General features: G+C 39.3%; 3 protein-coding genes and 2 long non-coding RNA genes across 9 annotated transcripts; 2 read left to right on the top strand and 3 right to left on the bottom strand.

Annotated features, from left to right (window-relative positions):
* Positions 1 to 18,555: 18,555 nt before the first annotated feature.
* LOC137032761 (uncharacterized) lies at positions 18,556 to 28,666 on the bottom strand. The gene is made up of 3 exons (XR_010896741.1): positions 28,499 to 28,666; positions 28,233 to 28,268; positions 18,556 to 19,753 (listed from the first exon to the last, which is right to left on the bottom strand). It is a non-coding gene; the product is annotated as an uncharacterized lncRNA (long non-coding RNA).
* A 1,452-nt stretch (positions 28,667 to 30,118) lies between these two features.
* Positions 30,119 to 71,694, top strand: gpm6ba (glycoprotein M6Ba). 3 transcript variants are annotated; one of them, XM_067403113.1, is made up of 7 exons: positions 30,119 to 30,489; positions 62,252 to 62,438; positions 63,995 to 64,151; positions 65,913 to 66,081; positions 66,395 to 66,468; positions 66,816 to 66,881; positions 69,826 to 71,694. In XM_067403113.1, the coding sequence occupies exons 1-7, from the start codon at positions 30,426 to 30,428 to the stop codon at positions 69,976 to 69,978; spliced, it is 870 nt and encodes a 289-aa protein (XP_067259214.1). In that variant the 5' UTR covers positions 30,119 to 30,425; the 3' UTR covers positions 69,979 to 71,694. The 3 variants fall into 3 exon arrangements, with proteins under 3 accessions (XP_067259214.1, XP_067259213.1, XP_067259215.1); XM_067403112.1 differs by lacking the exon at positions 30,119 to 30,489 and adding an exon at positions 60,953 to 61,491; XM_067403114.1 differs by lacking the exon at positions 30,119 to 30,489 and adding an exon at positions 60,953 to 61,491 and having other exon boundaries at positions 67,137 to 69,965.
* A 697-nt stretch (positions 71,695 to 72,391) lies between these two features.
* Positions 72,392 to 80,063, bottom strand: LOC137032671 (ras-related protein Rab-9A-like). Of its 3 annotated transcripts, none has more exons than XM_067404542.1 (2): positions 79,996 to 80,063; positions 72,392 to 73,839 (listed from the first exon to the last, which is right to left on the bottom strand). In XM_067404542.1, exon 2 carries the CDS (start codon positions 73,823 to 73,825, stop codon positions 73,214 to 73,216), a length of 612 nt encoding a protein of 203 aa, XP_067260643.1. In that variant the 5' UTR covers positions 73,826 to 73,839; positions 79,996 to 80,063; the 3' UTR covers positions 72,392 to 73,213. The 3 variants fall into 3 exon arrangements, with proteins under 3 accessions (XP_067260643.1, XP_067260642.1, XP_067260641.1); XM_067404541.1 differs by lacking the exon at positions 79,996 to 80,063 and adding an exon at positions 74,010 to 74,968; XM_067404540.1 differs by lacking the exon at positions 79,996 to 80,063 and adding an exon at positions 74,978 to 75,468 and having other exon boundaries at positions 72,393 to 73,839.
* On the bottom strand, positions 76,274 to 79,989 carry LOC137032670 (transcription elongation factor A N-terminal and central domain-containing protein). The gene has a single exon (XM_067404539.1). The coding sequence runs from the start codon at positions 79,188 to 79,190 to the stop codon at positions 78,006 to 78,008; it is 1,185 nt and encodes a 394-aa protein (XP_067260640.1). The 5' UTR covers positions 79,191 to 79,989; the 3' UTR covers positions 76,274 to 78,005.
* A 48,371-nt stretch (positions 80,064 to 128,434) lies between the features above and the next one.
* Positions 128,435 to 131,399, top strand: LOC137032646 (uncharacterized). Its single transcript, XR_010896733.1, has 5 exons — positions 128,435 to 128,589; positions 129,222 to 129,380; positions 129,530 to 129,581; positions 129,688 to 129,725; positions 130,593 to 131,399. It is a non-coding gene; the product is annotated as an uncharacterized lncRNA (long non-coding RNA).
* Positions 131,400 to 134,159: the final 2,760 nt, after the last annotated feature.

The following is a 134,159-nucleotide window of genomic DNA, read 5'->3' as shown; positions in this document are numbered from 1 at the left end:
GACAGATTCTCTAAGTGTTGCAGGTTGGTGCCCCTTAAAGGACTGCCCAGTGCTACTGAGACTGCTGAGACAATCTTCAACCATGTATTCAGAATATTTGGCCGACCTGAAGACATTGTCTCAGACAGGGGACCCCAATTTACTTCCCAAGTATGGAAAGCTTTCTGACAAAAATTGAACATCAGCATAAGTTTAATCTCAGGTTACCACCCTCAATCCAATGGACAGGTGGAAAGATTTAATCAAGAAATTGGCAGATAAAAAAAAAAAAAAAAAAAAAAAAAAAAATCAGCATTTGTATTGCCATATATCACAGAACCAATGGAACAAATTCCTACCATGGGCAGAATATGCACAGAATTCAGTCACTCATTCCTACAGCAGCTTAACCCCCTTTGAATGTGTAGAAGGAGACTGACCTCCATTGTTTCCCTGTAATGGAGAACCATCTGATGTTCCGGCAGTGGATGCCTGGTTAAGACAAAGAGATTTGGGATGCTGCCCATGTAAAACTTCAACAAGCTATCCGACGACAATGGATCAGTGCTACAAGGTGACAAGCAGCCCTGTCATTTCAATCTGGTCAAATGGTCTGGTTTTCTAGATTTCAAGCTTCACCTTCCCTGTAAGAAACTAAGTCCTAAAATCACTGGCCCATTCAAAATCATCAAAAGGATGAACCCTATTGTATATCGTCTCCAACTCCCTGCTTCTTACAGGATCTCACCTACGTTCCATGTTTCTCTTCTCAAGCCCGCTTACCCTGCAACCTATACAGAACCGCCACCACCAATAGAAATTGATGGAAGCCCAGCTTATCTGGTCAAGGAAATCTTATCTTCCAGACTTAGAGGAAGGCAACTACAATATTTATTTGACTGGGAGGGATATGGGGCAGAGGACCATTCCTGGGTTCCCATCAATGATATCCTTGACCCTTCTCTCCTCAATGACTTTCATAGGGATCACCCTCATAGCAATGTAAGACTCCAGGAGTTGCCCATAAAGTGGGGGATTCTGTAACATGCCAACCTAAGGTTCCCTCTCCTACTGCCAGATGGCACCCTCTCTCGTATACTGAAGTCTATCTTCTGTTAATGTCACATGGTTTCTCCCTCCTGGTTAAAGAGTCTGATTCCCTTTGTTTATTGCAAGGTGTGTCCAAATTCAGGGGCTGCGTCCTCCGGAGGTTGCATTTGAAGTCTGCATACATCATTGAGTCAGTCTTATTTAAAAAAGTAACTAATAAATTTGACTGTTTTTCCTTGTGAGGTGTAAAATACTGTAATTTCTTTACTACTTTGCAATCTAACGGTTACTTTTCTTAAATGAGACCGACTCTATGACGTATGCAGCCTTCAAATGTGACCTTCGGAGGACGCAGCCCCTGAATTGCAATTCTAAGCGTTTTCCCATTGTTGTGTCTTGCCTTGATTTTGGATTATCTGCCTTGTTCTACTGTTTACTCTCTTGGATTTGATTGCCTGTTTGGACTGTTTTCTTGGTTTTTGACCCTGGACATTATTGCGTGGCTTGTGACTTTGTTATTTACCCTTTTGCTTCTAATAAATCTTTGTATATGGATCTCTCTGTTCTCAGTAGCCAGGTTTCCTTTTTTTGTGGAAAAAGGTATGGCGCTTCAAAATGTTTAGTGATATAGCTGATGGAAATGTCGATAAAATTTCTCAAATGATGACAGTCTTTTTCAGTTTATTTTTAGCACATGAATTCTTGGTCGAGACTTCAAATGTCGCAAAAAATTGGTTTGGAAACACTTTTTGTCGAGAAAATGGCATTAACGCAAATAAATGGGGTGTCACATGACAGAATTAGCCTATAGCCTACATGCAGCGTCCGCGTTTGTGGTGCTCCCGTTAAAGCACCATTTCTCTTGTTCAAAGGTGCATCACAAGGATGAGGAAAATAGAGACAATCGTCTTACAAGACTTCGCCATCATCTTCTTATATTTCCTATTTAATAATATTATATGTGAAAATACGCAGTAGGCCTACTGGTGAATTTCAATTGTCTCATTACTCTGTACATTTTACAAATGGGATGCAAAATATACAAATTTGCGATATACGCAAAATTATGTATGGAAACGGCTCAAGGGCAGATTTTTTTAGCGATAAAACAAAACTTATGCAACAATGCATTTTTTAGGGATGACGTCATTACACACACCATTTTATTGGTAAAAGGCCAACTGGATGGAAGCAGCCTGGAGACAGCAAATGGAAACAGCCTGGAGACAGCCATTTTATTGGTGAAAGGCCAAGTGAATGGAAACAAATTTTTTCAGCTTCCATCACATTCTTGCCTTTTCTGACCCTGGTTTAAATTAAATGAGGAATTTGTTTGTGCTTATCTCTGTGTTATCTTTTTATCAATATAATTTTTGTGAATGGGCCTTAAAATTGAGTACTGCTTAGCTCCAAAGCTGCAGCTTAAGTGAAGTCAGTGAAAATAATGTCACCTTTCATTTATCTACTTTGCAGCATTCGTTTCCAAGCAACAACATCCCTTTTGCACCCCTACATAATCTTGCTTGCATAAATCCACCTCAGACCTCACCGACCTGTGCCACCACTGTGGAGCTCATTCTGTATGACGTCTGATGAAGAGCTGATTTGCTTCAAACATCATGTTTTAGTATTCTGGTGTTTTAGTATTATAGGTGTTTTTTTGTTTTGTTTTATTTTTTGGGAGAAACAGTGTGGTGACTTTGTCTTGCATTTTTATGCATCCTGTATGAATGACAGCTTGTCTATCCTATCTGCAACACCTCTGTTTCCATTATGCAAAGCACTGCTTCTGCCATAACTACAGATCTGTGCCTTTTGGCCATTGTAAAGCCTCATTTTGTGCAGCATAAAAGAAAAGGTCAGTGTAGATAACACCACAGTCTTCAATTATAAACTTAATTGTAAACAGAAACTCCAGTGACATTTACGGTTATCAAGGGGAATAACTGACTTTATTTCTTGGAGATGCCCTTTTTCATTAATCCAAGAATTTTGTCAGGTCTAATCCTTAACAGGTAGATTCAGGTAAACAAAAACTCCTAAGGACTGGTGTAACACCATTTGCCATAAGATGTGTTTTCACTACTGTGATAAGCATACTTATAATAAAAATGTCAACCTCATGTAATAATTTAAGCACTCAAATCAAAAGCTATCATCATCCAGGCATTGTTATATAAACATTATACAAACATTGCCTAATTTTAAAAGACATTAAAATCAAATATTTAGAGAATCATCATCCAGGCATTGTACCACAGTAAAAGTAATTTACTGTGCAACCACAGTATGTCTGTCACGATCACCATCTGTTCCTGTCACGTTCCTTTTCACTCTGGACTCCATTTCCCATAATCCTCCCTGTCAATCACATGCACTCACTCCACCAATCACCTGTTGCCACATACAGCCATGCACACTCCACACTAATCACCACACCCAGCTGATACGCATTACCTGGACTATAAAGGACTCACACACACACAACCTCACCGCAAAGTCTTGTTTTCCCTGTGATACTTTTCCAAGCGTTTATATCTTGTCTGCCTGTCTGTTTCCCGTCTACGATCCTGTGCCGCCTGTCCTGACCTTTGCTTTGTATACTGACCTGTAATTGATATCTGCCAGCCCTAACCCTCTGCTTGTTCCTGACTACGATTCTGCCTGTTCCTTGCTGTACCTGTTTGCTGTTATCTGACCCCTGCCTGTACGACCACGCTCACCTTTTAATAAAGCTGCATTTGGATCTTACTCTGAGTCCCGCCTTCGTTACAATGTCACAGACACGTCAGGTTCCACCTCACTGCCTTACCCACGCACTCAATCACCAAAGTACTGATCACTGTCACCTGCACCTCATCATCACAGCAATCATCAGCACTATAAAGCACCCACACTCACACACAGCATTTGTCTGGTCTCGTTTGCACTACAGCATCTGTATGCTTACCTCAAGGACTCCTCAACGCTATACTTACCTGCTCCAGTCGTCTCCTTCAGCTCCTTCGTCTCCTGGTCCCCTCGTGTACCTACCTGCTTGTGTGTGTGAGTGTCTCTGCCGTCATCCCTCTACTCAGCACCCCATCTGCATCTGCAAAACATCAAAGGACAGTATCACATTCTCTCATCCATCCAAGAACTGTTATATACTCGCTATTTCACTGTCTGCTCTACTGTTCACCAAATAAACTTACCAGCATTGCTTTTACTCCTGCCTCCGTGTCTCTGTTATAACAGAAGACCGGACCATAACAACTATTGGACAGTATGAGCACCGACGATCCGTTCCAGGAGCTCGTGGACGCACTGCGCCGAGCACTCACACCACAACCACCCTCACCGCCTTCCACCCACGCTGCAACTTCCGCACCTGCCATCACCGCTTCCTCGCCAGCATTCACCGCCAGTCCCATGGCCAAACCGGCGCCCTACTCTGGATCGGCGGAGGACGCGTGGGCATCCTTCATACTGAGAACATCCATCTGCTGGTTCTGGAGGAGTCCACCGCTGACGTGGTTCTAGTGCGCCCCTGGCTAGAACAACACAGTCCTACCATCTCATGGCGCACGGGCATAGTCCTGAATTGGAGCGACCACTGCTTTCCTGACTGCTTCCCAGTAATTTCTGTTCCGATATCTCCACTCTCCGACTCTCTCTATCAACTCCACGTCCATCGAAAGTCCTGTAGAGAAGCGTTCCGTGGATGTTCCCCCGGACTACGCTCACTTCAGTGATGTTTTCTGCCCGCAACGCGCCTCCAAGCTTCCTCCACACCGGCCATGGGACTGTGCCATCGATCTGTTACCGGGTGAGCCAGTGCCCAGGGGACACATTTACCCCCTGACAATACCAGAGGAGAAAGCCATGGAGGAATATATCAAAGAGGCTCTCAGTCAAAGTTACATCCGCCCGTCTACTTCCCCATCTGCTTCAAGCTTCTTTTTTGTGGCCAAGAAGGATGGAGGCTTGCGGCCCTGAATAGACTACCGTGCCCTCAATAAAATTACAGTCAAGTTCCGCTACCCACTTCCCCTCGTCCCAGCGGCCCTGGAACATCTCCGCAGTGCCACTGTGTTCACCAAGTTGGACCTCCGCAGCGCGTATAACCTCATCCGGATACGTGAGGGGGACGAGTGGAAGACCGCCTTCGTCACGCCCACCGGACACTACGAGTACCTTGTAATGCCGTATGGCCTGGTCAACGCCCCCTCCGTATTCCAGGATTTCATACACGAGGTGCTCCGGGAGTTTCTCCACAAGTTCGTTCTGGTGTATATTGACGACATCCTCATTTACTCCCGGAGCTTGGCCGAACATCGCCAACACGTTGCGGAGGTCCTCCAACGCTTACGGCAATTCCATCTCTTCCTCAAAGCTGAAAAGTGCTCCTTCCACCAGCCCTCTGTCCAGTTCCTACGGTACGTGATTGACCACAGTGGCATCCGGATGGACGAGGGGAAGGTCTCCGCTATCCAGAACTGGCCCATTCCATCAACTATCAAAGAGCTCCAGCGTTTCCTAGGATTTTCCCATTTCTACCGTCATTTCATCAAGGATTACAGCACCATCGTCAGTCCACTTACCAACCTGCTCCGTCACCAGCCCAAGTCTCTGTCCTGGTCCCAAAAAGCCACCAAGGTCTTTGACATCCTCAAGAGAGCCTTCACCACCGCTCCCCTGCTCGTCCACCCTAATCCTGATCTCCCCTTTGTCGTGGAGGTGGACGCCTCCACCACTGGAGTGGGAGCGGTCCCCTCGCAGCAGGGGACACCAAGTAGACTCCATCCATGCGCCTTCTTCTCCCGCAAGCTCAACCCGGCGGAGGTCAATTACGACATCTGTGATTGTGAACTCCTGGTCGTCAAGCTTGCCTTAGAGGAGTGGAGGCATTGGTTGGAGGGGGCTACTCATCCATTCCAAGTTCTCACCGATCATAAAAACCTTGAGTATCTAAAGGCTGCCAAAAGACTCAACCCTTGCCAAGCTTGCTGGGCTATGTTCTTCTCAAGGTTCAACTTTTCCATTTCATACCGCCCTGGTTCTAAAAATACCAAAGCTGATGCCCTTTCTCGCCTCCATGCCCCAGAAGAAAAGCCCGAAATCCCTGAGACTATCCTACCGGAGTCCATCTTCGTGAACCCCATCCAGTGGTCCGAGGAAACTGTGCCCTCCTCCAATGCCTCCACACGCACTCCGCCGGGTTGCCCCCAAGGATTGCAATACATCACACGGGCACGTCGCACTCCACTACTGCACAATACCCACTCATCACTTGGCACTGGCCACCCGGGGGTCAATGAGACCCTCTCGTTGCTCAAACAACACTTCTGGTGGCCCAACATGGCCAACGACGTCAGAAGGTACGTGCAGGGCTGCAGGGAGTGCGCCATCTCCAAGAGCCCTCGCCATCTTCCCACCGGCAAGCTCCATCCTGAGAGACCCTGGTCACACCTGGGAGTGGACTTCGTCACTGATCTCCCTGAATCCGATGGTCACACTTGCATCCTGGTGGTGGTAGACCGCTTCTCAAAATCCTGCCGTCTGATCCCCCTGGAGGGTCTACCTACCGCCATGACCACCGCAGAACTGATGTTCAACCATGTTTTTCGTCATTATGGAATACCCGAAGACATCGTCTCGGACAGAGGACCCCAGTTTATCTCCCACGTCTGGAAGGCGTTCTTCTGCCTCCTGGGTGTGACCGTCAGCTTGTCATCCGGATACCATCCTCAGTCGAACGGGCAGACGGAACGGAAGATCCAAGAGATAGGCCGCTTCCTGCGTACCTTCTGTCACGGCCACCAGAACTCCTGGAACCAGTACCTGGGTTGGGCCGAGTATGCACAAAACTCCCTCCGTCAAGCCACAACTGGATTAACACCGTTTCAGTGCATACTCGGTTACCAACCCCCACTGTTCCCCTGGGATGGGGAACCCTCCAACGTTCCCGCAGTCGACTACTGGTTCCGGGAGAGCGAGAGGGTTTGGGACTCGGCTCACCACCAACTGCAGAGAGCCCTGCGCAGACGCAAGACGACAGCCGACCTTCGGCGCTCCGACGCTCCAGTCTACCAACCGGGGCAGAAGGTCTGGCTGTCCACCAGAGACATCAGGATGCGTCTGCCCTGCAAGAAGCTGAGTCCCCGCTTCATTGGCCCGTTCACCATCGTCTGACAGATCAACCCCGTCACCTACCGTCTCCAACTTCCAGCACAGTACAGTAGAATCCATCCCACTTTCCATGTTTCACTACTCAAGCCTCACCACCCTTCTGTCCTTCCCTCCACAGGACCTGACGTGGCAGCCGCCGAGCCCCCCCTTCCACTTATCCTGGATGATGGCACTGCTTACGTGGTACACGAGATTCTGGATTCCCGGCGCCGTGGTGGTCAACTCGAGTATCTGGTCGACTGGGAAGGCTATGGCCCCGAGGAACGCTCATGGGTTCCCAAGAATGATATCCTTGATCCTATTCTGTTACAGACCTTCCACACCAACCATCCGGACAGACCTGCCCCACGCCCTAGAGGACGACCACAACGACGTCGGGGTCCGTGACCCTCAGGAGCGGGCCGTGGGAGGGGGGGGTACTGTCACAGACACGTCAGGTTCCACCTCACTGCCTTACCCACGCACTCAATCACCAGAGTACTGATCACCGTCACCTGCACCTCATCATCACAGCAATCATCAGCACTATAAAGCACCCACACTCACACACAGCATTTGTCCGGTCTTGTTTGCACTATAGCATCTTATGCTCAAGGACTCCTCAACGCTATACTTACCTGCTCCAGTCGTGTCCTTCAGCTCCTTCGTCTCCTGGTCCCCTCGTGTACCTACCTGCTTGTGTGTGTGAGTGTCTCCGCCGTCATCCCTCTACTCAGCACCCCATCTGCATCTGCAAAACATCAAAGGACAGTATCACATTCTCTCATCCATCCAAGAACTGTTATATACTCGCTATTTCACTATCTGCTCTACTGTTCACCAAATAAACTTACCAGCATTGCTTTTACTCCTGCCTCCGTGTCTCTGTTATAACACAGTAAGGAACAACATCACAATATAGTAATTCTCCCTGAAACCATATCTTAAAGTCATATCTTAAATTTATCAACATCATTGTTCTAATTAAGTTTGGAAAATGTTAAACTCACATCAGACTCTTTGACAATTAGCTATTTTTCACTGACCACTGATATGGACAACTGACCTTTAACTGATATCTTTATTGATGCTTTTTGAGAATTGTTTACTTTCGCTTAGAACAAAACTAAACATTATCTAAATTCCTTAATTACAAATGCTATTGCCCAAGCATTAGACTTTTCACCTACGACTACAGGTCATATTTTCATTAATAATTTTTGAGAATTGTTTACTCTTGCTTAGAACAGACCCGACTAACATTTAAACCTCTTATAGACATTACAGTAAGACTTTCAGCTGCTTTGAAACAATGTGTATTGTGAAAAGTGCATACAAAATTAATTTGACTTGATGTGATTGTTACTCAGGCATTGTTATACAAGTCATTGTGAGTAATCATAATCCATGCAGGCATTGTTATAAACATTATACAAACTTTACCTAATTAATTTTAAGAGACATTCAAATAGACATTCAATACTTTACAAACCAATAATTATTCAAAACTGCTTAAAGCCGACATGAAATGGATGCTGTATTAATCTTTTCTTCCCTTTTGTGGTTTATATCTGAATAAAATGGCTTCTCGGACAAGAATTGCTGTGATCTAATGTGAGTGACAGGTTGCCCTGCCCTCACACCAGTAAACACTTCATCAAAGAAGAGAAGAGATGACATTACATGAGGGAAGGGAGGTTATTTTGATTAAAGATTATGAGAGTATATGAATTATACAAATATAATGATGTGTGCGGAGCAATCATTTATAATAAATACTGCAACATTCCATAACAAAATAAGAGTTGTCAATTTTGTTTTCATGGTGACTTTAATGCACACAGCAAAAAGCACAATGTAGGACATTTGTCCTTGATCTAGAGTCAGCTTTTCCATCTTACAACCCGAATTCCGGAAAAGTTGGGGTGTTTTTTAAAGGTGCCCTAGTATTAAAAATTGAATTTACCTTGGCATAGTTAAATAACAAGAGTTCAGTACATGGAAATGATATACAGTGAGTGTCAAACACCATTTTTTCCTCCTTATATAAATCTCATTTGTTTAAAAGACCTCAGAAGAACAGGCGAATCTCAACATAACACCGACTGTTACATAACAGTCGGGATCATTAATATGTACGCCCCCAATATTTGCATATGCCAGCTCATGTTCAAGGCATTACACAAGGGCAGGACATCTGGATGTGCACAGCTGAATCATCAGACTAGGTAAGCAAGCAAGGACAATAGCGAAAAATGGCAGATGGAGCAATAATAACTGACATGATCCATGATATTTTTAATGATATTTGTAAATTGTCTTTCTAAATGTTTTGTTAGCATGTTGCTAATGTACTGTTAAATGTGGTTAAAGTTACCATAGTTTCTTACTGTATTCATGGAGACAAGACTGTCGTTATTTTCATTTTTTAAACACTTGCATTCTGTATAATTCATAAACACAACTTCATTCTTTATAAATCTCTCCAACAGTGTGTAATGTTAGCTTTAGCCACGGAGCATACTATCAAACTCATTCAGAATCAAATGTAAACATCCAAATAAATACCATACTTTCACGATTAGAGATGCTGCATGATGAACACTTTGTAAAGATCCATTTTGAGGGTTATATTAGCTGTTTGAACTTTGTTTATGCAATGCTTAAGGCAAGCGCGAGCTCCAGGGGCGGGGAGCATGAGAATTTAAAGTGGCCTCAGCCTGAATCGGCGCATATTTAATGATGCCCCAGAATAGGCAGTTAAAAAAATTAATTAAAAAAAAATCTATGGGGTATTATGAACTGAAACTTCATAGACACATATCATTAGACTTCACATTAGACTTATATTACATCTTTTGAAAACACATTCTCCGGCACCTTTAAATTTGAATAAAATGAAAACTAAAAGACTTTCAAATCACATGAGCCAATATTTTATTCACAATAGAACATAGATAAGATAACATATGTTCAAAGGGAGAAATTTTACACTTTTCTTCAAATTTGATGCCTGCTACAGGTCTCAAAAAAGTTGGCACGGGGGCAACAAATGGCTGAAAAAGCAAGAAATTTTTAAAAGATTCAGCTGGGAGAACATCTGGCAACTAATTGATTTAGGTCTGTAACATGATTAGCTATAAAAGAGATGTCTTAGAGAGGCAGAGATGGGCGATCTGTGAAAGTGCGTAAAAAGATTGTGGAATACTTTTAAAACAATGTTTCTCAATGTCAAATTGCAAAAGCTTTGCAAATCTCATCATCTAAAGTGCATAACATCAAAAGTTTCAGAGAAACTGGAGAAATCTCTGTGCGTAAGGGACAAGGCTGAAGACCTTTATTGGATGCCCGTGTCTTCGGGCCCTCAGACGACACCGCATCACTCATCGGCATGATTGTGTAAATGAAATTACTAAATGGGCCCAGGAATACTTCCAGAAACCACTGTCGGTAAACACAATCCGCCGTGCCATCTGCAGATGCCAACTAAAGTTCCATCATGCAAAAAGGAAGCCATATGTGAACATGGTCCAGAAACGCCGTCATGTCCTGTGGGCCAAGGCTCATTTAAAATGGACTGTTTCAAAGTGGAAAAATGTGTATGGTCAGATGAGTCCATATTTTTAACATTCTTGTTGGAAATCAAAAGCCAGCATCTCTGATGGTATGGGGGTGCATAAGTACATACGGTATGGGCAGCTTGCATGTTTTGGAAGGCACTATGAATGCTGAAAGGTATATAAAGGTATATAAAGCAACATATGCTCCCCTCCAGATGGCGTCTATTTCAGCAGGACAGTGCAAAACTATATACTGCAGCTTTTACAACAGCATGGCTTTGTCGTAGAAGAATCCGGGTGCTGAATTGGCCTGGCTTCAGTCCAGATCTTTCACCTATAGAGAACATTTGGTGCATCATTAAACGAAAAATACGTCAAAGATGACCATGAACTCTTCAGCAGCTGGAAACCAATATCAGGCAAGAATGGGACCAAATTCCAACACCAAAACTCCAGAAACTCATAACCTCCATGCCCAGACATCCTCAAACTGTTTTGAAAAGAAGAGGAGATGCTACACCATGGTAAACATGCCCCCGTCCCAACTATTTTGAGACCTGTAGCAGGCATAACATTTGAAATGAGCTCATTTTATGCATGAAATTGTAAAATTTCTCAGTTTAAACATTTGTTATGTTATCTGTGTTCTACTGTAAATAAAACACTGGCTCATGTGATTTGAAAGTCTTTTAGTTTTAATCTTATTCAAATTTAAAAAACGTCCTAACTTTTCCGGATTTCGGGTTGTACGAATAGTTTGAACTTACGTAAAAAGTGATCCTATAACAGTTATGGGCAGCTTTATCATGGAGTATCAGGCAAGCACATAAGGCAGTAGATTGATTTGAATGGAATTTTCTTGTTTGCTTTTTTGGTTCCATACCCCTACACTAGACAAGTAAATTTGGAGGGTATACTACTGACACATGGCATGAGAACCCAATGATAACACATGTCACCATTCACTTTCAATATATATATAAAAAAAGACCTTATGTGTTCCATGGAAGAAAGAAATTCATGGGGTCTTGAATGACATAGGGGTAGGTAAATAATAACAAAATTTCATAACAGCAATCATAATTCATAATTCATAGTGATGACTATTGTTATGTAACAACTGGTAACTTCAAGTTTCCATAATGGTTATAGATAAATGCCATGCAGCTCTATACGAAAGAAAGCAAACATATGGAACATATAAACTGCTTCTATTTTGTGACAGCAAAGATTTTGTTGCGATTGTGATCAAAATTATGCATTGCTTCTGGATATATTGAGATAGAGTCTTTTACCACATAACTTTGGGAATTAAAAGCTTGCCTGCTGCTGTGATGTCATCCTAAGACCCCGCCCTAGAGAATCTGGGCCAAAAGGATTATGGGTTAGTGAAGAGGGATTTAAACCTAACAACACAGATAATTTATATCTTGGTGTATTTTTTGGTAAACTGATAACTGAGGGTTAATGTCATGAATTACTCAGGTTTGAATTAACTTTTGATGAGATAATGGCTGTTTCTCAATTCCAAGAGAGAACGGACTTGCGTTCTCGTGGCCGGTCTTGCCAGGCGACCTTGAAAGAACGATCTCGGAAGGACGCGAGGACAGAGAACGCATCATTTGAGAATTGAAATGTGCTGCGATCTTGTTGCTCAACTGACCAACTGACCGTCCCAGCATATTATAAGTGGATAATGCACAGTAAATACAACATAACATCACAAACAAATGTCATAACCTGTTCAAAAAAAATATTTCATATAATTATAGACATTGTTTTCATATAATTATCTTTTTATTTCACCGCGTGTATTTATGAAAATGAGTTGGCTGTTATGCTTTGTCAATGTTAAGATTATTTTTAATATGTCAATAAAAATACTGCAGGCTTTCTTCAGGTTATCATTTTATTAAAATTAAGCAAAACAAACGGTTTACTTTCACGAGCCGTCACGTATTTGCGAGCTTGTAGCTGCAATCTCACGAGAACTTCAAAGCTTACAGGCTTCCGTACGTCGACCGCCGCAGCGTCTTCTGGGATTTTAACGGTTCGATTCCCTCAAGTTTGCATTCGATGCATCCTCGATATCAAGAACACATCCGGGTACTTTCATGCGTCCTCCGTTCTTGCGTTCTTGAGTATTGGAACGAACTTCGACGGTTGATGATGACGTAAAGCAAGAACACAAGGACGCAAGATCGCTGAAGAACGCATATTGAGAAACAGCCAAACCATCATTGCTGATGCACTCTGAACCACCATGATCTCTTTCATTCTCACAGTGCACCTTCTCGGACCCGGAATTGGCCAGGCAATAAAGGAACTGTTTAAAGGACATAAGATCATCAGGCTATTGACACTCTTTGTTTATTTTTGTGGTGTGTTTTCTTGTAATTCAGTATTTTTAGTATTTTGGCAGCATCAAAGGTTAATGCCAACTTTGTGGTAAAGTTCTGCAGATATATGTAGTTTTCATAAAATTTTCACCGACAGTCATTTAGCCTATTTTGTGATCTGGCTGTGTTTTACATAGGTAGCCCTATTAATATCATATATTTAAGTTATTTATCAGTTGGTGATTAAAAAGCTATGAAAATGGACCAAATTTCTACGTGCAGATGTAACAGAAGATGGTGCCCCAGTTCATATACCTCCCACCATGCTGTCCTTTGTCTCTGTGTCCTGCTAGTTTGGACAGAACCCCAACTGAGAACAGAGGCTGGTGTGAGTGTGTAAAGTTGTACATAAACATGAATGCTTCCAAGGAATAAGACCCACCCAAGCTGTTAGCCTATTTAACCTGTTTGAATCACTTAGATTAGATTAAGGCATCAGCTACAAACACTATATTGTACATGTATTTCTGTATATGCTTGTAATGTTTTTTTTTTTTTTTTTTTTTTTATTTGTGGGTGAGGTAATAGGAGAGGGATCGGAGTGAGTTTTACATCAAAAGAATTACACACTTCACCTTACATATCGCTCTGCCTAGCAAAGCAAACAAACAAACAAACTTTTTACCAATTTACATGTCAGTCCTCCTCTCTGTTTGAATTAGATTAAGGCATCAACTACAAACTCACCATATTCAATCATGATCAATTACGTAACAAAAGACATAGTAAAAGCATATAGAACTATATTGAAACTCAACTACACTTAAGATTCTCAGTGTCTGACCAAAGTCATTAAAGCAGTAAAAAATATAGATGCTGTATGGAATACCAGAATGTTAATTTACAGCAGTTACAATGATTAAAACCTCTCCTAACATTCCTACTTTTGTCTATCAGCCATGTCAACATGTTGCTATAGTTCTGTTGGCATTAAACAGCAGTATTCTGTGTAAATGGGCCCCAGGACTAAAGTACTTATTCAAATTGGCCAAGTGGATTGCCTTGTGTCTTTCTTTTGTTGTTCCAAAGAAATGTTCATTTTTGTATTTACTACCCAACCCCATCAGTGTTGCTATGTTGGGCTGCTCAGAAAAGTAAAGCAATGTTGTAACAGCCACAGAGTTTAGAGTCATACTTTTTGGAGAAAATCAACTTACCAATGGATTACTTATAGTTGTCTTGGCATATAAGCTGACAGAAGTTTAATATCGAAAAAAAAAAATCATACTTCACGCTTTAACTTATACATATTACTTTTCCTAGCAAAAATACACAGACTTTTTATCTCACAGTTCTCAGATTTATTTTGCAATATCTTTAAAGTAGACATTGAATACATCACTCTGCCCTCACTGCAGACCTCCCTCCTAAGTGGGACAGGACTAGGCCCCGTCTATGGACTTTAATTGCTTCTTTGTTTACAGGACTTCAAAAGGAAACCTTTCTGTGTGCTGTATCCCCTTTTTCCACATTAACTCTCTAGTCATGCAGGGCACATAAAAGAACAGTAATGGGCTCATTACTGGAGAGATGTGTCCACTGGGTTGTTCTGTCTCATATTAACTAGACTAGTCTGATCATGTCTAAATTTCCACATTTTTTGACGTACTCATAGGAGAACAGAATGTAATCAAATTATCAGGGAAAAGTAAATAGGGAAGTCCACACCACATAACAATAATGACACAGATGAACGATATCGCTGGAGAAACTTTCATAATGATTTCATTTCTGCTGATGAATGATAAAAACATTGATAACCAATTAGAATCTACCTGACTTTAAAGAGCTTGAGCATTTAAATTTGCAGACAACATAATGGCAGCTTGTGCTTATATTTGGGCCTCAAGACAGGATTATTGTGTGCAGTTTGTTGGTTTTATTTGATTTATGGTAGCTGATATCAGTTGTGAAAAGATGACGAGCTCAGAAACATTAGGAGAATTCTGCCCTAGTTTTCACCTCCTCTTCTCTGTGAGTAGAAGTTTGAGAAGCACTAATGTTTTCATCCCCATGCAGTGAGACAATATTTTTAAAGGCAACTATACACATTATCTTAAAGTATTTATTATGCATATGGAAATCATGCTTCACATGGGCTTAGGGTAGGTTTATCAAGACCTATTCACATTGAATGATAATTTTTGCACATTCAGTCTCTTTTTATTTCAGATTTTTAAGAAAACTTGTTACTGTACATGAGCTGCTGCTGCTGCTGTTACACAAATTTCCATTGCATATGTTGTGCTGTTTTGTCAAGTGGCATTGTATTTCTTTTCTTCCCTCTCATCATAAGAGCTGGATGGTAGACCTGCTGAAGGTGTGTTTGTCGAACAGTACCACCTATTGTATGGGAGAGAATTTTATCTTTATTTAGCCCAGTGGATAGTTTTGTGTCTTGGTGTAAATAGACCTCTCCAATGCATTGTGCCTTGCATTTTGTCTGTGTGAACAGGCCTTGGCTTTAACTAAACAGAAATATGTGCTGCAGACAAGATTTTAAACATTTTATTCCTATTCCTAATAATGTTCATTGAAAGCACAGTTTTGTTTGTGATGACGGAACTTGTGAAGTTGTGACCAGTTGGCCAACATTGCTTTTGGGAAACACACCATTGATTTAGTGTTTGATGTTTAACTCTCCATGTAATTTATTGTAACTTTTAGTGCTTTTTGCTGTTATACTGTAGTTGTCTTGTCCATGTAGAGCTGGAATGTGCACTTTTCAGTGTTAGTCATCAAATTCTCCTCTTTGATTATTTTAATTTTCAGTACAGTATCCAAAAAAATGTTTCTCTATATTATGATAAAGCACAATATTATCTTTTGTTTTACACACAGTTGATTCTGCTGTTATAAATGATTAATAAGGTCTAAAACAATGAATTGAAACAAATAATATACTCAGTTTCATTCAAACCTACCAAAGGCCTTTTTTATTGGTCGTCAGTTTGGTGGAATTATGAAGTTTTGCGACATAAATTACAGCCAATCTTTATCCATTGTTTTCTCTATTGTCAGCTAAATGGCTCTTGCTCTGAGCATCTCTGGAAACCCCAAATGTAGCTATTGTCCCTCTTAAATAATAATAAACAGTGAACAGAGTAATTATAGCTACTATAAGAGAGAGAGAGAGAGAATATCTCTAAGAAAATCTCTATGGCTCAAAAAGGTCTAAGAATTGCAGTAAAAGCTTGACAGGGCTACAGTGAAGTATTCATCCCCTTGGAAGTTTTTAATTTTTTGGTTTTCCAACATTGAACCATAAAGATTTTTAATTTGGCCTTTTTGACAGTGAACAATAGAAAAATATTCTTTCATATCAAAGTGAAAACAAACTTCTACGAATTGGTTGAGAGTTATAATGGCCAATTGTGGTTTAATAATATATTTCAGATAAAGTTGCTCCCAAATATCAGTCAGTCAGTCTCTTCCTGTCTAAGTAGATTGTTGGGAAGCTGCAGTATAGGATTGGATGGATGTGGATTCGATATGGATTGGACCTTTTCCCTTTATTTTGGCAGCATTCATTTTATCCTATTCTCTACCAAGCCTTCCAGCCAGGGCCTGCTAGAGAGAAGCATCACCATCCTTAATGGTGTGTATGGTGTGCTTCTGATGATTGCATTTTGTCTGATGGCCAAAAATCTCAAGTGCAGCCTGATCTTTACAATTCTGCCATACTGTTTCAATTTCCTAACTATTGATTTAACTGTGCTCCAAGGAATATTCAATGACTTGGAAATCTTCTTGTATTCATCCAACGCCTTGTGCTTTTTAATTGCTTTTTTCCTTTATGGTGTAAGTTCTGCTGCAATACTGACTAACCAGAAGTTGGACCTTTCAGATAAAGATGTGTTTATGTCACTGAAAATCTGATGAAAACAGGCCTATATCTTTCGTTGTGTGTGTATATATATATATATATATATATATATATATATATATATATATATATATATATATATATATATATACATTTTGATTACAAAAACAAAGAAATAATTATTTGAACAATTATTAACTTGAACAAAGGAATTATATAAGTAATGTATAAAAGTCAACATGAAACAACATACCAGAATGGAGCCAAACCTGAATGCGAGTTTTCCGACAATTATGATGGCTAAAGGTCAAGTTCACCTTTGAGAGCATCTGGTAATACTTATTTTTCAAATCTAATGTTGTTTGCTGTTATTTCTAAAATCTTTGTGGCTACATTACTGCACTATCTTTTTGCAATATTTTAAAAATTTACGTAATCTACAACGGTATCCTGAAATGGTGTTAAAATAAATATTAACTTTAGAGCCATAGCCTCATGGGCAGTGCTCTAACACACAGTGTAGGAGCATAATAGGTGACTTGAAATCGATTCCCAGCTTGATGTCCTAGTTGATCTCTGTCTCTCATTCACTGGCCTTACCTAATAAAGATGAGAAAAGTGCCCCTAACAAAGCTATTAACATCATCCAAAAGGAAACGGTTAGAATATTAATAATTATTATTATGATTATGAATGATTGTGAAGACTTTTTTTTTCTTTGGAATGATGAAGTATGCACAATAAAACAGGAATGTGAGTATTAAGAAAATAAATGTTAAGTTCAGTGTTGACTTTAAACATGGAGAATACACACCCTATAAGATGTTTATGTAAGATTTGTTGATGTTATGTTAATTTATGTTATTTAAATACAAATACTGTAAAACTCTCCTTTTTTCATTTCTTGCAACTTTGACATCATGGCCAATATATAATGATTTTGCTTATTATAATGCTTAGGGGCCAAATAGGCCAAAGTGTGTTGTGGTTGCCATCTGCTAAATAAAGAATAATAACTCCCATTTCTCTGAAAAAAATAATAGCTTTGCATACATGCATTTTATTTTAGTTTATTGCGATGAGAAGATAAACTGTGCCAGACAGCATCTCTCATCTACCAGACAAACACTTAATCTGTGACAGTGACCTACAAATTTAGAGATTATTGTAGTATGTCAGAGCCAAACCGACCCTGAGATTCTCAAGAGAGCCCAGTCTCATGACAAGTTCCCCATTGGTTCCTATTGTCTTCGGTTCCACCCCCGAATAGTCTTAAATGTCACTTGTGATGACATATAGCATGAAAACAAACTAATTCATGTTATGGCATCAGTGAAAATGTGAAATACACATTAATTCTGTTCCTGATTCGTTCCCATAGTGTGACACAGGTGTAACCCAGGTTACCAAAAATACATGATTGAATTAAATGAGTCAGGACATTTTTTTTTTTCTCTTTTCAATTTATCATTTATTTTCATGAGTATTGGGACATCCAATTGAATTATTCTGTGTTTGTGAAAACTGACCAATGAGGATCAAGGATGTTGTGTAGTGCATTTTTTTTTGTTTTCCTGAATTCGCACGCAGCTGGAGCTCGCGCTTTCTCTCTCATTCGGCTGATCAGAAGAGCAGACGTGATTCGAGTTTCTCCAAAGAAAGTAACAAATTTGATCAATCAAATAGAAATATGTGATTTTAATCAAAGTTATATATGATCAGAGACGATTTATACTGTGAAGTGAAGTTCATGTAAAATAAAAAAATAAAAAAGAATTGACGCAGCTACTGAGAAGAAGCCTCTTAACGCATAGTGCGTTGAAAAAAAAATACGTTTTATAAGGAAACTGGGAGTTCATGTATTTTTGAGAGCTGGATGAGCGGAAAGTCAAGTTTTAAGAATTCTACAGACCTAAAAAAGATTGAGTGTTCAAGTTCATCGTGTTTTGGTTTTTTTTTTTTTTTCCTCCTCCTCTTCTGTTTCTTGTCTATTTTTCCTGGTTTGAGTGAATCTTTATCCTGTCGAGTGCACTGCTGAGTTGCTGCAACACGATCGATGCTTAACGGAGTGGAGTTTATGGGTTCCGGGATTTCGTTCTAACTCTCGTGTTCACGGAGGGAGTGGGACTGGCGAGCCACACGGACCAAACAGCGAGCGTGATTTTGTGATACTGATCTTGTTACCGATTTGGATGGTAGGATTGAACTGACAGCACTTGCACCTGATTCACTGTTCTTTCAAAAGGATTCGATTACGGAGGATAGACTGAGAAATGCACGTTCAATCCATGTTCACAAAGTTGTGAATCATTTGAGAGACTGAGTTACTGAACACATTTTGAAAACTGAGGTTTAAATCTGTGAAGGGAATTAAATGTGAATTTATTATTGTTTTTTTTTTTTGTTGTTGTTTTTTTTTGCTTGATCAAATGTAATTGCTTTTATATATTTATTTATTTTTCTTTCTTCTATTTCTCTGGTGTTTTATTAATTTGAAGCTAGGAATAGACACATAAAAAAAAAGGGGATTTCAATTTTATTTTCCTCATTTTTTGATATTTAATTTGATTATATAATTTTCATTCATAAGGTGAATTCATCATTAACTGGGTTAAATTGATTAATTCAGAAAAGGAAAACTGAAAGAGACAATAGTGAAACCTAGAAGGGAATAAATGAGAAGTTAATTTCATTGATTTATAAAAAAAAATATTATTTTTTACATTTTTTATTCTTTTGGTGATTACACTTACCTTTTGAGTCCTTTGAGCACCATTGAGTCTTGAATCCTGTAAGGGACATAAGAGAGAACAGAGTTAAGGATACTAGAAAGAATTTAATTGGGGTTTAAAGACATTTTCATTTTATTTGTTTGGGAAATATACATTGCATTTTATTTCATTTAATTATTTTTTTTGTGTGTGTATTTTGTTTTATTATATTATTTTTTTCCCTCCATATTACGCACTCCAATAATTAAAAATTTGAAGCTTGAAAAATACATAGAGTTAAACCTTACTTGTTGAATGAGTGGTTTATTATTGTTGTGACATCCTTATTCTCTGCAGACGAATTTAGCTTTCTGATTTAACTGGTCCATACGCAGACTTTGCGTCTACTAAATTGAGTGAGGTGTTACAAAGTTGGCGAGCCCAGCCAGGAGAATTTGGAGTGTCATAAAACAATAGTGACTTCTCATGTGTGTGTGAAAGCAGCGTATACAGTGTAGTTGTGAACTATGGATATTGTGAGACGTGAGAAAGTGAGCGGTATAACGTTATCTGAATCCGATCAAGAGCTTGAGTCATGGCTGATGCGTTATGGTAGTATAAAGCGAACCTTGCTCATTGATAGTCCAGCCTCAGAATTTCATAGGCAAGCTATCATAGAGTTCCAGTGTAGCTCTGCTATGGATGTGCTGCGACTCTTGTTGCCGTTGCGAATCGTAAGCACTTCTAATGCAGACACCTGCTTTAATGTACGTGCCTTGAGCAGTGTTTACTCGCAGACGACTGGGTGTGATGTCACTAGAGATTATCTAGAGGAACTGCAAGAAATTGCTAGAATTAGCGGAAAACCCTTTCAAGTTGTGATTCAAGAAGAGCTAAAGAAGCTCAATGCTGCTAGCTCTCTCGTTGAACCGTCACCCACGTCGAGTGATGCCACTGATTGTCCAATTGTGGCCGATTCTCAAACCCGTCGGTTATCAGCTCAGTCTCAAAGAGTAGTCGAAGAGATAACTGCTCTGCAATTGTTAGATAGAGCATCTTTGTCAAGTAGCCAACAAAGCAAATATCAAAACCTGACCAAGACCGATGATGAAAATGCGGTGCCCACATGTACTGCTCTGCCTATGAATGTAATAAGCCCCCCTAGCGTACAACGCGTAGTAGTCGAACATATTGTGCGAGCTACTGATGCTGTATCAACTCAGTACATCCCTGTGCGTTTGAGGTCGTTTTCGGGGAAAGTTCCGAGACCAGCAAATGAACCTGACTTTGATACCTGGAGGGCGAGCGTTGATTTTTTGCTTGATGACCCATCCATTTCTGACTTGTCTCGCACCAGGAAAATATTGGATAGCCTTTTGCCGCCAGCGGCTGATGTTGTAAAGCATATCGGTCCTCAAGCATCTCCGTTGGTATATTTAGAGCTGTTAGAGTCTGTCTATGGGTCAGTTGACGATGGCGACGAGTTGTTGGCAAGATTTATGACTCTGCTGCAAAACCAGGGGGAGAAACCCTCTAGCTACCTGCATCAGCTGCAAGTCATGCTGAGTGCGGCGGTGCGGAGGGGAGGCATTCCAGAAGCCGAACGTGACCGAAGCTTATTAAAGCAGTTTTGTAGAGGGTGTTGGGATAACCGGTTGCTTGCAAATTTGCGCCTTGAAGAAAGAAAGACCAACCCCCCTTCATTTGCTGAGTTAGTAGTGTCGGTTAGGGCTGAAGAGGACAAGCTAGCTTCCAAAGAGGAGCGCATGCGAAGTCATTTAGGAATGAACAAACCCAGTTTACACCCTTTTAAGTCAAAGGCCATCACACATCAGCTTTCCACTCATGTTGCTGAGGTAGGGGGTGAAACAACTGTTGAGACAGATCCGAAAAGAACGATGTCGAGTAGTCACATGCAGATAGCTTCTCAGAAAATGTCAGGTTCTAAGAAGGGGCAGGTTGATTGCCAGGAATCTGTGAGTTTTTGAAATTAAGAGGAGAAGTAAATGAGTTGAGAGCACAAGTCCAGGCTATGGAGTCAGTTGTGCCGAAAAAAACATTGTACACTGACTCAAGTTTTTCAGAACTTGCAGAGTTACGAAAGCAAGTAGCTGAGTTAAAAACTCAAGTGGTCACATTAGAAGCACAGAAAAGTCAAACTCAAAAACCGCTAGGTTCCCATCGAAATTTCGAAAAGGCGTGGCCTAGACAGTTTGAGTCGAATGAGGTTAAGCAGTCTCAGATGAGTGGGACAGGCATGCCCCGACCTCGTCCTGGGTACTGTTTTCGCTGCGGCGAAGACGGACACATTGTCACCCACTGTGAAAATGACCCAGACCCTTCCAAAGTGGCTAGAAAACGCTGTTTGCTGAGGGAGAAACAAGCCCAGTGGGACTTGCAGAACCAGATGAAATCACAGAAGGTAAACTCCAGGCCGTCTCTGCAGTAGGGCATGCAGAGAACGGGACTAAGTTTCATTGCCCTAAAAAGAGCAGAAATGTTTTTGACACTGGTTCAAGTGGTAGAATGTCAGGAAGGTTGCCAAAAGGGTTAATTGGGACAAAGTGTACTGCCCGGTTGTGCATTGATGGAATACAGGTGAATTGTTTATTGGACACTGGGTCCCAAGTGACCACGATTCCGTCTTCTTTCCACAAAGCACATTTAGCAGATCATCCAGTGAAGTCTTTAGATGCCTTGTTGGAGGTAGAAGGGGCCAATGGGCACTCTGTACCCTATTTGGGGTATGTGGAATTAACGTTAACTTTTCCTAAAGAATTCTTGGGGTCAGAAGCGGAAATTGATACTTTAGCCTTAGTGGTTCCTGACTTGGTGGGAGTGCAACAGATTCTAGTTGGGACAAACTCCTTGGATGCCTTGTACGATACCCATGCTCAAGGAGATGTTGAGCTCAACCCAGCTTTCAATGGGTACCGAGCTGTGCTTAAGATTTTGAGTGCCAGGCATAAGCAGAGAAGTGCAGAGACCTTGGGGTGTGTAACCTTGGGTGGAGATGATGTTGAAACAGTGCCTGCGGGTGGTATTGCAGTGTTTGATGGTTATGTTTATATGAATGGCTGCTTCCCAGAGAACTTAGCAGTCATTGGGCCTTCTGAATTGTCTAACTTAGCAGGTGGTTTAGTCATTGCCAATGGTTTGCACACTTTGCCCAGCAAACGTTCTTTTCATGTGCCTGTGTTGGTTAGAAATGAAACCAATGCCGACGTTGTGATTCCTCCAAAGACGGTGTTAGCTGAAATGTATTCTGTTCAGCAAGTGATGGAGCCTTCCCAGGGAAGTGACTCCTCACAAGCCCAAGAGAAATCACATGAAACGCATATACACGTTGATTTCGGTGACTCTCCTTTGCCGACAGAATGGAAGAGTCGTATCTCTGCTTTACTGAATGCAATGCCTGAAGTTTTCGCCTTGCATGATATGGCTTATGGCCATACCGACAAGGTGAAACATCGCATTAGGCTTAGCGATGAGACCCCGTTCAAACATAGACCCAGACCGATTCATCCCCAAGATATCAGTGCAGTTAGGAAACACTTGCAGGAGTTGTTGGATACTGGAGTGATTAGGGAGTCAGAATCTCCTTTTGCTTCTCCCATTGTTGTGGTGAGAAAAAAAGATAATTCTGTTCGGCTTTGTATCGATTTCAGGAAGCTGAACGCGCAGACCATTAAGGACGCCTATGCCCTTCCAAATCTTGAAGAGGCATTTTCTGTGCTTACGGGCTCCAAATGGTTCTCCGTTCTCGACCTGAAATCAGGATACTATCAGATTGAAATGGACGAGCAGGATAAGGAAAAGACGGCCTTTGTGTGTCCCATGGGTTTCTGGGAATTTAATCGGATGCCGCAGGGGATAACCAATGCCCCAAGTACTTTTCAGCGGCTCATGGAGCGTTGCATGGGGAGCCTGAACCGGAGTGAGGTTCTGGTCTTCATCGACGATCTAATTGTGTTCTCCGAAACCCTTGAGGAGCACGAGCGCCGTCTACTGCAGGTCCTTAACCGGTTGAAAGAGTATGGCTTAAAACTTTCTCCCGACAAATGTAAATTCTTTCAGATGTCTGTGCGGTATCTGGGGCATGTCGTGTCTCAACAGGGTGTGAGTACTGACCCAAGCAAAATAGAAGCTGTAAAAACCTGGCAGAGACCACAAAATCTTAAAGAGTTGAAATCCTTTTTAGGATTCGCCGGGTATTACCGGAGATTTGTACAGGATTTTTCCAAAATTGTTAGACCTTTGAACGATCTCACAGCAGGGTATCCCCTTGTTAGGAAGAGAACTAAGTACAAGGAAGTAAATCGGCCCTACTTCAACCCAAAAGAGCCATTTATGGATAGATGGACTGCAGAATGCCAAAGAGCGTTTGAAACCATTGTCGACAAACTGACAACTGCTCCATTTCTGGGCTATGCTGATCCTAAACTGCCTTACTTGTTGCATACCGATGCCAGCACTACCGGGCTCGGTGCTGCTTTGTATCAAGAGCAGGAAGGACAGTTGAGGGTCATTGCATATGCCAGTCGGGGTTTGACTCGCAGTGAGGCTAAGTATCCAGCTCATAAGCTGGAGTTTTTAGCACTTAAGTGGGCGGTGACAGTTAAGTTTAGCGACTACTTGTATGGGAGTGAATTCACAGTAGTAACCGATAGTAATCCCTTAACATATGTCCTAACTTCAGCAAAACTCGATGCCACAAGCTACCGGTGGTTGTCCAGTCTGTCCACTTTCAATTTTAAAATCCAGTATCGAGCGGGTACCCAGAATCAGGATGCAGACGGATTGTCTCGACGTCCAAATGATCAGCTTAGGGATGATTTGGAAACCCAGAAAGAACTAGAGCGCATAAAGCAGTTCACGTTAAACCATTTGGGTGAGGCTGAACAGCAGGTTATGTTTCCTGAGGTCGTGAAAGCAATATGTGAGCGAAACCAGATTTGCCAACCTTCTTCTGTAGCCTTGGTTGAGTCCTTAGTCGTGACTGCAGATGCATTACCCCAAGCATTTATGGATGAGTGTGACCATGGCCTACCTGCCATTCCGAGATTGTCAGAGGATGATTTGATGCATAGACAGAGGGAAGACACTGAAATAAGGGAGATCATTGAATGTCTAGAGTCTCACAAAAGACCACCTAGTGGGAAAGGGAAGTCACTGGACATGGGTTTGTGGCTTAAGGAATGGAATAAGTTTGAAATGAGAAATGGGTTGTTGTATCGGAAGCGTCTGGATCAAGGAAAAGTACACAGACAGCTAGCGTTGCCTAAAAATCTCAGAGAGATGGTACTTACCTGTTTGCACAATGATATGGGCCACCTAGGTGTGGAGAGGACCCTTGATCTTCTTCGTTCCCGGTTTTATTGGCCACGAATGGCCAGTGCTGTGGAAAGAAAGATAAGAACTTGCGAGCGTTGTGTTAGAAGAAAGTCTCCTGTGCAGAAGGCTGCTCCATTGGTAAACATACAGACCAGCAGGCCATTAGAGTTGGTATGTATGGACTTCCTATCAGTAGAACCCGACAGCAGCAACACGAAAGACATTTTGGTCATCACTGACCACTTTACGAAGTACGCTATCGCTATTCCCACTCGAAATCAAAAAGCTCAGACAGTTGCTAAGTGCCTCTGGGACCATTTTTTAGTGTATTATGGTTTCCCAGAGAAGCTACACAGCGATCAAGGGCCAGATTTTGAGTCCAATACAATCCGGGAATTGTGTAAAATTGCTGGCATTCGTAAAGTAAGAACAACGCCATACCACCCTAGGGGAAACCCAGTAGAGCGGTTTAATAGAACACTGTTGCAGATGCTAGGTACCCTAGAAAACAAACAGAAAGCTCATTGGAAAGAGTATGTCAAACCGCTGGTGCACGCGTACAATTGCACCAGAAACGACGTTACGGGCTACTCACCTTATGAGCTCATGTTTGGAAGGAAACCTCGGTTGCCGCTGGACATTGCTTTTGGCATCCTGAATGATGAACCTTGTCAATCCCACTCAAAGTATGTAACCTCTCTAAAGAGTAGGCTAGAAGAGAGCTACAAGTTGGCCTTAGGAAATAGCATGAAAATAGCAGAACGGAATAAAAAGAGGTTTGACAGAAATGTAGTGGTTTCCAGTTTGGAAGTGGGTGATAGGGTTTTAGTTAGGAATGTCAGGTTGAGAGGCAAACAGAAACTGGCAGACAAATGGGAATCAGATGTGTACATTGTGTTAAAGAAAGCACAAGATGTTCCTGTGTATACTGTTTGTCCTGAAGGGAAAGAGGGTCCTGTCCGTACTCTGCACCGAGACCTGCTCTTACCTTGTGGGTTCTTACCTGGTGTGGAAGCGGACGAGGCCATCTTACCCAGGGTGCGTCAAAGATGTCGAACAAGGCCTCAGTTTGGTATGGAAAATGCTGATGAAGCAGGAAATTCAAACGATGATGAAAATTCTGAGAGTGAGTCTCCTTACTGTTTTGTACCCAGAGAATCAGTAGAAGTGGTTACTCGTTACATCCCACCTGAGAGTTCTCCTCATCATTCGGGTAGTCTCCCAATCCCAGACTCAGTAGAGGTTGAAGTGGCAGGTACCAGCCAGACAAATGTTGATTCCCTGAAAGAAAAACAGCTTGAGGTTAGTGAGGTAAACAAACAAGTGTGCGAAGTGAATAAAAACTTACCTGTGAGTGATGGAGTGGAACCCAAGAATGTGGAAGGTGATCCGGGAGAGTGTAGAGCAGATGACACTGCGATAGTGTCTGAGAAGGAGAATTGTAACAACTGTGAGTTAGTGAATGAGTCTTCTCAATCACTAGAGGATGTAGAGCAGAATCCAGTTGAAGAACTGAGGGTTGTTCAGGATGAGGAAAATTATCCTATACCTGAGATGGTTACTGAAGAAGATTTTTCAAGTGAAGGGATGCCAGAGGAAGGAAACTCACAGTCTGAGGGTGTTAGACGTTCCACAAGGCAAATCAAACCCCCAAAGAAATTTCACTATCCTAATTTAGGGAATCCTTTAATTTCAGTGGTTCAGTCCTTATTGCAAGGATTAAGTACTGCTTTTGCTCAGTCCGAAGAGAATTCAGAATTGTTCTGGAATAAATGTGTCATGGTACCGGGTGACCCCTTGTCAGTACTGACAACACAGCCATATGCATGCTCGAGGACGTGCATAAGATCAAAGGGGGAAGGTGTAACCCAGGTTACCAAAAATACATGATTGAATTAAATGAGTCAGGACATTTTTTTTTTTTCTCTTTTCAATTTATCATTTATTTTCATGAGTATTGGGACATCCAATTGAATTATTCTGTGTTTGTGAAAACTGACCAATGAGGATCAAGGATGTTGTGTAGTGCATTTTTTTTTTGTTTTCCTGAATTCGCACGCGGCTGGAGCTCGCGCTTTCTCTCTCATTCGGCTGATCAGAAGAGCAGACGTGATTCGAGTTTCTCCAAAGAAAGTAACAAATTTGATCAATCAAATAGAAATATGTGATTTTAATCAAAGTTATATATGATCAGAGACGATTTATACTGTGAAGTGAAGTTCATGTAAAATAAAAAAAATAAAAAGAATTGAGATCTATAATGGGCCTATGTGACGCAGCTACTGAGAAGAAGCCTCTTAACGCATAGTGCGTTGAAAAAATAAGGAAACTGGGAGTTCATGTATTTTTGAGAGCTGGATGAGCGGAAAGTCAAGTTTTAAGAATTCTACAGACCTAAAAAAGATTGAGTGTTCAAGTTCATCGTGTTTTGGTTTTTTTTTTTTTCCTCCTCCTCTTCTGTTTCTTGTCTATTTTTCCTGGTTTGAGTGAATCTTTATCCTGTCGAGTGCACTGCTGAGTTGCTGCAACACGATCGATGCTTAACGGAGTGGAGTTTATGGGTTCCAGGATTTCGTTCTAACTCTCGTGTTCACGGAGGGAGTGGGACTGGCGAGCCACACGGACCAAACAGCGAGCGTGATTTTGTGATACTGATCTTGTTGCCGATTTGGATGGTAGGATTGAACTGACAGCACTTGCATCTGATTCACTGTTCTTTCAAAAGGATTCGATTACGGAGGATAGACTGAGAAATGCACGTTCAATCCATGTTCACAAAGTTGTGAATCATTTGAGAGACTGAGTTACTGAACACATTTTGAAAACTGAGGTTTAAATCTGTGAAGGGAATTAAATGTGAATTTATTATTGTTTTTTTTTTTTTGTTGTTGTTTTTTTTTTTTGCTTGATCAAATGTAATTGCTTTTATATATTTATTTATTTTTCTTTCTTCTATTTCTCTGGTGTTTTATTAATTTGAAGCTAGGAATAGACACATAAAAAAAAGGGGATTTCAATTTTATTTTCCTCATTTTTTGATATTTAAATTTTCATTCATAAGGTGAATTCATCATTAACTGGGTTAAATTGATTAATTCAGAAAAGGAAAACTGAAAGAGACAATAGTGAAACCTAGAAGGGAATAAATGAGAAGTTAATTTCATTGATTTATAAAAAAAATATTATTTTTTACATTTTTTATTCTTTTGGTGATTACACTTACCTTTTGAGTCCTTTGAGCACCATTGAGTCTTGAATCCTGTAAGGGACATAAGAGAGAACAGAGTTAAGGATACTAGAAAGAATTTAATTGGGGTTTAAAGACATTTTCATTTTATTTGTTTGGGAAATATACATTGCATTTTATTTCATTTAATTATTTTTTTTGTGTGTGTATTTTGTTTTATTATATATTTTTTTTTCCTCCATATTACGCACTCCAATAATTAAAAATTTGAAGCTTGAAAAATACATAGAGTTAAACCTTACTTGTTGAATGAGTGGTTTATTATTGTTGTGACATCCTTATTCTCTGCAGACGAATTTAGCTTTCTGATTTAACTGGTCCATACGCAGACTTTGCGTCTACTAAATTGAGTGAGGTGTTACACAGTGCATTATACTAGTGTCAGTCAGAGGCTTAGATAAATATCTTCTCTTCTCATCCACCAAACCAAGGTTGTTTCCCTCCAGGAAGTTAAAAATTAACTTTCTGAGCTCAAATTTGTTAATACAAACTGTATATTTAATTCTAAAATTGCTTGTAAAATGTGACACTTTAAAAGAGGTAAGAACTCTAAATTGCTTCCAGAAGTACGAGATTGTTTACAGCACATCCACTACTCGCATTCCTTTACTTGCTGTGTTTTTGATGCCTGGGGAGGGTAGGTGTTTTAATGTGGTGGATAGTAATCTCTTTACACCTTTTTCAGTTCACTTTTTTATGGTAATGGTCTGGGAAAGTGTTTTAAAAGCATAATGTGTCCTACATCAGTATGAGGAGACAACTAATACCATTTGGTTCCACAATACTCTAAAATAAATAATCATTAAGATAAGCTGAAGATTAAATGTTTAACAAACACAGCATAACTTGTGTAAAATCTAGGGTGATACATCAAAATCATTTTTGAAACATTCATGGGTCATTTATACAATTAGAGAATATCTATAAAAATGCTTGACATGTTCTAAGACTTTGCAGTAAAAATTGGGCATGGCTAGAGTCGCTATAAAAAGTATTCACCCCTAGGAAGTTTCCCTTTTTTCTTCTTCAGTTTTTCAACAATAAACAACAAAGTGTCCAGATGTCATGTCAAAGTGATAACAAATTTCTACAAATTGGTTGAAAATTATAACAGCCAATTATTTTAATATAGGATCATTGGAGTAACTGGTGTAAAATCTTGGGTGACACATCAAAATCCATCACTAGAGACATTTTAGAGTCAATTTACTGCATATATCACGGAAGTATAACACGACTGCATTATCAAGCGGACACTACATAATTAACTTTGCTCTGCTACCAGTCATGTTGCGTCCAATCAAGCATATGTTCATTATTATAACCTATGGGGTGCCACCTCTTTCAGGATCAGGATTTAATGTGATACTCCTGAGTGTCTGCTTTTTACCAAGGGGACTGTTGAAATACGACCTCATATACTCTCTGGGTTTTTAAGGCTCCTTAAAAGGTAATGATAGAGATGGTATTTAGTGTGCTCTCTTTCCTTGACAGTTGTACTTTACCAGTACGTACAAGTCTTTTGTTTAGCTGAATGCAGCAGAAGGTCATGTGTATGAGAATTAATACTGTTTAAGAGGATTCCAGACAGATGGTATTTCTTTGTTGGACCATTGTGTTTTTTTGTTTTTTTAGAAAACCAAACGTGCCATCTAAATGTGGATTTTTGGAATAAAAAAATTGTTGAAGCGTTTTTGCGCCCCTTTTAGCACACATCACTTTTAATATCTATGTGACCCCTGTCCTACTGTTCATTCATTTCTGTCCTCCCATCAATTCGGAGAGGAAAGAGGACAGAGAGAGGGAGGGGGATGGAGAGAGAGAGAGAGAGAGAGAGAGAGAGAGAGAGAGAGCATGTGTGACTGTTTACAGCTGGGACTAGCCTATCTGTTTATGTCAACCTGACTGGCAGTGGAGTGACTGTTTTTCCTAGCCTCTGACGGATTCTCTCTCCTCAGCGTAGCTGCTTGTAGGTTAGCCTGTAGTCTCTAAGCCTTTACGTGAGACATTCTTCGACTGAGCTCGTATCGTTTATGAGCAAGTTATTTACGCGAAATACGATCTGACAAAATATTTATAGGCTATATTTGAGGTGGACTGTGATATACTCCTATATTGGAGCGAGAGAGACCAGGCAAAGGGAAATATATTCAAAATACTCGTTTCCAAATGGATGGGATGAAGCCAGAATCGACGGCTGAGGAGAATCAGGATGAAAGGGAAGAAAGCAAAGGTTTGTAACTGTGTGTAATCGTTTTCTGTTTTGTACTTCGACTTGGATTTATTGTGCTAGATGTTTAGAGAGCGGCTTAACCTATTTGCGAAGGCTTCGCTTGCGCGCCGTTCATTGCGAATGATTCTAATATTTTATTGATTGAAGTGCTTGTGATCCTCATCGTGTCATTCACTTATCGTTAAAATGCTTTTACGCCGTTAATTCGATTAGGGAAAGCGCATGTTTTATTTAGGCACCTTTGGAGCACTGGTGATGCCAAATGTTTCCTCTGCGTCTTTGGAGAGCAGTTTCCATGATGATTTGAATAAGAGCTGCTCCTGTTACCTTAGTGATTTCCCCTCAGCAATAATAAAGAAGAACATTTCTTTGTTCGGACCATATAGATTCATAAATATGAAATAGGCCTACTATACCATGTTGATTATATTTCGAGCATATTCTAAATGTTGTGTTGTCGATAGTATTGTTGATGGTGACGAGGTGGAGGTGTCGCATTGTATTGTAGGTGTTGTTTACATTGCTGTAGTGTTCGCTGCTAAACCCAATGGACGAATTCCTCTGATAAATTTGATAAATAAATTTGATGAATTCCTTTGCTGTTCAACGTTGCGCTATATAAACAGTTTTTCACAAAATCCAAAAACATTATGAAATTATTAGTATTTTTTTACAGCTGACTAGTAGAAAATAAAAGCATCAGATGCGCAAATAGAATGCATGCTTTGAATATGTAAACTCTCAGGACTGTAGTGTAACCTACAATACCTGATACCGATACCTGAAGAAAACATGCAATAAAATCTTAATACATTTTGTGTCTTTAAATACAGGTTATTTGTGATTACCGAGTTTAGTGATGACATTGGTGCTGGATTATCTGAACAGGTTTATTTATATAATAAAAACCATCTTAGCATAATAAGTGCTCTAAAGAGGACTATCCCTGCCCCCCACTTGACCCCACCAGATTTGACATTTTACATGATTCTGGACTATTGTTGTGTAATATTATTATGCTGACTGAGTTGTGGATTTGCAGTAAAGTCCAGGTTCTCCAAGCATCAAAGCAACAAGGAGGCTGCTCCTCCACTCCACCCACTGGTTATGTCATACAACTTGAATCAAGCCTTGAATGATTATGTTAATTTTCACTGCTCATAAAACCAAAAAATCATGACACTCAAGCAGATAATTCCATGTCTTTATTCTTTCTACCGTTCTTATTCTTTAATTCTTATCCTCTCTTCCATATTAAAATTTGACCAATTTTGCCATCAGCATGATTAGATTAATGCATTATGGAAAGGGAGACCTAATGGTACCATATGTGTTGCAACTAAAATATGCAGAGAAAAGTAGTCTTTATGAAAATTTGATGCATTTCCAAGAACTCTTGGTCTCTGCCAGGTCATCTTTCTGTAGATGTTTCTCTATGGTTCTTTGATGAGAAGTTGAGCTTTGGAGGCAGAGTACACATAATTTGTTCACTAAAAGAATAAGTTCACCTATTTTTAACTGTTTTTGTATTGTTACACTGTTAGTATATGTAAATTAATTATAAACTTTTTTTCTGTGTTACCTGTACCCAGATATCCCCATTTATTTGTCAGCAAAAGTCTGCCGGATGATGCAAAATGCATCAAATTTATATTTAGAATTTAGATAAAACTACTGTATTCTAGCATTATGGGTGCATTAAGAGAACACCACAGCCCCTTTTCTCTGTTTTCTCTAGCACCTTTCACTTTTCTACTTTTATTAAAAGCCCATCTTGCCAATTGTGAATTCCCAAATTAAGAGCAATAACTTTTTTTATACAATTTATGATGTAGTATGTGTAATCAAAATGTCACAACTTGTTCTTCCTGTGATGTGACTCCTTGTCCTTCCTGTGATGTAACAGCTGTGTAGTTAAAGTCGACATGAAACAGAAGTTGCAATAGTCTTTTCTTCACAATTGTGATGCATATCCGAGTGAAATGGCTTCCTGAACAAGGAAAAAATGTAGGGCGGGATTTTTGTCAGTCGGGAGTAGAGTGGTGCAGGGATGAAATATTTTTGTAGGCCAACCCGGAAGTTAGAATTACCCTTGGTTCCCTTGACAAAAAAAACTAAACAAAAAAAACAGTAGGATTTTTTCCATTGGCTTTTGGATTATTGCAAGAAAATATGGTCTGTGACTAAGAAAAGCTTATGATTCCTACACGTTTTGTTCATTGTGATTGTCTTCACAAATGGAAAAGGTCAAAAGCCAAACGTAGGCTATAAACTACACCATGGTCCATTTTCAAAAAAACATTTTCCCTGAAAGTTTGAGTTATTATAGTTTGCAAGCGTGTGATTATAAACACAAGACTGTGGAAACTGTGGAGTAGATGAGTTTATCAGTTCGGCTGATCACTTTTAATGTCCCTCTGTAGTCCCATTTAGCCACTTATTAGCAACGTTTTTTTTTGTTTGTTGTTTTGAGTCAAGTAAAAACTTTAATTCAATCAGAAGAGGGAATTACTGATGTATTTTTCGCAGAATTAAACATGAAAATATCTTGAGCTCTTATTCACAGACCTTATTTCAGGTGTTTAACCAAAAACCCATTCCAAAAAATCCATTGTTCAGGATGATGGAACCAGTTTGGAAGTGCTAAAATGCTAATTCTTGGCCTACAAAAATACATCAAAAATATGTGGATCGTTGGGTTTGCAATTGCCTTTGCACCAGTAAACACGTCATCAGAGAAGAGAAGAGATGTTTCTGCTTAGTGTTTTTAAATCTTCACTTAAAACTTATTTTTTCAGGCTAGCATACAAGTGAATGTTTTTTTTTTTTTTTTTAATACATCTTTGTCTCTTAAATTTGTTTTGATGTATGTTTCTATTTTTTTATTTCAGTGTATTTTATTTCTTGTAAAGTGCTTTGAGGTGCAACTTTTAAAGGCGCCATATACACTGAACAAAATTATAAACGCAACACTTTTGTTTTTGCCCCCATTTTTCATGAGCTGATCTCAAAGATCTAAGACTTTTTCTATGTACACAAAAGGCCTATTTCTCTCAAATATTGTTCACAAATCTGTCTAAATCTGTGTTAGTGAGCACTTCTCCTTTGTTGAGATAATCCATCCACCTCACAGGTGTGGCATATCAAGATGCTGATTAGACAGCATGATTATTGCACAGGTGTGCCTTAGACTGGCCACAATAAAAGGCCACTCTAAAATGTGCAGTTTTATCACACAGCACAATGCCACAGATGTCGCAAGTTATGAGGGAGCGTGCAATTGGCATGCTGACTGCAGGAATGTCCACCAGCTGTTGCCCGTGAATTGAATGTTCATTTCTCTGCCATAAGCCGTCTCCAAAGACGTTTCAGAGAATTTGGCAGTACATCCAACCGGCCTCACAACCGCAGACCACGTGTAACCACACCAGCCCAGGACCTCCACATCCAGCATCTTCACCTCCAAGATCGTCTGAGACCAGCCACCCGGACAGCTGCTGCAACAATCGGTTTGCATAACCAATTTAACCAAAGAATTTCTGCACAAACTGTCAGGAACCATCTCAGGGAAGCTCATCTGCATGCTCATCGGGGTCTTGACCAACTGCAGTTAGTTGTCGTAACCGAATTGAGTGGGCAAATGCTTACATTCGATGCCGTCTGGCACTTTGTAGAGGTGTTCTCTTCACGGATGAATCCCGGTTTTCACTGTACAGGGCAGATGGCAGACAGCATGTATGGCATCGTGTGGGTGAGCGGTTTGCTGATGTCAACGTTGTGGATCGAGTGGCCAATGGTAGCGGTGGGGTTGTGGTATGGGGAGGCATATGTTATAGACATTTTATTGATGGCATTTTGAATGCACAGAGATACCGTGATGAGATCCTGAGGCCCATTGTTGTGCCATTCATCCACGACCATCACCTCATGTTGCAGCATGATAATGCATAGCCCCATGTTGCAAGGATCTGTACACAATTCCCGGAAGCTGAAAACGTCCCAGTTCTTGCATGGCCAGCATATTCACCGGACACGTCACCCATTGAGCATGTTTGGGATGCTCTGGATCGGCGTATACGACAGCGTGTTTCAGTTCCTGTTAATATCCAGTAACTTCGCACAGCCATTGAAGAGGAATGGACCAACATTCCACAGCCCACTATCAACAACCTGATCAACTCTATGCGAAGGACATGTGTTGCACTGTGTGAGGCAAATGGTAGTCACACCAGATACTGACTGGTTTTCAGACCCTCCGGACTATTATTATATTATTTGTTAAAGAAGGACGTCATATTATTTTGATTAAAGATTATGAGGGTACATGAATAAAAGAAAAGTAATTATGTACACAGATAAATCATTTATAAAAAATACTGCAATGTTGCTTACAAAGAATTGTCAATTTAGATTTTATGGTGACTTTTGTATTCAAATTTGCCTCCTGGTACACAACACCTTCTTATCACAATCAAATTAACAACCAACGGATAAAGTCCCACCCTTCATTTATTTATTTTTTTATTTTTTGACAAGCTATTTTACTAAAAAATGTGTCACAATAGGGAAGTGAAGTCTTTTAATGCAATTTAATTCCTTAAAATGAGTTTGTTTTACAACTTTTAGACAAATAATAATAAGAAATAATTGGCATTACAGTTGCAGTGTGCAATAGTTCCTACATGTTCTGACATTTCTGTAAAATAAATAATGAAGACAGTCCAACATGCATACATATTTCTTAATTGCTGAATAAATCAGAATATGCACACTCAACTGGATAGTTACAAAGATTGTGCATGGGAAGAGACCAGATGAACAGGTGTTTTGAAGCCTCTTTGCTGAGGTTTAGAGGCTAATATGCTTGTCTTTGTACAACGGAATAATACAGAAATTTCATTCCTTATTTTGGACACCATGTTCAGTGTCCTTCAAAGCTTTCTGAGTATTGATTATCATTCGTGCCATTAATTGGGTATGTTTCTCAATGAGTACAAAAAATCCAATGACGAGAGAATATGTGCAGGGAATGAAAAAAAGCAAAAGGTCTTTCTCTCTCTCTTTGTTGCTCTTTCTTTTTTATCTCACATGCACAGAAGAGGTGGCATGCACGTTCTTCTCTTTTTACATAACTCCTGCACTTTCCACATCAAAAGGATTACATCATTCCTATGACATGAAAGGGGAGGGGCATATAGGCTACAAAAGGTGGGGAAGATAAAAATGAAAATTGCAATAATCTCTTTTCACTGTAAGAGTCATTGTATATTTTACATCTGGTATTGCGATCAGGAAATATGTAGGACGAGTGACAATAAAGTAATGGCTCACAGAAAGATGGAAATAACATGGAAAGAACATTCTTTTTTTCCCATTATTGTCTACTGTAAATAATGGGAAATACTTTTTGTGGTTTGCTTTTAGCCTTTGGGCCAATATTGCCTGTTGTCGTTAAGGTAGTCTCAGCCTCAGACGTCACGCCCACGGACTGTTGTCTGAACATCTGATGCATATGGCACACTTATCTGGAAACACTTCAGGAGTATCGAAGTCGTCATCTGGTTGGTTGAATTGTACAAGATGTCCGGGAGACGTGTCTGTTGCGTTCTTTAATGGTCCGCCTGGAAACAAATGTCGTGATGCCAAACCCCCTCGTAGAAGAAGAACGCTGTCGTGTTCACAACTGTGACAACGAGTGCTTATCAGCATCAAATAAACGCTGGATTTTTAAAAGTATGTAACGTTCGCTGCTCCATTGTTGCAGTAAACTTACACAATGTTCTTGAATAATTTATTAGATGCACGCCGGTCTATTATTGTTGGTACATCGACTTTCATTTTCACGCCCCTTGTGCAGTCCTTGGCCAATGAAAGCTGCGATGGAGTCAAGGTCTGGCTATGAGACTAGCGTTAAGGTATCATTGTGGATGTTCAGGAACTAAAAATGATGACAATGGTTAGATGTTAGGGTACTAAAGATGAAAGAATTGATGCATGGATACTCTCAGATAGGCATTTTTCTCAGGTTTATGTACAGTATTTATTTACATATCTTGGGACTGACACATTTATTTGGTGTTTGTTTTCAATAGCTGCATGGGGAAGTTACTCAGAAAAAACAAAAGTCTTTTAAGTATTTTTTAATACTTAAAAAATAGACTTTTAAACTCTTGAGTCAATAGCATTTACTGTAAACTTAAAGTGGTGGAAAGTTCTTTATTGGAAAGTTTATGTTTCTTTGTACTTTTTTACAGTTTTTATTTTCCTGTTCAAAATTAATTAATTATTCTTTATCTATACATGTCATAAGCCATAAATACACACAGTACCATGCATATCCCATATACAATAAGCGTGGGCGAAGCTAAAGAGTGACGAGCATGTGCAGCTTTTGCGTAGCAAAGCTATCAATGGTCAGCTTAGCATGTATTTAAACACATGCAATACACCATCACATTATCCCTGGATAACTTTTGATTCAATATATTTTCATATTGTTTACATTATATGCACTTACGTGCCGACTGCCAACAAAACAGACATTTGATGCAGTTTTACTTACCACCTGCGGTTCCAACTCATGACCGGGATCATTACCGCTGTGACCGCTCCAACTTTCAGTTTCAAACGATCTGTAAATTCAGCGTCAAACTGGGCCTTGTTTATAAAACCATAAGCGCTGATCCTGAGGCCTCGAGCAGCTGCGGAAAAACACAAGATATTCTCCGTTCATTTCAACCAACTTTCAGACATGACTTTATCCTTATATTGATAGTTTTTTAATTTAAGCTTCTATGTTTTTTTTAATGACAAATGTCAAGAGTGCATCAATGTAATGCGTGAGCACAAATCTCTCAGCTCCACTTAATTCTAGGTTCTTTGGGAAGCAAGGTTCCCATTCAGTCGGTCACGTTCGACGTACGTCGGACAGACCGACGAATAGGAATCTCGCTAGAGAGGCCAATCTACTTCGAGTGTAACTAAACGAGCCAATGCACATTGGCATGCAATCATATGCATCAGCTGCTCGCCTCGCAGCGCGGGTATATAATGAGCAGCAGGTGCGTTGCATCTTCAGCTTTTCGCTTCGGAGCCGAACGGTGTTTGTTCCTGTTCTCTGCAAGCGAGTGTCTGCTAGAAGACGAGTCAAGCTTTTTGGTTGAACTTCTCTTTTTTTCCGAGTGCGGGCGAACAGCACAGCAGCAGGGTCGACGTCCTCTCTTTTTCTGTTTCGTTTGCCGTTTTTGAGCAAATAGCTGTTTGACAGCGTCAGAAGGCTGTTCTCACGGCCGGTACGGTGCGCTTTTGAGCACTGAAAAGCCGTTTTTACGGCTGGTAAGAGTGAGCGCCTTCAAAGAGAGAGAAAGCACATGACAGGCTGCACACAATCCCTGTCTGTGTTGCGGTGGCCGTTCCCCTGCGTGCTTCAGCACTTCTAGAAGAGTAAAGTCCCTGAAAGAGCTTACACAAGTAGATTCGCGTCTTTTTAAAGACGACATCCTACTTGTGTTTCTGGATGCGATCGTTCCTGTCCTCACTGACGGCCACGATCACCATTTCGCATGTCTGGGCGCGTGCTGAAATGATGTTCGTGGGTGTTCATGTTTTCATATGAGAACATGATCACGTCGACACGCCGGTCGTGACTCTTCTTTCTCCGGGAAGCTTGAGTCCCCTCTGTTGTTGGCCAGCTGCCGCTTGTGTGTAAAAGCACACCTCCTGTGGAGTCGGAAGCATCTGAGGTCGCTTTGCGCCATTCATGTCTCCGGTGTGCTCAACCGTGTGGCCGACGAGCTATCACGAGCTGCGCTGCCAGGAGAGTGGCGACTCCACCCCCAGGTGGTTCAGCTGATCTGGAGAGAATTCGGAGAGGCTCAGGTAGACCTGTTTGCCTCATCAGAAACCTCCCACTGCCAGTTGTTTTACTCTCTGACCGAGGGGACACTCGGGACAGATGCACTGGCTCACAGCTGGCCCCGGGGCCTGCGCAAATATGCGTTTCCCCAGTGAGCCTACTTGCACAGACCCTGTGCAAAGTCAGGGAGGGCGAGGAGCAGGTCTTGTTAGTTGCGCCTTACTGGCCCAACCGGACCTGGTTCCCAGAACTCTCACTCCTCGCGACAGCCCCTCCCTGGCCCATCCCTCTGAGGAAAGACCTTCTTTCTCAGAGACGGGGCACTCTTTGGCACCCGCGTCCAGACCTCTGGAAACTCCATGTCTGGTCCCTTGGACGGGATGCGGAGGTTCTAGGTGACTTACCCCCTGAGGTACTTAACACCATCACTTCGGCACGTGCACTGTCTACGAGACGTGCTTACGCCTCCAAAGTGGAACCTGTTCGTCGAGTGGTGCTCTTCTCGCCGGGAAGACCCCCAAAGATGCTCGATCAGAGTCGTGCTTTCCTTCTTGCAGTAGGGTTGGAGCGTAGGCTGTCCCCCCTCCACCCTCAAAGTCCATACTGCTGCTATATCCGCTTACCACGACCACTTAGATGGCAAATCTGTTGGTCAGCACGACCTGGTCATCAGGTTCCTTAGGGGGGCGAGACGGTTAAATCCTTCTCGTCCCCTCTCCATACCCTCTTGGGACCTCACTCTGGTGCTGAGAGCACTTCAGATTGCTCCCTTTGAGCCTTTACTGTCAGCAGACTTAAAGATTCTGTCTATGAAGACTTTGCTGCTGGTGGCATTGGCCTCCATCAAGAGGGTAGGGGACCTGCAGTCATTTTCGGTCGACGAATCGTGCCTGGAGTTCGGGCCGGGTGATAGCCACGTGGTACTAAGACCCCGGCCTGGCTATGTGCCCAAGGTTCCTACCACTCCCTTCAGGGACCAGGTGGTGAGCCTGCAAGCGCTGCCCTCGGAGGAGGCAGACCCAGCCCTGGCTTTACTCTGTCCAGTCCGCGCTTTGCGACTGTACATAGACAGAACCTAAAGCCTCAGGACCTCAGACCAGCTCTTGTCTGTTATGGAGGCCAGCAGAAGGGAAAGGCTGTCTCCAAGCAGAGGATGGCCCACTGGATAGTGGATGCCATCGCCCTGGCTTACCAAGCTCAGGGTGTGCCCTGCCCGCTCAGGTTGCATGCTCACTCCACGAGAGGTGTCGCATCCTCCTGGGCGCTGGCTCGTGGCGCCTCGCTGACAGACATTTGTAGAGCTGCGGGCTGGGCAACACCTAACACGTTCGCTAGATACTATAGCCTTCGTGTCAAGCCGGTCTCCTCCCATGTTCTCGCCACAGGTCAGAGGCACGGAGAGGCCCCGGCTTAGTGTCGGCTTGCTGCGCTACATGCGCTTCTTTTCTCCAGAGAGTCCCTACAAGGCAGACCCTGTCGAGTCCTCCGATATCCCTTCGGCAGCCGACGTGGCGGAGCGTCTGGCGCCAGGCCTATACTCCGTTGTATCCTTGAGAACCGGGTTTAGGCTGGGTTCCATATGTGTGACCCTACGGGGATCCCATATGGTTGGTTCCACGGTTGCTCCTAAACGAAGCCCGTGTCTTTCCCTCTGGGAGAACCTACCCTTCATCGGGTTGGAGTCACCCCAGCTCTTCCATATGTAGCACAGCCCTACAGGGTTAGTCCATATGTACTTCTCCACATAACTCCTTCGGGGAAGGATGTGGCTTCCGCAGCGTTCCTTTCCCAGCGAAGGGTACGCTTTCCCAGCGTTATCCAATAGTCTCACTGAATGGGTTTTGGGGAACAGCAGAGATCGACTCTCTCTGTGTTAGCCCTGTCCCACCATCCTCAGGCAAAGGGGTTCAGGTGGCTTACAACAGAGCGCTGGAAGGGGGCAGCTCCTGTGGCGCTTTGGTAGGGATTCCTATTCGTCGGTCTGTCCGACGTACGTCGAACGTGACCGACTGAATGGGAACGTCTCGGTTACAAAGGTAACCCTCGTTCCCTGAAGGAGGGAACGGAGACGTACGTCCCGTCGCCACAGTCGCTGTACCCCGCTGATGCTGCCGCCTATCCGGTTCGGCTCCTCAGCGAAAACCTGAAGATGCAACGCACCTGCTGCTCATTATATACCCGCGCTGCGAGGCGAGCAGCTGATGCATATGATTGCATGCCAATGTGCATTGGCTCGTTTAGTTACACTCGAAGTAGATTGGCCTCTCTAGCGAGATTCCTATTCGTCGGTCTGTCCGACGTACGTCTCCGTTCCCTCCTTCAGGGAACGAGGGTTACCTTTGTAACCGAGACGTTATCTTTCCCTCAAAACCAAAAACACACTTCTTTGGCGACTTTGTTGATTTCATAGTCTAAAAACAAAGTGATAATTTCTTTCTCAAGCGAGTCCCGTGCGGGGCTGCTGATGACTTCCGTAACCCGAACGAAGCGCGTTGATGGGCGCGCTCTTGCTCTCGCTCTGGTTGATGTGTGCACACGCGCTCTTCCGGGAGAAGTGCCCATACAAGGAATTCCAGCCTTTATTAAGTAATACAGGGCCATACTACAAAAAAAAAACTTTCTGAAACATGTAGGAAATCTTAAGGAGTGTATTTGGCACAGAAATACTCAGTCATACGTCCAACTCATTTTTTTAAACTTTGGCCATGTTTAGCAAGAGAATCCAACTCTTGAACAGTGTAAATAAGTCAGAATGCATGAAATAGCATTATACCCCCCCTTTAAACATCTCTCTCCTGAGGTATGAGGGCTGTGTGTGTATGTGCTGTCTGAAGTCTATACACTGGGCTTTTCATTACCCAGTATCAGTTTCCCTGATCTCTGTTCCCCTACTACTTCCCACTTTCATTCTTTTCTCTCTGTCTATCTCTCCCTCCATCTCTCCCCATTTAAATTCCCTCTTCCTCTTTCTACTTCAACAGCAGAATATGGTTGCCAGTCCTGTTTCAAAGTATATATATATATATATATATATATATATATATATATATATATATATATATATATATATATATATATATATATATATTTATGGTTTTATTCACTCACAGTTTGGTTTTAAAGGGTCATGAAACCCCAAAACAATTTTTTGAGATGTAAACAGATATGTATAGGCTCAGGCTGCACATCATTGAAAACACTAAAGGTACTCACTAATGTTATAAGTGAAAAATAGTTATTTTTCATATCATAATAGTTACTTTTCATTTCATAATAGTTATAGAGCGATTTCTGTCTTCCGGTTTGAAAAGCTGAGTCGGAGCAACATCACAAAATCTGACGTCATTGTGTACTTTCGGCCCAAGTATGGGCATGGTCGAACATGCTGTCGATTCTCGACACATATTCATGACATAAAGCTCATTTAATCCAATCACTGCGCTGTAGTATGCATAAGATTATAATTGCTATTATTGGTATTATGCATGAGGAAGTACCACTTCTCTCGCCTCGGTCTTTTGTCATTCAGAGACATATCGTTGGTGTTCGTTTCCTCAGTGCTACAACACAATGTGTTTTCCCGAGACACGACCAGAGCAGAGGTTTGTGTGCATGTGGATTGTTTTGCTGTAATCTACCAGCACAAATGGAAAATATGTCCGCGTGAGATCGCATTACAGTGGAGAATTCAAATGTCACAAAAGTGCGGCTCATTCACCTCTGCCTGCTCTAGCTGCGTTCAAACATGCGAGCAGTAGGCTATGTTTCCTTCGGCACAGCAAGCACATGTGTTTTTTGTATTTCGCTTGTGGTCAGAACTGGAGTTTGAATACGAACACATGAAAAATATGACTGTTATGATATACACGTGGAGCACGCATATGATCGGTTTCAGCGCGGAGCTCCGTGATGAGTTTAATAACACTAGCCATGTGGCACATAGCTCATACAGAATAAAGTATGCATTCTGTTGCACCAAAAATTTACCAGCACGGTGTAGTTATGCACACATATTTCATCAAGTCTTCTTCAAATTAATTATATGTGCAAACTGGACAATGATACAGTGGGGTAGCCTATCTGAACACGACGACACGATCATTCTAATAGACGAAAGACTGATTTTGAGACTGCAGTGCTCGTAAACGTAATCAAAATAGCCTATTATTAGCCCTATTAAATATTCTTTCGCTTCACTCCCTTGTGCTTGGGAGTTTGTTGTCATTTTCTCCGTGCTCTTATATTAATATTCAATATTCTGTATAATAAGTGTGCTCTATGTCTGTGCTTCATTGGTTGTTCTTTCCCCTCTTCTCCCCTTCTACACTCCCACTTTTCCAGAGCTTTACACGCCCATTTTAACAGACTTTTTGCAGCTCAAAGGTGTGAACGACCAGGGTAAAACAGGGGGGTTTCATGACCCTTTATATAGTGACTGTTGAATTCTATAACTGATCTACTCTAATCTTTAATTTTCAGCATGTCCACATGTTCTGAAAAACAAAATTTCGGTTATCCTATCCTGTGTGAACAGAATCATACTGCAAAAGTGTACACACTCTTGTGTTGTTTCATCTGGGGTTCCAGGTAATTCTAGTAGCTCACAGAGCAATTTGTTATCTGTCTTCCAGCGGAGCTGCTACAATGAGGTCTGTAGTCTAAATGCAGGCAAAAATTGAATTTGAACCATTGAGAGATGTTGTCGGTTAATTGGGATTTTACTTGCACCTGGATTGAACCCATTTATTGAATAACACTGAGTCAGTTTTGACTTTCATTACTGTCACTATGGTTGCAGGTGTTATTCAGAGCTATTGTGACAATAGAAAGGAGCTTGAGGCTCTTGTGATGTTGAATAAATAGGACAATTTTTGACCTACTCTAATACGGTTCTCAATTTCAAACGCTGATATGTGAGCTTAGCCTTTCTCAAGATTGCAGAGTACTGTGAGCATGTGAGAGTAATCACAGAGAAGGAAGACAACCTCATGTGCCTCTCATTTGGAACAACTCACTCAGGGCATGCTGACAGCCTCCATCTGCCACCACAAACTCACAAGTCTGTTAAGACACTTTTGTGTAGGAGTGTGTGGGCGAGTGCTTTCATAAGCATGTAGAAGTGTGCTTGTGCATTCATGTTTCTGTGTGCTTATATACCTGTGTATGAATATTGGCTTGTGCTTGTGTATGTTGTGTATAGGTATGAACAACACTAACAGGCAGGTTGGCACAGCATGTCCTGATCCTGCATGATGCCATTCATCCTCTTTTATATGGATCCTGTCCACTCTGCCCACTGGTGCGCAATCTGCTGTTCTCTCATTCTTTCTTTATTATATCTTTATCAGAGAGAGAGAAAACATATTCATATTGATTCCTTATACTTTATTTATAATTTATGCATTAAACTTTTGTCCAGTTCTAGAGGAATATTTGAAGCCACAATAACAATAAAGATTTATTACGTATGTCCGAGTGAAACGGCTCCTCAAACATGAAAAATGTAGGGCGGGACTTGCTTTTGTTCATCGGAAATTGATTGGATTGTTGGATCGTTGTGGTTTGCTTTTGCTACAGTCTCATGTGAGTGACTAGTTGCCCCGCCCTTACATTAGGATCCTTCAGAAAGATATACAGAGCTGCAGGTGCTTTTTCAGCCAGTAATTCCAGGTTTGAACATCATGTTACTCTTATAGTTAGTTCTTTTGATGATACGGTTATTGTTGATGCATTCACCTATGAGAGGTCAGTGCTGAAGTTGCTGAAGTGCAAAGTTGCTTGTTCAAAATAAGTTATTTTTGAGTTTTTAAATTTTGAGTTATGTAAATTACAGTTTACTCAATATTTCATCAAGTGCTTTTGTCTTTATCATTTACTTTAAAGGATCAAGAACAGTTTGATTCCTTGGCTCCTATTTTAACGATCTAAGTGCATGGTCTAAAGTGCATGGTGCAAGTGCGCTTCCATTTTATTATTTTAAACATATTGCATGAAATTAAAAGTTTTAAAAATTGTGTTGTATTAACTAATTTTAATTCATTGTATTGAACCCACAGAACAAATCTATTTTTAGTGTAATTTCAAGTTGTTTACATATCAGCACAGGAACAGTAGGTCACAGTTCAGGATACCCTGCATTTACATAAATAATTACAGATTGATTCAAATTCTAACTATGTGCCATTGTTTTTGGAGCTGCTTGTAATTACACATGCTGCATTCACGCCATGTCATAATTACTGTAAATAAAGCTCCGTATGCTTTCGAATTGCACGGGTCATGTGGAAATCTGCAATGGTCAGGTGGTACAGCGGCCATGTGGTACAAGTCGTAGCTTACAGTTGAGTTTACTTGTTGTAATTACAAGTTCTACAAGCACCTGAAGGCTTTTTACAGTTCAGAAGCCTTACAATAATTACGACATGACATGAATGCACCGTTAGTTCTTGTTATTAGTATTTTAATTAATTATAGTATATGTGTAATATGTGTAATATGGTACATTGTAAAATAAAGTATCACTGAACAGTACATTTCTTTCTCACCCTGTATGCTCAGGAACAGACAAGCTGTTGTAACTGTTGAGCAGTGTAGGTCTGGGTTTAGAGTGGTTGTGTGCTGTGAGCTATACTTTGACGAAAAGGGCAAAATAGTACAAATGTGTGCCATCTATATGTTTTATGTGTTTGTGTGAATGTTTGTAAATGTGTACATGAGCATTTGAGTATGTTAAAAAGGACAGGGATGAGGTCAAGGCAAACGCTTGAATTCCTTTCAGGCGTACCTGATGGATGTGAACAGACAGTCAGCCACCGCATATATACACAAAAAAACATAGAGAATTGGGTCTAAAACCCACAGCATCGAGCATTGATCAACACAGTCTTTTGGGGCTGAGAGGAGGGGCAGCCTTAAAAGCTGTCCACTTAATTATGGCCATTTACTCACTCTAAACACTGTCTGTCTCTCAGCAGGGTCACATTGCAGTCCTACATCAGCTCCTCCACACTGATCACGACAAGCTTTACGTAAAAAAATCAGTGCTTAACTATCGTAAGATATATCTAAACTGATTTCTGATCAGTCACTAAAACCAGCTCAATTCAAACTGCACCCCATAAAATAGGTTGGTAGAAGAGTGAATATGTGTGGGAGATGACACTTTTTTGACAGGGGCTATTGAAATTCCTATAATGCCATTGAAACAGAATTTTCATTGGTTACCCAGTGAAGTTTACCTGGATGTTCCTATGCTTCATTTAAAGGTACAATATGTAAAATGTTTGCAGTAAAATATCCAAAAACCACTAGCCTAGTGTTAGATATTTTGTCCAGCTGATTACAAACAATATCTCTAATGTTTTCAACTACTTGTAAATCATGAGAAAATTCCCATTCTAAACAGTGACACGGGGCAGTGCAGTCGCCTGTCAATGACGTCAGTTACCTTTGTTACCGCCTTTACTGACGTAGAAACCACATGACAACAGTGCCGTGGACAAATGCGGAAGTAGTGTCTAGCGTCCAGCAAACCACTAGCTTGCTTCAAGCAGTTCCTTATTTACTTCTTGCACGTTTTATGGTGGATTGTGTTACTTATTTATGGAACATAATTACTGTTTACCATCTGCCGCTTGTTCTGTCGACAAGGACAGCTCCCATAAACTCATAACCGGAAAAGCGGAAGCGGCGCCGGCGACTGTGTCATAATAAAAGTCCCGCTGCTCGTGAGGCGTGTGTTGATCAATCGCTCCAGCTCCTCGTTCAGCTCCCGCAACACCCGCTCCTGCTCTGCTTCATACTACAGTAACGTTAATAATCGCATCCACGAACATGAGTTCTTCCAGACTCCAAGCCCTATTCTTTTGCACCGTCCGTTGATATGGAGACCACATGTCCCAAGTTTCCGCTCTAAAACTTGGCGTAATCAAACTACGCCTTTGTTTTGAATAGGCTTCTAGCGACCTCTAGCGGAAAAAAATATCACAAATTCTACCTTTAAATGCTTCTGGGAAGCTTCTACTTCTAAGTGCATTTATGGTATGCCGAGCAATCAAGTCGAAATATTGTTCAACATTTTAGGGGTTCTATTATGCTTTTATAATTTTTTTTTTTTTTTTTACATTTTTAACTTTTTTTGTGTGTGTAATGTTGCTGTTTTAGCATGAAAAAGTTACAAAGCCCAAAGTCTACTCCAGTTATTATCAGTAAGCACTGCTTCTGAACTCCTTGAAACACCTCGATTGTAGTCTTGAGGTTTCTTCTGGGAGCGTATATGTCACAAAATATTCCTCATTTAAATAATTCCCGGCCAAGCCATCCGCAAAAAAAAAAAGAAAAAAAGACAAGGCCGGGTTGAGTTGCATTAGTAGTGTGTTGAAACTCTGGAAACCTATGGTAAGGGGCAGTTCCGAAACACACTGGGCCCTATCATATATCTGGAGCAATGCGGTGCCAGGCACGACGCAAGTGTTTTTTGCTAGTTTCAGCCCAACGCAGTTATCATTTTCAAGTCCTGCATCACATTGTTTAAATAGCAAATGCATTTGCAAATGCACCCATTTGTGCGCCCATTTGTGCATTACTATTTTGAGGCAACTGAAATAGACTTTGTTTTGTTATTTAAAGAGAGCGTTGGTAATATGCGCCTATATGCGGGTGCACAAAGTGCATACATTCTGCTTATTACATACACAGGGACACACAGCAGCACACAAACATGCCAAATATTAAAAATAAAAGGATTACAGTGTTAAAGATTATTATTGTGTGCATAAAGATAAAAATACCTTGCACACGAGCAGATCCGTTTCCTTGCTAGAGAAACGTTCAGGTTTTCCGTCTGCAAATTCTGTCATGTATATAGCGAATCCGCCATGGTGCGAGTACAACTGACTTTTAAAGGGGACCTATTATGCCCCATTTTACAAGATGTAAAATAAGTCTCTGCTGTCCCCTGAGTGTGTATGTGAAGTTTTAGCTCAAAATACCTCACAGATATTTTTTATAGCATGTTAAAGCTACAGAACACCTAAAGCGCTTGGACGTTCTCGTCAGTGCAGCAATGGCGGACTCGCTGTGAATGCACTCAGGGCGGTTCTATGTTCAAACTTCAGTGTCAGTCAACACTCGAAGGCGGGGTCTGTGGCTTTTGTGCCGTCACACTGCCAGGGATCTGGAAACGGCTTGTTCTGAGACACTGCTTATGATTTATGGGGATTCAAAAAAAAAGGAGTGGGTGGATTTTTATCACTATAGGGTGGTTGTGTACACACACTGCCAACACACATTTATGTCCAAACACCATGTAAAAGTGAATTTTGCATAATAGGTCCCCTTTAAAGGGAATGGGAGATGAGACTCTGATTGGTTTATTTCACATTACACCCAAAATACACCCATTTCTCATTAAGAGAATAGGGACAACACTTTTAGACCATGCTCCGGGGCACGCTGACCATTTTTCCTGTCCTTATACTAGCAAAAGTGGATTCGGACACGCCCTAAGCGCACTTGCGCCATGCGCTTTAGACCATGCGCTTAAATCATTAAAATAGGGCCCATAGTTTTGTATCCATGTTTTATATCAACACTCTCTTTCCACATCACAACCTGTATGATCTAAAATATAGTTTCTCACTTGTAAATACGACTTTGACTGGTCATTAATGTGATCCGAACACATGAATATGATATTTATGACTACATTTGAATTTTACATTAATACCTGGTTTTATGAAGGATTCTAACTGAAAGGACATGCCATTATTTGTAACCTTGAGCTTAATGTTATTCAGGCTATAAAGTGATAGATCTCTTCTCTGGTGCTTTGTTTGAGCATGAGCATTATTCGATCTAAAGCTCTTTAATGCAGCAGGTAAATATACAGGCGTACAGTATATAGTCTTTGCACAGGGCAAATATGGGACATTTTGCCAGTGGCAAAAATTAAAGAGAAATGTATAATGAGCCATAAGGGCAGAGAGAGATGGCAGGACTCCAACAGCTTGAATAGATCGACTGTGTCTCTTCCGAAACTGACATTGTGTCAGTGTTTTTCTCGCTTGAGAGAGAATTCTTCTCAGAGTGCATAGAAAATTGGCCTACAAATTAATATGCCACTCCTAAAAAGGAATGGCCTATAGCAGAAATATGCACATGACCCTTTAAATATTCACCAATGTTTAAATAAAGATGTTCGGATTCTTTTTCTACATTTTTTTTTTTCCCCCACAGAATTGTGTTGTTAATTAATACGCTTGGGAGGTCAATGCTTCCCCACAAATGCTTAAATATTAAGATTACATTTAACTAAGTTGCAGTGCTGTTTAAAGAGCAGCTGAATCTAGTAAAGCACTCTTTAATACATTACAAAGCACTTTGTAGGTTAATGAACACAAATAGAATCTCTTTATATATTCCACATTTAGCAGAATAGGAGATGGAGTAAGAGGGGGTGACCCTGGTGAGGAAAGGGTCGTAAAGGGATAGTTTACCCAAAAAAAATTAAAATCCTGTCATTATTTATTCACCCTTATGTCATTCCAAACCTGTGTGAATTTATTTCTTTTGTGCAACAAAAAAAAAGTTATTTTTAAAAAATTTCAGTTTCATTGGGGTTCAGTGTTGTTTTGGACCCATCATACAGGTTTGGAATTATGTATGTATGTATTATGTATGTATTAAGTATGATTTTTGAATGAAGTATCCCATTAAATGTAACGATTAATAATAGACCAAATCTTGCAAAACCCACTATCATTTTCCTTCAAAGAATCACAGTTCAGGTCAGGTTTATACACACTCACACACACTCTTTCCCCTAGGGCAGAGTATGAGTGGGAAGCATGTAGAAACCGTGGCATTGCGGAGACAGTCAGATGTGGGTGCACTCAACTGGGTCGTGGGTAGCATGCTGCCATGGTAACCACTTTTCACCAGCCCCCGGGCCAAAAAAATGTGTGTTCATTCTTTCTTTCCTGCCTTCCATCTCTACGTCTCTCTTACTCCCTGTTTCATTTGAAAAAATCTTGCTAAACTCTCTGTCAGAGGATCTACTGTAATGTTCTGAAAAGAGGTTGTGAGGAAAGAGCTCACTCTGATTGCTCATCACTGCAGAACATCTCACAGAGGAGCAACAACCCATTCAGAAGTGTACACATACAAAATGCATGCTTTGTAGTGCAGAGAGTCTTGCAGTTGTTTGCTGTTTTTATCTTTAATTGTAAATCACATTGTCATGTCATTTGTATTTTTGGAAATTTCTGGAAAAAGGGTGTAAAACTTATTTACCCTAGTGGAATAATTCATGGATTTCATGTGATTGCATGCTAAGAAGAGCTACACTGCGTTTAGCCACTTTCTTATAATATAGTGATTTATTATTTGACCATATAAACATCAAGGTTTGGCAAGTTTTACATTTGAAGCCTATCATGTAGGGCCAGTCTCGGTTTTTAACAGCTGTTGCTGCCTTCTAGTTACATGTATAAATTCATAAAACAAATTGCAGTCATAGCAGCTGCATCTGGCAGTGGTGTGGCCGCTGAGGTGGGGGTGGACAAAAGCAATTCCAAACCATTACCCATCTAGGTCTGTTCAACTCTAAAAACTCCTGCCTTTCTCTCTCTCTCTCTCTGACCTGACTTACCAAATGCAGCAATGCCAAATGCTAAATGAACATTGGTGCTCATTTTTAAGTCATTTAGTGCTGGATGTCAAGCACAGATAAAAGATTACCTGCTCTATGATCCTTAAATGGGAACTGTCAGCTGTCAGAGCTTCAAACGGTAATTACTAACTGCAGAAATTAACGTGGGTTTTATTACCTTTGCTGGTGTTTTTTTTTTTTAAGTAAATTACAAAACAAATGATGCATATTTTAAAAAGACTTCGCAATAAACATTAAGGTATTTCAAAGTGGTCTTTATTTAAATTAAGTAAACTAAATTACACATGGACTAACAAAATTATTTTTTAGTTTTATCTTTAGTGAAGTCTACTTTCATTCATATTATAGCTGGCACAGCATATATCATATGATGAAATTAAGTTTTAAAAATCCAAAAGGTATCTGAAAATATATTAATTAAGCATGGTAGGTCTTTATAATAAATAATCTTTTTACTTTGTATGAATATTTTTGTCTTTGGGAAAATAAATATGTTTGATGAATATTAAATTCAAATTTAAGGTCTGAACAAAACCATAAAAATAATTTGAGAAAAAGTAATAATTTTGGCCATAACAAATTAGAATAAGTTGGTCCAAAGTATCAGTTTTTATCATTAAGGAGCTCATCTCCATAGGATGACATAGATCTTCCAGTTTCATCATGGAGCGTTCTCAAATCCCCAGCTGCTACAGTTTTTTGAAGTTACATGTTTGGAATGTTAGTCAAACTCAATAAAATGATATTGTGCAGAGCTTTATGACTTTTATATGAAGTTGTAAAATGTATTTTCTGAGATGCTAAATAGATGAAAGCTGAGTGGAGAGAAGGAGATTGATGACCTGTGTAATCTTTGCCTTCTAAATTCTATACTAATGAATAGCTCATTGATTTCCTTTATGTCTGCCCTGTTTTGCCTGTCTATGGTCCATTAAAGCTCTTAAACACTGTTGATAAATGGAGAATGGTTCAGGCACTGTCACAGATGCCCACTGGAGTGCTCAACACAGGCTCCCAAGAAGCTATGAGTGAGTGGACTTTTTTAGCCCAGTGAAATTTGGAAAGTCAAAAGGTTTTGTAGTTCACTTTATTTGTATTCAGTCTGACCATGTCATACTGAGGCTTCTGTCAGCACAACAGAATTTATCTACAGTGTTAGGCAGCATCTCAACACCTAACGTCATTAGCTCATTAACATTAATGGGATAGATATATTATGCAACACGATTGCACAGCTGGTTCTCTTAGAGCTTCATCTCCTCTTTCAGAACTCCCTGGCAAATCAGAGATAAGTTCCTGACCACTTATTTCTGCAGGACCTCCAGGTGACTGTCAAAACAGATCATTTACATTTGTATATTTGATGAGCATGCTCAGGATTATCACTATAGTTTAAATGGTTTTGATATTCTTCTGCAGTAAAATAATCAGTAACAGTGTACATTGCATACAAATACAAAGAAGTAAGTCAGTGAACTAAAAAAACTCTCTTTTTTGGAAAGAAAAGAAAAGGATTTTGGAGTTTGTGTGTTTTTTTCTTTTTTAAATGGAGAAAATTTCTAAAGCAATGAGATAGATATCCAAAAGATATTCAAAGATATGGCTGCAATTATGAGGTGTTGAGACCAATTGCACTAGGTTGCCATGGAAACACCAGTGGCACATGCAAGAGTGTGCAATTTTACGGTCTTCTTTTTTCCTGTGTGTGTGTGTTTGAAGCTATTTTTAACAGGCATTATATAAGCACTCTAAGTCACAAGCAGCATGTATCTCCCCTTTATCTATTGTCTCTGTTCTTCAGGTTTGCCTGACCTACAACTAACACTACTGGTTTACTTAAGCAGTTAACTCATGGAAAGCACTGAGAATAATAACTAATGTGATTGAAAGAATATTACATTTCCAAATCTTTGGCTGATGCAACTAAAGTTGCATGTGTAACATGGCCTTTTATCAGGAAAATATCAAGAATTTTTATTTTTATTAGACTCATTATATTCTTGCTAATGCCCAGTTATGGTGGAAACCATAGACTGTAATGACTGGCTGCAGGAGATTTAGAGAAACAAACATTATTTAAATGTGATCTATTATGCCCCTTTTTACAAGTCTCGGGTGTCCGCAGAATGTGTCTGTGAAGTTTCAGCTCAAAATACCCTTATGGATTTTTTTATTATACCATATTTTAACTGCCTATTTTTTGGGTGGGAGAAAAAAATTATTTGGTGTGTGTACCTTTAAATGCAAATGAGCTTGTGCTCCCCACCCCCAAGCTTGTGATTCTAATACACTGAGGCATAAATTATACAGGAGAAGCTCACACAGCAAATATAACTCTCAGAATGGATCATTACAAACTGTTCGTGATGCAGCATATCAGATCATGTAGGTATGGCATGTATTTTTTGGATGTTTGCTAACATTCGATTCTGAATGAGTTTGATAACGTGTTGCACGGCTAACGTGGCTAAAGCTACACACTGTTGTAGAGAATCAATAAGATTGGAGGTGCGTTTATGAATTATACAGACTGCAAACGTTTTCGGGTTAAAAATGAAAATAACAACATGGCTCTCCGTGAATACAGTAAGAAACAATGGTAACTTTAGCCTCATTTAACAGTACATCAGCAACATGCTAACAAAACACATTCAGAAAGACATTTTGCAAACATCACGAAATATGAAATTGGATCATGAACAGTTGGTATCGATCAATCTTTGAGAATCAACTTCAGTGCAAATCCTGTGTTTTACTGACCCTCATGTGCAAAGCAGTCTGGTGTAAATTGACTTGCACATACTGGTATATGAATTTATCTGGACACATTCTTTTCATAAATAAAATTACACAACTGTGTCTTTAGTGACTCAGATGCCAGGAGTTTATGGAGACTGTTATGTTTACTATTATAGCCGTTAACAGATCAGTGATAATATTAACAAAGCTGAGACATACAGTGTCAAGAGCTCAGGGACGGTTGTTCTTGAGTGCTGCTGTCCTACAGAATTTTGCTCCAACCCAACTCACCTTCCTTCACGTAGCTTTAGTAATCCTTAAGACATTCAAGTGTGTATGATCAGGGTTGTAGCTAAACTGTGCAGGACAGCTGCACTCCAGGACCAGTGTTACTGTTACACCATTGTTGTTTGCGAAAACAAAATGGCGGCGCCGTGGGTGGAAACATACAGAATGCAACCATCAAACATACGATGGCCGAATCACAGGTGGCGTAACCAAGGATTTTAATATACACAGAAAACAAGGGAAATAATGAACAACAGGTGAACGTAATTTGAACTCAGAACTCAGTCTAATATGGACAGGGAACACAATGGAAATGAAACCACAACACAACTAAACCTTGACATAGACATTGCGGGGTGTCCACAAACCACAGAAGGACAAATACTGAGATGAGCTTCTTTTTGACTTCTCATTGACTTCCAACGTATGGACAAAAAACAAACAAAATCTTCTTTTATGTTCCAAACGATGTCATTCAGGTTTGAAACAACATGATGGTGACAATATTCCAATCTGAATAAGGCAAAAGTGAATAAGGCAAAAGTGTAACAACATAATAGCAGTGAAGAGAAATTGAGTAACAAATTTAGCATTTTCAGAGAACAAAAACTTCTGTGAAAACATTACAATTTAATTTAATTAAAAGTCAAACTTAATTCAGTATTTTAATGCAATTAAAATTTAATAGTGATGAATGTTATGCCATGAATGTCACATCATGACAGCTTGTGTTCTATTTTACAATGTAATTTCTTGTTGACAAAATCAGTAAAACATGAGAACACAAATAGGATACAAGTAGCACTATTTCCTAATGTGCTTAAAATAATTTTTCCTATCTTAAGTCATGTACCATCCCCAAGCTTAACTGCAGTAGCCATATGTTCTTTTACAACCACTCCTGATCTAGTCAGTCATGGCACACATTAAATTAAATTTCATATTGCTGTCAGATAACTGCTACAATCATCCTCTTCATGTAGAGAAACCATTTTACCTCTCTTTAAATGGTCTATTATGAACGGAGCAGCAGCTGTTGTAGTAGGTAGCAGTGTGGAACAGATGGTTATGCATATTCAGACAAGTTCTGTTCACTGTAAAAATGAATTAGCATCTCTAATATGAGTGTGTGACAGGAGGGTCAGAAGGCCCATTGATGTCAGGAATGACCCTGCTGGTGTGCTCTTCTATTAGCATGACTTTCCAAGGACTATTCAGTCAAAATCCCTAAAAATCCCAAGCAATTAATTGCTATTTTTGAACATTTGGAACATTTGGAAGCAGTAACAGTAATGTAATCCAAAGTATGACCAACATCTGTAAATGTTTTTGGACATACAATGGTAATATGGTAAACATTCAGTACTATGGTATATATCAAAGTATCATATTAACTATAAAAAGTTCTATGCAAATAAATGAATTATTTATTCATTAAAATATTAACATCTGGTACCATCAATAATAAAATAATAAAATGTAGCTTCTCAGGCACACACTCAACACTCTTTTTTTGCATACCACAGATGTCCACAGATCATAAGTTGCAGTCCATCTCTTCAGCATGAGATGATGCATTATTCATGCATGTGGGGGAGTTTGAGTTGTTTAATGTCTCTGGAAGAAATCGACAGAGAACAAAATGAATCAGCAGTGACTTCATTGCACACAGAATCCACTTTAGAAGACATGGATATAATTAGAACATTACATGTTCACATATTGAAAGGGCAGTAGTGGTCGAACAATATATCGCCAAGGCCAATATATCGGCCGACATTTAACATTTTGTAATTATCGGCATCATCTGATAAGTTTCTCTTTGGCTGATGTATCGGAAGCGGGACTTTTATTTTGACAGTGCTGAGGACGCCAGCACCTGAGCACACAGCACTCCTATTCTGCGTCCGCTTTAGTTTACAGTCTCTGTTTAACAGTTCTGTCCATAGACTGTAAAAAAATATGGACGTAGTGTCTGTGACGTCTGTGACTTTTTGAGGCGAAAATGAGGCCGCTGCCATCTTAGCTGCGCGTCACTGCATGTCACTCCCGGATAACTGAAAATGGGCAAAGAGGCGGGACGTAGTTGAACTGAGGTGCCATGGTTACTGAAACCACGCCGCCTAGCTCAACGTGACCATGTAGGCAGGCAAAGGAGATACTATCTAAAATATTAATATTCTAATAGTAATGATATAACTTATCTTTATTAGTTAATAAAGATAAGTTATATCATTAGAAAGTTATAAAGGTTTACTGTCAATCTACGGCGTCCTTTTTACAATATGCTCCAGCACCAGTATTTGCAATTTGTGTCAGGTTTGCCAACATGAAAAATCAAACAGGACTTCATACCTTTATAATGAAACAGTGATTGCGAAATGAATGCAATCCATTGCACTTGGGTAAAATGTCCATGAATGTCCATTGAAAAACAAAAAAACAGTACTTTTTGTCCACAAAAGCATTAAATCCATGAAATATTAATATATTATCCATTGTTTGCATCACATTTCTTCTGAATGATCTGCTCTCCATCATCGTTCTTCAAGAAATTATGCAACCTGGGCAGCGTTTATGTTGTAAAACTGTGAGCCTGCGTCCAAAATGGAGCAGTTTTAGTTATATGCGTTATATATATTTAATTTAGTTATATATATATATATATATATATATATATATATATATATATATATATATATATATATATATATATATAATTTAGTTTTATATATATATATATATATATATATATATATATATATATATATACCTACACAGACGCACCTCTCTCTAGACCATTAACGCAGCAAACCATATTATTTTATAATTGTATAAATTAATCCCGAAAAAAGCACAAACACGGCAGAGATGCCAAATTCAGCGGCTGGAATTAGCTGAGGTAAAGTGACGGCTCAAAGACAGCAGCGTAATCCACCTGTCACTCAAGTGACCATGCCCTTAATTATGCAGAACTTTAAGGCTTAATTTAATTTAAACAGATGAGTTATAAAAAAATTCACCCCCCTCAGAGTTGTCATGAAGGGCAAAATGATCAGTATAGACCAAAACCACAATTTGTACCAACTTATAAACATGTTTATTTCTGCTGTAAAGTTAGGCACTTTAACATGGGACTCAATGAGATTCTGCTCTCTTTTGGAGCCTGTCCCTAGCAGCCAGTCGATGAATTGCAGTTTAATCCACTTCCGTATTGGCCTCACGCGAAAAGGAGGGAGGTTGCCACTTGGTTCTGTCTAATACGTTATTATAGTCTTATAGCATTTTTCCTTTTACATTATTAATAGTATAGACTAATAATTTAGATAAATAATTTAGATCGCACCGCCTTAGGGTGACCACTTGTCCCACAAAAATGCAGGACAGTCCCGAAATTGGGAGCTTTGTCCTGCGTCCCTCATGACTTAGTGTTCCGCATTTCATTTATATCTGTGTTATAATTTTTTCATCCCTGAAATTACAATAACACAATATAAAATATAATAAAAAACTGTGACTGGCATTTAAAAATCTATTTGTGCAGCCATCATATTCTAGCTGTGAAAATAACCAACAACCACAGTCATAGAAAGAGATTTTTCCATTGATTTCAACTGAGTGGACAGCGCAAAGGAATAGCTAAGTGCGGGCCTCATCAAAGTCGGTAAACACAACTACACCAGTAGGAGTTTTATCTCACATAATGGATAAGAACCTCAAGAGCCGCTCAAAGCTGCCCGAACTGATGATTTAAAGCATGTAATCATCCACCCTGATGTTAAATATTTCCAACGAATATGCGCCTATCCCGTGTATCCTCGAGCACCACCCACGGAAATAGTCACCCACGGAAAAACACAAGATATTCTCCATTCATTTTAACCAATAAAAAATGTATTAAGACTTTCAGACACGACTTTCTTCTCACGTTAATAGTTAATTTAATGCGGGTTCTATGGTGTTACATTATAATTAAAAATGTCGAGAGCGCTTTATTGTAACACAGCACATCGAATGCGCGAGCAATCTCTCCACTCACAGGTGGATTCTGGAGGCACGCACGCTCTCGCTTAGATATTACATGTGCATTATCCTCCTGCATGTGCAGCCATTAATGTAAAATTGTCTTCTCTCCAGGATTTAATGTTGCCAGAAGCGCAACATTATAATGTGGGCACCCAGTGCCAGAAACATTAATCAACGTATATGCCAAGTTTGCCAACAAATATAAATCAATATTTACATGGCGTAGTAGTTAGGGGCCAAGCACCGAAGGTGCTTAGGCACCTATTGTATCTGTTGGCGTTCTTTTTATTTTCGATTATTTTTATTCTTCCACTTCTTCTTCTTCCGCTCTTGAAGTCTATGGAAGCCCATAGAACCGTTTGTGGGAAAGTTGTGAAATTTGGCACACAGTTAGAGGACAGTCCGACCTTTGTCCATAGGAAATTTGGAGTCTCTAACTCAATCCCTCTAGCGCCACCAGCTGTTCAAAGTTGCACTTATGTTTATGCTAATAACTTTTGAACCGTAAGGGCTAGAAACAAAATTAGTTTTCCCTCTAATTCCTTGGGTCAAGACGAATGCACACTGTTGTGATGTCATTTTCGGTCATGAAAATTTTTCCGCCATTTTGAATTTTGTGAAAAACATACTTTTTCTAACTCCTCCTAGGCCGTTACTCCGATTTTCATGTAAATTGAACCAGATCATCTTCAGATGATGCCGACAAAAAGTTCTGGAATGCAAGTCGATTCCTCAAACCGTTTTCGTAAAACACGTGAACGAATTGTACACAGTGCTTACGAAAATAGACATAAGGCTGTATCTCTGCAACGCTTTATCGTATTCAGACCAAACTTCGTAAATGTCATCACAAGCATGACCTGAGGCAACATGCAGTGTTTCAGCACAGCGCCACCTACTGGTGCAGAAATATGAAAAATGGATATTTTTGCTTATAACTTCTGATGGGTTTGTCCAAAAATCATAAATTTGGTCCCGTTGGATTCGGGGCATCATGCCGAGTCGAATGATAATCAATTTTCCCATATCGGACATTTTGGCCGTCGTCCATTTTGAATTTTGTGCTAAAATGATGTATTTTACGAACGTATTAACGTATCATTACGAAACTCGGTATGGGTCATCAGAACAATGCCCTGAAGGAGCCTGAGAAGTTTCGGCACTGCACCACCTTGTGGTCAAAAGTTATAACAAAATTTACTAAAATGCTAATAACTTTTGACTATATTTATTGATTGTAATGAAACTGGTCTCAGTAGATTCCTTGGGTCATGCTGAGAATCAAATTTGCCATAGTCGGCTGAACTTCTTGTCCACCGTATTGTTTTTCTTTAAAAACTTACTTTGTTCGAACTCCTCCTAGACCGTTGCTACGATTTTCACCAATATCGAAATGTATCATCTTCAGACCATGCCGACAAAAAGTTACGGATTTCAAGTCGATGCATCAAATCGTTTTCATATACCGGAGCAACGAATTTGAGGCATGATGCAAAACCCACTCTTGAAGCTGTATCTCTGCAATGCTTTGACATATTGTCACCAAACTTTGCAGTTGTCATTGTCAATTCACCCTGACCATACCACATGAATTTGGTCACAGCGCCACCTATTGGTGGAAAGTGATAAACCAGTAAATCTTTATTATTGACTGTATATTTGATTTTTCAGCTCTTTTGCCTAAAACGATCCTAATAGGTCTTTAATTTCTCACTGTTGTAGTTGGTTTGATGCTCACGGCCGTGTTGGCTGGCTTGTTGTGCCGCTTTTGTGCTTGGCCCCGTAATTGATGCTTGCAGCTATATTTGTAAATGTATCTGTCTCACGTGTCCCGCAAAATCACATCTACTGTCCTGCAACAGATCAATAGCCAGGTGGTCACCCTACCCTTCCTCGGTCTCATCTTGGTCTCAACCTCTCATAGTCTTAGTCTTGTCTTGGTCTCAACATACACTAGTCTTGGTCTTGACTTGGTCTCGGTTTAGGTGGTCTTGATGGCTACTTTGAATACTTATTAGTAACAGAAAGGCAAATACTATAATACTTTCTCATCTACCATCAGAATTCAGCAAATACACATTTTTATAATTTAAACAAGTGTTTGAATATCTAATAAACTTTTTTAATTTCAAAATCCTTGCAGACTTAGTTGAATCCAGCTGTGATATCGTCTGAAGTGTGCATTTGTAGACAGCATAAAAAATGTGTACAACTGCGTGATTGCAGGGTCTGTGCGAATCGGATGCAGACAGGAGAGTTTAGCTGTCACTGGAGACACGCAATTGAAAAACATTAAATTCTTGATTTCTATCCATTTTGGCCTCTATGTCCTATTCATGTAATTGTGTGCTTTATGTAAAATTAGTGTTACCTTGTCTTCATTTAAAAAAATATGATTCTCAGTGCACACAAACTTACCAGATTACTGAGTTATGGGTTGGTTATGTTTATTCCCTTTTTATTCATTTTTTTTAACAATTTTGTTATTTGTGAAAAATACTTTAATAGGAATACAGGATCAAGAAGTTGCCATCTAAATTATAAGTCTGTTTATTTTACAGATTTATTTTTAATTCATTTTCAAATTATTTTCAATTTAGTAAATATTAAAGCTGCAGTCCGCAACTTTTTTTGTTTAAAAATTATCCAAAATCAACTTTTGAACAAGTACATAACCAGCCAGTGTTCAAAACTATCTAATTATCTTGTCTCGGTTCATGACGGTTAGCTTGTAATAATGTTTTATAATAAGAGCGAACTGGCGGATTTTCGCGGGAAATTCAAGCATGCAGCAGTTCCTCTGTGCGTTATTACGTCACGTCCGTAAACAGAAAGGAGTCCCGTCGAGAAGCTCGGTTAAATCATGTGAGGAAGCTGCCGGTAGCGGCACGTTTATAGCCTTTTCTCACAGCAGCTGAAATAATTAAACTTATTCATTTTGATGGCGGATTGTAATCCAGAAAGGTCCAAATGACAATCATCAGTGACAACTGGAGATTCACCCACAGTCAAAAAGCAAAAGACTTCGGACTGTGGAGTGGATACAGAAATTGAAATCTACAGGTAACGCTAATACACACTAAATACACACGCAGTGCTGATGTTGTTAACATTAACAATTTGACAACAATATAACAGTAATAATAATTTGCACGGTTTGGCGTGATCCGAGCTAAGCGATCGTTAGATTTAATCATCATTGGCAGCGTGATTTATTGTAATGCTTTTTTCCTCAGTTGGTCAAAACAAAAGTGGCAGAAATGTTACTTACTTACTTACAGATTATGAGTTACCTGCGGTGAGTCCGACATAATGAATCCACTAACACGATACAGCGAATGCCGGTGGTAAACACTCGTGTTCCAGTACTCATGCACGAGTTTTGGGAGGCGTTCCCTCGGAAGGAGGGAGGTTGTTCTTACGCATGCGCTCATTTCAAAAACTCAGTAACAGTCTTTGGTTTCTCAGTCGACGAAAAGATCCTCTTTATCACCTTTAACAGGGAAGAGAATATACAAGTAGACAATGATGAGAAACAATAATGGAAGTATACAGAAAAATAGAGTCAAGTACAAAATTACAAAACAGGACTTAAGAGACATAACATTCAGAGAAATATTAGTAATAATGCAGAGTAATCAATGAATCAAATCAGGGGTATAACATTCAGAAAACAGGTGAGTTCTGAGTGTAGGAACCTATTTTGATTAGATTCAGTTTTTGAATATTCTTGTTTGAGTTGGCTTCATTTGTGAGCTTACTTAGTTTATGTGTACCATTTGGATAAATATTATGTATTTTTACATTGAAAATATGTAATATGTTAAAATAGTGTACTGGCTCTTTAAGAATCACGACTGTGAAGCTTTTGGCGGTGGTGCGCTCTTTGGAATACAGTGGAGTCGCACAGTTTTCTTTACTGCATCCGTGATATTGACGATCTAAGATTATATTTTGCTTTTTTAATTTTATTTGTTTTATTTAACTGACAAGCAAGATTAAAGGAAGATATTTTATCAGAAAACGGACTACTTGGATTGTTTTTTTTGGACACGGAGCGAGTGAAACCAAAACTGAAACGAAATGCGCACTCACACTGAGTAATGATTAAAATTCAGAGATATTATTGACACAACAGAGTGAGCATGGGAGAGAATTCCAGAGTTTGGGTGCAATAACACTGAATGATCTGCCCCCTATTGAAGAGAGGCGATGCCAAGGCACAACGATAAGGCCAGAGTCAGAGGAACGTAGTGAGCGAGTCGGAGTGTAGGGGACGAGCATATTACAGAGATAAGGGGGAGCCAAACCATGCAAAGATTTAAAAGTGAGCAGAAGAATTTTGATTTTAATACGGTAGGCAACTGGAAGCCAGTGGAGATCATACAAAATTGGGGTGATGTGAGCAGAGCGCTTGGTATGGGTGAGTATTCTAGCAGCAGAGTTTTGAATGTATTGTAATCTGGAAATGGAGCTGGCAGGTAGACCAATGAAAACGGCATTACAGTAATCAAGGCGTGATGAGACAAATGCATGGATGACAGTTTCAGCGTCTTTGGTACTGAAGAAGGGACGGAGTTGGGCAATGCGACGTAGGTGAAAGAATACAGATTTGGTTACAGATGAAATATGAGACTGAAAGGAAAGGGTTGGAGTCAATGATTACACCTACATTTTTAACAGTATTGGATGTTTTGATATGAGAACCATCTATTTCACAGGTGAGATTTGTAGAAATATGGCTAGTAAGTGAGGGAGTTCCAATTAAATTAATCTCAGAATTAATCTCTTCATCTTACAGTAACAGTCTCACCTCATGTCATATGACGTGAGTGTGAAGATGGCTTGTCATGGATGGCCATCTGATTTCATCTGACATGATTCTGTCACAATGAGGTGTCAAAACACCAAATACATGAACTACACCTCTCTGGTGCCAAAGGCTTTGTCGCTAAAGCAATAAAAATATTCTCTGTCTGAAGTATTTCATGTGGTCTCAGAAATCAAACTCTGTATCAATAAGAGTAATACAATGCACTCTCAATATGTTTAGTGTTCAAAAACAACACTTAAAATTTATGCGTGATTAATAAGCACAACATAAAAGAAATTCAAAGTAACATACTAGGAAGTTGCAGTTGCTGGAGCAAATACCGACAAAATCTCTTTTTCTCCCCCTACAGGCTGCTTTGAGTGTTGCATCAAGTGTCTGGGCGGTGTCCCCTATGCGTCTTTGGTGGCCACCATCTTGTGCTTTTCGGGTGTGGCTCTGTTCTGCGGCTGTGGGCATGTGGCACTTACGGGCACTGTGACCATGGTGGAAAACCACTTTTCTCGCATCACCTCCGACCATGCTACCCTTGTTGATGTGTAAGTGTGTTTGTATAAATAGCCATGAAAATGCAATACCTAATGATAACTCCCCATTGATAGCTGTGTTCATATATTGTTCATAGATTGTTACTGTCAGGTGCTTGAGCAGTTAGAATTGTTACATTAAGGGCATATTTAGAGAGATGAAAGAAAGCAATTCTTGATATTATTTAATGGACCTGAGCTAACATGACCTATCAATGAACAGTTTAATTTCCACTCTTTAAAGGGTTAGTTCACCCAAAAATGAAAATTCTGTCATTAATTGCTCACCCTCAAACCCGTAAGATCTTCAGAACACAAATGAAGATATTTTTAATGAAATCTGAGAGCTTTCTGACCCTCCATAGACAGCAATTTAATTTCCACTGTCAAGTCCCAGAAAGGTACTAAAGAAATTGTTAAAAAATTGTTTAAATCCCAGATAAACGAAGGTCTTATGGGTTTGGAACGTTGTTAGTTCATGTTAGATAACCTGTTAACTGTCAGTGTCCTGGTAGCGGGTCACTTGGTGTGCTTTTTATTGCCTTTTTTCCCCTATAACATATTTTAGTAGTCATCATAAATTAGATATCATTTTAAAGCTTAAACACTCCAAATTCATCCTGTGCAACCCGTTTTGAAATTGGACATTGCTTTACCATGGAAATGGTATTTTAAATCTTTTAGTAGACTCAATGTTGTGGTATCAACTTCAAATTTGGAACATAACTTGGTTAGACATAATATGGAGTCCAAATTATTTTGTAAAATATATTGAAAATGTTTAGTTCAATACATTTGCTTTACAGTAAATTTATATAGCTTTTTACACTTTGAATTTTTGCTTTAACTTCTACAAGGATCTGCTGAGTGTCTAATTTAAAAAGAGATCAAACTTTAGGACTGTATCCCAAAGCATTCATGAATTACAAGCTCAGATCTAAAAGGGTGATGACAGTTAACAGGTTAATGCATTAACAAACCCTAACTAGCACAACTTTATTGTAAAGTGTTACAGTTTATAATAATCTACCTGTTTGAATTCATGTCTATGACTGCATGTCCATATGTATGAACATTATGACATGCTAAAGAGTGAGTATGTGGTGAGTAATGAGCTCTAGAGTGCCAACAAATAACTGGCTGTACTTTCTGTTCCATCATGACATCTTTAGCTTTACTGGGAGCAAATGGCCTTTGATTTCCTGTGTACATATTCAGTGTCAGTGGCCCTGTGCTGTATACACTGTACCACTGATAAAATCTGCCAAGGGTAAATCTGCAGCTCCCACACCAAAATCCAATTAATCACAGCCAAAATTGTTTACAGAGCAGGAACTCTGGAAATTGTGATCTTAAATAAACCATGACTTTATATTTTGGTATCATTTTATCTTAACTGATCTGTTCTGAACTGTATCTAAACTGATCTGCAAGTTAGAACTAAGGAATTGAAATTGAATAATCTCTGTTTCTCCATATAAATATAAATATTTGATATAATTGTTGCCCACCATAGATCTCTCACATTAGCACATTCACTATAGATAAATGTTTCCTTTGTTGTACAGGGTTCAGATTTTGCAGTACATCATCTATGGAATTGCCTGCTTCTTCTTCCTGTATGGCATCATCCTGTTGGCTGAGGGCTTCTACACCACCAGTGCTGTCAAAGAGATGCACAGCGAGTTCAAGACGACTGTGTGTGGACGCTGCATCAGTGCCATGGTAATGCCAGCACGCATATACAAGCATGGACATACAACAAACCTAGGCACATTGGAAAAACATGCTTCTACCTACATTTTTGCAAAACTCTAAAGACATACATACAATTGAGTTTCAGATTCCAGCGTTCCTTGGACAATACTATGTTTTGACCTCAAAACACTTTTGCCATAGTGCATGATTTGTAAACTAATACATTTTGATATTTGCATAACTTAAAGGGTTAGTTTACCCAAAAATGAAAATTATGTCATTTATTACTCACCCTCATGTCTTTCCACACCCGTAAGACCTTTGTTCATCTTCGGAACACAAATTAAGATATTTTTGATAAAATCCAATGGCTCAGTAAGGCCTGCATTGCCAGCAATAACACTCCCTTTTTCAATGCCCAGAAAGCTACTAAAAACATATTTAAAACAGTTTACGTGACTACAGTGGTTCAACCTTAATATTACAAAGCAACAAGAATACTTTTTGTGAAAATAGCAACTTTAGCGAAATAGCAACTTTATTCAACAATATCTTGTGATTGGCGATTTCAAAACACTCCATGAAGCTTCGAAGCTTTACGAATCTTTTGTTTCGAATCAGTGGTTCGGAGCGTGTATCGAACTGCTGAAGTCACATGAACTAGTGAAGTATCAAAACACTTATGATGTAACAAAGCCTCGTTCACTGAAATCATGTGATTTTGGCGCTCTGCACCACTGATTTGAAACAAAAGATTTGTAAAGCTTCGAAGCCTCGTCGCTTTATAATATTAAAGTTAAACCACTGTAGTCACGTGAACTGTTTTAAATATGTTTTTAGTAGTTTTCTGTGCATTGAAAAAGGGAGTGTTACTGGCGATGCAGGCATCACTGAGCAATCAGATTTTATCAAAAATATCTTAATTTGTATTCTGAAGATGAACAAAAGTCTTATGGGTGTGGAACGACATGAGTGTGAGTAATTAATGACATAATTTTCATTTTTGGGTGAACTAACCCTTTAACCAGCCCCACATAGCTTAGTGTAGAACACCATAGAGCATTAACCTTTTAGTGCCACTCACCAGATATTAAATTTCCAAACTGCTCTGATGCATACAACAACCAATGAATTACAATCCTGCCAGATTCACTTCATTGGTTTCAGATAAAACTGAATGCACTTTTAGCGCCACTCACCAGACATTTCACTTTGTAAAATTGAATCATTTCACTTTGTGTAATATGTCATGAAATGTGCAAAAAGCAACATAATATAATTTTGTGGAAATGTCGCCACAGGCATGATTTTCCAATGAGCGTGGGTTGGCAAATACGCTTTACATAAACATATACAGTACGAGCTCATTTAAATGCATTTACTCCCCTCCATAAACATTAAAATCTTGCGAACAGATCTGATGTGATCAGTGCTATGTACCCGAATTCCTATAATTGCAGCAGATGTCCAGTAAGATCCATCTTTAAAACCTTTAGGCCCTGTATGAATGTGTCTTTGTATGTATGTCTTCGCTTGTGATGTTTTTTAAACTGAGAAACATGTGTATGTTACATGAGTGATAATCTAGTGGCAGCACATCCAAGGTGATTCAGCGGTAAATAGGTCATCGTTCTGGTCACATTCATACTGTATACCCTGCAGGAAATAAACAGGATCAAAACTATGAGATTATTCTGGTATATATGGATATTGACTGGATATTTAGCATGAGGGACTAACTGCAAAAACCTGAACAAGACTTCTCTCTTTTCTTTTCTTTTTTTTAAGTTTGTGTTTCTCACCTACATTCTGGGATTGGGATGGCTAGGGATCTTTGGCTTCTCTGCGGTGCCTGTTTTCCTCTTTTATAACATGTGGACCACGTGTGGTGCCATGAAGTCTCCTATTGCCAATCTCACCTCTGTGGACAACATCTGTGTCGATGTGCGGCAGTATGGTAATAACCTTGACCCGTGAATCATTAGATAATACTTGGGTTATACTGATTTGCAAAATCAGCATCAATTTACAATGTAAGAAGTGAGTGATTGTAATAGAATGTAGCGGTTAGATATAAATTTGTCAGTGCTAACTAGTGTACACTTCCTTTTACAAGTACAATCAGTCATTTCCATCCCTGGCATTTACTGAAACCCTTCCAGTGGGAAAATTATATAATCCTTCATTCATTTAATAATCTGTAAGTATTCAAGTGTATTGCTTTGGTATTCCTTATAACATTTTAGATGAATGTATGTAATCATTTGCAGGAATAATCCCATGGAACGCTACCCCTGGGAAAGCCTGTGGGTCAACGCTAAGTGACATCTGCAATACTAGTGAGGTAAAGATTTACCGAATTTGTCCCTAAAGATCACCACATATGCATTGTAAAGACGTTTTTTTTAACCCTGTAAAGCATGATATGAAATATTAGTCAGAAAAATCAATAAAAAAGGGGACAGTTTAGAAAAAAAAAAAAAAACATTCTTAAGGAATGTTGGCTTGTTTCAGTCTTGACAGGCAGTGTAAAACGTTAATTTTCACCTTTAAAAAAGACAATTACTCTTTTTAAGAAAAGAGTATGACAGGTTAATTTTAAATTAGTAAAATTACATTTTGTGCAGCAAGGAAGTCTTGTGTTAGTTTCATAGTAATGTTAGTAATTAATTTCATAACATTTCATTGCAGTTCTATCTGTCCTACCATCTATATATTGTTGCCTGTGCTGGAGCTGGTGCCACTGTGATTGCGCTGGTAAGATTTCATTTCATTTTTTTCTTAAGTAACTTGTTTATGTCTAGAATAATTGCTGAAAATGGTCTAAAATTGTTAAATAAAGAATTGCTCTGACGTGTAGAGAAAACAATACAATATAGTGCCGTGGTACTATTTCGCAGTATTCTTAAATTCTGTCATCAGTTTAGGATCTTTAGGCACAGATTGACCTGCTGTACTTGCTTTTATGGGGAAGTTTGGTCTCACCCACTGGTTTGTCTCTCTTCCATTCAGCTCATCTATGTGATGGCCACAACGTATAACTTTGCTGTGTTGAAATTTAAGAGCTACGACCACAGTCACACCACTAAATTTTGAGTTTTTTGTACAAGGGCAACTGCAAAGTCTGTGAAAGTTGCTCTCAGAGATAGAGAGAAAAAGAGATAGAATGCAAAAGAGGTCAGGAAAAAGGTAAGATAGAGAAATAAATGGAGAATTGTTAGTTCTGATAGCATTGGATTTATTATATAGACAACATAGTGCCTATTATTGTTATAGTCTAATGTTAAAATAATGCTTACCTTTGTGTTTCTGTACTAGTTTGACAAGGTGGGATCTCTTGACAAACAAGGACAATACTTATTTCACTAACTTAATGTTTTCCATACATTTTCATACCTATGTTAATCTAGGACCAAATTCATATAGCACCTATCAAGTACAGCACCTATGACCAATCCAGAATAATGTAGCTTATTTACAGTTTATGAGAAAATGACATTTAAGTAGGCCTAGTGAGAATGTAACTCTTCTGTCCGTCCAACAACACCTAATGGACAGGATTAAAACTAGATTAAACATAGTATTTGATAATTATGTTTCTCCATTGGATTATATTCACCCTGAGGCACCAGTAGTCCAGAATTCAGTCAGATAGAAAGGGCAAGGTATGTACAGTAGATGAGAAGAGCATAATTATTGCTTTTATGAAAGATATGAATGTTGTGTTAATGCTCAAAAGATGAAATTTTAATTGTGCTACATGTACCTGTGAAGGGTGTGACTGTAACTCCTCATGTGATGTTTTGCATTCATGGAAATGACTAAAAAATGCCATTGTCTTTCAGAGCCTTTGTTGTTAGATTCATCCAGCTACTACTTAATTTAGTATTCTGTTTATTATTGAATTCAAACAGCATATAGTTTCTGTGCCTTTTATATTATTCTCAAACCAGTATAGTTCCTGTTTTCAGAAATAATCAGAAATAAACAATCTATGTTGAGAAGTTCATTTCTCTTTATTTGATAGATCTGATATCTTTGGATATCAGTAGTTCTTTCTTTCGCTTGACACCAGAGTGTTGATGTGCAGAACACATATTAGGTAGCTTTACTGACTGCAGAATTGATTGTGGGTTGTCTATATTTATAGTAAGTAAACTAAATTAATTATGAACTAATATATTTAGTTTTATTTTAAGTGAAAATTCTACTTTCATATTATATTATAGCTAATGTAGCTTTTTCTATGGTGAAATTATGATGTAAAATGTAACATTTTGTTTAAAGAAAACATTGATTTACTGAGTTTGGTATGGTCTTTATAACAAATCAAACTTTGTATGAATGTTTATGGGAAAATAAATATTTTAAATTAATACATAGAGCTGCATGTTTAATTATTAAAAGATCACGATCTTGATTCAAACACCCACATGATCATATTCTTAAATGACAATGATTCAGCTGTCTATTAAACCTTTGAAAAGTACGATCACAGCAAAATATTCAAATCTGCTTTGGTGCTGTCGCTGACCCAGACAGAGCAGTTGTCATGTATAAGTATAAAACAGTTTACTACACAGTATCATTATTTCTGACTGTGTTACAATAATTAAAATTATCACAGAAGTACTGGGATAAACGTTTATAGTTCGGATATAAACTTCGATAGCGATCAAAATCACCTTTTGAAAGTAACCTGAAGCATCAAATAAAGATTATAGCAATTAAATATCAGTAAATATCATTACACCAGTAGGTGACGACAAATGACTGTCATTTTGAGTGAGTCATTCAATCATTTATTCAAAACTATTTAATTAATTAAATAATTTAATTTACAAATTAATTATTTTTATGCAGCAATTAACATTTTGTCAGAACCTCTAGTAAATTGTGCTATTTTTTTGTTGCCTATTCAGAATTGTGGGAGAATCATGATTTCTCTTTTAAACAAACAAACAAACAAACAAACAAACAAACAAACAAACAACAACAAAGAAATATGCGATTCTTAATTTATCCAGAATCATGCAGCTCTAATATTGTATCAAAATATAATTTGAGAAAAAAATACTCAATTTGGCTGTATCTTTAAAGGTGAAGTGGCTGCAATAAAGTACATGATAAAGGAGTATACAACAAAATCAGTCTTGAATAATAATCCGACAAGAACACGCAGAAGATTTCAGGAGTAAAAGTATAACAACCGCATAAAGATGTAAAAGAACTGAATGAACCGAAGGCTTACATACACAGACTGAATAAGCAACGGAAAACAGAATTGGTGTGTAAATTAAGAGCTATGGGAACTAATAAGCACAGGGAACTCAGGCAAACCAAAACAGGGAAAACAGAACCAAAACACAATGAAACAAAACAGAGAACTACACATTACAGTTATAAAATTATATAAAAAAAAAAAAAATTAAGTTGGTCCAAAGTATTTTTTTTCCCAGTGTATTCTGATTGACTAATATTGATTTCTATGTGGTGCAGCTATAATAATTCACTGAGATTTAGTTACTTAAACAGTTCTTAGAGCAACTAATTAATACTGTCTTAACTCTTATAGCTTGCTTTGGCTAACTAACCCACTCATGACTAATCCTTCCCTCCACCTGTTTCTTCTTCTGTCTTTCTCCCTCTCCCTCTCTCTGTCTATTTTGTTTTGTCTCCTTCCCATCTCTACTGTTCACAGATCCACTACCTGATGATCCTGGCAGCAAACTGGGCCTACCTAAAGGGAGCATGTCAGCAGACTCATGCCTACCAGGACATCAAGACCAGGGATGATCAAGAATTGCAGGATGTGCAGTCGCGCTCCAAGGAGGGTCTAAACTCGTACTCATAAACAGTTCTTTCTGCTCTGTTCTACCCCACCTCTACCTAACCTGCTCTCTAGAAAACACCTCCCCACACACACACATACACAAACACACACGGCCGCTGCAATTACCTGCCACCTTCAGATGACACTGCGCAAACTAACACTGCTAAGCAGTGCGCTATCCTGACTATACATCATAACAGTGCTATAAGTTGGTTATAATCATGATGAAACACGTTCAGGCAAGTTATTTACCATCTGTAACAAATGATGAGTGTAATCATCCCTGATACAATTAATAGTGATATGATGTGTTTTGCTCATTCACTTCATGGTATAAAAGACCACTGGTATAAAAGTGTATGTATACTAGTATTGTACTGTCATTTTTGCAAGTATTTTTGAATTGGTAGAAAGTGTATGTACACGTGTAGAGTCATGGTTATAACTGGGTTATGTTTGGTTTTATGATGCATCGTCTTGGTGAAGCGCTGCTTACATGATAGACTGTCTGCACTAACTCCTCACAAACATTTTGCAGGAACTTCCTTTTTGGTGTTTTATACATATATAAATATATATAAATGTGTGAAAGTGAATGAATGTTGTTGTTGTTTTTTTAATTATGAGTGCCAGGTTGTGTATTGAAAATGTCTGTTTATTTAGAATCGTTCTCTGGGCTCTATCTATCTTAGATATCTGAATTCACCTCTTTTTCCAACTCTCTCTTTTTTTCTTTTTTTTTTTTTTTTGAGGGGTGGGGGAATAATACAGGTTCTTGACAAATTGCACTAATATTGTAATAGAAAGCAGGTATATTAACACAAACACACACAGGTAAAAATATTTATCTTCAAAGGACATTGTCTCAAATCTGTCAGTCTTGAGTATTATCTAGTACTCAACCCTCAAAATTATATCCAGAAAACAGTAGCTGACTGATATATATATCTGTGAGGCAGAACAATTTAGATGTTTTTGTTTTATGAAAAAAAAAAAAAAAAAAAAAAAAGACAAAATGATTTCCAAATTATGTCTAACAGAAACTGCCCTCATCAGCCATACAGGTTTTCCTTCAGTTTTGTTGCTAAATCTAGGTATTTTTCAGTCTTATAGAAATTATTATGGCAAGATCAATGTTTACCATGAGATTTATGAAATGATTGTGACTCCTCTGTGTGAGTTATTGCTATGTGGGCATGGAACTCTGAAAATGGTTTGAATTTACAGTCAAATTATGCAGCCTTGTTTTTGCAGTGTATCTTTTTCCTAACTGGTTTCTCTCTCTTTCTATTACTACTTTTACAATATGACTCTCTTTTTATTGATCCGTCTTTTAACTAAAATAATTATTCTCTGTAATGTCTCTGTAAATATAAGCATGTTAGTATTGTCCACATATACAATTGTTTTACTACCAATAATATTCCATTTCTTGCTGTATGTTAAATTCTGTTAAAGCCAGCTTACAGGAATGTGTCCATTAATCTATTTACCCTGTTTTTGAAAAAGAAAATGTGTGCCTGGGTGTTCTATTGTTCCCTCATTATTGCATGAAGGAAAGATATTTCATTTTGTTTTGCAGTACTTTAAGTGATGTGTAGTCCATTGTTCTAATGAACTACAATTGACAGTGCCCCCCCCCCTCCCCCCAAAACAATCCACTGTATGTTGATGGAAATTGTAGTCTTAGATGTTTCATAGTCCATTTTATTTGATGTCAGATGTTTTATGAATCCTGTATAGTGATTTTTGTAACCTTCTCTAGTAAAATATTTTCTATGATCTATATTAATTGTTTTGTGTTTATTTATTTTTAAAGCAACTGTGCAAAATATAGAGTATCATCCTCATATCTTTGCCATAGGCCTACAGCCAACCCACCTTATTTTTCAGGTAATAGCGGGCGCGGCCATTTTTAAATTGAATGTGTCTGGCTTCCGGTGTCATTTGCTTCCAGTTATTTTTAGCTGTACAATACAGCTCGTTATGCTGCTTGATGATGCAAACAGGTATTTATTACCATATTATTTTAATATAGGCTATTGTTTTAATTATAAACACGCTGGTTTGTAGCGCAAACAGTTTTACGGTTAACTGCACTTTGATATTAATTTTCCTATAGCGGCTACTAAAAATAAGAAAAGACAGAAAACACCATAGGTGTATGGTAACTACCATCACTTCTATTTTAAGTCCTGCAGCTTGTGCATAAAAATGTGCATTTTTGTCGTAATAGCGCCACCTGGCGAGGGAAAAAGAATACTGTGCCCCTATTTTTGTTATTAAAAAATATCTCAACATTTCAATGCAAAATTACAAATAATAGTAGTAATAAAATAAAATACAAATCTTGGTAAAAAATAAAAATAATTAAAAATTAATAATGAAATATTATTCCCCATAAAAGTTTTAATAATGAAAACGATCATCTATAATCAAATACTTTTAATTCAGTAACAGTTCATTGCAGGATCATAATGAGAATCATTTTGTGACAGAAATTATGCACAGATGTCTGATCCATGTAAAAGGAAATTCACACCTAAATGTCTTGGAATGATATAAGTTAAGCATTCAGTTTTTACATTCTGGCATATTCAATAATAAATTGTTAGCCCATTCAAACTAAAATGATAATTAATACAAAATATATTTACAAATATGCTGCAAAATCACACTTCATGACTCAAGACATTCCAAAATGTCTTATGATGCAAGATTGTTAAATAAGACAAAGAAACCTGTGCTAAAGGCACTTAAAGTAACGGCACATGTACATTACATATACACTCGAAAAAATGAGACAAAAACACATAATTAGATGTTCTAGTGTTCATGAGTGTAATAGCTAATGTTTATTTCTCAACTGTAAACAACATTAGAATATTAGTCAGCTGGAGGATCTCACTGATCCCTGTTTGGTTTACCAACATTGATAATTTAGACAACCTAAATCACACAGGAAAGTGATCCAGTGCTTTGAAAGGATGACAAAGGTATGTGGACCGAAGAGATTATTTTAAAGTTTAAACAAGGCATGTAATTTTAATAGTCTCTTCATTTATGTTCATTGTTCAGAGCTAGACAAGTGTTTGAGATTTATATAGCTCTGCGATGACAGAAATGCTGTACCAAAGTAAGCATACTGCACACAAGATGTAATTTCTGGCATCTGCCATATAGAATTGATGAGTGCATTTATTTGCTAGTACATATGAAGTGTTTCAGACAGCTGTGTTCATTTCATTAAAAAGCATCAACAGCACGAGCCATTAGAACGCGGCTTTCTGCGTATGTCAACAGTGTCTGTGGGCAGCAGATGTTCTGTGCGATCATCAGATGCGAGTACACGCCTAACTGCTTCCTCAAAAGCAGCTGAGACATTAGTGGCATCCTTCGCGCTTGTTTCAAAGTATGGATATCCACCATTCTCTTGACACCACCTTTGAGCATCTTCCATTGACACCTGACGCTCCGTCACATCTACTTTATTTCCTAGAACAACAAAAGGAAATTTCTCAGGGTCCCTGACATCTGCGTAGTATGCAAACTCTTTCGTCCAGTTGTTGAGGTTCAGGAAACTTTGATTATCATCCACGCTAAATGTGAGCAGACAGCAGTCAGAGCCACGGTAAAAGGGCGTACGGAGACTTCTGAACCTCTCCTGGCCTGCTGTGTCCCAGATTTGTAGGGTAACCGTGTGACCGTCCACCGCCAGCTCTTTGTTAAGAAACTCTACACCGATTGTGTGGAATAGATGTGAATCAAACTTGTCGGAGACGTAGCGGTTCATAAGGGATGACTTTCCCACGCCACCATCCCCCAGCAGAATCACCTTCAGCAAAGACGATTTGGTGGTCATGATCATGAACTTTCATAGACCTGAAATGAAAACCAGAATTAGCAACCAGAATTAGCAAGCTTATATATATATATATATATATATATATATATATATATATATATATATATGCATATATACATAGAAGAAAATCTATATTTAAATATAGAAGATATAAGAAAATCTGACAATCTGAAGTTGACGGTCTTACGTTTTTGTTAAAAGTGGTAGTAGGCCAGTAAAAATTCAGTATAAATTTTCAGTATTTTTTTGGTGAGGTGAGGTGTGTAGACTGGTCCTGGAAAACTCCCCATTTTCAGAGCAGTCTGGCCTAAATTAATAAATAATTAATTAATAGTATCTTTACTATGAAGTTCTGATGAACCCTTTGGCCCAAAACACTGTTCGTAAAAAAAAAAAAAAAAAAAAAAAAAAAAGGTTCTTTTTGTAGCCTACAGTCCTGTGACAGGAGTAGCTACATTCATCGGAGCCCCGGAAGCGCCGATCATGTGAGACATATCTTCACGGATAGCCCTCACTTCATAACTTAGTATATGAAAAATAAATGAAAGAAACCTTTTAAAAAATAAAAATTAAAAAATAAATCAAAATCATAATGCAAGGTATCAGTTTATTAAGTTTGACTTACTACATTGCTATTAACATATGCTTTTCATTACGGAATCACATGAGTCTGAAAACGAATAAGTCTGAACATTTTGAAGAACTGTAGCAAATAAAAGTTGTACAGTGTAAAGCTAAACGAAACGCAAGCCTGGGCTACACGTGGCGTATTTTAATAGCAAACATTTAACAACCCGAAAACGCTGTTCGTGCATCTACAACATAAAACGTTTTAGAATACGACGTAGGTTCAAGAAGTCAAGCCCATTTTTACTCGAAGTTAATCAATAGCAAGCTGAAGGACTGTTACAAGCGACTGTTTTCTCGTCATAAAGCAAATAGTCAAAGGAAACGTAATATTGTGGCAAGACATCGCTTTAGTATAAAAGAAAATGAAGTGGTGGCATTCCATTCAATCGCATGATAAAACCGACAGACTCTGTTTAACAGCACCATCGTTGCTTTAAAGGTCCTCTCAAATTCTACACTTGGTATTTCGTACATTTAAAACATGTGTTAGAGTAGACGCTTAGTTAGCTTAGGAATAATACATACCGTTGAGAATTTAGCAATGAGTGTCGGAGTGCTGTGTTAGCAGCGCCATTCCTAAAGTACAACCAGCATCCTCCACTGTATGGAGCGTCTCCAAGACATGGCGCCCTAGGTTGGCCAAACAAGCTACTTCTGTACTAAAGCTCATATGACCGAGTGCTCATTTATACTTAACATGAAATCACTTAATAAAACAACACGGAAATGAACTGATTTAGTTTCATAACTGAGGGCCGCCTGATACAGTAACAAAAATGCTTTAAGTGTAAACTAAATATTCTCTTTGAAGTGCCTTTTCCTCAGTAATATTTGGTTGGCATAGGATATTAATTATTAACCTTCAATGATTAACGACAGCATTATCAACGAGTCACTAACCAAATACTGTCCCTGCTAGTTCTACAGCACACATTCTCTGATGTCACTTGATCACAAACACACATATAAAGCTTAGAGATTTGTTAGAACTTTGCAAGAGGACATAATGCAATCTTAAAGATTACAATCAATGTTTGCCTCATCATGGAATGTTGCCATGAACAGCTTTACACATAGGCCTACTTTGATAACAGTTTACCCTATTGGCTAAATGTCTAACTTGTCTGAAACACTAAACCAAATAGAAAGTTCAAGATGAGATTAAATCTGTAATTAATACTTAAAACATATCAAGAGTCAATTCCTGTTGCTCAATAGCTGTCAAAGGGCAGCCCTGTCTCAACAGGCTTAATATATAGCCTATATAAAATATAATTTCAATATGAATCTTTCCACATTCAAGACATGTCTGTTTCATTACAAATGTGTATGCCTTAAATCAGAAAACAACACTTAGATTAACAATATTTTTAAGAGCGATATCTGTTGCTTTATTTATTTATTGGACTGAAACATTCAGCCTAGCCTTTGGACCCTATCTTGGGCAGATTACCAGGTCACATGCTCTTTGCATGTGGCACACTTTCTGTCACATGTTTGTTAAGCTTAGACACAAGAACATATTAAGTTCATGCTGCGTGGGTTGTGCTTCTCCTTTTTTTGGTGATCTGAAACTTGAATTACTGTTTCTCATGCATTAATTTAGTTTAAGAATGTGGTCAAAGTTGTTAATAGAGTAGCAAATACCAAACTCCTGACCTCTGAAAGAGACAGACGAAAAAAACTTACTTTTTCTAACAAAACATCCTAAATATTACTCTAGATTGTATTCAAAATAATTCACTTTCAATTTTTTTTTTTTTTTTTTTTTTTTATGCAGTGGTTCATCAATTCATGTTTATTAATTAAATTTAGTCCAAAAGGTGTGTGTAAGATATAGGAAAGAGGTTGAATATATTTTTTAAAAGAATCATTCCATGTCAAAACAACCAAATTTCAGAAACTTACCTGGCTCAAATTTCTTATTTTGTTAACATTTTTTTCTAAAAAAAAGGCAAACATAAATAGTGATGGTGAAAGCCAAAATATTAAATGTCATGGATGCTTACTATACTTACTGAATAATGTATTAATAAGATGGCAGTATCATTATTTTATTTTTACACAGAGATTGGTAGGTTTATTTGTAAATCTGTTGACTTTAGCAATCTTTGTTGCATACACCAACAGTGACAGTTAAAAAATTGGAAAAAGCACTTTTTGTGTTTTGTTGTTGGTTTTTTTGCCTGAAGTTTGCATGCCTGTAACTCAAGTATTAAAGATCTCTTAATATCTTTTTATATTTTAGTTTTTAACAAACTTTCTTTTAGTATCCGTATTTTCAAGGCCCATGTTTCAATTCCAGATATATTTGGATCTCAATATGGCTATAAGTGTAAATTGCTAAATTGTACACATCAAAAACCAAATGTGGGTCACTTTTCATACAGCTTTTTTTCTTTCTTTCAAAGAGGAACAGCTGAAGAACAAATAATGTTACTAGAAACTAAACTAGAAATGTGTCAACTTTTTCTATCAAAACAATTGCATAGAACCTTATTTTTCCAAAGTTTGCGTGCCTGTAACTCAAAAGGTATTAAAGATTTCTCAGTGTGATTTTAGATTCTGGTTATTAACAAACTTTTCTTTTGAAATCTTACATTTCAAGGCCCCATATCATTCAGTTCCATAGATATGTGGATCTCAATGCGGGTCTATTTTGAAATTGTTAAATTTAGATGTTACCACATTGAAATCCCAATATCTCTGGGATTGAACCATACTGGACCTTAAAAATGAAGATTCCTAAAGAAATGTTCTTCAACACAATAAGTATCGGTGTGCAAAGTGACCCACATTTGTTTTTTGACCCCTGAAAATGTGTACAATTTACCAATTTACTCATGGAGCCCCATTGAAATCCCCATATCTCTGAAAATGAACCATATTGGGCCTTAAAATTAATTACGATACCATAAAAAAGTTAGGATCTAAAAGGATATTAAGAGAACTTTACTACTTCTTGAGTTAGGCATTGCAAACTTTGGGCAAAAAACAAAAAGTGCTTTTTTTTTCATATAATAAAACAAAAGATTGCTAAAGTCAACAGATTTTACTAACAGACCTATCAATCCAAAAAAATTCTACTGCCATCTTTCTAACACCCTGTAATCTAGGTCATTTTCAAGTGAAAATTGACATTTTGACCACCCTCTACAAAATATTGGATCACTTAGTAAATTTACACTCATGACATTTAATATTTTGGCTTTCTTCTTCATTTATGTTCTTCTTTCCCCAGAAAAAAAAGAAAATATATTTGAGAAAAAAGAAACTCATAGATAAATAAAGTCTGCATAACATATGATATGTAAATCCATGGGTCAAAATGGACATGCACACAAAAGATGTAATTTTTTCTTAATGGTTAATATCTCCTAAAACATCTTTTCAAAATGGACATGAATGCATTATGAGGGTTCATTGCACCAAACTGAAAGCCACAAGAAAGTTAATATAATTGGAAAATCTTTACTAGATTTAACTGTGCACAGAAAGGTCAAATAGTACAGAACAATACTGATATTCATCATATTAGTTATCAATACATTGCTCAAAGGCAAACCCAGCTGCTGTGGTACCACTGCTCTCCACAATTAGCACAGGTCATAAAAGTCATCAAATCATCATCTGCACTGCCACTCCGTACCCAAGAGGGCAAGAACAGCATCCCTCGTGACATCTGTGACACCCTGCAGTCCAAACTGCCACAGCGCCTGCAGCGAACTTTATTGGTGGGTGTCCCTTCCACTGCCTCTGGTAACTGATGCTCACTGATGCCCAAAGTGGTGTAACCTTCCCTAAGCTGTCGAAGTTCTGCCCCTGCCATTTCCTCTGCAGACATCCTGGCAAATGCCTCTGGAGTCAGCTGTCCTGACATAAGGCCTTGGCGTAGATGAGGGTTTTTTGGGTTCTTTAGGTTGGCCACCTTGCTCCTGATGCAGGACTTGTACTTAAGCTGGTTTCTTCCGTAAAGAGCATGAACATGTGCTTCAATGTCCTGAGCAAGGGCTTTGTGTTTGTCCATATGATCTGAGTCTTTTTGCTGATTTGGGGTAAGAACCTGGAGAATCAGCAAGATACATTTGGATCTCAATGCCGTGGAGTCAGAGGAAGTGCTGGGCTGATTAGTGTTTTGAGGAACTGATGTTCTAAAATCTTCCTCTCTATCGGATCTATGTAACATTGTGACTGGAGTGAAGCGTTCTTCCTCATGTTGTAGCTGAACAGATTCTGCAGCATCATTCGCTGAACAAGGCTTTTCAGAAGACAACTTATCTGAGCCCACACTACTGTCTTCACATTTGCCCTGTTTTACATCCTTTGTTATATCATGTTGCTCCGTGTTGCATGTAAATTCTTGATTCGCATTCCCTTTTTCATTTAAGTGCTGAGATCCAATGGATACAGAGGGAATTTCCTCAACATTAGGCAGGTTATGTGTCTCTAGTTCCTTGTCTTCCCATGTGTCTTTGTTATTAATTTTCAGCATAGGTGACAACTTGTACAACTTCTTCCATTTTGAGAGCAAGCTCTTTGCTATTGTTTTAGCCCTCACAACTGGACAGACCTTAAGTAGTTTATAAAGAACCTTCACAATCTCTGTAGTTTGAATCTGCTCTAATGTGACAGAAATGTTATTCAGATCTGTCAGTAATGGTACAATATCTTCATAGCTGCCATCACTGTGCAACCTTTCTATTTGTATAGCATAATGAATTATCTCTTTAGTATTCATGGCCTCTTATACATTAAACTGACAAGAAAGCAAGAAAGGTACTTACTCTAGTGCAAAACAATGTTGCTTCAACAGCGTTTAGCCTACATGCTACATTCGTTTATAAGAATAAACTGCTGCAAAATATGAATAAAATAATCAGTTTTTAAATCGCAGACTAACGCATCGCCTTCACCTTCAAAAACAAACACGTATATGCTTGGTGAAAAAGTCAGCAGTAAAAGCCTTTTAAAAGGGAGAATTCGCAGACCTTCCGCCATGTCAGAAATAATCCAATAACATTTTACACATACATAGCAAAACCGTCCTATAGAGAGCGTAGTTGCTCCACTTTTAACATTTTTACATGAAACACATTTAGTGGACACTTTGCCACGGTTATCAACATCGTATATCTAAGTTTTTAAAATATATTTTCATTTGTTAAATATGCACACATAACACTATACCTGTGTATTATATTACGTAGGCTACATTGGTTTTAAATGACAAAAGTAGGCCTAATTAAAATCTCAACAGTGCTGTGAGGGAGTTACTAAAACAAGGCTGAGGGTTTGATGGATATATCTTTCTCTCTTCTGACAACCATAATCTATGCGTCTTATTTCCTCCCTCTTTTGCAAAGTTGTGTAAGTGCTATGTTTTTATTTTATGCTAGTGGAGCAAATGGGAATGTAAAACTCGGCCTACCTCTACTGTTCTCCACTATACAGTTAAAACAAGAAATTGAAACAAATATGCTTGGATTATCTATGTTTCTAATAAATGGCCCTTATAGAGATAGTAAATCAATTAATGCACATACTTCTTGCAGTTCTCCAATGATAATCTGGGATTTGATGTTGTTTGGACTGCAAATTCATTCTAGTTTCCGGGAGTTGCATAATGCCCGAGACTGAGAGCATTTTATTAACCCCTTAACTGCCACCCCCTTTTTTGAGCATAGACGTGAAAATGCACTATCCAAAAATTAATGGTTGTGATTCATGAATGCTTTGGACTACATACCTAAGGGTGGTCTCTTTTTATAGAAGACACTCAGCAGATTATTGCTGGAGTGAAAACATGTAAAATTTGAAAGTGTAAAATAGATAGAAGTTTAAATTTACTGTAAAGCAAATATGCCATACTAAAAATTTTATATTTTATACAAAATAGATATTTTTGTTGTGATCCAAGTTTATACCACAAAAAGTTTCTATGAGATTTGTTTAGGTGCTATACTAAAAAGAACCACAGAGTGTCATCCACATTCCATTGATTTTTTTTTTTTTTTTTTTTTTTTGATGTTCTCCTGTAACAAATTATTACATTTCTGTCACAGTATTACTTCTATCACACAACAGTCCCCAAATACGAACCTTTCCGACGATATGTGTTTTGTCAAGATTATAAAAGTTTTGATTATAAAAAAGTTAAAATAAATTTTGTAATATGAAACATGACACCACCCATAGGGAGAGGAGTCCACTAAAAGGTTTTAAAGTGCTGTTTCCATGGTAATGGAATGGAAATGGTAAATTTTCATTTTAAAAACGGTTTTTCAATTAATGTTGAGTGTTTAATCTTTCGAATGATACCTAATTTATGTTGATTGCTAAAATAGGCCTATGATATGAAAAAAAGGCAGCATGCATAAATAATTAAATAAATAAAGAGAGTGCCAAGCATCCCCTTAGCGGGACGGTGACTGTTACTCTCATTCACTGCATGGTCAAACACTGGTATTTGTGTCTCATATGAATATGTTATCTGATTTAGTCTGGTAATTTTCTAGTCAAAGCTTATCATTAGTTGGGTGTTGCAAAAAACAATCTCACCACCTTAAGCTTCTATGATCAAGATGTAATGACCGGCTTATATCTGATGTAACAGCTACACAGAATTTTACCCAGCAGGGTAATTTTCACCCATTTTATTCAAATAGATTAACTAACAAGATTTTAACTTGTGGCTCTGTCTGAAAGAGATGTGGAAGGCACTTCACTTTATGCATTTTGTAAATATGTGTACATTTAAAGTGCATGATGCATCAAATGCATACTCTTCTCTATGATATATCTGTTCTTTGACACCATTCACCTTATGTACGATTGAGATTATTCTTTTCACAAAATGGTCACAGCAGGCCAAAAAAAAAAAATGGAATGAAAACTCTCACAGGAGGTTTTGTGATATCCGGAATGGCTCCGATCTGGGTGCTTACATAATAGAATAGGACAGACTTTTGGATCATAGCCACAAATTATTCCTAACAACAGGTGTAATCTGAGAGTACAAAGCTTTAAAAAGAAGAATCTTTCAAACTTGTTTTCTTTGTTACTTTCCCACCCAGTGTTCCTATCTAGAGTTTTGGGTGGGGCTGCACCAACTCCCTTGTATTCCAAATCTGCCTACAGAGAGACAGAAAGAGTTTTCTTAAGTCTGGATTCCCTTAACAAATTATAAAATGGGGTCCCACTGTTGTTGGTATTTATTTATTTACACTCAACTTTAATTTCTAGACTGAATGGAAATTTACAGACCTGATAGTTATTTAGTTCATGTGCCACAAGAGGGGGATCAAACCTTAGTTTTTGTCCATGGTTCTGTGTTCAGAATCAGAAGGAAATAAAAATAAATACTGTCATTTCCTGCTTGCTCTCATGTGGTATTCCAGAGATTGGTTTATAAGTGCTGTTCTAGGACCAGATGCCTACAAGCTAAATTCAATGCTGATAAACAAAGCTGTTTTACATTCCACTACAAAGGGTAGCATGTATTGACATGCCTGTACTTGCAGAAGTGCATACATGTACATACATACAAATGTATATTCGTACAGCTATGAAGCTGCATGACCTTTCTCCTCGAGTAACATTCTGCAGCAATGTTCAGACAAAAGAGCACAGAGTGGCACACCATTTATTTCCTGTAGATTATTTTAACATTACTTTCATTTCCTCCTGGATCTAGATATCAAGGTCTTTGATGTACATTTCAGGATTATATTTAAAGAAAGTAACCACAAATATTTATGAGAAATGTAAGGACACTGCCTTTTTGTTATTTATTCTATGTGTTGTGCAGTCTTTGGATTCTTCTTACATTATCAATAATATTGTCTTTATTCCACTGTATTGTAAATAAGCATCCATTCTATAACATTTATTCATCTTGTCTGGCCATTGTTCTAAATATGAGGCCATATATAACTTAACCAAATAGCCAGACTAATTAGTAGTTTTGTATTACACAGATTAGATGTTTTTCATGTCTCTATCCTAAGATTATTGGTTTTCTAAATGACTGTAAGCATGTGCTTACACATCTATGTGGTTGAAAAATGCTGTGGACTTTAACCTTATTAAGTGAGATAAGACAGTCTAACTAGTTTATCCCGTAGTTAGCCCTAGATTTTGTTCCTGATTAAGACATGGGAAAATCCATTGTTGTTGTTGATTATGCTGATATGTGTGAGAACATGGATACACACTCTAACTTTTAGAATCAGTCTCACAGCTTAGAACATCTGACGTTCCACCGCCTCTTTTCCAAATGGCAAAATGACAAAAAAAGTTGTTAATCAGTAATGAAATCTCACAGTCTTTAAATCTCAAAACAATTGTACATTTTGCTTAAATTAAATGAGCTCAAATCACATGAACAATTGTATTATTCTGACTGGCTTATTTAACCAGGAGGTGGGGCATTCCAATCCCTCAGCCAACATATTGAGTGTTCTCACATTTGTCTGTCTCCTCTTCCATCTCTGTCACTATATGCACATTTAAATAAATACACCTTTTGTATGTTTTGCCATTTTAACAATGTGATTTCTTAGCAATGCTTTATTAAGAAGCACTGAGGTGATTATTAACCTCACTGCGAAACAGAAAAAAATGGTTGAATCATGAATAAAAGGAAGAAGGCTACATAATGATACTACTAGAGACAAGGGTGACATCAAAGTGATAGTTCACAAAAATGACACTTCTGTCATCATTTACTCACCCTCCTGTCGTTCCAAACCAAAACGGCTTTCTTTTTTTTTTCGGAACATGAACAATGTGGGAAAATTTCTCAGTGTTTTGTTTGTTTGTTTCATTGTTTTCCTATAAAATGGAAGTCAATAGTCACCAACACTTTTTGGTTACCAACATTCTTCAAAATATCTAGAAAGGGTAAAATGTTCTTAATAATAACACATAAATTATGCATAATTATAAGCAAATAACACTAAACCAGGCCTTAACCTTATAGTAAGTGTATTTAATGTAGTTAATTAATATTACTCAGTACTAGTGCATTACTCAGTATTAGTTCAATTACACTGTAACAAGGATACTTTAAAATAAAGTGTAACTGAAGAAAGAAATGCATTTAATAAAGTTTTAAATGACATGAGGGTAAGTAAATGATGACATTTTTTTTTTTTTTTTGGGTTAACTGTCCCTTTAAGTTAGAGCAAGATATGGCCAGGCGGAAGACGATGAGGTTTAAATCTTCACTGGAAGATACAGTGAGACAGGCTTCTGCTCCTACAGGCAGACAGAGTGAGACAAGGTTAGACTTTTGGAGGCAGATAAAGTGAGTCAGGGTAAGATTCTCCACAGCGGACAGAATGAGACAGGGTTACTCTCTGCAGGCGGAGTGGGGAGTGCGGTGGGCTGAAGCCATGCTGCTGTGAGTGTGACCTTGAGTGAAAGAGAAAAAAATTGCTGAAAGTTACTCAACTCATTGCTCAGGCTTTGCATTGAATGATAATAGTTATAACTGCTGGTTACTGTTAGCCTGAGATTTCTAATTGTATGGTTTATAACGCCATTTCCTGCCTCTATAAAGCTGTCAATTGGTTGTACATGCTTGTATCTGTACTGTTTATCCTGCAGAAAAACATAACATCTTGCCAAAGACATAAACACATACTTTCAAATGAACATTCGGTCTGAAACCTCACCAAGGGAAAAGCCTGATTGTTTTGACTGGACAAAGTCTTGTTTAGGTTTGGTTTGATAGGGAATTGGGCAATCATGAAATTTGGTGCAAATCTTTCATGATAATTCCACTGTTGTTGTCATTATTCAGCATGTTATCCATTATTTCTCTTTGCATAGTAAGAGTATCTTTTTATTTTGTACATAAGTACATAAGTGTATGTGCTCTATCCAAAAGGGTCATCCACTAACAAATAATTACAAAACCATGGGATGGATTGTTTACTTTTCTGGAACTGGGTAAATTAGCCTGGTACTAAAACATTGTGATCAGGTGCACTGATATAGCAAAGTTTGGAAAGGAGGCTGTATTTGCAAAATAATTTTGTTTATCAGTCTAAATTGGTATCTTTAAGGTCCTTTATTTATTCAACATGTTTTAATTTTTTCATTATAAATGTCAAATCTTACATTCTCTCAGACACTTTGTTCTCAAAATGTGCTGGTGTCTCCCCTCCTCCTCCAGATTTCACAACAGTCTGCACGTCTCCTTTTCTCCTCCCTCGTCTGTATCTTGTCCGATCAGTGAGTAATTAAACATGTCAGAATTAGTTACTTCACTATGAGAGTGGAAGAGTGAAACAGGGAGAAAATACATAACCTATTTGTAACAAAGCTTGTCAATGAAAGGCAGGCATTCAGTCACATTCTCAGCACGTAAAATGACCTCTGATATGCAGGTCATTTTAGTTCATATATATATCTGAGGCAGTCAGTGCTGTATTTATGACTTGATCAGAAGTCTTCATGATTATTTTCAGTACGTCATTGTTACATTGTCACAATATCATCTAGCACCATTGTGTTATTAAATAACATAACTCCTGTTTATTGTTCTAGTGTGTTGTAGCAGCACAAGGAGATTCATTGTAGGGCCCACAGATTAAATGTTACAGCTGGCTCCAGAGCTGTGGAGGAAGTGAGTTTTCCACCTTCATAGTAAATGATTCCCTGTTGGTTTGACATGCCTGAATTTCTTTTTCGGTTAATAGAGGTGGGGGATGGGAGGACAGAAACAAATAAGAGGGAGAGATGATGTCATTTCTTCAAGTTTTGATCAAACACTTTGCATTTTCTCTCACATACAAATATGTTGAGGTGCATGTAAAATTACTGTAACTATACATTTTGATATAAAAAAAATTAAATACCCCTCATGTCAGGTTTATATTTCAGCTGATGTAGCAAGACATATTTGGGAGCGTGGCAGAAATTAGGCAGGAAAGGGATGTAAGGCCAAAGGTTTTTATAAAACCAAGGCTGAATCATGAGAATACCAGCCATGACCCCGACTGTGTCTGTTTGAATGTATAAAGTTAAAGAAACAGAGATATATATAAGATAAAGTGAAAGTGTTTAAAAGATCCAAAATATCTCATAGAGAGTAAACAAAAAAGTATTAGACTTGGATTCATTATTAGACTAAAGATAGATTCTGATAGTCGAGTACACAAATATTTCTATCCATGCGCATACAGTTATTAAACATACCCACTACTATGAAATGGTTAAAAACATGGTTTGTATTTGTCCCACAAGTACAGAAATTGATAGACGATATACAAGATACTTGTTGAGGTTGACATGTGTAATGATTTGTGCATTCATTCATTTAACGGGAGTCCATTTCTGAGACCAGACAAAGTATCATCACATGCTATTTAAAAGGTTAGTTCACCCAAAAATGAAAATTCTGTAATTAATTACTCACCCTCATGTTGTTCTAAACCCGCAAGACCTTTGTTCATCTTCAGAACACAAATTAAGATTGTTTTGATGAAATCCGATGGCTCAGTGAGGCCTCTAGAGCAAACCTGTCAAGATCCATAAAGGTACTAAAAACATATTTGAAACAGTTCATGTGAGTACAGTGGATCTACCTTAATATTATAGCAATGAGAATACTTTTTATACGCCAAAAAAACTAAATAACGACTTTTCAACCATGTCTAGTGATGGCTGATTTCAAAATACTGCTTCATGAAGCTTTAAAAGCTTTACGAATCTTTTGTTTCTAATCAGTTATTCAGAATGCGTATCAAACTGCCAAACTGCTGAAATCACGTGACTTTGGGGCCCCGAACCATGGACTCAAACAAAAGATTAGTAAAGCTTTCGAAACTTCATGAAGCAGTGTTTTGAAAATGGACATTACTAGATATTGTTGAAAAGTCATTATTTAGTTTTTTTTTTGGGGTGCACAAAAAGTATTCTCGTCACTCAAAGATCGTCAGATTCAAAAAATCTTAATTTGTGTTCCGAAGATGAACAAAGGTCTTACGGGTGTAGAACGACATGAGGGTGAGTAATAAATGACATTATTTTCATTTTTGGGTGAACTAACCCTTTAAATGAATATGAAATAGGCCCCACTTTACACTGGCCTGGGAGTGGGACTATTTCTTAACCATTGTAGTGAGGCTTTAAAACTCATTTCAGTGCTAAAACACATTGTATACATAAGCTTGCACTTCCCTTTTCCAAGAGATTATAGCAGAAGTGTACAACTCTCAGCAAACCTTGTGACTGAAGAGAAATTGACTCACTAGAAGAAGAACTCTTTTGGTACTGTATATCTTTCTTCCTCTTCTGTTGCTTCAGCTTGCACTGTTACAGTATGAATACTGTAATGTTCAATAATATTCAATATCAAAAATTAATAATATGTGGAGGTTATGGCATTAATATGTCCCTGTTTTGCCTGAAATCAGAGAGATTTCAGGAGAGATTTTACAGGAACTAAATGAGACCAGCATTCTTTGTTACTGAAGTCACAGTTTAAGGCATTTTCGTGTTGCTTTTTTGATAAGGATAGAAAGAAAATTGATGAACATTGGGTGTTTCGCTGTATATGAAGATTAAAAACCATTTCACATACACAAATTCAGTGGTTTTGGATGAGCCAGTTAAATGATCTGTTATGTAAAAAACTTCCTCTTCAAAATGACCAAACAACAATAATTATTTTCTGCAGTTTTTCGGGGGCCTATAACTTAGATTCAACCATGATCTCACTTTGTAATCACAACCAAAACACATAACATTCCATTTGTTATGCTGCACAAAAAATGTAAAACACGCACATACACATGCACAAATAGTCCCACGAATGCACTCTTGTGTCTGGTGTCCAGCTGTCACGTAGAAAAGGGATCTGTTATCAGCTTACTGGGTGAGTGAGGTTGATAAGACTGAATAATTTCTGAAAAAAAGAAGAAAAAAAAAACCCTTCATGGTTTCTCACATCCTTATATAGCACTGATCTAGCAGTGAGGAAAAGAAATTACTAATGTAGGGTCACTTTTTTTTGAATGCCCACAAAGCGGACCTCCCACAGACAAGAATCCAAAAATCCACTCTTCTATTTTCACGTCTCACAATTCAACTAGCGCTGGGCCCCCAGCAGTATTGTTGAAGAGCCACAATAATGCTGAAAGAATGTTGAAAAGCTGAATCTCTGAATCTGTGTTCTGTGTGTATAGCCCATCTGTTGCATACTTTTTGTTTGCCAGGATGGCGCCAAAAGGGGCTTTGCATTTTTGCCAAGACATTTATAGACATCTGCTCTCTTCAGTCAGTTTTCTCACTTGTTCACCTCTCCTTCTCTCTCTCTCTCTCTCTCTCTCTCTCCTTAAAAATCACAAACAGACAGAATAGTGCTTTAACTTACATTAATATTGGTAAACGTGACCAGTTTTCTGTGATTAGCTACACTTACAATACACTTAAAATAAGGTGCAATTTGTTAACATTAGTTAATGCATCATGTATAATGAACTCAAAAAACAAGGTTAATTAAAGCTGCAAGCAGCGATGAAAGGGCCCTCGCACCCGGGCTCACCGCCACCTGTTGGCCTTAGGAAAACAGTGAACAGTGGGCGACATGCATGTAAGCGAGTGAATACAGGAGAATTATGCCAAAGTCATTTCGAAATGCCACACTTCCTGCTGTCAACAGATGGCGCTTTGACCGTAACTGAATATTGCCATGTTGATGTCTTCAGGCCAGGACTTTTATCGAACATGTGAAGTTTGGGGCAGATCGGACATTGTTTGTCTGAGTTACAACAACTTCCTTTTTCATGCCGAAACATCAGACTTTGTCAGGCCGCCACAGACACGCCCTTTGGTGAAAACTCTAGATCTTCGCAATTTAACGTCACAAAGGCCTTTAGATTAGACTGACCAAAAATAACATTGATCTGATTTAATCACTATGAGGAGTTAATCACAGTGTAAAACATGTCATTTCCTGTTGCCCCCAGGTGGCGCTATGACTGTAACTGAAAATTGTCATATAGATGTCTTCAAGTCAGGACTCTAATAAAACATGTGAAGTTTGGGGCAGATCAGACATCGTATGCCCGAGTTACAACAACTTCCTGTTTCATGGCGAAACATCAAACTTTGCCAGGCCGCCACAGACACACCCTTCATCAAAAACTCTAGATCTTCGCAATTTAACATCTCAAAGGCCTTTAGATTAGACTGACCAAATATGATGTTGATCTGATTAAAGCTCTAGGAGGAGTTCGTTAAAGTACAACATGTGGAAATGGCAAAAACTGCCAAAATTTTGTAGAGAAAATTCAAAATATCTGACTTCCTGTTGGGTTTACAAACTTTGCACCCAGGGGCTTTTTTGTAGGTATTGGGCTGTTACATCTGTCTACCGAATTTCATAACTGTACGTGAAACGTAGCACAAAGGGCACTTAATTGAAATTTTGTAGGTGGCGCTATCGAGCCATTTTGCCACACTTAATTCTGAAACCCATATCAGACGTAAATTTTCACCACTTCTGACGCGTGTGCAAAGTTTCATGAGTTTTTGAGAACGTTGAGGCCCTCAAAAATGCGATTCATTTTGGAGAAGAAGAAGAATTGGCTGAGCAATTCCAATAGGGTCCTCACACCATCGGTGCTCGGGCCCTAATTATATTTCTATATGTATTTTGTAAGATATTAAATGTAGTTCCAAACGTAGGTTTGGGAGGAGCCTAAACATTCAGTCCTGTCAATCATCATTACGAGCATAGGCTATATAAACAGCAGTCACTGCGTCATCCCAGCGACAATTCTTCCAGCATCCCTCCTCCTCAATCCTCCTCAACCCCCCTCTGAGCTCGAACCAAGCCTCAGGTTCGAGCCTCCTTCGAGGACAGCAAGCCAAGTTTGTTTAGCATTACCATAACAACTATTAAGACTGATTGGACAGGCGAACTTGTGAATTAACAGTGAACGATAGTATTTTTTAATGAATTAGCAGTAAACTTGGTTAATAAATGCTCTTAATATTGTTCATTGTAAGTTTTTGATTCTGCATGCTAATGAATTGAACCCATATTGTAAAATGTTACTGTTGTTCCAACAGCAACAGGGACAAGTAGAAAGAGATAAATAGAAAAAATAATAGAAATTGTGAAGCAAATGGAAACAGGGCAGCTGATTTCCATTTGAAAAGACAAGCATATGGGCTCAGAATCAACTACAGGGCACAAACATTGTTCACATACTCCACACAGTCCAAATGGCATTATATTTGTTTAAAACTAACAAACTAGGAGTGTTACTTGTTGTAATGGAAGAATTTCTGGTTCATAATCTCTATAAATATGCATAACACTATGTTGGAAATTTAGTTTTGTGACATAACCCCACAGAGGATTGTAAGAGCCCCCTCACACACTACCCAGTGAGAACAAGAGAAAAGGTAGAGTTGACGTCAACGGAATGCTCTGTCTCTATAATATGTAGGACTCACTTGAGGAATGTTTGTAATTATAGTCAGCACTGGCTCCAACCTCAATTCTGTCTGCAGCTCTGTTCTGGATTTGAAAGTTTTTCATAGGATAATGTCTCAGGGCCTCTATTATGTAACCACACTTTTTGAGTCTTTAAGTGTCAGACAGCGTCATTTTGGCCAAACTGATGGGAATTTGGAGTATTTTGGAAGGCTGTCAGTTGTTCCTCTAAGAATGTGTTCCAGTGTAATTAATAAGAACATTTTCCCCCTGGAAGACATATCACTTGAAAATTCTGTCATCATTTACTCACCCCAGTTGTTCCAAATCTGTATAAATTTCTTTGTTCTTGTGAACACAAAGGAAGATATTTTGAAGAAAGTTTGTAATCAGGCTTTGGGGCACCACTGACTTCCATAGTAGGGGAAAAAAAATACTATGGAAGTCAATGTTGCCCCAGAACTGTTCAGTTTCTCACATTTTTCAAAATATCTTCCTTTGTGTTCAACAGAACAACCTGAGGGTTAGTAAATGATGACAGAATTTTTATTTTTGGGTGAACAATCCCTTTAAGAGGCAAGCAAATGTTCTGTTGGTTGATTTAACATTAAAGTTCAGAAATTTTATTTGAAGGATTAAAAAAGTTTTGGTATGCAGTAATGTAGTTTTTCTTTCTCTTTCATTCTGTCTATTTGGCTCTCTCTTCTGCTCTTTTTCTCTGGCATGTGCTCCATGGCTTAAAGCCCTGTTTACAGGGCCGCAGTAACAGCTTGTCAGGTCAGTAGCGATTATTCAGGGACAGTGGGTGTATCTGTGTTCAGATCAGTGTGATCTTTGAACCTTCCTTTGAATCTGTTATGTTAATTATGGTGGAATGTGGGCGAAACATAATTTTCACATAATTTAAACTATTTTTAATTTAATTACAATTAGGACATATTTTCTAAATATTTAAAGTTTCAAAATAAATCCGTTTATTTAATACTTATGATCACACCATCATCTAAATTTGTGCATTTGGTAGATGTTTATTCCGGGTGACTTACAGCACGTTCAGTGACGGCATCTATGAAAAAACCAACACGATCACATGAGAATGCGTATTAATAGTACAAGTTTGTAATCTCGTAGAATATATATGCCAAAATGAGTTTTGGCGTGCTTATGGTACGCAGTTTTTCGCGTGCATATGATACGCACTTTATGGCGTGTATATGATACGCTCTTGGTTAGGATGGGGGTGGGGGAGTGGGGGGTTCGTAGGTATAATACGCCGTAATGTGCGTATTATATGCACGCGAAAAACTGCGTACCATAAGCACGCCAAAACTCATTTTGGCATATATATTCTACGAGATTACAAACTCGTACTATTGATACGCATTTTCGTGTGATCGGGCTCTTTGTACCAATAGAGAATACGAACCGACGTCACGCCTCGTTGCATGCCGGGGCGGCGCCGCCATTATGACAGGATCACCCTCTATTACTCGTACTGAAATTAATACAGATTCTTGCTTACCTTTTGTTCCCTTTCGATACTTCACTCGTACTGCGTATGGGGAAAGGTCTCCTTTTTCCCCGTTACTGAAGCCTTTTTCAATAACGCAGTGTAACTGCATCGTCATTGGTTCAGAGTGAACCAATGACGGCGCGGCATTGCCGCTCGGCCTATGGCGACAAAGCCCGCGAATATTTCCGCCGAAATGGGCGGGGTAGCTATATAAGCAGGCGCGTCGCCATAAGATTTGAGTTCTGTCTCCTTCAGCGACGACTTCATATCACTCTTCGCTGATCTCCGGCTGAAGCCTTCGCCGCCTGGAAGAAGCTCTCGCCGCCGTTGAAGAGGCTCCCACAGCGGACTGAGCTGAGACCGCCGAGCGAAGACAGCGCCGGCGCCCTCGCAGACTGCCGCTTCGAGCGCCGCTCTCGAGCCGCCCGCTTCCCGCTTCCGGCCGCCTCTCAGCGCATCTCCTGCCGCCATCCGGCGCCGTTCAAAGAGCTTTTCCCGCGGCTTAACGTCGCTTTCTAAAAGAGTTTTCGCAGCGGCTCTCGCTGCTCTAAAAGAGCTACAATCGCCGTTTTCATGGCGGCGGCGTTGCCTACAATGCCGCGCCACAACTGTGGCACATGCAGAGCCAATCGCTCCGCGGATCTTCGTTCTCTAGCAGCTGCACCGCGCCGCCCTCGTGCCGCCTTCAGCATCTGAGAGCATTCAGCTTATTCCCTGCCGTCTTCCGTCAGGTGAGTAGTTACAGAGCTTATTTTTCTACTTTCTCGCTGGCGTTTGCTTCAAATGCCGTCTCCGAACGCGTTATTTGCCGGGTCCTCCCCCGCAAACCGCGCTCGTTGAGGATGCGAGCTCTCGCTCTCTCAGCTGAATTTGACATGATGCTCTCCCCTGACTTAGGCGAGACTCGTGATACATTTTCTATCTGAGTGAGTTTATTTCTCCCTATGTGCGTCGCTCGCCGGTCCCTCCCCCGCGAGCCGCGTTAATCCAGATATATGACATGTCTTTCTTCCCTAGCTTGGGTGAGAAACATGTTATATGCTTAATTTAATGGAGCATCTTTCTGCTGTTTGCACTGAGTCTTCTCTATGCGTTGTTCGCCGGTTCTGCCCGCGAGCCGCGTTTGAGAAATATAACATGTCACTTTTCCCCCTCTTGGGTGACTCCCATGTTATAAACATTCAGTTTATATAGCAGATTTTTGCAGAAGTTAACAATCTCTCAGCTGAATTTGACATGATGCTCTTGACTTAGGCGAGACTCATGATACATTTTCTATTTGTGTGAGTGTATTTTTCCTTATCTCAATGCGCGTCGCTCGCCGGTTCCGCCCCGCAAGCCGCGTCGATTGAGAAATATAACGTGACCTTCTCCCCCGACTCGGGCGAGAAACATGTTTTTATACTGTATTAATGGAGCCGATTCTGCTGTTTGCGCTGAGTTTTTCTATGCGTTGCTTGCCGGTTCTGCCCCGCAAGCCGCTTCATTGAGAAATATAACATGTCGCTCTCCCCCTGTCTCGGGTGAGATATATATATATATATATATAACATGTGTGTATATATACAGTTGATACAGCGTATTTCTGCCGAGTTTGCTGAATTTCTCAGCGCGTTGCTTGCCGGTTCTGCCCTGCAAGCGTCCTTTGAGAAATATAACGACACTCTCACCTGTCTTAGGTGAGACCTATGTTATTTATATTCAGCATATCAGTTGATGTAGCATATTATTCCAGTCTCTCTGCGTGTCGTTTGCCGGCCCTGCCCCTGCAAGCCACGTTCATGAGGATGTATGCGCTCACTGAAAGCGAGCTCAATGCTCACTTGTGCTTGGTGGAACTAACATGCTCATTATGCTGGACCTCTGTTCATGTGACTTGCTGGCTCTGCCCTGCAAGCCATGTTCATTGAGGTAGAGCGGTCTCACTTCTGACACCGCTCTGTGGAATATATCTTGATTCTCTCCCCTGACTCAGGTGGGACACATGTATATTTTTCCAAGAAGCATATATCGGTTTACTGAGTTTCTCAACGTGTCGTTTGCCGGTTTCACCCCGCAAGCCACGTTCATGAGGATGCATGAGCATTTCTAAAAACTAGCCGGTATGCAGGCCCCCCTTCCAGCGGCCCGCCAACCGGCACCATTCAACCCCTTGTCACGCGGGCCTGGCAGGCCATCCCCGGAGTATCAAGGGGGTTCTGGGGATATCTCAAGGCTATTCGCTCCAGTTTGCTCGCAGACCCCTGCGTTTTTGCGGGGTGCTTCCCACTTCAGTGAACACGGACGACGCTCGCGTCCTCCGAGCCGAAGTGATGTCTCTGTTCGAGAAGGGGCCTATAGAAATGGTCTCCCCTCAGAGAGCGATTTTACAGCCATTACTTCCTCATTCCCTAGAGTGATGGCGGTCTTAGATCCATCTTAGACCTCAGACTCCTGAACCTTTCCCTCATGAGATGGAAGTTCAAGATGTTAACGCTGAAACAGATCCTCGCGCAAGTTTGCCCCGGGGACTGGTTCTGCTTGCTGGACCTGAAAAATGCATATTTTCACATCCAGATAGCCCCCCATCTCAGGCGATTCTTGAGATTCGCATTCGAAGGCGTGGCTTGCCAATATATGGTCCTTCCATTCGGGCTGTCCCTAGCTCCTCGCACTTATCTGTGCTACTCAGCCACATGGAGTGTCTGGGTCTCAGGGTCAACTTTGCCAAGATCTCACTGCTCCCCAGCTAACGTATAATGTTCCTGGGTGCAGTCTTCAACTCAGCCCGTATGACGGCTGTAGTATTGCCAGAGCACGCTCTGGCCATTCAGCAGCTCACGGCATTGGTCAGGAACAGAGCCTATCTCCCTCTGAAGTACTTCCAGAGGATGCTAGGGCTGATGGCTTCCGCCTTCCCGGTTTTGCAGCTCGGCCTTCTTACGGATGCAGCCTTTGCAATACTGGTTGACGTTCCGGGTCCCTCCTCACGCCTGGCGTTTCGGGGTCAATCAGGCCTGTTAGACAGCTCTGAAACCCTGGATGAACCCTGTATGGTTGAGTCCTCAGTTAGGAACCTGGGTGTGCTCTTTGATACCAATCTTTCATTTGAAAGTCATGTTTCTAGTATCTGTAAAACCGCCTTCTTCCATCTAAAAAATATATCTAAATTACGACATATGCTCTCAATGACAAATGCGGAACAGTTGGTTCATGCATTCATGACCTCAAGACTAGATTATTGTAACGCTCTACTGGGTGGTTGTTCTGCTCGGCTTTTAAACAAACTACAGTTGGTCCAAAATGCGGCAGCTAGAGTTCTTACTAGAACCAGAAAGTATGACCATATTAGCCCAGTTCTGTCAACATTACATTGGCTCCCTATTAAACATTGTATAGATTTTAAAATCTTGCTACTTACTTATAAAGCTCTAAATGGTTTAGCTCCCCAGTACCTAAGTGAGCTCTTAATGCATTATAGTCCTTCACGTTTATTGCGATCTCAGAATTTAGGCCAGTTGATAATACCCAGAATATCAAAATCAACTGAAGGCGGCAGATCCTTTTCCTATTTAGCACCTAAACTCTGGAACAATCTTCCTAGCATTGTTCGGGAAGCAGACACACTCTGTCAGTTTAAATCTAGACTAAAAACACATCTCTTTGCTCTTGCATACACATAACACATTATCAATACATTAACATTTTTCAAATCCGTTAAAGGATTGTTACGCTGCAATAATTAGGTCGGCCGGAACCGAGAACATTTCCTATAACACTAGATATACCTATACATCAGAATAAGAATGGCATCTACGCTAATATCTGTCTCTGCTTATCCTGAGGTTTGCCGGGTGCTGGATCCAGGCCGTATCCAGATCAGATGGAGAACCTGCGTCTGGACCTGACTACAACGTAGCCCAGGAGACAATGGGCCTAAAGATCCAGTTCTGGCTGCATCTATAATTCAGATTTTTAATCCCCATATCCGCTTACATATATTTATATATATAATCAATTTTTAATCTCTATAATAAAAATGTACAATTCAGATTTTGATCTCCATATACATTTACATATATATATCTTCCAAGGGGTTTTTTCCCTCCTAGGACTTTTTTCCCAGTGCTAGCACGCTGGGTTTTTCTCCTAGGGGGTTTTTTCCACCCCTGGAAGTCAGCCGACATTGGCTTAATGTAGCACCATCTTGTATATGTTACATATTACCACATTTGTTTGTACAGTTTTAACCACTTCCCTTTTTTTCTGTGCTTCTAATATGTAAAGCTGCTTTGAAACAATTACCAATTGTAAAAGCGCTATATAAATAAATTTGACTTGACTTTTAGACACACCTGACGGGACGCAACATCTAAAGTCCAGTCGGACAGCATGACAATGGTGTCATACATAAATCGCCAGGGTGGTCTTTCGTCCAGCCGCTTATACGCTCTGGCGAAGCGTCTTCTGGAATGGGCATTACCAAGGTTTCAGTCGCTCAGAGTGACTCACACAACCGGGAGAACAAACTTGGGAGCAGATATGCTATCCCGGAGCAATGTCCCCTCAGACGAGTGGATGCTCCACCCCCAGATGGTTCTCACGATCTGGGAGTTCTTCGGGAAGGCAGAGGTAGACCTCTTCGCCTCAGAAGACAACTCTCACTGCCCAATTTATTTCTCGAAGGAGGACATTGCGCTGGCTCACATCTGGCCCAGCACCCTCCTTTTCGCTTTTCCCCCGATTGCTCTGATCTTGCAGATCATCAGATGAATCAGGGAAGACAAGCACAGAGTCCTCCTGGTGGCCCTGCTCTAGAGGAGCCAAGTTTGGTCCTCAGAGCTGTTCAGGCTTTCCACGAAAGCCCCGTGGCCGATCCCCCTGAGACGGGACCTCCTCTCTCAGGCGAACAGGACGATTTGGCATCCCCAGCCAGAACTCTGGGCTCTGCACCTCTGGTCCCTCGACGGGAGCCTGCTAACCTCCCCAGGGACGCGCTGAATACCATTTCTCAGGCGAGAGCTCCGTCCACGAGACGCCTCTACGCCCAGAAATGGTCGGTCTTTGTTGACTGGTGTTCTACACGCAACATAGACCCAGTGGAGTGTGACGTATCTTCGATACTGTCCTTTCTCCAGGAGCATTTGAGTCTGGGTCGCACACCTTCAACGCTCAAAGTTTACATAGCAGCCATTGCAGTGTTTTACGCTCCTATTGCTGGCCAGTCAGTGGGACGAAACGACCTCCTGGTGCGTTTCTTGAGAGGTTCTAGGCGATTAAATCCTCCTCGTCCTCTCACTGTTCCCACCTGGGACCTCTCTTTGGTCCTCAGAGTTCTTAAAGGGCCTCCCTTTGAGCCACTGCGTTCAGCTGACCTCAAGCCCCTGATGCTCAAAACTGCTCTGCTACTTGCACTAGTATCGGTTAAGCGAGTTGGTGACTTGCAGGCCCTCTCCGTGAGCCCTGCATGCCTTGAGTTCGGGCCCAACGACTGAAGTCGTTTTGAAACCTAGGCATGGCTTCGTCCCTAAGGTGGTCTTGACTCCATTCAGAGCACAGGTCATTTCCCTCTCAGTGCTTCCTCCTTCGTCAGACAAGCGAGAGCTGGAATTGCTCTGCCCCGTCAGGGCATTAAGGACCTACATTGAGTGATTACAGCCTTTCTGGCAATCCGATCAGCTCTTTATCTGCTTTGGTGGCTGCACCAAAGGGTCTTCAGTCTCAAAGCAACGTCTTGCGTGTCGGATAGTCGATGCTATCACTCTTTGTTACTCCTCTATGGGCCTCAACTGCCCCATAGGAGTTAGAGCCCACTCCACTAGAGGAATGGCTTCCTCTTGGGCCTGGTCTAGTGGAGTTTTGATTAAAGACATCTGTGAGGCAGCCGGCTGGTCCTCGCCGTCCACTTTTGTCAGATTTTATCATTTGGATGCCCCGACCTTACAAGCTCGGTCATCTCGGTATGATCCAGCGGCCTCTATTGAGCTCCGCTTCATGCCACTCTGGGAGTTAACTCCCCTTTTGGTAGTGTAACAAGGGTTCGACGGCTCCAGCCTTCTCACTTGTCCTCTGGTTCCCTCGCGGTGTCCAAGACAAGTCCAGTCGTTCCCTGCCGTGGCACAGCGCGGTTGAATTCGTTCCCCATACGCAGTACGAGTGAAGTATCGAAAGGGAACGTACTCGGTTACTAACATAACCTCGGTTCCCTGAGATAATATTTTTATATTTATTTAACAAACGACAACCACACTAAGCAATTTCCTACCTTTTATAAAACCGTTATGAAGAAAATGTATAAAATGCTTGCATTTTAAGTGATACTGAAAGTTTATTTTTTGGTCTCATCCGTTTTTCTGCATGTGCTTTATTTGTAAATAGAATTTGGTCTCTTTAATATCAGTCTTAGTGCATTAAGCGTTAACGCATGAGAGGACATGAGAGGAAACCATTTAAGATATAAACGTGTTGCGTTCATATTTTGGGCTCATTTGCGTATCTCCACACAATATGCTTTACAGTAATAAATATGTGCAGAATTGTTTGTTTGTCACATGAAGTGTTTTTCTTGTTAAGCATTTGAATGTCCCCGTCAAGTTCTGCTAATTCACGAGCGCAGTGAGAGTCAGACTTGCAAATTAATGTTAATTATTAAACCAAATGAAATCAAAACGTTCAAAAACACTTAGCAATGTCATTCTTTTATTGAGTGATAAGCAGTGGGTTTAATCCGTGCCATTAATAATATATTTGCCATCCGGCGTCTTCTCGTCATCTCCTCGACCTGCTTTTCCTTGGTGTTTTTACACGTAGAAAAGGCAAAAAAAAATGTTTTTCCCTGTCTTTTCTCTCAGAACGATGTTCTAGTTACTATCACAATTATCGATGCAGCATTAATGACATACAATGGTGATATTTTTCACAATCATGACAGAAAACAAATTACTGCACTAAACTCAATAAGGGAAAGGCCTTTAATATCCTGTCAAGATGGCGGATAAACAAAGAAGTTACCCAGAACTCAATGTGGCGTGACGTCAGATTCGTATTCTATATAGCATTCCACTATACCTACATTAATCTTAGTCCACTCATAAACACACCTAATACTGTATTATGCTTGTCTGTCATCATCAGCTCTGACCTTCTAAAAGACTTTGGTAGTGCTCTCAGCATTGCTGGCATTTTTTGCATGTCAAAACAAAGTGGGAGATTACAATGGACAAGTCTGAGCATATTTGTGTGTAGATTTCATGGGTGCAGCCCACAGCTTCAGTGTGTAGGGCTTTAAAAGCGTTTTTGTTCATCTTTGAATGGAACATTATCACACACTGCAGTTTTCTCTGTTATAACTTAAAATGTTCCAGTAATGACAAGTGAGCTTTCAAGTACTAAACATTTGGCACCAGAATATCTTGTTACATTATGTTACATAATGCAGTGCAGATATCTGGGACTTAAACCACAGAAGGAAGATTAAATTAATATAAATGTTATTTCTGCACTTGTTTTCCTCCACGTAAAATATGAAAACAACGAGAGCATCATTTGTCTTGTGCACCATGGCTATACTCTTGAAAACAACAATTTACAATTTGAAAGTACATGTTTGTTTCTAGAGATTAAATGATATTTGTGGGAAGGTTTTTCTGTGACATCAGACTGTAAAACTCTTTTTGTTTCTAACTGAAATCTTTAAGGAGCTATTCACACATAACATTTCTGCATTCCATTAGTAAAAACAAGTAAAAAAAATTTAGAAGCACATTTACTCTCCTTCCTCCACATTCTCTACTGTATAGATCCTAGTGCTCCTTAACAACAGATGCATATTTCCAACTCCTGCATAAAACTGGATTCTCAAGACTGTACAAGATAAAATTATCTTTTCATCAGACTTGCTTGTCTTTGCTCATCTCAGAACTCCAGGGGAATTTCTACGTGCCTTTTCACCATGTTCACACAAAGTTCATAGATCATAAAGTGTCATTTTATTGTATTCATAAAGGATCAAATATAGATTAATTTATTGGATCAGTTGTTACATTTTAAAAGCAATGGAATGGGATAAATAAGCAAAAACCTTGCTCTGTTATTTATAGCTTACTTATAATATTATACATCATATACGTCAACATTTGGATCTGCTATATATTAGTATGTCAGGGCTCTTATTTATAGATCATCTCATTGTTCAGGGCTCTAGGCATAAAAAGAGAGTCAACTTTTTAGCTGACAAATTTTACAAAACAAAACACTCAACAAGGAAAGAGAACAACTGGTATAACACACCATAGAACAGACAACTGAACTGAGGACTTAAAAACAGGGTAAATGAGGAAACTAAATGAGCTACAGGTAAACTTAATTAGTGAATAACTGGCACACACAAGGAAACAGGGTGTGTCTCAATCAGCTCCCTAGTCAGGTTACTGATCAGGGAGTTGGCCATTTTAAGGGCTGTCTCAATTGCAAAATACCAGTGAACTGAAACCTTTGCTCCCTTAAAACATCCCACAATGCACTGTGAAAACCAGGGAACATTGATGCTCACTATGTTTCCTTAACGGAAGTTCTGAGGTGTGAAACAAATCACATGAGCCAACTCTATACATATAATGACACGTGATAATACGTTTTTATTTATTTTTTTAAATACAAACCATTTTTAAATAATATTTTAACATAAACATGCATATAGATGGGTAATTATATTCGAAAATAATATTTTTAATTTATTTATGACTGAAATGGTGCATGTATATGTAACAAGCAAAGTATTTATCTTACAGTTTTTTCCAATTGCTAACACACAATTTTTCAAACTAGTCTGGTTTTATCAAAACACAACACAATTCACAAAACCACACACCCAAACTGCAAAATACCTCATATATCCTGCAAAATGAAGCACTGCAACCGAAACTACACAGAGCATTATCAAAATCAAACTTTTGCATGAAATGGCACACACTTCATTCATATTACCAGATTTTTGCCTAACCACCTACACACTGTTGGGCATAATGAAAAGCACCCCCATCTTTAGTATGCTTTGCCATAATACTAAAATATGTATCAGATTGTTCACATGCACAGAAATATTTGCAGATACACACACATGCTGTTGCAACATTTTTATTTTTTTTCCTACACTACAGTAAACAAGTCAGTACAACATACAAGTACAAGCACAGCAGATATATTTACATGGGACTGAACAAAAATATTCTTACAAAAAAAGTAAACTGAAAAAGAAAATTTCTGAAAAAAAAAAATATTACAGTAAAAAAAAAAAAAAAAAAAAATAGGCAAGAAAAATAATTAGGCAGCATCTTGCCGCACAGCCGGGTCTGGCCACAACGCCTCGTCAACATCACAGGCAATATCTTCCCTTGCCAGACATCGAGGGAAGAAGCGCCTTGAGTGCCTTATCCATCCCTGAATTGCACCCACATCAATCTCATCACATGCCTCTTCCATGGCCTGCACAAGAGGCATGCGCACAAAGGGCTGCCGGTCGTATACCTTCCACCGCCATGCCGAAAAGAATTCTTCTATGGGGTTCAGAAATGGTGAGTATGGTGGGAGGTATTGCACGAGAAATGTTGGGTGGTCAGCAAACCAGTTTTGGACTGGGGCTGCACGATGAAAGCTCACGTTGTCCCATACTACAACGTACCGGTTTCTTTGATGGTCTGCATCATTCATACGCTCTGGTGGTATGAGAATGTTGTGAAGTCTGTCCAGAAATGTGAGAATATGGGCTGTGTTGTATGGTCCAAGATTGGCATGACGGTGGAGGACACCATGCATATTGGAGATGGCAGTGCACATTGTGATGTTCCCACCACGTTGGCCAGGAACATCTATAATGGCTCTGTGGCCAATGAGGTTTCTCCCCCTTCTTCTGGTCTTTGCTAGGTTGAACCCAGCCTCATCTATAAAGATGAACTCATGTGGGATTGCATGAGCATCCATTTCCAGTACTCCCTGAAAACAAAGAACAAAAATCACTCAATATGGTGTTATCCAGTACACTGGGAAACAATGTTGTGTGTAGTGTACTGCAGTCAATATAGTACTTACATCCACATATGCTCGTCTGAACTCTTTGTTTCTTTGAGAGTTTCTCTCAAACGGCACCTTATAAAGTTGTTTCATTCTGATTTGGTTTCGCTTGAGAATGCGAGCCAATGTGGACAGACTAACTCATTGAATGTTGTTGAATAAGGTGTTGTCTTGGATGATGTGGCTTTGAATTTCTCGTAATCGGATTTCATTATTTTCCAAAACCAAGTTTACAATGGCAGCTTCCTGTACCCCGGTGAACATTTGGCCCCTTCCTCCACCATGGTGTCGTCTCTCAGTCCTTTAGAAAAAATAAAATAAAAATATATATAGGGCTTGGACAATGCAGCCTAAATACTTTCCCCCACAGTAGAGTACATTGTACAGGAAACTTGTACAGTTCATGAATGGCTGATGTCATACACTAAGTAAACAGGTGTCACCCAACTGATACACTATGACATGGGGTATACTACATGTGTACTACATGAAATTTTGTTCTCCAGTCTAAAGGTCCGGATGACAGAGGCGACAGTAAAACGGCTCAAGTCTGTCCAGCCTCACGCATTGTCAACCCATGGTTGATGACATGATCTACTAAGGTTGCTCTGATTTCATTTGAAAGTGTTTGTCTTCTTTGGCCATGAACTCCTCTACCTGCTCTACCCCTACCTCTCACTCTTCCTCCCCCTCTTATTCTCAACCTCCCTCTTCCTCTTCCTCTTCCTCTCTCTGCAATGTCTTCCATTGTTGTTGTAAAAAAAAAAGGTTCTCACCTGTGGTCTTTTCATAGTGCTTACATCCTGATTGAAGTGTTAACAATTAACCACTGAGGTGTTTGGCCAGGTGGCACATGTAATTGGCCAATTAGCTCATGTAGTGTCATTTTGAATGGCAGTGTTTTGAAATGGCAAACATGTGACTTTATGTCAGATTGTTGTGTTTTATGCAGAGAACTGTATTTAGTGAATTTAAAAAGTGCTATTTTGAAATGCAAAATGTGTGTAAAACAGAAAAGGTGTTTAGACTTTTGGAGACTTGAGAAGAAGTTTTGCTCTCTGTGTGTCAGTTTAAATAATTGTGCTGTGCATGTCATTTTAGTGTGTTAGCAATTGGAAAAAACTGTAATATACTTTAAAAAAAATGTCGGAAATATATCAGTTCTTCTGTTGTTATGTTAAATACCTGTAATACCTTCTGTTAAATACCAATGATGTTGTACAATGAGGACATTGTCATGTCACCGAAAATAGTGTCCAAGTGTCCCAATGTGTGGTGAGCCAGGATCCTTACTGTCCTTATCAGTGCCTGAATTTATGTGCATGATATATACTGATTCATGACCTAGGAAGCTAGGGAGCTGATTGAGATGTATCCTAGGTCAACATATATAAAGGGAACAGAACCAAAACAAAACACAATGAAACTAAGCAGAACAAAACATAATCCTTACAGTTATCTCTATGAAAATGTTAGAAAAATTGATTGATATTTAAGTATTTGGTGTGTGTGTGTGTGTGTGTCCCTTACAAAAAAGAACTGCAGTTTTTTTCATGTCCAAAAAACAGTTTTCTATATGTAAAAACGTCTTGGGTTACGAGTGTAACCCTTGTTCCCTGAGTAAGGGAACGAGACGCTACGTCGTTGACGTGATGGGAATCCTCTGTGTTTTTGTGTTCGTGAAGCACCACTGTATCCAACCAATGAGAGAGAGAACGTGACGTCATAGGCGGGCGACGTCGCGGACTATAAAGCACGCCCAAAAACAGAGAACGCTAGCTTCTGTGATATGTCTGAAGGAAGCGCTCCAGGCATGCAGGAGGTACGGCAACATGACGTAGCGTCTCGTTCCCTTACTCAGGGAACAAGGGTTACACTCGTAACCCAAGACGTTCCCTTTCGTGGGAACTATCGACGCTACGTCGTTGACGTGATGGGAACGCTGTCCCAACTATGCCGTGCCTCCGAGTGCCTGGCTGCCATCTTGTAGCACCAAAGCACCCGGAGTAATACTAACATTTAGGTCATAAAACCTAACAAAAGTATGCTGGGATGACCACCCCGCAGCACCACAAATATCAGCCAGGGAAACACCCGACCTGTGAGCTGTTGATGCCGCCATACCTCTTGTTGAGTGCGCCCTAATGTTCAAAGGACACGGGAGCCCTAAGGCTCTATAAGAAAGTGTGATGGCCTCAACCACCCACTTACTCATTCTTTGTTTGGAGGCTGGGCCCCCCCGATTCGGGGACCCATAACATACAAAAAGCTGGTCAGATTTTCTCCACAGGGCAGCTCTGTGGACGTAAGTATCCAGCGCCCTCACTGGGCACAGCAGGTTAAGTCTCCCCTGATCCGGTGTAGTAAACGGAGGGGGATAAAAAGCCTCCAGAACAATGGGACCTGGGACCCTGGTGGGGACTTTGGGTATGTAACCAGGCCTTGTATGCAGGAAGGCCTTAACCATACCTGGTGCAAACTCTAAACATGATGGTAACACCGAAAGAGCTTGAAGGTCACCTATTCTTTTCAATGAAGAAATGGCTAATAAGAACACAGTCTTCAATGTTAGCATTTTGTCCGACACATCTTCCAAAGGTTCAAAGGGCGCCTCAGCCAACCCTTGTAACACAATGGCCAAGTCCCAGGTCGGAGATTTTGGGCGCACTGAGGGCCTCAACCTCAGTGCGCCACGAAGGAAGCGTACAACTAAGGGGTCTCGACTTACCGAGACACCCTCCATAGAAATGTGGTAAGCCGAAATAGCAGCAACATACACTTTTAGTGTGGAGTACGTTAGACCCTCTGACAGTTTTCCTTGAAGGAATTGAAGCACATGGCTAATAGAAGAATGGACCGGGTCCACTCTGAGATGACTACACCATGTAGAAAACACATTCCATTTATACATGTAAAGCTTCCTTGTAGATGGAGCCCTGGACTGAAGGATGGTTTCCACCACCTCCGTTGGGAGACCAGAATCTATGAGTCTTGCCCCCTCAGAGGCCAGGCCCACAGTTTCCACATTTCTGGACGGGGATGAAAGATCGTGCCGCCCGCTTGGGACAGGAGATCCTGTCTGAACGGAAGCTCCAGAGGAGAGCCGTAAAGGAGAGAAACTAGGTCCGCAAACCAAATTCTCGTTGGCCAGCAAGGAGCCACCAATATTAGATGCACCCCTTCCTGGCGTACTTTGTCCAGAACTCCCGGGAGCAGAGAGACTGGGGGAAACGCATACAGGCGTCGCCTCGGCCACGTCTGTATCATGGCATCCAACCCCAGAGGAGCTGGGTGCCTCAGAGAATACCACAGAGGGCAATGGGTTGACTCCTCTGTGGCAAAGAGATCGACTTCCGCTCGACCGAACACTTTCCATATGAGCTCCACTACCTCGGAGTGGAGCTTCCATTCCCCGGACTCGCGCCTTGCCTCGACAGGGCGTCCGCCCCCATATTCAGATACCCTGGGATATACGCCGCTTTCAACGAGAGTAACTTCCCCTGGGTCCAAAGGAGGATACGGCTGACTAGCTCGCACAGTGGACGAGACCGCAGCCCCCCTTGGTGATTTATATAAGAGACCACCGTAGTGTTGTCTGTCTGGATCAACACATGGTGGCCCCTCAGGTCGGATAGGAAGTGTTTCAGAGCCTGAAACACTGCCAGCATCTCCAGCCGATTTATGTGCCAGGAGGCCTGGTGTATATCCCACCGACCTTGAGCTGAGCGACCACTCATGATCGCTCCCCAGCCCGTGAGGGACGCATCTGTCGTAAGCATTACGCGACGACATGAAGTTCCCAACACGGGTCCCTGGGACAGGAACCAAGGCTTTTTCCACATGACCAGAGCACGAAGGCATCGCCGCGTGACTTTGATCATGCGAAAAGGATTTCCCCTCGGGGAAAACCCCTTGGTCCTGAGCCACCACTGTAAGGGTCTCATGTGCAGAAGGCCAAAAGTAATAACGTTGGACGCAGCTGCCATCAGACCCAACAGTCTCTGAAACTGTTTTACAGTGAGTGACTGGCCTAACTTCACCCCTTTCACGGCCCCGAGGATGGAATCCACACGAGCAGGGGACAATTGCGCCTGCATCGTGGTGGAATCCCAGATTACACCTAGGTAGTTTGCAACCTGCCTCGGGACCAGCACACTCTTTTTGGCATTGAGCCTCAACCCAAGCCTTTTCATGTGCGACAGAACCACATCTCGATGTAGAACTGCCTGACGTTCCGTTTGAGCTAATATCAACCAATCGTCGATATAGTTCAGTACACGGATGCCCCGGAGTCTCAGCGGAGCCAAGGCTGCATCCATGCACTTCGTGAACGTGCGGGGTGACAGTGATAGGCCGAAGGGAAGAACCTTGTATTGGTATGCTTCGCCCCCGAAAGCAAACCTGAGGAACTTCCTGTGAGAAGGATGGATGGATATGTGAAAATACGCGTCCTTCAGATCTATCGCCACAAACCAGTCCTCGGATCTGATCTGTGGAATAATCTGTCTGAGTGTAAGCATCTTGAACTTCAACTTCTTTACAGATCGATTTAGTATGCGTAAATCTAGAATCGGACGCAACCCTCCATCCTTCTTTGGAACAATGAAGTAGCGGCTGTAAAAGCCCGACATTTTGCTGGGAGGAGAAACCCTTTCTATAGCTCCTTTTTGCAAAAGCGTCGCAACTTCTTGTTCCATAACCAGAGACTGCTCTGGAGCAACCACAGTGTGAATCACTCCACTGAACTTGGGGGAAGAGAACCGAACTGAATTCTGTACCCCCGTTCTACTATGAACAGCACCCATTTCGAAACATTCGGAAGACATTTCCACTCCTCTGAATGATCTACTAAGGGTACCAGCCTCTCGAGACTGGTCTCTGGTGTTTTTTGAGCACTTGGCTCGTTTATCTGACGCGGCGCACCGGCAGATAAACGAATCACGTGCTGGCCGAACCTCCTCGGAGGATCGACAGGGACTGCTGCGCCCTGTCGCACACTGGGTGGCAGGGTTGGCAGAACAGTCCCTTGAGGGCGCCGAAGGGGAACGATAGAAATTAATCGTCGAACCCCTTCGGAGGGGGCTGCCCTCAGAAACCCTGGCCCACGAGCGTCAGGATTTCTTTTGGGAAGCCTTCCGGGAAATAATGACGGTCCTCAGATCCGCCCTACCCCCGGAAGGCTTCGGCTGTGCAGCACGCTCCGGTCCCCAAGCTTTCCGCGGGGGAGCACGGGCGGCCACACTGGCCTTTTGTTGGGGTCTGTGCCCCGAGGAGCCGGCTGTCGGCTGAGGCTGCCCCCGCCCGGCAGCCTCAGGGGGATGAGTTTTTCGAGGGAGGAACCTTTGAAACGCCGCCTTCTGCTTCTTTGCCTCCTCGAACCTGTCGACGACAGTATTAACTGCGTCACCGAACAGGCCCTCGGAGGAAAGCGGCGCATCCATGAGGACATATTTATCTTTGTCCTTTATGTCAGCTAGATTGAGCCACAGATGTCTCTCCGTGCCCACCAGTGCTGCCATGGAGCGGCCCACTGACTTGGCCGTCTCCTTGGTGGCACGGAGAGCTAAATCCGTGGCTCTCCTCAGCTCTTGGATTGTCTCAAAGGTTACCTCCCCACTTTCATCAATTTCCCCCAGCAGATCAGCTTGGTATGCCTGCAGTATACTCATCGTGTGCAGACACGCCGCAGCCTGACCCGCTGCCGAGTAAGCCTTGCCCACCAAATTTGATGTTTGCTTTAATGGTCTGGTGGGCAATGTCGGGGATTTCAGGGACGATGCAGACTCGGGCGAGAGATAGCTCGCAAGCGTCTCTTCAACCCGAGGCATCGCCCCATAACCGTGTTGTTTCAGCCCGTTAATATTGCTGTACATGGATGTTTGCGGGCTGAAGACACGGTACTGCACGGGTCTGTTCCACGACCTCGACACCTCGGCGTGGAGGTCGGGAAAGAACGGCAGTCCCCGACGCTGAGGCAATGACCTGGCTGGAAGAAAGCGTTCGTCCAGTTTGCTCTTTATTTTGGGAACGCTTTCCTCCACGGGCCAGTTTATATTCAACTTTTTTACTGCCCGGGCCATAACCTCAGCAAGCTCCTCATGGGCTGGAGATGAGGATGACGGTCCCTCATCTCCACCCTCGATACCTTCAATATCAACCTCCTCGGAGGAAGATATATTCAGTATCGGTGTCTCTCTTCGGGGGGAAGAAACCGCAGCGCGTGCTTCCACCACCAAAGAAGAGACACTAGATCTAGCAGGTAAGGGGAGCGATAAGGCAAAGCCCGTCTCTCCCCCTCTGCTAGATCCATTTGTGAACCCCACGAGTGCAGCCTTCGCTGTGCCTCGGCAGCAGCGGGACCAGACCCGCGGGGAACACTCGCCGCGGCGCCCTCCTCAAAGAGCGCCCGGCGTGAGCGCAGCGCCCTGAGAGTGAGCCGCTCACAGTGCACACAGACAGCCCCCTCAAGAGCTGCCTGTGCGTGCTCAACTCCCAGGCATTTCACACACATCTCGTGTGTATCTCCCTCCACGATGAATCGCGGACAAGGAGGTGCACACTTAGTGAAACGCTGGCTTTTCTCCGTCATTTTATATATATATATGTCTTTTTTATGTGTCTATTTCACTTGTTAGAAACTCTTGTCCTCAGACAAAGAGATCACTTTCTGGCGAGATGGTAGACAGACAACAGTAAATAAGACAGACAAGATACAGATAGCGCTTACTGAAGACAACAGAAGCTGGCGTTCTCTGTTTTTGGGCGTGCTTTATAGTCCGCGACGTCGCCCGCCTATGACGTCACGTTCTCTCTCTCATTGGTTGGATACAGTGGTGCTTCACGAACACAAAAACACAGAGGATTCCCATCACGTCAACGACGTAGCGTCGATAGTTCCCACGAAAGGGAACTGCAGTAATCTTTTGTAAGGGGTGTGTGTGTGTGCGTGCATGTGCTGGACCTGCAAGGTTTTTGGATCTGTTGTGATTATTGCATAACCACATCATGTCGACCTTAGTCAAGATCTGCAGAACAGGAATGATGGCCCTGGAGGCTGCCTCTGCATGTTTCGGCATAGCACTATTACACCAACACACACACTTCTGCATTCTCACTGCGTGTGATGACAGGATCAAATGAGGATGAGGCAAGAAAGCAGTGATGCCCATGAGCAGCACTCACTGTGTGTGTGTTAGTGAATCTATAAAGATGCAGTACTGAGGAGTGAGGTCATAATATTCATGACCATAACAATAAGCTATAAATGGCAATAATTCTTTGCTATTACCTTCTCCATACACACACAAATCAACTTCATTTAAAGGGGTGGCTGATTATGATTTAACTTTTTTAACTTTAGTTAGTGTGTAATGTTGCTGTTTGAGCATAAACAACATCTGCAAAGTTATGATGCTCAAAGTTCAATGCGAAGGGAGATTCTTTTAAAGAATTTGCTGTTTAAGAACAACAACAAAATGTGTCCCCTGAGAACATGCAACAAAAGGAGTCAAGGCCATGTTGGGCTGCTTTAGAGAAGAGGAAGAGTTGTTGTAGCAGAGTGTTGTTGCCACGCCGTCATTTTAAGCCAGACTGCTTCACAAATGAGGATCAAATCAATGCTGGCTTTGCACAAAAGATTGACATGACGGCACATGCTAGTCAATGAGTTTAATTAACTCCAAAGAAACAACATAAATGTCTCCACTAACCATTCAGAAACGTCCAGTTGCATTCTAAAAGTTGTAAGGATGATATGAAAGTTGTTTTAACCTCTTGAGGTGCACCCCCATTTTTGAGCCCCAAACAGGAAAATGACAATCTGGAACTCAAATGGTTGTCTTTCCTAAACCATTTGGAATATGAGCATAGTTGTGGTATCATTGAAAGTAGACAAATTGGGCTTTATTCTCAAAGTTAGAATTAATATATATTTTTTTTAAAATTTAGACAAGCTGAAGTTTAATGGAATAAAAATGTTTTTTGCATAACATAATTTTATCATTAAAAAATAATAATAATAAAGATTACTGCGAAATCTAGAAATACAGTGGGCCCAAGCTACAAGTCTTAAGAAGTTATGTTTTAAGTTTGAGGATGATACAACAAAAAAATGAAGATCCTGCTATGTTTTTTCTCTGACTAGTGCCTTTTTCAAAAATGGCCACTTGGAGCTCCAAAGTGCCCCTTGGCAACAAAAAATAATCTGAGGGCTAGAGAAAGCTGTTAAAATTACTTTTATATGTACCATATATACTAAACCATTTTTAAAAAAATGTAAAATAATTAATAAATAATTGTGAAATATTATAAAATTATTCATTATTCATAAATAATTTCACAATGTTAAAAGTTGGAGTTTTTATTTAAAAAAAAACAACTAAATCTGTGCACATGATTTTAGTGTTTTCATTGCTAAATGAAATGTCATTTATTGACTGACAGCTCTACTGTCTTCATGTTGAGAGAAACAGGTTAAAGGTGCTAAAGAGGATCTTTTCGTTGACTGAGAAACCAAAGACTGTTAGTGAGTTTTTTAAATGAGCGCATGCGTAAGAACAACCCCCCTCTTTCACAGCTCATTTCGAGGGAACGCCTCCCAAAACTAGTGTACGAGTATTGGAACATGAGTGTTTACCACCGGCATTCGCTGTGTCGTGTTAGTGGATTCATTATGTCGGACTCACCGCAGGTAACTCATAATCTGCAGTTGTTACTCCTGTCTCCTGACAAAAACACTGCATGCGGCGCCTGTGGAGTGTGGAAAGTTACTGGAGCGAGCAGCCACGCACGTCTCTCACAAAGATCGTCATGGCAGTGATTGACAAGCCAGAGGGCCAATCTGATTGGCTGATGTTCCCTACCTCGTGCACAGATGATGTATATTAATATTATTCCTTTCAGTGCACCTAATAAATAGTCTTTTATCAGTTAGTGTGTATAAAACAAAACATCCTCTTTAGCACCTTTAAGTGCAGAGGTGTTGTATGTGTAAACATGATGGTTATTGTAGTTCTAGACTAAATGTGAAAACATTCAGTATTTCACAAAATAAATAAAAAAACGGTGAAAAGCAATCTCAGAATTTTATGCAAACCTGTAATAATTATATTAAATTACACAAATATACTTAATGTATTTAATCTCACTTTATTAACCAATGTCTTTGCTGCTGACCTTCAATGATCCAATTCAACCATACTAATAAAAAAAAAAATTACATTAGATTAGATTTAGAAATAAGTGTTGAACTTCCTTCTGTATCCTATTTTTCTTTAATGCAGAATGGCAGCACAGCTGAAAGTTTTGTTTGAGCTGTGCCCTTTACTGTACAGGCATGCATTTTCAAAAATAACATTTGCCCAAAATATAGTTTTTTTGTTGTTACTAAAAACAACATGCAAGCCTAGTCCAGGTGAGAAAAAGTATCGCAAAAGTAATGTAAGACATAGAAAGTAACTAACACAATTAGTTATTTTTTAGGGAGTAATGCAATATTGTAATGCATTACTTTTAAAAATAACTTTCCCCAACACTGCTTGTGACATGTGGATCTCCTCATATGAGCTCTGATATCTGAATGGTCGAGACAGACATATATATATATATATATATATATATATATATATATATATATATATGGTTAAAGAAATGGCTCTTTCTTTCAAATGCTTCTATTAGGGGGCCACAGCAGAATTATCCACACATCGATTTGGCAGAGGTTTTTAATTTGCACTTAATATTTTTTTAAATAGAGCTGTAACACTGATCTGCCTGTTCATATACTACCATAACAAAGTGATTTAAAGATCTCAGTACATTATGGTGAAGTCATGAAGATGTGGTGAGTCATTTCCAGAGATAGAGCCTCAGCTTTCAGTATGAAATGATGTTTTTTTAACAAAATTTGGGAGGAGCAGGTTCAGATAATTAACCTAATTAGCACAGGTGCAGTGCATATAATCAACTCAACCAATAACAAGAGGTATAAATACAGCAGACTTACCTCTGTTCATCTGAGAGTTTATCAGCATCCCTCCTCCACCCCATCGCCTCACTTCTAGTTCTATCTATTTTTACCACACTGGGGGGAATACTCTGGGTTCGGGCCAATATTCAGAGCTCGGAGCCCTCCCCCCGGACAGCATGCCAACTACGCATAACTTTTATTTGTGAAATACCAGTTATTGTAAAAATTCACAGACACAAATTGGTGTTGAAAAGGTCACCCCACTTCAAGCTCTGTATATGAATTAATGTTTTAATGTTATTTATATACTCATAATAACTTTGGAATATGGTTAAAGATTTGGGGTGTGGCTGAAGATCTATAGGTCAGAAATTACCCAGAAGGGAAAATTCATTGATTGGATAAAATTCCTTATCCAAACCTGGTTGCTCCGAAGGACAGTGCCTGTAATATATCTTAAGTTATTTTAGGATAAAAAGAAAAAGAATTTCCTAAATAACTTGCTAAAGCATTGTAATGCCACAAAAATGTCTTTAAATAGATGTATTTTTAGAATGAAATTGCAAATACTCCTATAATCTTAAACAGGAAGAGATTAACAATTCTATCCATTAAGTCATAAGTGAGCATGGGAATTTGACCTCACACAACCCCCACCAGTTTTTCGGGTTCATTTTAGTGCACTCTAGAAAAAACAAACAAAAACAAATTCACACAAAATCAGATAAACAAACAAAGCTATAAAACTCTTGAAACTGTCAAGCACGGAATTGTCAACTCTTCCTTGAACATTGTTTGGGTATAACTTTTTTGACCTGATTTTAGTTGACCTGAATTACAGGCAATATAAATAATATTTTGATACTTTGCTCATCAAGATAAAGTATGAGTCATGTAAGGATATAAACCAAAACAGATGTCAAGTTGACAAATGTCCAACAGTAGCTGGATGTTGATAAAGCTTTTGAAACTCTGTGTGTAAATGCTCTAGCCTCCAGAAAATAGCCTTCAATTTGACCCATGCCTGAAGGCAAGAAAGGAAGGCAGTAGAGAATTTGGAGAAGGTCCACCATCTCCCTCCCTCACACTTTCATTCTCTCATAATCCATTGGTATTTCCTTTCAGAGTTTCTGTCTGAGCAAAAAGTACTTGCACTCTGTCGTCAGAAGTCCATTTAATATATCACAAAAGTAATTTCATCTTGTATTAAAATTTCCTGAAAGAACATAAACACTGTCTGCATGTCTCTATTTCTATCTATTTTTGTTCTAAATGTAGTTATGTTTTGATGTTTATGACAAAAAGTAATTGCAAATTCAAGATTCTGGAATCACTCCATGCTATTGCAGGTGTAGTTAAAACAAACAAACAAATAAAAGACTTCAGTTTCACGATGAACTGGTGTATTGTTTAAGTTGTTTTGGTATTTCATTCACTTCAAAATTGATCCATATGTACCACCTAAATGTGCAAAGGACAAAATGCTATACAGTAGCAAAACAGATTTCAAACTTCCTTAAAGCAGTTCTGTGTTTTCAGAACTTTCCATTGTTACAGGTCAAACCAAATAAAAGTAATTGAATGCTTATACTTTGTCATTATTTTTAGATCGACCTTTTAATAAGTAATACATAAATAATTTTTTAAGATGAAACAAAAAAATTAATGTAACATTAATGTTAAATCAATTACAAACAGCCCATTAAGATAACAGTTAGACTCTGGTATTTAAGCACAGAACATATATATCAGTCATCCTTCACTTGATGAAAACATAATAGATGAGTGGGCACACAGCAGGTCTTAGATGCCAGAGCATGTGTCAATGGCAGAAAGACAGAAGGCAGGAATGGGCAAAGAACTGGGCAAAGATCCAAGCAATACTGAAAGCAATGGTGTGTGTGTGTACTTCTTTTCATATTTGCTTTGGGCATTCAGACAGACACACGTGTAAGGGGCTATACTTTGTGGAAAATGAACAATGGACAAAAGAGGACACAAGGCAGAGCTGTGTCCTCATCACTCCAGAGAGGTTTGCCAGAAATGTAGTTCTCTCAGTGGGTGAGCAGCTGCTATTGGTGGTTACATTTTCATTAGATTCTATTCATAAACCAGCTGCAAAATGGAACTTAACTTATATCATTCATTCATTCATTCATTCATACATACTCAGAAATTCATTCATATCTATCTATCTATCTATCTATCTATCTATCTATCTATATATATATATATATATATATATATATATATATATATATATATATGTGTGTGTGTGTGTGTGTGTGTGTGTGTGTGTGTGTGTGTGTGTGTGTGTGTATGTGTATGTGTGTGTGTGTGTGTGTATATTCTAAATTAAAAACTGAACCTGCAAATATATTGTTGTTTTGTTTTTTTAAATGTAAGGGGAACAAATGACCAACTCACAAAATGTGTTAAATGTGTCTTAATTATACCCCTCACACTCTCACACAATTTAATGGTTAAAAATGCTACACACTCCATTTTTTTTTATCTCAGCCTCACCTTTGATATACAACTTAGCAGGGAAGGAAATAAGAACTGTAGACTGTTCAGCTGCCAAAGAAAACTGAGCAAAACAGGAAGTGCAATCAATTCAATCCAAGCACATTTCCTGCTTCAAAGACAACAATAAAAGCTAAGTTTAATGAAGGGAAATGTTTTGGGGGTGATTTCTTAGAGCCATCACTGTGCTTAGAGTCATATTTACAGGAACGTTTCACCTCAGCAGATCAGAACAGTTTTTAGAATTTAACAGAGAGCAAGTTTCATCTTGTTCTATGAAATTAGACACTGAAGGAGAAGTAAGGAATGGACGTACTTTCATTTTGAAAGGGCAGAAAGGTTTAGCTGGACTGAAACTTATCCATACAGCTAAGAGAAAAGTGAGCCTTTCTGCAGCGAACTAAAATCTGTAATGGAAAATGGCTCTCATATATCTCATAAAAATTATTTTCTCATACTAATATATATATTAAAGTACCTATATTGACATTCAGCTAAAATTAATTTATTTGTTGGAGATCAATAAACATACTTTATATTAATTTTATATACACAATGTTACATTTACATTATATTACTTTATATATTACCTTATTGAGCATTGATGTTATGATAATTTTCATTTATTGAAGTCATAACCCTTCAGTAAATGTCTTGAATAAAAATTCACAAATCTTTCAAAGGAGTGTCAATAAATTTGAGTCATACATACGTATAAAGCAGTATATGTAATGTATTTGTATTTATCATAATTAATTAATGTATAAACAGGTTATAATCACTAACTAAAAACATAACTTTAAATTAAACAAAATTACCTTTGAAGAATTTTTAGGTTAAATAACCTCACCTGTCTCCTCACCTGAGTATATTTTATAACAGTCTAGAAATTGCTATAAGTGATGCTTATTACTGTTTTATTGCATTTGTTTAGCTACAAGTTTTAAAGTGTGGCAGACCTTATCAGATGTATTTGTTACCTTTTTTATACACAGAGTTTGTTGCTGTCATGTTGGACCCTGATCTTAGTGACTGGCAGTTTGAATACTTCTGAATATATTCATAATTTTAATATGAGCTTCAATTTTAACAATCATACATACAGTATTTTAACTACTTAAACTGGTAGTAGTTATGTGTTGGTAAAATGCTATCAGCTGCCATGGCAACAGCATCCAGACCAGAGCCAGTCATTGCCGCCTTGAGGAAGCTACAGTAGTGAGAAAAGAAACCACAGCAAGAAAACACTGAAAACCTATAAAAGGCTCTATTCTGCATAAGAGCTGTCTAAACTCTCTGTTCCTCTTTGACCTCTTCTAACAGAGCATCCTTTGAGAAGATAATACAGCCCAACACACACACAAAAGCACTATGAATCAGTTTTGTATAACGTAACAACTGCAAACTCATCAAAGGGATATTTATAAACAGAAAATTACTGTAATACAGAGGAAGTAGAACACACTCATTGTAAAAGGTAAGCTAAATTAATTTAAATGAAAAAAAGAATTAAAAGCATATTTGTGTCATGGTGTGTAGCTGATAAGGAGCGCACGACATAGGAAATCTTTACAGAGAACTTTTAATTCTGTAAACAACTCGAACAGGAGAATAACTAGGAGAAATTAACAGCCAAAACACCATAAACATTCAACATCACTAGACAAGGGACTAACTGAAACAGAGGGCTTAAATAAAGCAAACAGAGGGAGATCCTAATTAGATAATTAATACAACACACCTAAAAATGGAACCTAATCAACTAGTAACTATGGAGGCAAAAAGGGAGAGAACAAAGGGGAACTCAACTAATTAACAAACTAATTAACCACCCTCCCACCCATAATATGGCCAGGGAGGTATAGCGCCTACGTTGTTGTGAACTTAAAGGTAGGGTAGGCAGTTTTGGAGAGACTAGCGATAGCAAGATAACTTTAAAAACTTGAGATCCTACCCTCCCTTCAGAGCGCTCTCCAAAGCCACGCCTCATTTAAAACACATGAACACACAGCAGAGTCTGCAAAATGTCACGAGACAAAAGACGGCGTTAAATTACCTCATGTCTCCAAGAACATAACATTACAACAATAATGAACGTAAACAACTTACAGAGCTCTTACTTGTACTGACTGCTGCTAGTTTATTTTGCCGTTGATAGTATTGACATAGAAATGCATAAAGCTACGTTTGAAGATGCGAACAGCTCCAGGTAGAATGTCATAAATGGAAATACATGTTGACAGTCAGGTAGGAAATCGTATCATAGCATTAGAAACCGAATGTAATGATTGGACGAACATTTTTTTGGTGAGTAATTTTCACAGTAACAATATATATTGTCACGTTCAGTTTAGTTTAGTTTAGTTGCAGTTTTCATGGACTTTCAGTTTGTTTAGCTTCATCACATATGTCTCTTTGTCTTTGTTTACGCAACTGATCAGTCGCCATGGACACTAATCATCACAGCTGTTTGTCTTTAGTCATCATCTCTGTGTATTTAAGTTCCTGCCTGTTTTTTTGTTCATTGTCGGTTGTTGTCTGTGCACTAGAACACGGTCACGTATGTTTACCTGTTATTGTGAGTTTTGTAATAAATCTTACATTATAGAATCTTTGTCTTTCATCTTCTGTGGAATTCAACGTTACAGAACAACTGACCTGAAGAATGTATTATGCTGCAATTTTTTTCTGGATCAGTGCAGATTACCACCATCCCGTTGACCTCCCAGACATCACTGGTCTGAACTGGAAAGAAGCCATCATCCGGCGTCTGGAGAGCATCTGTCCCCGATCCAGGACCCAGCCAGACTCAGAGCCTGAATCACCACCTTCGACCACGGAGCATTCGTGTGTACCCCCCGCAGATGGAGAGCTACTACCCACCACGACTCGTCAGCCAGAGTCCAAGGGGAAGAGGACAGAGCTTCGCCTCCCACCTTTAACCTCTTCGCTCCATCTCGGCCTGTCGACCTGTTGGCTCTGTCTTTGTTCCTCCCAATTTGGACTCCACCAGAGACCCTCAGACTTGCGGCTCCACCGGGTTCCCTCGTCCTGGCAGCCCCCCCTTGGTCAGTTGTCACACCACTTCCGCCACAGTCTTGCGGGCTTGTTTGCTGCACTCCGTCCCTCCACCCCTACAGCTGCAGCAGGTTCCTCCTTCCCCTTGGCATCGCCTCTGTCCTCCATACACTGGCTCCACCTCAGCCCTTGCCGTGGCAACATAGTGACTTATATATATGAAATAACCAGTGACTGATATATACACAAACATACAAAGACAGAAAAAGACAGAAAAAAAAAACAAGCAATAGATGTATGGTTGTGGTAGTTTCAACAGGTACAGAGGTAAATTAAATCCATAGTTTCATTAATTGTATTAGTAATTATTATTATTATTTAAATGTTCTTGTGTTGTTGTGTTTCATGGACTTTTAGTTAGATACCAATATTGCACTTTTAATAACTCTTTTTAACATCAAGCACATCCTGCTCTTTATTACTCATTTGCCCATGTTTCTTTATTGCTCTAACATGTCAAGAACTCCTGCCCACTAAAAACTGCATGGATATATTTGCATACTGCAATGTATATAAACAATATAGAAAAAGTTCAAATGATTAACATTTTGCATCATTTCCATAATATATATCATCATATTACCCAGTCCTATAGCAAACAGTAATGCTTAAACACATTTGACTGGATAGTTGATAAAACCAACAACCAATTAACTATCAAAACTGACTGTAATATAAAAATTATCATTATTACAATATTAATATAATTGAGATTTGCCTTCAGTTAACTCAATTATTTTAATATTAAAATAATGATAATATTTTGTATTTCAAATATGTTTTAAATTATTATTACATGTATCGCAAATCCCTGTAGGTCTAGGTTATCGTAAACATTAAAACAAAGGCTCAAATCGCACATAGGCCTAACATTTTTTAACTCCTACTTGTCAGTTCAGATATGGATAAATGCTAGAGCAGTGGCTCTCAACTAGAGGCACTATAGGGAGTCTCTACAAACTTGAGTGGGCCTCAAGATGACATAAAATGATTTAAAATAAGACAAAAAAAGCATGAAAATAAGCTTAAACAACTACACAATGTTTCTTATTATTTCATTATTATGCCAAGCTCTAATACATTGTATCAGTGCAAATTGTGAGTGTGGGGTGGCCTTCAAAAATTTTTGTGGACACTGGAGGGGCCTTGAAGTCCAAAAGGTTGAGAATACACTGTGCTAGTATGGTGTGATGATTTGTGAATATTGAAGCTTTGGCTATCATCAAGTCTGTCATTATGTGAATGAGAGGATTCACCCCTTCCTACACAAAATAACATCTGTCTTCAAATACCTTGCATGCCCAGACATGTAAATGCAATCGTGTGTACCTGTGTTTAGAGTGAGTCTGTCTGTACATGTTCATGTTGACTTTCTGTGTGCTTTCTAGCATACTTGTACAGAATATTGTAGTGCATTTTTGACTTGATTAGTTAACGTAGACCATTGCCACATAAAGTTAACAAGATTCATGTTATTAGTTCAAGCCTTGTGCTTATGTGATTTTTTGTGAACTTAATATTAATCATAAAGTCTCTTTTTAAACTCAATCTGGGGTGTGTTTCCCGTACAACGACGTAACTCGCTGGTCCACTACCATAGTGAGATGCATCGTTGAGCAAATTAACAAGCATACAAGTTTATGATGTAGTTTGCTAATGTTCGTTTGAACTATGGTTTCGGGAAACACCAAATCGTTGAACTATGTTAGTAACGACGGAACTTGCAATGCTAGATGGCTAACGATGCTTTTGGGAAACGCACCCCAGGATAGCTGCAAGTACCTCATTATTTTTAACAGGGGGAAATTTAGCATTCAGTCCTCAACCAAAGTTATCTATGTTGGTGGTCTCCCCATAATGAAGTAATGAGAGCAATAAGAGCATTTTGGGACAATTCCTCTTCCTGTCCTGGCGCCTGTACCATGAAGCTGGATTAGCTGGCTAGCCAGGTAAATTTCAGATTAGTTTTCTCCAATCCTGGGTTTTAGGTACCATGAAAATGACTTGGCTTTTAGCGGTGTTCATCACCATAGTAACTTATGCTCCACAGCTAAACTGCTCTCTCATGACATGGTTTTGTTCTGTGTAAGAGATCTCAAACCAAAATTGGACCAATCAGATGTGAGCAAAGTGACTCAGGATCAAAGCCTGAGTTGACAGAGAAAGTTGATGAACAGCATCATTGTACCAACACAGCCAGATTGGAGTGGTTTGGATTTGTCAACTTGAAACTAATCCTATAACCCTGAGTTTGATCAACTACCATCATGGTACAGGCTCCTGGTGCTCAACATTGCACCAGGAGCCTGTACAAACATAAACATAAACAACACAACACAAACATAAACAACACAAGGTGATGAGATTAATAGGGTTTTAGGCTTTGCATATAAGCCAAGCTTCCACTCCTAGATACATCATGTGCCTGATCTCATTTGTTTTTGCTTAAAAACATTGCAATGCTTGATGCAAGACTTAAAGTAAAAAACTAATTATGATGTTAAAGATCAATGACTAAATGCATTAAAAATGTATCATGTTTAGATCTTATCAAAAATCAGATTTGCAGACCTAGCCTACTATATCTTTTAACTGTTACAATCATGCAAGCTTATGTTTCCTCTTGATTGGTTAACTCAACACAATGTCACAATGAAATCTCTATGTAATTAACTATACTCCTAAAAAATATAGTTTTTTATTGGCATCTATGGTTCCATAAAGAACCTTTAACATCCATGAAACCTTTCCATTACTGGAAAAGGGTTCTTTAGATTTTTAAAATGTTCTCTACACTTTTTTTTTAAAGAACTATTCACTGTAGGTTCTTTGGGGTACCAAAAATTATTCTTCTGTTGCATTACCGTCTGGCTGAGAAACATGGGCTTGAATAAGGGGGGAAGAAGGGGTCTATGTGCAGAGATCTAGGGTCAGCAACACATAATAGATCTTAGATGGTGCAGAATGCCTTGTGCTAATTAAAGTTTCCTCGACATGAGACTGGCGTGCACTATTATTAAAAGGCCTGTGGGTAATTAAGCTGCAGTCTCTCTTCCTAGACACACTTTTTCAATGTAATTAACATACATTACATTCTGGTCTGCACTTTAAAGATATCCCTTCAAATGTGGTTTGTATATTTTGAAATACTATAATACAATAAGAGAAGTCCATAATAATAAGTTAATAATTATCATATCCTGTGTTATATCAGAAAAAGACATAGGCCTAACACTCTTCAAAGGTACAACATATCTGTAATCTGAGGGAAAATGAATATTGTATACATGTTCCATAATACATCACATGGAAACACAGAAGGAAGTGACAAAGTTTAAAAATTGAGAACAGTGGATGTTTGTTTTGTCATGTCACTATATGAGGAAGGAGACAGTTGTCTCAGTGGTCAGCAATGAACTACATCCCACATACACACTCTCTCACACATGAGTTGCACTACAAAGCTAAATTGTAGTTCAAGTAAATGTCATTATAGCTGCTGACTCCAGACTTCTGATGGGGTTCTGAGAACTAACAAGTGCTTTTACTGATAATCTTGAGGAGATGCAGTGATGAAGCTGCTGGTAATGGGGTGGGAATGAGAGAGACAGACATGCACTGGATTGCCCACACACACTCTTGGCCTGAAGTTTCGAGGCTCCATAATTGGTCAGTCTCTCACCACAGTAATGGCTTTGATTCTGCTAAAGCAACATTATTGATTAGTATTCCTAGAGTCAGTACATCAGTTGAATCTATATATCATTGTCCATTCCACAGCTGCTGCACTGATTTATGTTACACTGGCATAACTTAAGAAAGAACACTCTGCTTGTGATATATCAGCAATAATCCTTAATTTTTTCCCTCACACATCACTACAGTATGATACCTGAAAGCACTCTGCAGCACTCCTGTTCCTGGCAATGTCAGTTGCTTGGCTGACATGTGGTATTAAATGTACACACTATGAAGCTGCAGATGTCAATGATGTCATGACAACAATCACTGGCTGATGTGTCACCCCAAGGACATGCACAATCCTATAGCTTCACTAGTGATGAGTTGATATTTGAAGGCAGGCCAGACAAAGGGGGGAAATGTCAATTTTGCATATTTAAAGTTGCTAAGAATTGAAATAGTGACAAATCTCTTCCTTCATATTGTGACATACATCCGAGTCTAACGGTCCGGATTATTTTTTACTTGGCTCTATGTATCGGTTGCTGATTGGATGTTGAAATGCATTTAAAAGTGGAAGCAGATGAACACAAGCTTACAGTGGCAAGGTTTAAGAAAACAGATGGTTTGGTGAAGTCCTGTATACGTCAACAGAGAGAAAAAAAAATTAAATATGCATACATGGATGAATTAAATAAGATCTATAATATGCATTTAGAAAATAGAAACAGGTGAAGTTTCATTTCACGCATTAGGAGCGCTCCAAAATAATATATCACTAGTGAAACATCTACTATAATATAAGATAATATTTGTGATGCATATGTTGTTGGCACAAATGTTTATTTCCTGGCCATCTTTTTGACCCAAGAATGGTTTAGTTATGACATGTATATTGGTGGATTACAATGTATTATTGTACATTTTTTATCACTAAACCAAGGCATTGTAGGCCTATTTTTTTATTCCTCGAAAAATCTGTAAAAAATAGGATGCAATATACTGTGTTAATATGAATTAATTTTCGTATTGATTTTTCACAAGTGCTTTACCTGTATTTTGAATTATGCATTACATTGTATTGTGTTTTAGGGTTGAAGGAAATATCCATAAACATAAGGGAAAAGTAACTTGTCCTTTTTTCTAGATTTTTTTTTCTTACATTGTACAGATAAAACACACGAGTACACCAATGATTGAGCAAAGGATCTTGGCTATGGTTGTGGTCTTTATTGCAAAGTCGTTATTTTAGGTGGTGTCTCTTGCTCAAATGTGAGGCTATAGCAAGCAGAACAAAAGAAACCACAGGAATGATACTGAGTGAGGTTGTGCAACATAGCAATATAAATGTCACATTAGACTATTAATTATATTATTTGTGTAAAAGAACATTGCAGTTTGCTGTAGTGTTTCTGGAGCCAATGATGGTCATTGAAATATCTAATTAGACAATGAATATTGTATGGAATATTTAAACATGCCTCCAACTACAATCAACAATATTGCTGTCTTGCTGTTTACAAGTAGGTCTTTGCAATCTTGAAAATTGTAAATATTGTTAAGACACTAACAATATTACACAATACACAAAATAGCAGGCATTTAAATAGAAGAATATGGCTTGGAGACTATATTTAGGGCCCGAGCACCGATGGTGTGAGGACCCTATTGGAATCTCAGCAAAAAATTTTTTTCTTCTCCAAAATGAATCACATTTTTGAGGGCCTAAACGTTCTCAAAAACTCATGAAACTTTGCACATGTGTCAGAAGTGGTGAAAATTTACATCTGATATGGGTTTCAGAATTAGGCGTGGCAAAATGGCTCGATAGCGCCACCTACAAAATTTCAATTAAGCGCCCTTCGTGCTACATTTCACGTACAGTTATGAAATTCGGTAGACAGATGTAACAGCCCAATACCTACAAAAAAGCCCCTGGTTGCAAAGTTTGTAAACCCAACAGGAAGTGAGATATTTTGAATTTTCTCTACAAAATTTTGGTAGTTTTTGCCATTTCCACATGTTGTACTTTAACGAACTCCTCCTAGAGCTTTAATCAGATCAACATCATATTTGGTCAGTCTAATCTAAAGGCCTTTTAGACGTTAAATTGCGAAGATCTAGAGTTTTCGCTGAAGGGCGGGTCCGTGGCGGCCTGGCAAATTTCGACGTTTCGCAATGAAACAGGAAGTTGTTGTAACTCGGGCATACAATGTCTGATCTGCCCCAAACTTCACATGTTTTATTAGAGTCCTGACCTGAAGACACCTATATGACAATATTCAGTTACAGTCATAGCGCCACCTGGGGGCAACAGGAAATGACATGTTTTACACTGTGATTAACTCCTCATAGAGATTAAACCAAATGAACATCATATATGGCCAGTCTAATCTTAACGCCTTTGAGATGTTAAATCGCAAAGATCTTGAGTTTTAGTCCGTGGTGACTGACAAAGTCTGATGTTTCGCCATGTAAGGTGAATCACTTTTTTGAGGGCCGAAACATACTCGAAAACTCATGAAACTTTGCAGATGCGTCAGAAGTGGTGAAAATTTACGTCTGATATGGGTTTCAGAATTAAGTGTGGCAAAATGGCTCGATAGCGCCACCTACAAAATTTCAACGAAGTGCCCCTGACACTACGTTTCACGTACAGGTATGAAATTTGGTACACACATCTAACAGCCCAATACTTACAAAAAAGTCTCTTGGAGTGAAATCTGAAAACCAACAGGAAGTGAGATATTTTTAATTTTCTTTGCAAAATTTGGGCAGTTTTTGCCTTTTCCAGGCGTTGTACTTTAACAAACTCTTCCTAGAGCTTTAATCAGATCAACATCATATTTGGTCAGTCTAATCTAAAGGCCTTTGAGACATTAAATTGCGAAGATCTAGAGTTTTCGCTGAAGGGCGTGTCCGTGGCGGCCTGGCAAATTTCGACGTTTCGCAATGAAACAGGAAGTTGTTGTAACTCGGGCATACAATGTCTGATCTGCCCCAAACTTCACATGTTTTATTAGAGTCCTGACCTGAAGACATCTATATGACAATATTCAGTTACAGTCATAGCGCCACCTGGGGGCAACAGGAAATGACATGTTTTACACTGTGATTAACTCCTCATAGAGATTAAACCAAATGAACATCATATATGGCCAGTCTAATCTTAACGCCTTTGAGATGTTAAATCGCAAAGATCTTGAGTTTTAGTCCGTGGTGACTGACAAAGTCTGATGTTTCGCCATGTAAGGTGAATCACTTTTTTGAGGGCCGAAACATACTCGAAAACTCATGAAACTTTGCAGATGCGTCAGAAGTGGTGAAAATTTACGTCTGATATGGGTTTCAGAATTAAGTGTGGCAAAATGGCTCGATAGCGCCACCTACAAAATTTCAACGAAGTGCCCCTGACACTACGTTTCACGTACAGGTATGAAATTTGGTACACACATCTAACAGCCCAATACTTACAAAAAAGTCTCGGCCTGGCAAATTTCGATGTTTTGCCATGAAACAGGAAGTTATTGTAACTCGGGCAAACAATGTCTGATCTACCCCAAACTTCACATGTTTTATTAGAGTCCTGGCCTGAAGACATCTATATGCCAATATTCAGTTACAGTCATAGCGCCACCTGGGGGCAACAGAAAATTACATGTTTTACACTGTGATTAACTCCTCCTAGAGATTTAATCAGATCAATTTCATTTTTTGTCAGTCTAATCTAAAGGCCTTTGTGACATTAAATTGCGAAGATTTACAGTTTTCGTTGAAGGGCGTGTCCGTGGCGGCATGACAAAGTCTGTTGTTCCGCCATGAAAAAGGAAGCCGTTGTAACTCAGGCATACTATGTCCGATCTGCTCCAAATGTGTGATAAGAGTCCTGGCCTGAACATATCTATATGCCAATATTCCGTTAGTCATAGCGCCACCTGCTGGCAACAGGAAATGGCATGCTTTACACTGTAATTCCCTCCCAGAACCACAAATTTAATATGCCACAAAGTACCAAACATACTAGAAACACGTTAAATCATGAAACACTTGGCTAAGTGTTAATGTATGCGATAAACGCCATGAAACAGGAAGTTGTTGTAGCTCAGGCATATGATGTCCGATCTGCTCCAAACTTCACGTGTTTGATAACAGTCCGGGTCTGAACACATCTATATCGCAATATTTGGTTATGGTCAAAGCGCCACCTGTTGGCAGCAGGAAGTGTGGCAATTCGAAATGACTTAATGGCATAATTCTCCTGTATTCATTCGCTTACATGCATGTCGACCACTGTTCTCTGTTTTCCTAAGGCCAATGGGTGGCGGTGAGCCCGGGTGCGAGGGCCCTTTCATCGCTGCTTGCAGCTTTAATATATTTTATATTTGAGATGATTCAGTTGCTTTTAATTCTTATATACTGAGAAAATGCAAAGTGATACTAAGCATATAGACTCATTCAAATGTCTTTAATACTTGAACGTGACTACAACACTAATACTTTCTCGTGTAAGTCAGGCTGCTGTGGAAACAGCAGTGCAGGCCTCTGTTTACCTTAAAGGCACTGTGATCAACAGATGGAATGTTTTAGAAAGTAGCAGTGATTGTTGAAAGCAGTGAAAGTAGCAGAATTGTTACTATAGTGTCATAACTGTTGAAAATACATTATGTAGCCAAATTAACCACTGCTTATTACATACAGTACACTCATGTAAAGTGATATATACCAGTGGTAGCGAACTCTGGTCCTGGAGAGCCACAGTCCTGCAGAGTTCAACTCCAACCCTGATAAAAAGTCACTTGTCTGTAGCTTTCTAGTAACCCTTCAGACCTTGATTAGCTTGTTCAGCTGTGTTTGATTGGGGTTGAAGTAAAACTCTGCAGGACTGTATCTCTCCAGGACCGACGTTCGCCACCCCTGCTATACTATATCTCAACTGCCTGATTTTTTTTTATTTTGTCGCAAAATGTAATTATATTATCACTCAGCTCTATTAAAAGTTGGAATTATAAGTAAATCGTCTAAATGCGACTATAAGGCAAATTATAAGCATTAAGAAATTATATTATTACAATTATATTACAATATTATTATAGAATTTATATTACTATATATACTATATTACATTAAGAAATTTTAAACATTAACATAATGATTTTTCTGTAAAACTACTTTGAAACAATGTGTATTGTGAAAAGATTTCATTATGACTTGACACTTTTGTTAGTTACTTTATTCTAATTAATAAGAATTATTTATCTATTTCCCACCTACACAGTCTTTTTTGTCTACTATGGAACTGTTGAATCTGCTAATTTAAAATAATATGACATCTGAAGGGTTAAAACATTCCCTTCTGAGGTCCTTCTCCAATGCACTCTTTATTAGTAGCCAGCATCCCAAAGGCTCAACTTCATTTGTCTGTCTGAGCAAAGCACTGAGACATGAAAGATCACTGAACCACAATTCTATGTGCAACGGCTTGTGAAAAGCTAAATGGCCTCCCATTGGCTTTAGTCGAGACACACCGGAACGATCAATGGGCCAGCCAGGCTGTAGCTTTCTGCTGAGGTCACACAGTGGGGCAGCTTTGAGGCTGTGCCTCAACAGATGTCAGTAACATTAAGGCAGACAGTTGGGAGAGAGGAGGCTTGATACTGCATTCCATATCAAAGGACTATCAGGCCTGATGATATTCAGATATTTACAGTTTAAGTTAACCATACATTTCATAACATTCACTTTGGCACTATATAGTACACTGTTATTCTTCTGCAAGAGTGCAATAGTGCCTGTTCACTTTTTCAGCAGAAGTATTTTTTCTCCATAAGGACTTTTAAAAAGTCATTGTTACAAGAGTTACAGGTCATGAACCAAACCAACCAGCTATGAGGTGAATCACAACATTGATTTGAAGCAGAACAGTATTTGAATATCAGACAAAAAGACAAAGGTACAAGACAGTGTACTTAAAGGATTAGTTCACTTTAAAATGAAAATTACCCTAAGCTTTACTCACCCTCAAGCCATCCTAGGTGTACATGGCTTTCTTCTTTCTGATGAACACAATCGGAATTATATTAATAAATATCCTGATGCATCCAAGCCTTATAATGGCAGTGAAACAACGAGTATGAAGCTGAAGAAAGTGCTTCCATCCATCATAAACGTGTACTTCTCACGGCTCCGGAGGGTTAATAAAGGCCCTCTGAAGCAAAGCGATGAGTTTGTGCAAGAAAAATATCCATATTTAACAAGTTATAAAGTAAAATATCTAGCTTCCTGCAGACCGCCTTCCGTGGTCAACTTCCGTGGACCTCACTTACACTACTCCTACGCCTTCCGTATTCAAACGTTACTGACGTGGCATTATGCTTCCTTTTCCACATACACACTCTCTCACACATGAGTTGCACTACAAAGCTAAATTGTAGTTCAAGTAAATGTCATTATAGCTGCTGACTCCAGACTTCTGATGGGGTTCTGAGAACTAACAAGTGCTTTTACTGATAATCTTGAGGAGATGCAGTGATGAAGCTGCTGGTAATGGGGTGGGAATGAGAGAGACAGACATGCACTGGATTGCCCACACACACTCTTGGCCTGAAGTTTCGAGGCTCCATAATTGGTCAGTCTCTCACCACAGTAATGGCTTTGATTCTGCTAAAGCAACATTATTGATTAGTATTCCTAGAGTCAGTACATCAGTTGAATCTATATATCATTGTCCATTCCACAGCTGCTGCACTGATTTATGTTACACTGGCATAACTTAAGAAAGAACACTCTGCTTGTGATATATCAGCAATAATCCTTAATTTTTTCCCTCACACATCACTACAGTATGATACCTGAAAGCACTCTGCAGCACTCCTGTTCCTGGCAATGTCAGTTGCTTGGCTGACATGTGGTATTAAATGTACACACTATGAAGCTGCAGATGTCAATGATGTCATGACAACAATCACTGGCTGATGTGTCACCCCAAGGACATGCACAATCCTATAGCTTCACTAGTGATGAGTTGATATTTGAAGGCAGGCCAGACAAAGGGGGGAAATGACAATTTTGCATATTTAAAGTTGCTAAGAATTGAAATAGTGACAAATCTTTTCCTTCATATTGTGACATACATCCGAGTCTAACGGTCCGGATCACTTATGCTGCGTTCACACCGAACGCGTCTGGGGCGTCTGAGGCGTCTGATTTACATGTTTACAAGTCAATGCAAACGCGCGTCTAGAGGTCCTGCGGCGCGAATCATGCGTCTAGCGCGGCGCAAATCGAGCGTTCACGCGGCTGACGCGCGAATTGAGCGTCTGACGCCCAAACGCCCGAGTTGAAAAATCTGAACTTTGGCGTAAATTCGCGGCGCGTTAACCAATCAGGGACTCTGCTTTGGTAGTGTTTATGATGTGATCAGTGATGCCGGAGACCAGAACAAAGATGTCGCTGTGTGTGGCCACCCTGAGCTCTATGTGTCATTATATTTTTATCGAGACAGGAATAAAAAGGACCTTGGCTGGAAGAGAATAAGCGAAGAAATCGGACAATATGGTTAGTTGTAAAACTTTTTGCATGATTTTAGCCGTTGATACTAGCCCACCTTCTAACTAGCAAAAGTCGGCCAGCATAACCGAGTTAAATTGCCGCTACAGGTTTCCAACTGACGAGATTATGTGTTTATTCAGAGGATCTGTGCAATAATAACCAACTGCAGAACCGCAGAACCATACGTCATGACAGTCTGAGGACGACAGCGCCAGACTAACAGCCTGAGGGCGGAAGTGGGCGGAGTAATAGTCTCACGTTGGATGTGGGCGGAGTTGACGACAAACAAGCAAACAATCATGGCGGAAGAAGCGAACACGGTAAAAAGTTTCTTTGTGTTGTGCTTTTAATCGATCACGTTTATGTGTTGTGTATTTATTCGATCGTTAACACTTAACATGACTCAGATATTTTGTAAATGGGCTTCAAAGTCACTTTATCACGTCTTTTGATATTTTACAAATCGTCTCACGTTGCTTGCGCCCAGGTGAATAAATACTATAGTCATTTATAGTAAATACTATAGTGTTTTTGAACCATACTATAGTACTATAAATACTTGAATTAATTTATTGTGGTAATTCTATAGTTGCTGTGATAATATGGCAGCTATAATAATATAAACAAATTACTTTACCCAATATTGTACTAAGTTTTCTACAATTTTAGGGTATATTATACTACAATATACACTACAGTTTACTGTAGTAAAAACTAAAGTATACTATTTATACTAGTTTATCAGTTCACTATAGTTAATATTATAGTATTATGTAGCATTCATTAGTGTTGTAAATACAGTATGGTTCAAAAACACTATAGTATTTACTATAGTATTTTTTCACCTGGGTGTTTACATATTCATGGTTTGTTATTTTACTTGTTGTTGGTACTGTATTTTATTTAATTGGTTACATTTTACAATACTGATCAGTGTTTTTGTGGATTTTAGAGGCATATTAGTATCGGGAGATGCTCCGCTTTACTTCATTTACAGCGATGCAAAACGTGCTGCAACAACTTCCACTGCCCAGTGCTCTTAAACCGACCAGACGGCACAGGTTGAATGCACAGCTTCAAATTCACTTAAAAAAAACTGTCGTTCATGGAGGTATGAACGTTTCTTTTGTATTCTGAATTTAAAATGTTGTTTTTGCAATGAAGTAAGTAGTAATTTTGACTTTAGAAGAATGAAACTTGTTTCTTTTATGCAATTTTTATGGTTATATATCTAAGTTTTTCTTTGATTTTGCAATGCAGTAAATTGACAAGCAGAATCACCCCAGAACAAGAGAAGCTGATCAAAAACAAGGTTAGTTTTATAAGACTTTCATAAACACATAAGCTACTTATACAGATGGTGTGTTATATCTGTCACATCTTTTCAGGAATAACTTAATAATATTCTATTGTTTTAGAAACAGTTGACCGGCTGTGTGGGATCTTCATGTTAATGGTAAGCAAAAAAAAAGGAAAAGTTAAAAGTTTTTAAAAATGTATGAACTTCTCTTTTCATTAGAATGAAAAACATATATGAGGGCTTTTCATACTTTAAATAGTTAACCCTGGGTGATTGTTAACCCCAGGTAAACAGAATCCTGGGTTATCTTGATTCACGTTTCACACTGATCATCATTTACCTGAGGTTAACAATTAATCCTGAGTATTCATATGCACTGTACATTACTAAACCCTGGTTAACATCCTTATTTGCAGTGTCAGTGTCACTGATTGGATGAACAAAGCACACAATATGTTTTCATAAATGCTTAGGCATTGCACATCCTCATTACATATAGTCAACTTCCTCATTACATATAGATCAAGTTTATCCTGAATGAACATTTCAGACTATAAAAGAATTAAACAGTATTTTCTGCTCTGCAATTGTTGCATTTTCTGTCAGCATTTGTTTTTTTTTTTTTTTCTTTCCAATGCTGAATTTTCTATTTATATACAATGCACAGTGTTTCTGTGACTGTCAAAAGCATGTAAATATACAAGCAATATGTGGAGCGTTACTTTACCCACGGTTAAAAGTGGTGTTTAGGACGACGATAACCCGGGGTTAAATGTAGCGTGAAAAGCCATGTGAATTGCTTGCCTTTTAAAAAAAAAAAAAAAAAAAAAATTATACTGAACATAACTGATTAATTTCATTGGTGACAGAGTATGATTTAAGTCTTCAATATATAAACATGAGAAAAACAGAATGTCAAAACTTTATTATACATGCTGTGCTGCATCCTGACTACAACACAAAGTGTTGTTAAATACACTTTTAACATCTCATCCCATTTGTTTATACCCTTCTCTCATGAAGGAACCACGGATCACAGAAGACTTCTGCGCTGCACAACAATCAAAGGTCTTTACGGGTTTAGTGGAAGAGCTGTGCTTTCTGATATTGAAAGAAAAAGACCAGGAACAAGAACTTTCACAGGCTGAAACAGATGATGACAGACAACTGGCCAAAGAGCCTTTAGTGTTTTGCTTTCAAATTAAGGATGATATGGACATTTTACAAAAAAAGTTTATTTTTTTAGATTTAATTTGTCATCATGTACCTGCTGTTCAATCTACACTCAATTTAGTTTGATTTTGTATTTTTTTAGAGCAAAGCACAGCTAGTGGCTATATAATGCTTTTGCTCTTACATTTTAGTACATTTTATTAAAATTAAATAAATATCTTTTGTTTTTGGGTTTGATGGATCTGAATGTGTTTAATTCATGCATTCTAGTGTACAACCGTGTAATGCGTATTATATATTATGAAAAACAATGATTCATTCTGAAATGCTTAAGTAAAATATTTTATGACAAATTAATAAATGTTTATCGATTTTAGTGTTTAAGCTTTGTTGTGTTCAATTTATATTCAGTTAATCATTTAAGACATAAAACAAATTTATGAACTTTTAAAATATTAAAAGGTTACAAGGGGATTTTAATACACACATAGGCTATATATATATATCTTAACGTGATTGTGTATATGATTAAGCTATTAACACAATGTGAATCTATATCTATAATTTCAGTTAGATCGTTTTAATACAATATTTCACATTAACATGGTTTTAAACTTTAAAATGCTCCAAATGGAGCGATGCCTACGGAGATAAATTGGCTCCGCCCACTTCCGCCCTCAGGCTGTTAGTCTGGCACTGTCGTCCTCAGACTGTCATGACGTATGGTTCTGTGGTTCTGCAGTTAGTCCTATCTCGATCTGTGCAGAAAGAGATGAAAGCCCCTCCCATGACGCGAATTCGCGTCTGAACACACTTTGTTTAGACGCGCGAATTGAGCGAATTTTACGCGCGTCTGAAGCGTCTGACTTCAAAATGTTCAATCGTCCAACTAAACGCGTCTGGCGCGAATTTGACGCCCCAGACGCGTTCGGTGTGAACGCAGCATTACACTACTCCTACGCCTTCCGTATTCAAACGTTACTGACGTCCCAGCTAACAAAAAAAGGTCCCCAGGACGTCCCCTGAATGGCCTCTGCGAACGTCCCCCGAACGTCCATGTGTAGGGTCCTCTGGCTGTCCCGGGGACGTCCGCAAAGACGTCCTCCGGACGTTCACGGGGACGTTCACAGGACGTTCAGCGGCCATTCGGGACGTTTCGATTAAGTCCTCTTATTGTTTTTTATTTTACTTCTAGGTTAACAAAAGAACACAAACACGTTGTAAGGAGAAAAATACATTTATTTATTTATAATAAATGAGCAGTTTCATAATTGTTGTGCTCTTTCCGTGTGTGTGTGTGTGTGTGTGTGTGTGTGTGTTATGCATAGACTGTAAAAAAAGATGGACGACGCGACGTCGCTTCCTTCCATTGTAATGAACTGAAGCCAAAATGGCCGACCGAATGGGCGCTGACATGTTACGCAATACGTAAGTTTGGAGCCTGGGCATGCGCAGAAGGAACCGTCAGTGGAGCCGGAGGCGGAGTCGCGATATCAAACTTCCGCCCAGACGACTGCGTCATCATTCATGTATTTTAAATAGACTATAAAAATTATATACAATTTAAAATTCTACCTATAAAATAATAGGCTATTCTATTTCTAGAGCAATAATACTTTTAAAACAGCAAATTCAGTAGATAAAATCAATATAATATGCCACTAGAAACAACTCTAAATCGTCAGAAACGGTCCTGCTATTTTAAATCAAGTTCAACTAATGTTACAGGAGATCGATTGCTGTAATTAGAGTAAGCTATCATTAGTTTTGTCCTGCTAATTATTATTTTATACCCATAAAAATAATGAGTAACTGCCAGATAACGATCACCTGCTTTTTCCCGACATTGTTAACATTAGGTGTGTTATCTTAACTAATAACATTTATTAATTAGCTTATAACACCCATATTTAATGTTACAGAAAAAGGTTCAGTGATCCGTCAGATCCTGTAGGTCGGTTAGTACAGTTTACTGCTGAACAACTCATTTTGTTGGTGTTAAATAACAAAGAAATCGAAAATTAACAGTTAGTTAATACATCTTCAATCTCCCCTCGAAGCTCCGACAGTCCTCAGACAAGCTGAGCTGTCAATCAAGTTCGAATCATGACGACACGCCCCGTTTTTATAGCATCAAATTGCTAGCTAAAATCTAAATCATCACAAAAACGAACAATTGAATATATATCAGTGTGATAACAACTACCTTAAATGACCAAAACCATTTTTCATAAAGTTTTATTTGAAGCAGAATTTATTTTTAAGTTTTCACTGAAGTCTCATTCGACTGCATTGAGAGGGCGGGGTTTATGACCTGTACTGCATCCAGCCTCCAGGGGGCGATCAAAGAGCCCGTGGCTTCACTTTTCAGAACGTATGAGACACACCCGGTGTTATGCAGTTGTGCACGCGCGTCTCTCGTCAGCTGTGGTAGTCCGATGGCAGTTTTTTCGATGGCTTAACCTAAAACGACAAAATGAACACATTCAATAATGTTTCAGGTATCGTTTGTCTATTAAGAAACATTTGTTACAGACGATTTGGATCGTGAGACCAAGATTAGCGTACATTTGAAGATAGGCCGTAACGGTCAGCCGCGACGGACAACTTCAGCAAACGTTTGTAAATGTAATCATATAATTTAAACTTTACAAGATAAACAGTGGTTATGGTAGCTAATGTCTGCTAAACTAAAATTTAAAATACCTTTTCGACCGTCGAAAGAGAAAACTCAAGGCCTCATCTGAGAAAATCACCGGCAGGACCGTTAACTGTCGACGCAGCCGAGCGCTGCCATGGCTACATGCGCGTAACCTAAAGAATGACGTCACTCGATCGTCACTTGCTTGTATCTCACAGTGTGGCTATATTACACTTTTTGCCACATGCTATACCTTTCTTATGTGTAAAAATTAAAGTAATTTTTTTTAAATAACTTTTCTTTAATAAAACCATGTTTGACAGGTATTTATGGGTATAGGAATTGTCTTACCTGTGTTATTTTCCAATTTCTTTGCCAGCAAAGTGCTTTTCCATTCTTCATCTTTTCTTCGGCTGCATTCATCAGTTGAAGTCATTAACATTATTTTATGTCCCATTCTTATATTATCCCACATCTTATATTCAGTAACCTACTATTGGGGGGCATCATGATTTTAATGTTTAAAATGATAACTGCTGAAAGCACACATGATCTGATGACATCTTTAATTAGTTAGTAGTAGGTTGAAGTTACTGCTTCATTTTACAATGAATGGGTCAATCTACAGAAAAGACAACTTTTCTGTCCCTTTACAGAAATATTACACTTGAAAACACTTTTTTTTATACTGAAAACATTTTTTATTTTTTTTATTTTAATATGAAACAATATTTGAACAATTAAACCTTCTTGCGCATCAATGTGGCAGTATTTGT

The sequence above is a fragment of the Chanodichthys erythropterus genome, chromosome 12 (assembly GCF_024489055.1).
Source record: "Chanodichthys erythropterus isolate Z2021 chromosome 12, ASM2448905v1, whole genome shotgun sequence".
Lineage (NCBI taxonomy): Eukaryota > Metazoa > Chordata > Actinopteri > Cypriniformes > Xenocyprididae > Chanodichthys > Chanodichthys erythropterus.
Note: the sequence above shows the minus strand (reverse complement) of the source record. Positions and strands in the feature narration are given on the sequence as shown.

Excerpts from the sequence above, each read along its gene's own strand:
- gpm6ba (XM_067403112.1), top strand. The coding sequence starts at position 61,380 with ATGCAAAGATTTAAAAGTGAGCAGAAGAATTTTGATTTTAATACGGTA. Across the intron at positions 61,492-62,251 it reads GAGCAGAGCGCTTGGTATGG|GCTGCTTTGAGTGTTGCATC; the intron begins GTGAGTATTCTA and ends CTCCCCCTACAG. Across the intron at positions 66,082-66,394 it reads TGTCGATGTGCGGCAGTATG|GAATAATCCCATGGAACGCT; the intron begins GTAATAACCTTG and ends AATCATTTGCAG.
- LOC137032670 (XM_067404539.1), bottom strand. The coding sequence starts at position 79,190 with ATGAATACTAAAGAGATAATTCATTATGCTATACAAATAGAAAGGTTG.
- LOC137032671 (XM_067404542.1), bottom strand. The coding sequence starts at position 73,825 with ATGATCATGACCACCAAATCGTCTTTGCTGAAGGTGATTCTGCTGGGG.